The sequence below is a fragment of the Choloepus didactylus genome, chromosome 3, assembly GCF_015220235.1.
Source record: "Choloepus didactylus isolate mChoDid1 chromosome 3, mChoDid1.pri, whole genome shotgun sequence".
In the NCBI taxonomy this organism is placed as follows: domain Eukaryota; kingdom Metazoa; phylum Chordata; class Mammalia; order Pilosa; family Megalonychidae; genus Choloepus; species Choloepus didactylus.
In genome coordinates this window covers 36494211-36638389 of record NC_051309.1, presented here as the reverse complement: position 1 = coordinate 36638389, position 144179 = coordinate 36494211, and the positions used below count along the sequence as shown (strand labels likewise).

General features: G+C 34.7%; 1 pseudogene; it reads right to left on the bottom strand.

Moving 5' to 3' along the window:
- Positions 1 to 23445: 23445 nt before the first annotated feature.
- On the bottom strand, positions 23446 to 141090 carry LOC119530235 (annotated as a pseudogene).
- Positions 141091 to 144179: the final 3089 nt, after the last annotated feature.

Here is a 144179-nt window from a genome sequence, read left to right as displayed (position 1 = left end):
GAAGATGAAGAAAGGACTTGATCATTTCTGTTTACCTCATTTTCCTACATCACCCCAGTAGTGCTTTCCTCAACCAGACATTTCATTATAGCAATAGCAGATAGTTTCATTTTACAGTTTTCTTCGCACATCGAAAATCAGCCTTATCTCACTCCCTTTTCTGAGCTAACATTTGACCACCCTCTCCTGTTCAGGTATCTGGGGCCCAGCTCCTCCAGCCCCTCATTTGAGCACCTAAGATTATAGCACTTGAGTTGGAACACACACTGACCAGCTACAACCCACCACTCTCAGAGATATCTGAATCCTTGCTTTGCAGGACCCCTCTCCAAGCTTTAATAATTCCACCCTATTCCTTTTGTTCCTTCAGCCCTGTTTCCTTCAGTTACTGCCTTTGTAATACCATTGTGTGCTCTTTTTGCCTCTTCACCTTTCTTACAACCACTTAATTTCTTTTTTTTTTAAATTACGGAAGTCGTGGGTTTACAGAATAATCATGCATGAAATACAGGATTCCCGCATGTTTTATTAACACCTTCACTGATGTGGTACATTTGTTACAATTCATGACAGCACATTTTGATAATTGTACTATTAATTATAGTCTGTAGTTTAACTTATGCCTCAAAAAACTTTATCATTAAAGTAAAAGGACAACCTAAATAATAGGGAAAATATTTGGAAACCACATATCCAATAAAGTTTTAATATCCTTCAACTTAACTATTTTTTACTTTAAATTTCTTTCAGTAGAACTAGCATGACTGAACCCTTATTTGATATTATCCCCATGGATTAAGGAATTAAATATGAAAGATCTAACTGGCATTAAGAACATAATACAGGTATGATTGAACCTTATTGGAAGAAGAATTAGCTTTTTCCATACATGATCACAAATTAAAAAACAAACAAACAAACAAAAAACCAGTACGTTGACATGCAGAAGAAAAGAATGTTTCAGAAAAATTGGGATTTATTGAAAGTAGACTATGCTGACAGAAAGCCCATAGCAAGGATGTGGTGTTAGGAATAAAGGCTATGATATAAAGAAAATGGATTTCTAAGGGGAAGGTGCCAAAAGAAGAGCACTTTCTAGTCAGTTTATCCAATTTCTCAACACTTAATCTTAAGAGATTTATTTATTATAAATAACTTAAGTGGTATCTTGAATATGCTTGAAATATTGAGATCTTGAAAAGAATTACAACAAATATGAGCTATTTCTGAATGCTAGGCTCCATGTTCTAGATGTTTTCTTCACATACATAATCATATTTAGAGGAGAAAAGGAAAATCTACAGGTTATGTCAGCTTGTTTTAAAATGTAAATTCCTTCTAATCTCAGAAGATCATATTTCAATAAAAATGTCTATTTAACCTTTACTGCAAGCTGAGATTTAATAGTACTAGTAAAAATTATAAAAAGAAAATAATAGCTACCACATATTGAGTGTATTTTTGCAGAAACTCTATTAAGTGCCTTCATACCTTATCTCATTTAATCCTCATAATAAATATAATAATAAACTGATTATCTCTATATTTGAAAGAAGTTTAGATATGTGAAATAACTTACAGAAGTTCACACACAGACTGAGGCAGGATTGGGAAGTAGGTTTTTTTTTTTTTTTTTCTTTCTTTTTTAACTGCAAAGCCTATGTTTTTCAAAATCATATTTCATTGCACCTTCTATGCTTTTTTATTTGGTTTTCAAAAAAATTGGGATTATTATATGATCTGTTATAGTATTAATAACTACATTCATTCCAATAAAATGGTCAATTTCTCTACCCACAGTGGTCTAGTACTATATCTGTTTATCTTAATCTGGATCTATTTTCAATGTTCCTCTTTTGCTTGAACCCAAAGCCTCCTTCTCATTTTCTGAGGCTGATATTTCTCCCACTACTTTCAATTTTGTCCCTACATTCAAAAAAGTTAACAGCTATGAAGAGAACCCAAACACTCTTGTGTGATTTAGCCAAATCTAAATTTAGCCAGCTTAGTCTGTGGGCTCCAGACTCCAGGCTACTAAGTCTTACTACCATTTATGTGTCTATATGAGAATCCAAAGATTAATGCTTATGCAATTCTCTATATAAATGATGCAAAAAGCTAGGTTATATTTTTGCTTAGTGCAGATTTGCTTCTGTATCAATTAAACATAGCCCAATAGGTGCAGAGTATTATGCTGGGAAATATAAATTATAATACAGAAATAGAAACAGTCATAGTTTCAATGAGTTTGCAGTCAAACAAGGAGAAAAAGTGTGTAAACGCACTAGCAAAGGATGCATGGCCAATTTTGTTAAATTAAATGCCAAAATTTTCCTCAGAGAAATATTCTCTAGAAATTATACTTGAATAAGTTAATTTTCCTCTTACTATCTGTCAATAGGGACCTTTTTTCACTAAAATTATGTTTAGATATATTATACTATTTTTCCTTGACTGAAATATTTCTGATGTTGTGAGTGATCACCCTAAAAGTGATCTGCAATCCACTTTATATGTTAGTACACTCAGAACAATTGACAAGCCTGCCTAACTGGCAAGAAAGAAATGCACTCAAATGTCTACATACATACCAGACACAGTGGGATTTATAGATGAACACTAGTGATTTATGCAAAGAACACTAGCAATTCTCCAATCTTTCCCAATTTAAAATATACATGTTATGGGATAGACCACAAATAATAGATCTGTCCATGTAAACCTTAATGGCATTCCTAACCCAAATATATGTACTGCCCTAATGAGAATAATGCAATAGCCTTTCTCCTCTAATTTGAAAATGTAAGAACAGGGAAACTTCATTAATTGTCCAGTATTTTGAATTCAGATTTTTAAGTGTTCTTTGATTTGATAATTTTTATCTAAAATGATAAAAACAAGCAAAGATTCACAGTAAAATCATTTCAGGATCTATTTTTCCCAAGTATAAGTAGAAGGTTGATGCCATGCATTTCTTATCAAAAAGGATCAATGGTAGCCCTTTTTAGGGTTTTGTTTTAGTTTTTCTCTCTCTCTCTCTCTCTCTCTCTCTCTCTTTCTCTCTAGTTTAGTGTTTTATAAATATCTAACTCAAGACTATTTCTAATGTTGATGCAATATTAAGCAGTAAAATGAGAAACAGCTAACTACTCCAGTATCACATGCTCTTTCCACCCTACCCTCCCTCTACATTGAACAGGTTCTTTCATCTACCTGGAATTCTCCAATTTTCCTTGATTAGTCAGCAATGCCCTAATTGTTATTCAAGATATAACCAAAGCAACTTCTTTGAAAATCTACTCTGACCACCACTATAACTTGCAAATACCTTGATTAGAGAGTGCTTAGTATACCCAACAGCAACAATTTGTTTTCAAGACCAGGCTTCCTCCCCTTGAGGGCAGGACCCATCCACACCTCATCTGTCTTGTTGCCCAGCATCTAGCAAGCTGCCTGGCATGTTGTTAATACTGAAGGTATTTGTCTAAAAATGAATGAATACAAGTGATGTGAAGATACTTAGAGTGAGCATGTATCTATATAGTATGATTTGAAATATCTTTGCAACTCGTAAGAAATATTATTACATTTATAAAACTATCAGAAAATGCTGTAACAAAATAAACTTCATATGATTTCACAATAGTTTTATTTCACTGCTTTTTAATGTTTGATATTTTTTTCCATTTCCTCCCGATAAATTCAACTGACTGATATTTTTGCTTTGATTAACTCACAGTATATGTGTAATCTGGACATGATTTCAGTTAAAAAGATTCATTGTGATAAGTTTTTCTGCTTTTTGGAGATAAATGACAGAGAATATTAGACCACCAAACCATTAAAAAACAGCCAAGGACACATTTTCATCCCATATATAATCTGAAAGAGAAAAGAAAGGACTGTACATGAAATGATTTGAGTCCTAGTTCTGCTTTATTTCATCAGTAATAAGAAAATCCCTACCAATATCATATTATGAACAGTTCTTCTGTTCTGACTTCACATGAAAGACTGTGAGATTGGACCCTGAGGCTGATAGTTTCCTAACTCTACAAGGACACCTAATGTGCTACACATAATTTAACTGGCTAAGTTTTGAGTTTTTCTGTAATACTGTAGTGGATCACTTTTATGATTCCTGTTACTAGTGGAAGCCGGTTGAAAGTCAAAATTGGGATGGAGAAAATGTAGGAAGAATGGCCAAACCAAAACCTTTCTTTCTATATAAGCTAATCAAATAAAGAAGGTAGACTCACTATGTTCAGTTAGTCATTGTCTTCCCCTCATTCCCTCCAGCTTGAATTCTTATTATTTATGACCCTTTTAATCAACCAGACCACAATGTATTCAAATTATTAGCCTTTGTCCTTCAAAATAGAGGTGTAGGAATAAAGATAAAAGATTTAGGAGATACTTAATCTGAGCTTCTTTTCCCCTTGCCTCTTTTTTGACTACCTAAACTGGGTGACATTGTTTTTAATTTATTCTGTTAACCCAAACTAGAAGGTAAGAAATAAGTGGTAAAGAAAAAAATGTTGATGCTAGTAAGTTTTTGTGAAGAGGCTCTGTTCTGGTTTGCCAAAGATGCTGTTATGCAAAATACCAGAAATGGATTGGGTTTTATAAATGGGATTTATTAGGCAACAAATTTATAATTCTAAGCCCATAAAAGTGTCCAATTTAAGGCATCAACAAGAGAATACCTTCACTAAGGAAAGGCTGACATCATCTGGAACACCTCTGTTAACTGGGAAAGCATGTGTCTGGCATCTGGTTTCAAAATGGCTTTCTCTAAAATGTCTCTGGGCTTCTGTCTCTCTCAGCTTCTCTCTGCCATCTCCTGTGCATCCTTGCTTGATTTCCCAGGGCATTTCTCTCTAAGCATCTGGAGGTCCTCTCTTAGCTTCTCTGGGGCAAACTCTGGGCTTCTTCTCCAAGTGTCAGCATCTTTGTCTGCTCTTGAACTCTCTTACGTATTCCAGTGAACTAATCAAGACCCATGGAAAAAGACTTCTTGGAAAAAATCTAATCCAAAGTTCTTACCCAGATTTGGATGAGTCACATCTGCATGGAAACATTCAATCAAGAGTTTCCACCCAACAAGATTGGATTAAAAGGTCATGGTTTTTCTGGGGTCCATAAGTTTCAAACCAGCACAGGCTCTGAAAGTTATCCCAGAAGGTCATAAGTGGGAACACAGAATTACCATACAGATTTTTTTTTTTTTTTTTTTTTTTTTGTATCAGGCAACAGAAGGGGCCATCATCCCTTTTCCAGAATTCTCTTTAATACCTTCAGAATTCCCTGAGCCTTAACACAACAGCAAGAGGAATATTTGGGTAGACAATGTAGGCAGAGGGCTTATCTCTCTTTGAATCGGTGGAAAAACCTTATATTTGACTCTTCTCTGATTGTCCCATCTAGGCAGTCACCAATCCCTAGTGAATCCTTCTCTCTCAAATGTGGCTCAGCCTTAGCTATCTCACTGCTACCATCATGACCCAAGCAATTATAAACACTTGCCTCTTCCATTCCCTAAGCCTGTGAGCAGTCTTCCATATCCAATTTTGTCTCCATCATCATCAATACTACTCATCGTTTTCCATCTCAGTATTTCTGAAATCCTTACCAGGCAACTACATAAAACTTTTATTCTTGTCCTATTGAAATCTAGTTACCCTTCAAGATATAGATCAAATTGTACCTCTTTCACAAAGTTTTATCAAGCACTATCTAGGAAGTGATTTCTCTTTTCTTTGGACTCCTAAATACATTATTGCACCATACATTTAGCCATTATTATTATTGTCATCATCATTATTGCCCTTGTCATCTCATCATCATTTACCCATTATACTCTTAAGATATGCAAACATTTTCTCAACAGAGACTACTACATTCTAACTGCCTTTTAGCAGGTGGTTTACCTCCAAGTGTCTAACCTAGTGCTTTGCAAAAAGAAGATATTTAATATGTGTTTGTTGAATGAATGAAAATCCATTTATTTTTCATCTTCATAATGGTTTTATGCAAGCAGAGCTCAGAAATTGATGGAGATACTTCCCTTTACAAGTGCACATAAATAAATAGGTGTATGTTTGCCTTGCCTTTCTCCTCTTGAAGTGCATCTGTGGTCACCAGAGTTAGTAACAACAAAAACAGAAGCAACAGCAGGTTTCCTGGTTCAACACTGCAGGCAGCAGGTAGGATCTCTGGCAACAAGCAGACTCCAAAAGAGCTTAGAGTGGAGCTACTGTGCTGCTAAAATGGATTACTCATCAAAGTAACGTCCTCTTTTTTTTTCCATTTGGCTTTTGTCAGCTATTGGCAAAGCTCCACACAGCAAGAACATGCTACAAGAAGAGCGAAAGTAATGAGAAATAATTAAAGGTGGCTCATTGCCAATATATGTCTGCAACTGAGGAAAGGAGACACTGTTGGATAATATTAGAAAAGTAACTCCATGCCCAAAATCTAAATGAATATCATTGGGGAGGATCAATAAGGTAATATAGCAAAAATATAAATGTTCCCTAAATATCTATTCACTAATGACTGGAGCATATTTTCCAGAAGCCATAATACAGTGGGTTGGTAGCTGAAAAATTGACATATGGAACTGAGAACCATGAACTCACTTCTTTTCCTCTGACAATTCTCTCATTAATGCACAGCCAGAAAACCTGGAAAATGTGTGCTTTCACTGAGTTGGAGAGAGATGACAGTACTTTCAGCTGCTGGGCTTTTGTTCCTTTGTTCACCCATATTAAAATGATAGAAGGGAAGTGTGGATGAGGCTTCTTTTTTTCCTAAGCCCAACAGTCTAAAGGGTTTATTGGACATCTGCTTACTTATTGTTGGTTTTGAAAGGTTTCTTCTCAGGTTTGAAAGCAGAAATGCATTAGACTATCACATCAGGTATCAAAGATATTAAATGATTAGCCTGTTGCTTCTGTGGGTAAAAGATAACTGGAAATGAGTGAGACATGGAGAAAAGCACATCAAATGCTTCTTTCACAGCAGGAGGTTTTTGTTTAACAAATAAATTTTTGCAACACTCAAGTTACCCCTCCAAGCCACATCAGACAGTCATGTTTTGGGACTTCTGTGGAAAACTCAGTTCTCATTTAGCACTTTTAGGAGTTTCAGTGAGTAAATTGGAGTACAATATTCAATGAGCAAGTCCATAAGCGTGGCTAGAAATGGTAAAGATGACTCACATACTTCTGTTCCACAGCTTACTACCCCTTGATCTGAAAATAAAATTCATTGTAAATGACATAATCGAATGTTTTTGTCTTAACAATGTATTTGTTACCTATGAAAATTTAACTAAGTTGTCATGAAAGTCAAATAGTTGTGTTTGCATATATATATATATATATATATATATATATTTCCATTTTTTCTTTGTATATTCACCAGTATAAATATTGAGAAACGCAAAGGAAAACAGCCAATGCATGGCTCTATTTTTTTCCTTACTTTCAGCTCCTGAGTGAGTAAATTTCAGTAGAGCAGAGATATATTCAAATAGTGATTTCATTTCACAGTGTCACTTTTTGGGTCATAAGCACAATCAAAGACAATTTATAATTAGCATCTCAAATGGTCTGAGAAATGAAGGCATCAGGTAAATGAGAGTGACTCCTAAGGGACTACTCCAACTCCTTGAGTGCACTACCCACCCAATCAATTCCCAAATGTTTAAAGAGATATAGATTAATTCATAACTTAACTATAGTATATCAATTGTGTTGCTTACAGATTAGGAAGCCAGATGTAGCAAACAATTTGAACCTGAAAAGCTTGCATACACTCATGTTTGTACACACAGAGAAAATGCTTTGGGCCTCACATACTAAACATCTTTGGGATCTGGATAGGAAAGGAGAACAATAGAAGAGCTTTGAAATTATTTTTTAACTTATATTTTAATAGTATCAAGCAATGAAGCATGGAATGCTCTCTGATGGGGATATGAAGGAGATAAGAAATTAAAAGACGAAAACAGCAGGTGAGAAAATGGACAAATTGTGCAAGTAAAAGTTTTGGCTTTGGATCTTCTGTTTCTGTTTTTCTCTTAGTTAACCACATGCCCCTACTATGTTTTTTCCTTTGTTTTTCATTCTCATTTGAAAGATGCCATTTCCAAACTTGATATATTAAAGCAAAGACTGCTCTGGAAAACATTGCCTATTTGTTTCTAATTATAAATCCAAATACTAGTGAAAACTTCTTTTCAAGACTTGCGTTATTATAAAAGAACAAAGAAATCAGAGGCTGGTCAAGGTACCTAGAAGCCATAATGAATCATGATGGAAATCTAGATCCCAATCCCATGATAGAACTGGGTATTAAAAGAAATTCCTCAGAAATTTCTTGAGATTTATTGCCTACTCTTACTGAGATTAAACCACTTTATGGGGACACAGAGGTTATTTATTGTACACATTATTTCTCTGAGAAAATCTCTTTTGAATTCCATTTCAAACCAATGAATCATTTATTTTACTTTTTGCCTAAATTCACTTTGTTTTCGGTCATTTTTATGTGTGACAAGTTTGGAATGTTTTCTGTTTTTTTTTTTTTTTTGAATATTCCTTCCACCTCTTTCTCTCTTTTTTTGCCCCTTCTGGGATTTCCATATTCTGTATATTGGTGTGGTTGATAGTGTCCCAGAGGTCTCTCAGGCTATTTTTGCTTTTGATAATTCTTTTTACTTTCTGCTTCTCACTGTGATTCATTTCAAATGTCTTTTCTTCAAGTTCACTGACTCTTTATTCTGCCAACTCCATTCTGCTCTTGAAACCCTCCTGGGAATTTTTCACTTCAGTTATTGTGGTGTTCAACTGCTGTAGTTCTGTTTGGTTCCTTTTAAAAATTTCCATCTCTTTATGAAGATTCTCATATTTCTCATACATTGTTTCCTGATATCTTTTAGTTCTTTCCTGTATTTTGATTCACCATCTTGGGAATTTTTAAGATCATTTTTATAAAATCTTCTACATTTATTATCTCATTTATGGTACCTAATAAACACATGAAATAACTATTACTATAATCACAATTTTAAAGATGAAAACAATTGCGAGGTTACATGTCTTAGCTGATACATTTTCAACCCTGAATTGAACCCAGATCATCAGACTCCAGAGTCCACATTTCTAGCTAGCAAACTGTGCTTTTTATATGATTTCATTTTTTACTTTTCCAGATTATTCCTCACTTAACTGCAAAACTTTTAAGTATGTATTTCCTAATTTTATAACATTTTATATGTTCACTATCTTGATATTTGGTTATCATATTGCTAATTATGTATAATTTTCATTTTAATTATGTAATGTTTTAATGAAACCAACAATGTAAAACTTTGAACGCTCAGGTTATAAAGAATGAGGACCTGTAACCATTTTTCTATACCTTTTCTTATGCTTTCCAGGAATGTTCATTATAGAATAATTGTCATATCTTAATATAATATCTGTATAAGTTTATACACCTTTAAATTTGGGTTTGTATTTTGTTATTTCTCTTTGTGATTACTTACACTGTGAGAACCAAAATTACAAAGAACACTTGCAACTAAAATAAGATTATACTGAAAGTGGATTAAAAAGATAGAACATAGATTGTTCAATTCCTTTGAAGAAACAATGCCTTCAAGCTGAATGTTCATGACTATATGTTACACTCTATCATTCCTGATCATTTCTGTACCATCCATTTAGTAATATATTTACCACAAACTTGTGTTTGTGCTAAACCTGTTTTGTTGGTTCTAGTTGTTATATATTAGTGCAAATATACCATTTAGGTAAACTTTACGTAAATAAGTAAAATACAAGCATGTAAAGAAAAACAAATATTATTGTAATTTATAAGAGAGATAAGTTTTGGAAATATTTAATGAAAGCTAATCCTGCAAAAGAAAAAGAAAATTTAAAATTTGCTGTCAAATTTGGGAAATATGTAAAATGCTATAAATATTTGGAAAAATATTAAAATATTAATTTTTTATTAAACTGCTTTTCATGTATCTTTAAGTTCTCATTCTACTTCATGGGCTCTAACTCCAAATTGCAGATTATGTTTTATGAGTAAGGTTTCTAAATAAAAGATAACATAAACTTGAATCTGTGACCCAACATTAAAGGTAAACACTTGGTCTTTTATCAAAATATTTTCAAACAAATGTTAACTTACATGTTAAAAGAAAATGAGGTGCATATGAATCATATTTTTGGGGTATCAGTCTTACCTGACATTTAACTTAATCAATTTGATATAAAAGTTCAAGAATTGATAGCATTTGTGATCTCCTTGTGCCTCTGTATTTACCTTTGTCTTTCTCTTTCTATATTTAGACATAAAGATAAAGATTACAGTAGGTAGCATCCATGTGGTACGGTTTGCTAATGCTGCTGTTATGCAAAACACCAGAAATGGATTGGCTTTTATAAAGGGGGTTTATTTGGTTACAAAGTTACAGTCTGAAGGCCATAAAGCATCCAATGTAAGGCATCAACAATAGGGTACTTTCACTAGAGGATAGCTAATGGTGTCTGGAAAACCTCTGCGAGCTGGGAAGGCATGTGGCTGGGTCTGCTTGCTCCTAGGTTGAATTTCAAAATGGCATTCTCCAAAATGTTGCTCTTGGGGCATTTCATCCTCTCTTAGCTGCAACTCCACTCCAAAATGTCACTCTTAGCTACTCTGAGGCCCTCTGTCTCTGAACTCCTTTATACAACTCCAGTGATCCAATTAACACCCACCCTGAATGGGCAGGGTAATGCCTCCATGGAAATTATCCAATGATATCTTTCACTCACAGTTCATTGAGTCACATCTCCATGGAAACAATCAAAGGATTCTAATCTAATCAACACTAATACATCTGCCCCCACAAGATTGCATCAAAGAACATGGTGTTTTGGGAGAGATAATACATCCAAACTGGCACATTCCACTCCTTGGGCCCCCAAATGACATGATCTTTCTACATAGAAATACATTCATCCCATCACAATATCAAATAAACTTAACTTATTGCAGTAACAATAGTTAAGTACAAGATCCCATCAATCAGTCACATGTGTGGTCTTGCCTTAATGCAAAATTACCTTTCAGCTGTGGACACGTGAAACTTAGTTATCTGCTTCAAATATACAAAGGAGAGACCATCATAGGATAAACATTCCCATTGCCATAAGGAGAAATTGAAAGTAAAACAGGGTTAACAGGACCAAAACAATTCCTAAAACCCACAGGGAAAATTCCATTAGATTTCATTGTTTGAGAGTCATTTGTAGAATGACATTGTATCCTTGTGGCTTGAGAGAGCAGCAGTCCAACCATTTCCAAAGGCTTATGTGGCAGCCCTTTTTTCTCCAAACCCTGGGGTAAATGGTCCAACATATCCAAACACTGGGGAGACCAACTTCTTCTCAGTCCCAACCTCCTCAAACACCAGGGTGCCACCTCTCCAGGGTAAAGGCTCTCCCCTCTCTAAACAGTGGGGTGGCATCCAGACTCTCTTCAATCCCTGGGGAATGTGATCCACCCTCTCTGGAGCCTGGGGTGGCAACACTCTTCCTGAAAATCGAGGCAGAAGGCCCACCCTTGACTTCCAGGGCAAACTCACCCTTTCCTTGTGCCTGGGCTGCTCTGCTCTTCTTGCCTGAGATTTTTTGACTCCAGATCTCAATTTCCATGATTCTGTCCTTGAAGAAATTTTTCCTTCATTTTTTTTTTTCCTTCTGTGTCCCTTCTACTCCAGACCAGCAGTGGCTCTATATATACAAATCTCACAAATATCTGGTTGGCTTGGCATGAGGCACATAGGGGTCAAAACCATCAGACAACAGGAGTTTCCACAAATCCTTTCTGGATAACACCATCTCCAATCCTGGCTTGTACTGAAAGGGCAGTTGGGTTCCGTGTTTTGTTAAATCCTCATGTAGGGCTGTAGTTTCTGGGGTTCCATCCCCCAGGAGCTCAGAGTTTATCCAGGCCATCAATTTCTGGTTTCTTTGCACCCAAAAACTTAGTTCTTAGCTTGCCTCTTTCCTTTTGCATTTTACTATAAGCTGCAAGTAGAAGTCAGGCTATACACTCCATGCATAGTTTGCAGATCTCCTCAGCTAAGTATCCCAGCTCATCACTTTCAATTTCTGCCTTCCATCCAGCACAAAGATACAATTTTGCTAAATTCTCTGCCACTTTAAAACAAGGATCACCTTTATTCCAATTTGCAAAGACACATTCAGCATTTCTGTTCAAGGCCTCATGGGAAATATCTTTAGAGTCCATATTTCTACAGTCTCTTCAAAGCAATTTAGGCCATTTCTATCAAGCTCCTCACAATTCTTCCAGAATCTTTCCCTTATCCATTTAAAATGCCATTCCAACATGTTTGGTATTTGCAAACTCAGGAGCCCCCCACTTCTCTGGTACCAAAATCTGTTCCAGTTTGCTAATGATACTGTTATGCAAAATACCAGAAATACATTGGCTTTTATAAAGGGGATTTATTTGGTTACAAAGTTACATTCTGATGCCCATAAAGTGTCCAAGCTAAGGTATCAACAATTGGGTACCTTCACTGGAGGATGGCCAATGGCATCTGGAAAACCTCTGTGAGCTGTGAAGGCATATGGCTGGTGTCTGCATTGCAGAAATGATGAATGTGTTGTTGCAAACTGGAAGAAAGGTGATCCTTGTTTTAAAGTGGCACAGAATTTGGCAAAATTGAGTCCTGGTGTCAGATGGAAGGAAGAATCTGGAAGCAACAACCTGGAATACTTAGCTGAGGAGATCTCCAGACTATGTGTGGAGGACGTATCCTGGCTTCTCCTTGCAGCTTATAGTAAAATGCGAGCAGAGAGAGATAAACAGGTTGTGTTTCAAAATGGAATTCTTCAATATGTTGCTCTTGGGGCATTTCATCCTCTATTAGCTGCAGCTCCTCTCCTAAATGTCATTCTTAGCTGCTCTGAGGTCCTTCTGTCTGTGAACTCCTTTATATGACTCCAGTGATACAATTAACAGCCACCTTGAATGGGCAGGTTAACACCTCCATGGAAATTATCCAATCAAAAGTCTCACTCACAACTGACTGAGTCACATTTCCATGGAAACACTCAATCAAAGGATTCTAATCTAATCAACACTAATACACCTGCGCCCTAAGATTGCATCAAAGAACATGACATTTTGGGGGACATAAAACATCCGAACTGGCACACCATGTATATACGTAGATATGCCCACTACATTTCAAAATATATCCAGCCCTTCCATGCAATCAAATGTGTTAGAATATTTTGTTTATGAGAAAAATTGCATATGAATCTTCCTTCTCATTAGAGTTAACATAAAATCTTCAAAGTTTCTATTAATGAAATTTTAAGAGTCAAGTTAGGATGCACAGTACTGTATTCAAAATTATATATTGAAGGGAATTGTGGAAAGACTCCACAGTAGATAGCTCCAGGAATTAGTTTGTCAAAAAGAAAATCTGTTAAACAGATCAGACCTCTCTGAATGGACTATGTCAAAACTGTAGAACCCAGTAGTATACTGTACAGCATCCAGGGAGCTGCAGGAGGAAGAGGTTGGAAATATTAGTAAATGCCAAGAAATTGCTCCATCTGTGAGTAGGTTGCTGTGCCAGTTTGAATGTATTATGTCCCCCAGAAAAAGCCGTATTCTTTGATGCAATCTTGTGAGGCAGACATAATAGTGGGGATTAAGTTGGAATGTTTGGATTCGGAGATACGCCCCACCCAACTGTAGATGATAACTGATGGGATATTTCCACGGAGGTGTGGCCCCGCCCATTCGGGGTGGGCCTTGATCAGTGGAGCCATATAAATGTGCTGACTCAAAGAGACTGAATGGAGTGCAGCTGTGAGTGATGTTTTGAAGAAGAGCAAGCTTGCTAGAGAGGAATGTCCTGGGAGAAAGCCATTTTGAAACCAGAACTTTGGAGCAGACGCCAGCCACGTGCCTTCCCAGCTAACAGAGGTTTTCCGGACACCATCGGCCATCCTCCAGTGAAGGTACCTGATTACTGATGTGTTACTTTGGATACTTTATGGCCTTAAGACTGTAATTGTATAGCCAAATAAACCCTCATTTTATAAAAGCCTATCCATCTCTGGTGTCTTGCATTGTGCAGCATTAGCAAACTAAGACAGTTGCCATTCCCATACCCTGCTCTTGTGGCAGGCAGCCATGGGGTCCAGCCCTGGCACAGCTTACTGGTGCCAGAGATAGACATAAAATCAAGTCCCCCAAAATCTGGTGGGTGGTAGGGTGTGTGTGGTCAGCAGTGATCATTGCTTTTCATCAGCTACTTCAGATCTGATTATCAAGAAATTCTCTGTCAAATCAAAGCTGGAAACAAAGTCAGAAACAGATGTCTCAGGAAATAAATCCCAGAGTTAAAATTTTAAAATATTAAAATGTACTTTGTGCAAAAAAAAAAAAAAAGAAAGAAATACAAGACAAAAATGGAACCGACAACCCATCCAATGGAAGAGGATAAAAATCCAGAAAACAAAACGAAGATGAAATTGTGGATGTAACAGAAAAAAAGTTTTAAAATATTCTTCAGTATGCTCAAAGAGATGTAGAAGTATGTAGAGAATGAACTAAACGATGTCAGAAAAACAATGAATGAACAATATGAGAATCTTGATAAAGAGATAGCAATGTTAAAGAGGAACCCAACAGAGCTACTCTAACTGAAGGCCATAATAAATGAAAGGAAAAATTCTCAGGAGTGTTTCAACAGCAGATTGGAGCTGCAAGACTAAAGAATCAGTGAACTTGAAGAACAGACATTTGAAATGAGTCAGGCTGAGAAGCAGAAGTTAAAAAGAATTATTAAAAGCAAAAACAGCCTAGAACTCTGAGACACTGTCAAGCATATCATGTTACGTCACAAAACACATCTCAATAAATTTACAAAAATGGAAATTATACAAAGCATCTTCTCTTACAATAGATTGGAACTGGAAATCAATAACCAGTGGAGCACTAGAAAATCCACAAACATATGGAAGCTAAGTATACACTCCTAAATAAGCAGTGGGTCAAAGAAGAAATTGAGGGAAATCAGTAAATATCTTGAGATGAATGAAAACAGGAGCACATCATTTCAATACTTAGGGGATGCAGCAAAGGCAGTCCTGATGGCAAAATTTATAGCCCTAAACTCGTATATAAAAAAAGGAGAAAAAGAGGCTAAAATCAATGATTTAACTCCACACTCAAAGAAATTAGAAAAGAACAGAAAACTGATCCCAAAGCAAGCAGGAGGAAATAAATAAAAAATACTAGAGAAGAAATAAATGAAACAGAAAATTTAGAAAAAAACAATACAGAATTAACAAAATCAAAAGATGGTTCTTTGTAAAGATCAACAAGATTAACAAACCAATAGTGGGGCTAACAAAAAAAAAGGGAGAAGACACAAATAAATAAAATCAGAAATGAGAGGGGGGTCATTACTAATGGCCCCACAGAAATAACAAGGTTCATAAAAGGATGATAGAACAAGTGCATGTCAACAAATTAGGCAACCAAGATGAAATGGCCAAATTCCTAGAAAGACACAAAAATCCTACACTAACTCTCGAAGAAATAGAATACCTCAACTGACCAAGTAAAGAGATTAAATCAGTCATCAAAACCTCCCAACAAAGAAAAGGTTAGGACCAGATGACTTCACAGGTGAATTCTACCAATTGTTACAAGAAGAATTAATATTACTCCTGCTCAAAATCTTCCAAAAAAAAAATAATAATAATAATAAGGAACATGCCTAACACATTCTATGAGGCCATCATCACTCTAATGCCAAAGCCAGATAAAGACACTACAAGAAAAGAAAATCATAGATGAATTTATTTTATGAATATAAATGCAAATATCCTCAACAAAATACTTGTTAATTGGATCAAACAGCACATTAAATGAATTATACATCATGATTAAGTAGGTTTTAACCCAGGTTTGCAAGGGTGGTTCAACATAAGAAAATCGATTAATGCAATACACCACATTAACAAAACAAAGGGAAAAAACCACATGGTTATCTCCATCAATGTAGAAAAGACATTTGACAAAATCCAGCATACTTTCTTGGTTAAAAAAAAAATACAGAAAAAGGAATAGAAGGAAACTTCCTCAACATGAAAAGGGCATATATGAAAAACCCATGGCTAACATTGTACTCAGTAGTGAAAGACTGAAAGATTTTCCTCTAAGATCTGGAACAAGAAAAAGATGCCCACAGTCACCACTGTTTTTCAACATTTTACTGGAAAATCTAGCCAGAGCCAGTTAGGCAAGAAAAAGAAATAATTGGCATCCAAAATGGAAAGAAAGACGTAAAACTTTCACTATTTGCAGGTGACATGATCCTATATATAAAACATCTTGAAAAATCTACAGCAAAGCTATTAGAGCTATTAAATGAATTCAGCATAGTGGTGGGGTACAAGAGTGACACAAAAAAATCAGTAGTGTTTTGATTCACTGGTAATGAGCAATCTGAGGAGGGTATCAAAAAAAATCCATTTAAATAGCAATTAAAAGAATCAAATATCTGGGAATGAATTTAACCAAGAATCTAAAGAACTTTTATGCAGAAAACTAGAAAACATTACTAAAGAAAATCAAAGAAGACCTAAATAAATAGGAGGGCATTCCAAGTTCATGTACTGAAAGACTAAATAGCATTAAGATGTCAGTTCTACCCAAATCGATTTACAGATTCAATGCAATCCCAATCAAAATTCCAGTGACCTACTTTGAGCAAATGGAAAATCAATTATCAAATTTATTTGGAAGGGTAAGGGTCCCTGAATAGCCAAAAGCATCTTAAAAGGAAAAACAAATTTGGAAGACTCACACTTCCAGGCTTTAAAACATATTACAAAGCTACAGTGACCAAACAACATGACAGTGGCACTAGAGTAGATATATTGACAATGGAATCAAATCAAGAGTTCAAAATAGATCCCAACATCTATAGCCAATTTATTTTTTGACAAGACTTCAATGATCACTCAATTGGGGAAGATTAGTCTCTTCAGCAAACGGTGCTGGGATAATTGGATATCCATATGTAAAAGAATGAAAGAAGACCCTTATCTCGTACCGTATACTAAAATTAATTCAAAATGGATCAAAGGCTTAAATACAAGGACCAGGATTATGAAACTTCTTCAAGAAAATGTAGGGAATCATCTTCAGGATCTTCTGTTAAGCAATGTTTTCTTAGACTTTACACCCAAATCACAAGCAACAAAAGAAAATATAGAAAAATGGGACCTTATCTTGTCCCGTAAGTGAGTAGAAAATCTAGTCAATTAGAGAACATATTTAGAAACTACATATCCAAGAAGGGCTTAACATTCAGAATGTGTAAAGAAATTCTACAATGCAACAATGAAAAAAAAATGCAATGGAAAAATGACAAAAGACCTGAATAGACATTTCTTCTAAGAGTGTACACAAATCATAAAAAGCACATGAAAATATGCTGAACAGCACTAGCTATCAGGGAAATTCAAATCAAAACCACAATAAGATACCATTTCCCACCCACTAGAATGACGCTATTCAAAAAATGGAAATTACAAGTGTTGGCAAGAATGTGTAAAAATAGGAACACATTCGTTCCTGGTGGGAATGTAAAATGGTTCAAACATCTGGTGCAGTTCCTCAGGAAGTTGAGTATAGAATTACCATATGACCTGGCAATCCCAGTTTTCAGTACATACTCAAAAGTATTGGAAGCAGGGACTTGAACACTTATTAGCACACCAATGTTCATGGCAGCATTACTCACAATTGTCAAAACATAGAAGCAACCCAGTGTCCCTCAACTGATGAATATATAAACAAAAGGCTGTGTGAACACACAATGGAATATTGTTCAGCCAATAGAAGGAATGAATTTCTGATACATTTGACAATATGGGTGAACTTTGAAGACATTATGTTAAGTGAAATATGCCAGACACAAAAGAACAAATATTGTATGATATCACTTATATGAAATAATTAGAATAGGCAAACTCATAGTAAAAATCTGTAATACATTTACCAGGGAAGAGGGTGGGAATAAGGAGCATGGAGTTAAAGCTTAAAATGTACAGAGTTTCTATTGGAGATAATGGAAAATTTTGATAATGGATGGTGGTGATGGTAGCACAACATTGTGAATGTAATTAACAGCACTGAATTATGTGTTTGAATGTGGTTAAAAGGGGAAATTTTGAATCATATATATGTTACTGGAATAAAAGTTTAAAAATAAACACATGGAACTGCACAGCACAAACAGTGAACCCTAAATTAAACCATGGAACAAAGAATTTTACAGGGTCAGCATTCTTCACGTTCTATATCCCCAGCAAGCCCAGATTTGGATCTGTATGAAATCTATTTCTTCACCTGAGTTCAAACTCAACTCCTGCAAATTACTTAATAAATGTGATGCCCCAGCAACTTAATTAACCTCCAGACTTGTCGTTTTCTTATCTATAAATCCAAGATACTATCTATCTCACTCGTGTTATGAGCATAATAGATAATATAAGTAAATTGTCAGCACTTAGAAAATGGAAAAAATTATTCTGTGCCTTGCGTGTTGCCCAGCCTTGCTCTGGCCTCACTCAGGACAAATCACAGGGTTTTGCAAGACTATACATTTTGCTTTGGTGAGTAGGTATTTTAGAAGAATGATTAGCCAAAGGAGGGGCCCTGTCACTGGCCAACTTTAAATTGGTCAGTATATTCTCTTTATAAGAGAGGAAATAGAAAGATCAAGCTTTAAGAAAGATAAAGTTTACAGACCATTTTTTAATACACTTACAATTTTCTATTTGGATAATATTAAATAATAAACATACATTACATTGGTTTCACAGTTTCTGGTGGTTAGGTTCTTTTCCTTGAATTGTGTCAAAATTCTAAGTGAAACTGGAGAAATAAGCCCCATCCCCACCCACACGTTGGTTTGAAGAGTGAGTGACAAAAAAAGAAACTTCCATAGCAGGTTCCATGGACAAAATCTTGTCACTTCATTTTATTTTCTCATTTAGGAACTGAGAGGCTGGCTTCCTCAAACCTCTAACAGACATACAACAAAGTAACAATTATGCAAAAATTCTCAGATAATAAAATTAAAGGATATCTGATGCCCTTGTTGAAATTTAAACAGATTATCTCTTATAGATGAAACAGCTCCAGGACTGTGATCTCCCAGGGGAGTTTATCAATTTCATTTTTTTTCCCCTGAATGAAGGCAGGGTTTCCACATGGCCAATGGCCAAGCATCACTGCAGCAGTCACTGATGCAAGATTTCCAATATCCTTGATGGCTTGAAATTCTTAGAATCTCATGCAGAGCCTTACCAAAACAGAGACTCCTCCTTTGAAGGAATAACTGAGCCTTTTGCTGTCTTTCTCTGAATTTATTCCTTTGCAATAAGCACACTCATTCAAGGTTTTTTTTTAGGACTATGCATATGAGCCGTAGAACTGCATTTCTAACTCTAATCATCCTCTGGAGTTTCACATTCACATTTAAGTTGTCTGCCAACATCTACTTCATCTGAATATCCTTAATACACTTTAAACAAATATGTCCAAAACCTAACTCACACATATAAAGGTAATTAACAATTCAAAGGGGAAAAAGAAACAAGTTTCAGATAGAGGGCACAGAGTAACAACTAACATTTTCAAGAAGATGGATTTCTGCTGACCGCAGTAGTTGGAGTCAACTTCATGTGAAAAACTTTTTTTTTTTGAAGTAAATCTTAAAGATTAGCCTTTGAATAAATTGACAGAAGATGTTGATTCTTACCAAGAAAGGAGCAGAGGGTGTAAAGATTCAGAGGTAGGAATACTCAAGGAATACGGAATAGCCAATTTTCTTTGGAAAAATGTGAGCTCATATTGGAATCAAATAAACAGTAATAGAGCCCCAAATGATCTGCACTTAATTATTTTTCTTCCTTACACAAAGGTTGGGTATTTTTGGTCTTGTTTCCCTACTTTATTTGCCTGCTCAATCCTCAGTAAATTCCATCTTACAATATCTTTCTCACAATATTTTGTTAAAGTTTGTTCTTTTTCCAAATTGAGTTCTATTACTTAAGTTTTAGATATCTTCATTTTCACTATACATTGGTTTTTGTTGTTTTTGTTTTTGTTTTTAATAACGTCTAATTCAAAAAGTTTGGCCTGTTGCAAAGCTGTGTCTTTGGCATGGAATCCCATCATCCTTACCCTCCATCATCCTGGGCCTTCAGTTGGAACTTTGTAATCCATATTTTTAAGGGCTAAGATAGCCATGTCTATTTGACCTAGCAACCCATCCTGAAAATGTATAGAATCAAAGAAAACTAAATGTATTTTTAAAATATACTCTGCTGCTTTTCTCAGAAGGGGACAATCATCTGAGGAGCTCTATTGCTGTCCTTAGAGTATCCTTGGAGAAGCACAGTGTGGCCTAGATAGCCAAATACTCAGCAATCTTACCACTTGGCATGATCTCGTAAATGAAGCTTCAGTAAAATTCTTGAGCACTTCAGGGCTGAAATCATCTGTGTACTCAAAACTTGATGGTTCTTCCCCAGGTATTCCAGTGATAGCATGATCACATTGCTTTTTTATCAAACCAAGAAGTAGTGCATGCAGACTTAAGGTTCATTTAGTTAAGATAAATAAATGTTATCTGCATGCTATAATTTATTATGCAGTTCTCAAACTGAATTTGAACTAAACATAGACAATATTTTTAAAGTTTTCCTAAGATTTCCAAGGGATAAAAAAAAGTGCCATTATCCTGATGCAGTACCCAAATTGACCATATAAAACATATGTATAACCAAAGATTTCTTAATGATGGTGTTAAAAGTTTGATACATTGTGTAGTAAACTTTGAATATGCTTTGGCCCTGTATTAAGGAAATTGTTGACTTCAGGAATCTTTTTGTTTGTTAATTATACCGCATTAAAAAATGAAGAGAAAAATGTAGAAGTTTACATTATGTAACTACATAGAGATAAATTTTTAGAATTTTGTGATTCTCATATCTTTATTGTTCAATTCATGTTTCTAGAATGTTTTTTCTCCTTTTGATATTATGGTTCATATACTGCTATTGGCATAAAGTTTCAAGTACTTATTATAAAGAATGACATTTTAAAATACGTCTTTGAAATATTTGATAAAGGTTTAAAGTTTGTCTTTGAAAACTGCAGCTCTGTTGAACAAGGAAGAGCAGTATGCAAGGACAATGTAAGGACAATGAAGTTTTTCCGGAACTCTCATCTTTCATACTGTCTATAAGCATTTACTCCATTATAATATTTGGAAAAAATTACAGAAAATTGTATTCATGAAGTCTATTCTTTATTTTGTTTAGATAAATACAAAAAAGTTTGGGGATAATGAACCTAAAGGTTCCAGGTGTTGACTAATTTAAAATGCAAATATGCAATCATTTTAAATAATATCAGTAATCATCATAAAATACTGATTACAGGGCATTATAAAACAATCTAAGGCTACTGTTTAAAGGGCGGCATTGCCCTGATGTTAAAACTAAACCCATATGGGAGATTAATATGAAATTTGGAGTTGAATATTAACTTCATGGTCTAATGACTGATCTGTGTCCTATCAAACATTAGACAAATACTTAAATACAATTGAGAAGTAAAGATGGCTAAAAGCTACTAGTTTGTTTTTTAACCTAGTGATTTCACTTGTGTAAATGAAGCTTAATTTATTAACTTCCTTTTTCTACTATTTTTATTATCTTTTTATTTTTTACTATTATCTTTATTTGAGTTTCAATAAATCTCTTTCTATATTCCAAATATTTTTAAAAAACATTATATTCTAATAGATTCCAGATATCTCCTATATTGTCCTGTGCTCAAGATGGAAAATATAAATTATTCCTAAAGAAACAGCACCATATTTAGATGATTCATTGGAATGTTTGTACTATTATATGGAGGTCAAACATACAGGAGCTCTTTGCTCATGGACCTGCTTCCAACCTAAAAGTCATTGTTGCTTCATTTTTTGTTTTTCTTAGCTTTTAAGCACCCACCCAAGATAAATCAATGGTCCATCTCAACTGACTCATTTGGCAAGAATACATTTGCATATCAATTAAAGTACAAAATAAATGAAGTATTGCAGCAATAGAGTTTGAGTAGGTAAACTTTTTTTATGGTATAAGTATCCAAATGTCTGTATCTTGAAAAAAATTCTAGTCAGACCTTATTTCTTCTCTTATATGTCATTTAGCTCTCATGACTTTGATAGTTTTTGTTTCTTTTTCTAAAAGATTCATGTTGTTTTTTCTCTCTGTTTGCCTCATCTGTCTACGACAACCAAAAAAGAAATATACCACATGTATCCTTGCTATTCCTTTTGCAAATGTCCTTTGTTCGTGATATGTGATTCCTAGTTTCACAGACTGTGGAGTGGATGAATGTGGATAATGCTTATTATGGCGCCACACTTCATGTTGCTTACCTACCTTGCAAATGCATTGTAAGGATTAATGCCTATTTAAAGTGCCTTACTCTTGCACTTTCCATTAGAGAGAATGGTTTGCACACATTACAAAAATCACCCAGTGGAAATAAAATTATACATACACTTAACAATCCTCTGAATTTGCAGCAGGGTAAATTTTAATGAGACAAACATTTTCTATAGCTATACTTATAACATTCTTAGTGATCAAAAAGTTGTTGAAATGCCATGAAGAGAAGAATTTAAGAGACTATGTAGGATGTTTTTCACAGTTATGAATATTAGCCATATAACATTTAAAGGATACAAAGCTATCTGCATGTGGATTGTATAGTCAATCTTATAAAAAGAAATATATTAAAAAGCCTATATGACTAACTTCTCTTGATAATGCTATCTTTCCATTATACACAGCTAATTTAATAGATCATAAACCTACACTAATAATCAGATATGTGTTTTTTGGCCCAAGAATTGCCAACTAATGACTATTAAAAATAAATGAATTTCATATGTAAGAAAGTGAAAATCCTGGCAAACTCAGCACCCATTTGTGTGTATTTGCTACTTGCTATTAGGTACCCAATAAAACCCATTTTATCAATCTTTTACTTTTTTCCCAGGATACAAAATTGTTTTATTTATACTGATTTTGATAATCCATCTTTATATTGGGAAATGTTGAAGTTCAATGACCTTACAGTTTTCTGCTTAACTTTTCTGGATATGATCCTTTACTATGCGAAGGTATACTGAATAAAGAAAGTAATTCTACAACTGAAAGCTTCCCTCTCATTGTCTGTGCCATAGGGGCTGAGGTAGAAAAAGTGGGTCCTGCTGTAGTCCAGGTACTATGTTCTCAGCATCCTGAAAACAAGCAGTGCCTTGTGTGGCTGGGCCTGTTTCAGATGGTTATGGTGCTTGTGTTGGGGACGGAGGTGATACATGAGGTTGGTGCTTATGGGCAGCAACTTACTGAGGAAATTCCAGTTGAAGGTGTCTGTATACACTTACTCAGGCCCTGTCTAGGTAGCAGGCTCTAGATATTGCATGAAGGGTAGGAGCACTGAGTCTGAATTTGGGATGTTCCAAATTCAAAATGCAATCACTGTTTCAGGACCACAATGTCTGCATAGAAGTCTGGGGTGTTGCTGGGAGGGATAGGGAGGCAGAAGTTGGTTCTGATTTTATGTAGACAGGACCCCTGGTACCAGATGTGAGTGATATTGGACATGGAGGGCCCCTTTTTTGTGGCAACCACTGCATCTCCTTGATCTGTAAGCTTACTAAAAACCACAAAGTAGCTACGATTCTCTCCCGTAAGTTAAAGCCCCTCACCATTTCCTTGCTGAGTCTGTATACAGATGTGAAGATGATAAATGTTCTGACTTTCCATTGGCCATCACTGATATTGTACAGATGGAGGCTGCATGAGGATGTGGCAACCATGAGGTGCTCCCCAGTCAGCTCACTAGCCATGAATCCTTTTATGCCACCTTTATCCTCCTCGATGAATGGACTGGATAGGTTTATAGCCTCATCCTGGAGAAATAGGATATCTTGCGAGTCAGTTGGCATAGGAACTCTCAAATGAGGGAGTTGACATATTGACAGCCAATGATCAGTTTGTAGATTGATAACTGACCATGAAAGGAAGGTGGTTTCTCTAGGGGAAGGATTGGCTGGGGGGGAGGGGTCCTCTTGGATGTATTCCATAGTCAAGCTGTGACAATTAATTCCTTTTCCTCTGATCTCCGGACTTGGACAAAAGACAAAAAGAATGTTCCATGTTAGTGTTTCTCTGGTGGCTGGAACTAGTAAAATGTTGAACCCACCAACCACTGTAGAGATATTCTCTCTCTTGTGGACTAAACCAGGAGCAGTAAATAAGAATGAAGTCAATATATGGAATGAAGCAAAGATGATGAACAGAAAGAAACAGGCTGCTTCCAGTTGCTCCTGCACCCCAACCTGCCTTTTTCACAGCTAGGACATTTAGCTTTTATTCAAGAATCTATGAACCACTGATTCCATGTTGGTGTGAGGTAATTCTAGTTCTTTTATTTCTTAAAGGCATTTGCCACCATTGTGAATCATTTATGTGCAAGTGGCTTAAGGATAGAGCACATCTCTCATGCACACTGCTGTATCATCAGTGTCGAGTACAAATGTTAACTCACAGTAGGTGTTCAAGAAATATTTGTTGAATGACTTAACAAATACACCCCACTTTTTAATTTTAATTTTCATTGCCCAGCATAGTACTAGCTATCTAGAATAAGCAAAAGAGTCATTGACCTCATTTATTTGATTTAACATTCTTAAAAGTATTTCTGAATGCAATTAATAGTTCAACAGAAGAAGCTATATTGACATAGGAAAAACTATATGATATAGACCATCAGCTGTGTAGTGTATTATACTGCACCAAATAATTCAACATAATCAAAATTGATTATGACAATATTAGAGTGATAGAGGCCTTTCAATTTATGTGGTTTGAATTATTAATTTTATTAATTAATGAGAAAAGAAAGAAACAGAGAAGTTAAGTGACTTCATCAAGGTCTCATTATTATTTAATAGTTACCAGGAGCAGAATTGAGAATGCATTTAAAATCTACTGATGTTATCCATTACACTATGTTAAACCTTTATTTTTAGAATGCATATGCCAAATAAATATGAAATTAAAACTCATGCATAACTTAACACTTTCTTCACACCATTAGTTTGTACATGAACTTTAGACTTAATTACATAGCTATCAATAAAAATTTTGAGTTCTGTGAGAACCACTTTTATGTCATTTCTTTTACAAGTGAATATTATAATATCTAACTTGAGTATTGTACACACACACACACAGATATATATATATATATATATATATACACATATATATATATATTGCACACACATATTATTCATATGTATATGACTGGGTGTATAGGTTCTCTCATGGGGAAGTCTAATGCTGACCCAGAGATGCCTATCACATGTCATATGATGTCAGATGAATATAATTTTAAAATCAAATCATATAATTATCTTCCTGATTACTATGATGATAGAAACTTGAGATTCTGCATAACACAAAGAGAAAACCAAGTCTGAGCCCATATTTTATCCCTATCATGCCTGATCTCTTCTGATACATACAAATTTCCTGCACCAAACAACAGTTCATCTCATAATAGCCACCAGTACAGGGATTTAATATCATCTCATTGCGGTCTGGGTTTATTTTTGCAAAATTTCTTAGCCAAGGTTCTTTAGAAAACACTGCCTGAGAAGAAGCTTATGTGCTTAAACTTTGTTGTGAGGTATGAAACCAGGACAGCAAAAAAGAAGGGGTTTATGAAGTTGGCCTCCATTTCTGCTGAAAGAACAACTGGCTGCTTGGTCTGATTGGATGACTTCCAGACTGACCATGTGGATCACTGTCCCTCGAAAGAATCTTTCAGAATGAGGGATGTAGAGGTTTTTATCTACCAGTAACTTCCAATCTCCTGTCTCTTATTAATTAAGTTTAGCACATGAGGTATTAACTCCTCCACGCTTCTAGGATGTGCACCTCTGAGTAACCACTGGGGAATCCAGATCTCATATCCTACTGTGTGACCTGAGCCCATAAGTTTCTGAAGATGCCGTGGACACACTCAGTGGCCATCTGTCAGCCCTCACCCAACTCCTCTTTTTTTCTCTCTTGCTTGTTTGTGTGCAGGTGTTTGGCATGTTTCTATTTTACAAGAGATGTCAGGCAGCTGGGAGAGATGTTAAATCTTAAGCAGCCCCACTGCTTACCAGGGCACAAAGGTTGCTCATTAGCAGGGCCTCTCCCCCTGGAGTGGATAAATGCCCAGCACTGAGCAGTGCTGGTGTCCTTATCTCACATCCACTGATGCTGATCCTTTAAGTAGATGAACTCCTGGGGTGACAGGCCATGGTAGGATCTTTTCTCTTTTTCTTTTTTACCTTTTGTGCTGTGTAAGGAATAAAGCAGTTATTTGCTGGGAGTCTCTGTTCTGCCTCAGTTTGTGTTCCTATGACAACATATAGCAGCTCTATATAAGTGCTGGAAAAAACTCTGGCCTCCATAGGTTGGGTTGAATTGGACTCAGAAGGTGTGCTGTTGTGCACAAAGGAGATCAAGCATAAGCTGAAACCTCAGCTCCACGTAGGCTAAAGAAGCTAGATATTAGAGGCAGGGCAAATGTGGTTGGGAGGGTGAACGTGGTAGCTGGACTTCCCAATAAGGAAGTGGCCAAGGACAGAAGAACACATCATGTTAAATGAATCTAGTAAAGAGTATAATGTGGATGTGGCACACTGGAAAACTTGAGTCAATATCTATCTTTGTGCCAGTACCAGGCTGTTTTGACTACTGTGGCTTTATAGTAAGCTTCAAAGTCAGGGAGTGTAAGTCCTTCCACTTTGTTTTTCTTTTTTAGAGTGTCTTTAGCAATTTGAAGCATCTTCCCTTTCCAAATAAATTTAATAACTAGCTCTTCCAAGTCTGCAAAGTAGGTTGTTGGGATTTTGATTGGGATTGCATTGAATCTGTAGATGAGTTTGGGTAGAGTTGACATCTTAATGACATTTAGCCTTCCTATCCATGAACATGGAATATTTTTCCATCTCTTAAGTTCCCTTTCTATTTCTTTTAGTAAAGTTTCTTTTAGTAGAGTTATGTAGTTTTCTTTGTATAGGTCTTTTACATCTTTGGTTAAGTTTATTCCTAGGTACTTGATTTTTTTAGTTGCTATTGAAAATGGACAATAGCATTTTTTTCTTGAGTGTCTCTTCACTTCTTTCATTTCTAGCATATAGAAACATTACTGACTTATATGCATTAGTCTTGTATCCAGCTACTTTGCTAAATTTGTTTATTAGCTCCAGTAGCTGTATCATTGATTTCACAGGGGTTTCCAGATATAAGATCATACTGTCTGCAAATAATGACAGTTTTACTTCTTCCTTTCCAATTTGGATGTCTTTTATTTCTTTGTCTTGCCAGATTGCCCTGGCTAGCCCTTCTAGCACAATGTTGAATAAAAGTGGTGACAGCAGGCATCCTTGTCTCATTCCTGATCTTAGAGGGAAGGCTTTCAGTCTCTTGCCATTGAGTACTATGCTGGCTGTGGGTTTTTCATATATGCTCTTTATCATATTGAGGAAGTTTCCTTCAGTTCCTACATTTTGAGGTGTTTTTATCAAGAAGGGATGTTGGATTTTGTTGAATGCTTTTTCAGCTCAAGCCGGTTCTCCCCAACTTTGTCTTTATGGTGTGTGGGGGTCTGTTTCTTGTGGGGTCCAATTGGTGCACCAGTTTTGCATGTGTAGTTGGTGCTGTCTGCCCTGAATGTGAGGCATGTGTCTGAGTGGTTAGGGAGGGAGGGCAGCTTTAATAATCAAACCTCCCATGTGTTCCTGGAGATTTAAGGCTATTGCAAGAGTCTAAACCTTCAGTTCAATCTTGCCACAGATTGTCTCTGCCACTGACCCACAAGTCCTTGATATTGATTTATGGTCCCTGGGATTGCTTAGTGGGTACCTCTTCCAAGTGGTGCCCTCTCAGGGCCTCTGCTGAGGGAAGGCTGTGCTATATCACAAGTGTGCACTGTCCCTCAAGGGAAGTTCTGGGCTGCTGGGCCATGTAGGGGCATTCCTAGCCTGCTGAAAGGATGGCTGTAAGGGGCGTGTTAATTTCCCCCCTTTTTGCACAGCTCCACCTTCCTAGCTCTGAGGAATTAGCTGTGGGTGTGTGAAAGGCTATTGTGTACACCTGATATTGTGGCATGTGTGCATGATGCTGGAAACACTTCCTGTCACACTGGGTTTTTTGGTGTGGCTCTGGGCTATGGCATCAGCACCAGGCAGGAGTGTTCCCAGCCCACTGGGAAGATGGCTATAAGTCGCGTGGTTATTTTCCCCTTTCGGCTAACCTCTGCCTGCCTCACTCTGAGACAATTAGCAGCGGGTGCGTGAAAGGCTTCCATGCCAGATATTGAGGCGTACCCACAGCCCATTCCTGCTGTGCTTCACTGTGTGTTTCTGGCAGCCGTATCTACAGCTGCTTTTGAGTTTCTTAAAAAAAAAGTACTCTGATTCCAAACACCAACCCATGGTTTCCCCACACTGCAGTGTGGCTGCCAGATATTCAGCAGGCTTACTCATTTCAGAACACAGACTCCCAGTTTCACCAAGTGCACGGTCCCTGTGGATTTAGCATACCTTGTCCAGCTGATGCATCACTGGAACTCAAAACATGAGTAAATAATCGGCTATGTTAAGATACGTAATATTTGGGTCCCCAATGTCTGGACTTTTTCCTCTTTGATCTATTTATGTACAAACAACCAAAACTGTATGTAACAGATAATCTTTACGATAAGACATCTAATGAATTGTTAAAGGAAGAATAATGATTCTGTTTGCTTCCCTACTATTGTATTCTAAGGGAAAATATAGTTTTACATGCAGTTGCTGAATTGTAAGTCTATTACTATTCTTAAAAGAAGATGAATATAACCCTTAATCCCACAAAATATAAAAGATGTAGCAACAAATTTACACCTTACTATTAGAAATAAAATCATGGCATATGCTAGTCTAGACTAGATTTTATTTTCCAATATCTCTTTTGAATTTTATATGCTAGTTTCTTATTGATAATCCAGAATCAATGTTCTTCAAGATTTCTCAAAGAATCAATTATATTACTTAATTTTCCATAATTGGAAAATATCCTCATTTTCATTTGATTTTGTACTATTTAAAATGTACTAGTGAACAAAGCTACTGTTGGTATAGTTGCTCCCATTAAAAATAAAAGCAAACAAGCAAAATTCTCCTTTTTATGTTACATCCCTTTCCCAGTACTCTCCTATTTCTCTGTACCTTAATGCAAAATCCTTAAAGAAAATAATTATCTGTATCTCCCTTTTACTATTTCCATTTTTTCTCTCTCTACTTCTCTACTTCTTCCATATATATATATACATATATATATATATACATATGTATATATATATATATATAGAGAGAGAGAGAGAGAGAGAGAAGAGCACAGTTTCATCGTTCAAACATTTAGAAAATGACAAAAAATAGAAAGAAAAAAAAAGCAAATGAAAATTAGTATCAATAAACCAAGCAATCACTTTGTTACTTTTCCTTCCACACACACAATAACCTTGAAATATCTTAGGTATCATAAGTGTTCAATTAGAGTTTTTTGAAATGAATATGGCTATGCAAACATAACAAGTTATAGAAAATTTCCATCAAGCCAACAAATTCCCTCATATCCCTTTTAAATCAAATCCCTAGCCACTTCTAGTGGTAGCCAATTATAATCTTCTATCATCATAGATTAGTTTTGCATCTGGCTTCTTATTTCACTCAACATAATATTTTTGAGTTTCACCGATGTTATTGAATTAAACAGTAGTTCATTCTGTTTTTTTTTTTAATGTTTGACTTTTCATTTATGGTTTATTTTACTCAACATACTCAATATCCATTTACCTAGTTGCATACCTCACAACTTCATTCCTTCCTATAGCACTCAATATTCCATTGTATGTATGCACCACATTTTGCCATCCTGTTCATCAGTCAATGTACACTTAGGCCACCTCCATCCACTGTGAATTGTGAATATTGCCACCATAAACCCCACTGTGCAAATGTCCATTTGTGTCCCTCTTTTCAGTTATTCCAAATATATACCAATGACAGGGTTGCAGGACCATATGGCAACCCCACACTTAGCTTCCTGTGGAACCACCATACTGCTCTCCTGCTGGGCTGCATCATTCTACCTCTCCACCAATGGTGATTAGATACATGCCTTTCTCCATATTTTCTCCAGCACTTGTATCCCTGTTTTTTAGATGGTTTTATTCACACACCATACATTCCCTCCTAAGTAAACAATCAAGGTTCACTGCATAGTCACATTTTATGCATTCACCACCACTATCTATATGAGAATATTTCCATTTCTTCCACAAAGAAAGAGAAAAAGGTAAAAAGAGAGAGAGAGAGAGAGAGAGAGAGAGAGAGAGAGAGAGAGAGAGAGAGAGAGAGAGAGAAAAGAAAAAGAGAAAAAGAAAAAGAAAAACAATGACAACTGAAAAGTGGCAAAAGAAAAAATAAAAATAAAACACAATAAAAATGCCAGACAACACCAACATCAAGAATCCCATACCCCTCCCTTATATCCCCCTTTCACAGACATTTAACTTTGATATATTGCCTTTATTACAATTAATGGAAGTGTATTACAATGTTACTTTAACTATAGACTCAAGTTTGCATTGATTGTATTTTTCCCCAATACCATCCCATTTTCAACAACTTGCAGTGTTGACATTCATTTGTTCACCCTTATGTAAAAACATTCTTATATTTCTTATATATAACCACAATCATTGGCCACTCTAGGTTTCACCAAGTCTTTATCTTCCATCTCTCCCTCTGGTATTCCACATGCCCCTAACATTACTTTCACAACTATTCTCACAGTCATCTTTGTTCAGTGTACTTACAATATCATGCTATCATCACCCAATATTGTGCTATACATTTCTGGATCCATACAATCAATCCTGTTGAACATTCTGTACCCCCTCAGCATCATATGCCCAATCTTTACCTCTTTCTATCTCCTGATATCTTCATTTCTTCACTCTTCTCCAAACCTCTCTCTCCTGTCTTTTCCTATCTGTCTGTAGCACTCCCTTTAGTATTTCTTGTAGAGGAGGTCTCCAGTTCACAAACTCTCTCAGTGTCTGTTTATCTGTAAATATTTTAAACTCTCCCTCATTTTTGAAACAGTTTTGCTGGATATAGGATTCTTAGTTGGCAGTTTTTCTCTTTCAGTATCTTGATATATCATACCACTGCCTTCTAGCCCCCATGTTTTCTACTGAGAAATCCACACTTAGTCTTATTGAGCATCCCTTGTATGTGATGGATTGCTTTTCTCTTGCTGCTTTCAGAATTCTCTCTTTGTCTTGGACATTTGACAACCCGATTAGTAAATGTCTTGGAGTAGGTCTATTTGAATCAATTCTGTTTGGGATACACTGCACTTCTTGGACCTGTAATTTTATGTTTTTCATAAGAGTTGAGAAATTTTCATTGATTATTTCCTCTATTATTCTTTCTGTCCCTTTCCCTTTCTCTTCTCCTTCTGAGACACCTATAACACATATATTCATGTGATTCATATTATTATTCAATTCCCTGAGCCCCTGCTCATGTTTTTCCATTCTTTTATTTATCTGTTCTTTTGTGTGTAGGATTTAAGCTGTTCTATCCTCTAGTTCAGTAATCCTTTATTCTGTCCCTCCAAGTCTGCTGTTGTATGCCCCTATTGTGCTTTTCATCTCTTCTATTGTGACTTTCATTCCCATAAGTTCTGCCATTTGTTTTTACAAGCTTACAAATTATTCCTTATTGTCAACCAGTGTCTTCTTTATATCCTTCATCTCTTTTGTCACATTTGCTTTCAACTATTCATTTGATTTAGATTTGTTTGAACTTCTTTAATTAGTTGTCTCAACTCTTGACTCTCAGTTAAGGTGTTATTTTGTTTCTTTGACAGGGCCATATCTTTATGTTTCCTCTTGTGGCTTGTGATTTTTTTGCTCTCTAAGCATCTGACTTCCTTGATTAGTTTATTTGGGAGGATTTTTTTCACTCTTTTGCTTTGGGTTTTCTTATTTGTTTTCTTCGATCCCTATATTTCTTTGTTTCTCTCTCTGGCCAGTTGTCAGATTGGCTGTGCCCCCCAGTCTTCCCCTCAAATCAGGCACAAACTGTTTTCTACTACAGGGATGGGAGATAGGTACTAGGAACCCCAGCAAGTTCACTCCATGTGGTAATATAGATCTGTTGGCTTCTGATGGTGCTCTGCTTTCCACTGGTCAGAAAGATCTGGATTTGTTTTAGAGCCTGCTTTGACAGTTGGGTTGTCTGTATTTCTCAGCCGAAACCAGGCTGGGTTTCTGTGCAGGGCATGCAGACCAGCTCCTGTGGTCCTGATAAAGGGTCTGGGTCTCTTGCACTTTCTGGACTGTCCAGCAGATGATGCTGTTCAGTAACTGAATTGTCCTTAGAGGCTCCTTTGTCTCCAAGCACTGGCTGGTCTACACAGGTAAGCTGAAAGTGTGGATTCCTATGCCCCACTTTGCTGGCCAAAATCTGGCTTAATGTGAGACTACACCTGTGACAGACTACTCCCTCTGCTGACCCAGTTCTCCAGCCATCCTCAAGGCAGGGAAATTGTCACTGGCTGCTGTTTCCCTCAAGGGTGTGGGAAGGGTTTTCAGACCACATTTTCTCAGCCTTGGGTTGTCCTCCTTGTCCCCTGGGTCTTCAAACAGTGGGGGGTATGTCTCATTACTCTTAGAAATTCTAAAGTCTGTGTTCCTGGTGGGAGGGTTCCTATCTGTTCTGATTCTGTGCCTTTACTTCACTAAGCCTGAGTGAGGGGGAGGGGAGAGAACTGGCTGGTCAGGGATAGAAGATTCCTACCTGATATTTCTTCTCTTTCTTCAATTTGGCATCTGCAGATTCCTTCTCCAGTCTATATTCTCCTCCAGAGTTTTAAACAATTAAGAATTGTCTTTTTTTGGTTCAATCTCTGGAGAGGAGTTTTCAGTAGCTGTTTATATTGCCATGTTGATGACATCACCCCTTCATTCCTTTTTATTGCTGGAGAGTTTTCAAATCAGAAGACTATATTTGCATTTGTTTGTCTTTCTTCTGATGAACCAGTGAATGATTTCTCTAATCCCAAGTGAAATAACCATATAAAAAATTTACTATGCTTTTTTGAAGGCATATTCACATACATAAACAAATATGCCTAAAATGATTTTAAACTAAAGTTTTATATTTCAGGTAATGGAACTTCATTCACAACTTCTTAAAAGAAGAAAAATGTGTTAAGATATTTCCCTTTTAAAAATAAATTACATTTAGTCTTTGAAATTAAAGAATAAACATTGATAATTTATTCTTTCTTAGCCTCAACATATTCTTTTTAAAAAAATATATAGGGACTTTTACTGAAGAACAGCATTACTATAGTTAACAAACTTTTAGAGAAATAAATTGATACATAAGAATAAATTGCTGAAATTATCCCATAATCAACTTTAGTCATGTTCAAATATTTTAGCATCAATTTATTTTAATCCTCAGACCCCAATTCCAACATATTCCCTGCATATACACACCCTTCTCTTTTCCTATGGCCTCATTCTGTCCATATTTTGAGTTTTTCTTCTTTAATAGTCTTTTTTATCCACACCAAAATGATATGTGTTTAATTATTTCTGCATTTGACTATATGAATTGTGATTCTTTATGACAAAATAAGAGTTACTCAATTTAACAACCACAAGTGTGTGTGTATGTGTGTGTATGTGTGGTTGTGTGTGTATGTCTGTGTCTATGTTCCCTTACAGATATAACATGATGTACTGAATTCTTGGGCATCTCAGATTGACTCTCTGGGTTTTCTAGGTGTTTTTTATTTGCCACTGCTCCACAAAAACTCATTGTTGTGAATATTTCTTCAATGCTGGTCAATAGCTAGAAGAGGAAAATACTTTTGTTCACTATTGTTTGAAGCACAGTTGCATCTCAATATTTCCACTGATGAGAGATTTCCATGAATATTTTCTAAAGACTGCTTCTTTAGGTCCTTTGGAATTTCAACCTGCCATTTAAAATTTCTGCTGCTTTTGAGAAATTTATATGTTTTAATCTACCATTGCCTGTAAGTGAAGAGGAAACAGTAAATTTGGACAGTGAGTTTCAAAAAACTTCAGAAGTTGGGAGAGTATGAGATTGGTGCTACCAGGAGCAGTCCCACAAATGAGAGAGATAGTGGGGCTCATACAGGCTGTGAATCAACCAACAACAGCAAATCCCTGTTGATAGGAGAAGCATGTAGAGGTTGGTCTGCTTGACAGTTGGGCAGTACACAGGATGTACTGCTTATTTCCTTGATTACATAAGCTAAGTTTTATGACAGGATTGTTAGTTGTACATAAATAGAGGAAATACCAATATTCATTTGTGTGTATGTATGTGTGTGTTTGTGTGTATGTGTGTATGTCTGAAGTATTGAAATTCAACTCTCCATCCCATTATCTACTAGAAGAGAGGTCATCAATAATTTTCTGTAAAGGGCCAAATAGTAAATATTTTAGGTTTGATGGGCAATATGGTCTCTGTTACAACTACTTCACTATACTATAGTAGGTGAAAGCAGTCATAAACAATATGGAAAAAGATGAGTGTTACTGTTCCAATAACACTTTATTAATGGACATCAAAATTTGAATTTTATATGACTTCATGTGCTATGAAATATTATTCCTGATTTAATGCTTTTCAAACATTTGAGATGCAAAACCTAATCTTAGCTCCTGGGTCAGATTTGTTCTACTGTATGTAGTATGCCAACTCTATATTAGAGAATTCTATTTATTTCATTTCAGTTCAAATTCCCTTTTCTCCATGATGATTCAATGACAATTCCAGAACTCATTCTCCTCTGACAGGGGTTATTTTTAATTTTTTTTTTTTTATAAAATTATATACTGAGTGTTTTGTGTATTCATTTGTTTTCTTCTTGACATTACTGAATACATTTTTGAGAACTCTACCAGTATGTAGATATAGAGGTATTCACTGATTTCCTGTAATTGGAAATCCTTACCGTATTCTGACCTAGATGTCTTAAGAACTGAATTCTTAGCACTACTTAAAATATTGGAAAACAGTAAGAAATTCTGGATTTGGAGCACTTGTCTTAATCATCATGTGTGAACAATTTACTAGAGCTGAGTAGCAGGTATCAACTTGAGAATGGGTATTTGATTCCATATTTGTCACAGCCTCCTCTACTATCTGTTTGTGGTAGGAGAATTCTTAGATCGCTCCCTTGGGTCTGGGTGGGACCAGTGAATATGACGGGATAGTTACTCCTGCAATTACATTATGCTATATAACATTCGGTTGTAACAGATTGAAGAGAGATTCTTTTGCTAGCTTTAAATAAGTAAATTGCTATATTGTGGGAGGACAATGTGGCCAGAGACTGTGGTGGCCTCTAGTTGCTGAAAGTGACCCCAAACAATGGCCAGCAAGAAAACAGGGACTTCAGTCCTACAAACACAAGAAATGGAATTCTGCAACAGCCTGAATGAGCTTGGAAGAGCACACTGGGAGATTCAAATGATTTGAGCCTGATGACACCTGAAGCTGAAGACCCAGCTAACTTGCACCTGGACTTCTGACTCATGAAAACCCTGAAATAATAAATTTGTGTGATATTAAGCTGATAAATTTGTTGTCCTTTGTTACCCAGTAATAGACAACTAATACACTATTGCTTTTCACCAGCACACTTTAATTTATAATACCTGTTTGGCCTGAAAATGCTAAAGAGGCTAGCCTTGACCTATTTCATTGCCACAAAGTTTCAAAAAAACAATGAGAAAAATGTGGCAACTTCTGAATATCATTTTTTTTTCATTTCAAAATTGGTAGGATTTGAAGATAATCCCCTTTTCTGTGCTGAATGGCAGAAATTATAGGTGAATCCGGAAAGCTATTAACAGCCTCCTTCCTTTTGAGTGAAAACACTAAATTGTTTAGACCCAGATTTGCATTATATCCTTGTTTGATTACCCGAAGGAGTGGAAGATATATACAATTGGAAAAGGAAAAAAATACTTTTTTACTGCTTGTATGACAACAACACTAACTTGCTTTCTATATAGCTTCCAGCTGCTCCGTAGACAGATGGATCACCTGATTAACGTCAGCGTTTTCTACTGTCTCCTCTCTGTCCTTCAAAGATTGGACCCTACCCTACCCAATGCACCATGTGTGAATCTGACTCTGGGTGCCCCTCAGAATGCAGCTTTGGAAATTGTACTTTTAGAATGTAGCTCTGCCTTACTTCTTTCATATATAATGACTACTTGATAACCCCTCCCTGGATACATCACTTCTATCACATTTACACTCCTTCCTCTTGGTTTCATACCAATGATTCTCCTCAAGGCTACTAGTATTTTACAGAAACAATGTACTTGATAAAAAAATATTTTCTAGTCTTTCTTCTGTGTAACTGTACTTATAAATGACTATATAAACACTTCTAGTTTTTAGGGTATATCATTTTGTTTGATTTTATTGGTCACCATACTGCTTTATGTACTGTAGAATTTTAAAAACAAAGATAAAGAAATATCCAAGATATACATATGAAGTATATAACCTATGAATGTGACAATAAAATATGAATTATAAATCAATGTTATATCAAAAACTTGCAAGAAAATGTACACCTCCATTCAACCTTAATTAAAAAGAAAAGTTTTGCCTATTCAATGTCTTGTTTATTGTATGCCACTTTTCCAAGAGCTTCATAAATATCAGCTCACTTAATGCTTATGCTTATCACAGCCCTGTGAGTTAGTTCCTATTATCTCCATTGTGTACATGAAGAAATTAGGGCACAATGAGGTTAAGACACTTGTCCAAGGTGCAAAATAGGAACAGGCTAAGCTAAAATCCAAACAAAGGTGATCTAAACATGGATAATGTTATTACATCCAAAAAGGAAAGTAGAAGTAAGGAAAACCATAGTAAAGCTGGTTTAAACAGTAAAAATCTCTCATTATAACCTCACCCGATGGGGGAATGAGATGGTCCTATGCATTTATGTCACATAAAGCACCTAGGTAGTGCCTTGTACTAGTAATGCAGAAAGCATACCCATCCTTTCTTAATGAGACAGAAGAAGAAATTTAGGTCAAATAAAAATCACTCTAAATCTAATGATTTGCCTTATAGAAGAAAATGAGCAAAACAAACTTAGAAGGGATTTTCATAAAGACTTCATTTATTTTAAATATATAAGCCAATCTGAAATATCACCCAAGCATTTTCAAGCAAACTTAAGATTTAAGTCTTAAGTATTCTCTGCTCTTTCCTATCTTTCCCTTTTGCCACCCATAAATAGTAGGTGGTTCCATTTCATATTAATAACATTTATGGAGAAGTCTGATTCAGAGTATAATCTCAGGTAAAAGTGGAATACCTAAAGTACTCTAAGTATTTCCATATAATAATTGCACTGATTATGAAAGGATTAATGGCAATGAATGTATATAAATATATTAATATATTATAAACACATACATATTTAATTATCAATACATACACACATACATGTATATATATATATATATATATATATAAATCTGTATATTTATAAATACCTGAATAAAAGGGATGTAGTATATACCATAGTAGTTAAGATAATAAATTCTGAAGCCAGATTGCCAGCGTTTTAATACTGCCACTCTTCATTTACACAGTTGTGAATTTTGCAAGTAATTTAGTCATTCTGGTATTTAATTTCTTTATCTATAAAATGGAAACAACAACAATAAGATATAACATACCTCATTTTGATATTTTGAAATTTAAATGTAGTAATACACATAAAGTGCTAAAGTACTTAGTGTCTGGCACATGATATGCTCCATATATCCATTACAAATAAATGTATTATGAATTCATGAACACATGCGCACACATATGTATAAAGATGTTTGTGTTTGTGTGTGAATGTGTATCAATTGGTTTGTGTACAATGCAGAGTCATGTGTAACTAAAAACAACTTTATTTCTTCCTCACCTTCAAGTCCAAACTACTTTGGAGACTTGTTCCTTTTTGTCATTGGATAAACTTTAAGTCATACAGATCCCTCAGGTACTGAACAATGTTTCAGTGAGCTCAAGCAAAAGCCAGATTCATTTCAATAAAATATACAGTTCCTTGGAGGTTCAGAACTCTAAACTTCAATTAAATTTAAAGCTTCTCTCCTTCTGTAACTACAAACTACTTCAAAATTGAGGAGATTGCAAGAGAAAGAGGGTGGACAATGTAAGCTTCTGCCCTATTTCCCCATATTGCCTTCTGATATTCTTCATCCCACTCTCTAGACTACCCTTGGACCCACCAAGGATTCAGGTGTGTTAAGCAAAAATCAGAGTAGGCAGGCAGAAACATTATAAAAGTCAGCCATAGCAGGTAGTTGACTCCACCCTGATTGGAGCTCCTATGTGCTGTCTTCTGATAACACCTCTCCACTCACTGAGCATCTCTCACATATAGTTACAGTCATAATGCTTTCTGGCAAGTGGCTTAGGAGTATCTTTGCTCAGCCTCTAAGGATTCTGCTGTATTCCTTTCCCTTTATATTTTAAAGTATTTTCACCTTTCCAGGTAGCTTTTACTGCATGTAGGTTCACCACCTCTAGCCCATGAGAACCATGTAACTAATCTGTGGTTATTGTGGGTGGAGTTGCTTTTGAATCACTGTCATCTATTTCACTGAAGATTGGACTTATATCCTTTGTAATGATAAGTTATGAATCATATTCCATAAATCATGTCAACCACATGCTACAGAACATATGTAAACTCTCTGTCTTGTCCACACCAGGCTTCAGTTAAGGAAGAGCATCCATCCCTAGCCCATAGGTGTTTGTTAACCACAGAACTCACCAACTATTCTCTCTAAAGTACACTTGTTTTAACTTCCAGTTTCTTTCACGGTTATTTAAAAATTTTTGTTAGACTGGGTGGGGTGAGTATAGTCAGCTATAGATCCACAAGTGGATGTCACATAGTACATTTGTAAATCTTGCTTTGATAGCCTATCTCCTCTTGAAAATAGTGTGTAACTTGTCACCTATGGGTTTGCTTTTGTTCTTTGTCCATCACAAAACATGAGCCAGAAAATGTTCCATTTTAATAGGTTATTATATATTCTTATATTTATATATGTACAAATATTTAGGTGTATGTGTATAAAGTAGAAATAATAAAAATTCAAAAATCTTCCAAATAAAGTTTGCATAAGGAGAGAAGAGGGGGTGATAAAATATATAGGAATAGGATTATTTTCCAATGGTTTTATTCATTGTAAAAAACAATGGCACAAAGGTTGGAAGGTGAATTTTGAGTTTTTTGAGTTAGGAATGTGCAACTAAAGTAACCTTATATCAGACTGAAAAGACCAAAAATAAAACAAATAGCTGTCAAATATTGGGTGTTTGAATATAGTTGAAAATACATGTGGTCAGTAAGTTACAGAGATAATTCCATTAAAGTTTCAAAGTCAAAAGTATTTACTATCATTTTTTATACCATTTTTTCTCTCTCTACCTTTCTCTTTCATCTGTGTATCTAACCACCAATCTGTCCATCATCTCTTTTATTAGCATGCCAAAAGCTGAAATCAGTTCCAAATTATAGATAGGACACATCTACAGTGATCAAATACTCAATTTATAGCACTATTTAAAGGCTTCTAGAACTTTATAGATATTGTCTAAAGTGTTTTCACAACATCCCATGAAGTATGTAGGTGAAATTATTTCTCATTTTATGGATGGATAAAGTAAAGTATGGTAAATTTACCAAAGTGACTGGTATAGGAATAAAATACAGGAAGCCAGATGAGATATAATTATATTATTTTATAAAATATAGATTATAGTTTGCCTAACTTTTTCCAAAAGTTAATTTGATGTTACTTTGTTCATGAGATATAGCCTATTCAGAAATTCTGGAAAGGTTGATAAATTTAAATCTGTTCTCTCAATATTCTAGTAACAAATTACTATATGGAGAATCTCTTTATTCTTATTAAATAAAAAATAGACAGTAATAATATAGGCTTAGCATTTATGCTTTGGTAGGGGCTTCATGTATTATCTAGTTTTACATTCATAACAACACTACAGTACTAGTTATTTCATGCAATGTAACAAATTTTCTCAAAATTTAACAGCTTAAAACAACAAATATTTATTAGCTCACACAATATCTAAGATTTGGAAATGTAAGAGGGGCCTAGCTGGGTGGTCATATATCAGGGGGTGTTATGAAGTTGTACTAAAACTGTTGACTTGTGCTACAGTTTCATCTGACTCAACTAGGGGAGAATCTATTTCAAACTAATTCACATTATAGTTACAATTCAGTTTCTGGTAGGCTATTGAACTGAGGGCTACAGTTTTTTGGTGACTGTTGGCCAAATGCCCTTTCAATTCCTTACCATTTGGACCTCTCATTGGGTACCATTAATATGGTAGTTGAATTCTGTACTCTAGAAAAAAAACACTTTCTTATTCTTAACTCCATTCTTGTAGGTGCTAATCCATTGTAAATACGATATTTTGAAGATGGTATTTTTAGTTAAGGTTTGGACAACTAAATCAGAATAGGTCTTAATTCTATTAATGGAGGTCTTATAAAAGAGAAAGCCCAGGGAGGAGCTGGAAGCTGGAAGGCAACAGAATATAGAAGAGAAACAAAAGGACATCACCATGTGATGGGAAAGTCAAGGAACCCAAGGATTGCCAGCCAGCCAGAACATTATCAATCCCAGAAGGAAGCAAGCCCTCTAGCTCCAACATAGTCCTATCACAAAATCAATCCATTGTTTGGTATGGGTCTTAGCAGCCTGAAAAACTGAGGCAAATGCATTTCATTTTTGAGATTTTAAAAAAGAAAATTACAGTTACATCCTCATCTACATTTTCAGCCAACTCTTTTGGCATTGCTCTGAATTTGATCTTTGCTCAGATGACATTTCTTAGTTTTAACATTGGTTTCCATTGGTAGAGACGAAGAATTTTTACAATCATCAAATTCTGATTCCATCATGTTCAACAGCCTTTTGTTTAATTTTTCTCTTTTTTCTTGCAGTTTAAAAATAATCAACCAGAAGAAAGTAAGCAACAGCTTCAATATTCTGGCTGAAAATCTTAGCTAGGTCACTCAGTACATTAGGTAAACTTTCTACTTTCCACACAACTGCAATCAATAGTGTTGATAAACTTTGGCTATTACATAACAAGGATCCTCCTTCCTCTAGTTTCAGATAATATTTACCTCTGTTGTGTACCAACTATTATTCACAACATTATAAAAAACTTTGAGAATTCCGTTAATTCCTTTAATGAACTTTAGACTTTTACTAACACTCTCTCCCCTAATCCCACTGACTGGTTCAAAGCTATCACCATGTGTGGTAGTTTGGAGCTGTTATGTACCCCAGAAAAGGTCATGTTCTTTCAATCCATTCCTGTGGGTGCAGACCTTTTGTGGTTGGGATAATTTGGATAGGTTATTTCAATTGAGATGCGACCCATACCATTCAATGTGGGTCTTATTCCTCGATTGGAGTCCTTTAAATGAGATGAATTTAAGAGAGGCTTTCTGAGAAAAAGCCTCAGAGGAGCTAGAGAGGACCCACAGAAGCTCAGGGGGGAAGCCAGTGGAAACTGAAGCTGAAAGCAGTGAAACCTGGGAGAGAAGGAGAAGCAGATGCTGGCTATGTTCCTTCCTGTGTGACAGGTGTCCCAGATGCCAGCAGCCTTTCTTTAGAGAAGGTATCATCCTGTTGATGCCTTAATTTGGACACTTTCACAACCTTCAAATGTAAATTTGTAAGCTAATTAATTCCTATTGTAAGAGTCAACCCATTTCTTGTATATTGCATTATGGCAGCAAACTGAAACACCATGTTTTAGTCTTCCTTAGAACAGCAACCCACATTCATGTACCAAATTCTGTATTAAAGAGATAAAACCACATGAAGAAGCTGGAATTATATATTTCAAACACCAATTGTCCCAAAATTTATCATTGTAAAATAACAGAAGATTATTATCACACGATCTCTGAGGGTCAGAAATCTGAGATCAGCTTGTCTGAGTTATTGACTCAGGAGCTCTCACAAAGTTGCAGTTGATGAGAGATGAAGTCATTTTAAGGTTTAATGGACGTTGGATGTTCCACCTCCAAGTTCAGTCAGATGGTTGTTAGCAGGTGTCAGTTCAGGGAAAAACCATTGATGATAATCAATATGTTCATAAAAATACCTATAGATATTGATTGAACACTTTGGCAACTGTGCATTGTCTACTTTTACACTGACAACAACCCTACAAAGTAAATATTATTTTGTTCCCATTTTATAGTTAAGTTATCAAATACATTAAGAAAATGTGCAAGGACACATGAGCAATGGTGGAGAAAGTGGACCTTGAAAGCAAACAGATTTAATTTAAAAAAACTTAAAAATTACTTGGGGAACTATATACCCCAGTTTGAACATGTTTTCAATCTTACTATATTCCTATGGGTGTGAACTCATTGTAAATAGGACCTTTCCAAGACATTATTTTTAATTAAGTTGTGGTCAACTGATTCAGTTTGGGATTTAATCCAGATTAATGGAGTCCTTTATAAAGAGAATGGAATTAATGTGCAGAAAGATAAAGCCACATGAAGAAGCTGGAAGCCAACAGATCCCAGTGGAGAAGGAGAAGACATCACCATGTGCATTGCCATGTGACAAAAAACTAATGACCAAGGATGGCTGGTAGCCAGCCCTAGAATGCCACAGTCCTCAAGGAGAAAGCATTGCCTTGCCTATGTCCAGATTTTGGACTTCTCCTAGCCTCAAAACTGTGATCCAGTAAATTCCCATTGTCTAAGTCAAACCACTTTATAGCATTTTTTTTAGCAGCTAGGGAACTAAGACAATTATTTAGATTTCTTCTGTATCCAAAATAGCTGATGGTTCCCACTTTCAATAGAGAATAGGGGGAGGAGACACAAAGACAAAACAAAACAAACAAAAAAAAAATGAATATATTAGAAATCTATGCGATAAATTTCTCTAAAACTAACAATTTTTTGATAGGAATGGATTGATAAAATTGCAAAGAAAAGGATATACAATAGAAGAAATAAAGCTAATAAAAATTTTCCAAAACCTATATTAATCTCTTGATTATATTTTATTTTTAATATGCAGAATCCCTGATATTGTATACTTTTAAAAATGATAGTGCACAGTACTCATAGTTTACTAATAACATTAATTATAGACAGACTATTAATGTGTGTTCTAAATACTCATGTTTGTTTCATTAGGAAATACATAGTTAACCTATTTAAGCATTTTACTATTTGGAATACTAGGAAATATTGGAAAGATAAAGAAAAATTAATCGAAAAATTGAAATGCTCGAAACACCTTGTTTAATTTCCTACCTGCTAAAACAAGTATGCAATGGGTTGAGTTAAACCATGGAAATTTATTGGCTTACAGTTTTGAGGTTAGAAGAAGTCCCAAGTCAAGGCATTCTTGGGCTGGCTGCCAGCCATCTTTTGTGTTTGGCTTTTCTGTCACATGGCAATGCACATGGCAGCATCTTCTCCTTTCACTTCCAGGTTCCATTGACTTCCAGATTCTGGATGCTCTCCATGGCTTCTCTTTTCGTGTCCAAGTTCCTTTGTTTTCCTTTGTCTCAGTCATTTTTTATTAATGTCCACTCATTCAGCTTGGGCACATCTTCACTAATATAATCTCAAAGGTCCTATTTACAAATGGGTTTACACCCACAGGACCAAGGTTTTGGAGCTAAACATGCCTTTGTAGGGGCATGATTAAATACTCAACACATTTAATTATTAATAAGAACATGTTGAGATAGCATGTCTGAGGGTTTGATAAAATAAGAAAAAATGAAGATGCAAAAAATAAGAAATTGAAACTATAAGGGATTTTGGCCAAACTTTAGTCCAACTCCTTTCCTAGAATATGAGGTTGGAGGGTGGGAGAAAGAAAAATCATATATTCTGTTTTTTGACCAGTCCTGAAAAAATTGTTCTACATAATCATAGCATTTTAAGACTGTTACCTAGATTCCTTCTTCAGTTTCTTCTGCATTTGTTATCAATTTCTCACACATTTCAGATGTTTATAGTTTGATTTTTTAAGTAAATATGTTTTAGAACAGTTATAGATTTAGAGAAACATTACAAAGGTAGTATAGAGAGATCCCATATATCCCACACTCACCCACACCTATAATAACATCTTATATTATTGTGGTATATGTACCACAATTAATGATCCAATAATACTGATATATTATTATTAAGTAATATATTATTCAGATTTCCTAAGTTTTTCCAATATATATTCAAGATGCCACATTACATTTAATCATCATGTCTCCTTTGGTTCCTCTTTGCTGTGATAGTGTCTCAGATTTTCTGTGTGTGTGTCTGTGTGTGTCTGTGTCTGTCTATGTGTGTCTGTGTGTGTTTTATGACCATCATGCATGAATAATGCCCCCCACAAAGACATGATGAATCCTAACCCCCAGTTCAGTGGATGCAAACCCATTCTTAAATGGAATTTTTGAAGATGTCGTTAGTTAGAGTTCCTTTAAATATTCTGGATATTAGAACCTTATGTGAGAATAATTTGCAAATGTTTTCTCACATACAGTGGATCATTTTCATTTCTTGATAATGTCTTTTGATGCACAAAAGTTTTTCATTTTGAAGTACATATTATCATATATGAAACAAAATAGAAATTATCAAATATACAAAAATGCTGGCCTTCATGTTTACTTATAATTACCTGACTGAAGTTCTTTATTACTTTATATAGATTCAAGTTAGTGCATAGTGTCCTTTCATTTCAGCCTACTTTTAGCATTTTTTATACAGCAAGTCTAGTAATAATGAACTATCTTAGATTTTGTTTGTGTGGGAAAATTGTAATTTTCCCCTTTGTTTTTGAAGTACAGTTTTGCAGGATATAGAATTCTTTGTTGACAGTTTTGCTTTTTTAGAACTTTATGTATGTCATCCCACTGCCTTAAGGCCTGCATGGTTTTATAACATTGCCTACTAATTTTATTGAGGATATTTTGCAAATGAGGAGGTGCCACTCTCTCAATATTTTGAAGCTTCTCTCTTTGTCTTTGTCTTTCAACTATTATAATTTGTCTCTGTGGATCTCTAAGTATAATTTGCTTGGAATTCATTAATCTTATATGCATATGTTCATGACTTTCATCTAATTTGGAAAGTTTTCTGTATTTTTTTCTTCAAATATTTGTTCTTTACCTATCTCTATTCTCTTTCTATGACTCTAAAAATCTGTGCTGGTACAATTGATGGTCCCACAGTTCCCTTAGGCTCTGCTAATATTTATTCACTATTTTTTTCTCTCTGCTCTTTAGAAAGAGTAGTTTTGGTTTTCCTTTTCGTGACTGATTTTCTTTCTTCTGCCTGCTCAAATATGTTATTGAACCTCTACAACCTTAAATTTTCAGTTCAGTTATTTTACTTTATGATTCCAGAACTTCTATTTGGTCCTTATTATAAATGCTCTCTCCTTATTGATCTCTATTTTTTCATTCACGATCTTAATTTTCTAGGGCTTCTATAACTAGGTATCACAAAAATGGCCACTTGAAACAACACACAACAGAAACGTATTGTCTCACCATGCTGGAGAAAACAATTCTGAAATCAAGGTCTTGACAGGGCAATGCTCCTCTGAATTTTGTAGAGTAGAATCTGTGCCATGCCACGCTACTGGCTTCTGGAGGTGACTTGCCTGGAATCCATGGTATTCTCTGCATCAGTTATCACATGACATTCTCCCCTTTACCTATGTTTGCCTGATTGTCTCCTTCCAATAAAGACAACAATCATATTGGATTAAGGTCAACATTAATCCAGTTTAAGCTCATCTTAACTAATAGCATTTTCCAAGGCCCTGCAATCACATTCACAGGACCATGTTTCAGGACTTGCACATCTTTTTTGAGGACACAATTTAACCCATAACAATCCACCCTCTGTCCCCTTCCCCATAAAATCATGTCCATCTGTATGCAAAATGCATTAATCCATCAAAAAACCCTTACAAATTTTAACCTATTATATCAACTCTATGTCCAAAATTGCATCTCCAAAACCACATCCTCTAAATCACCTTAATTAGATATGGATGAGACTCTTAGTTTGAGCCATCATGAGGCAAAATACTTCTTCACCTATGGATATGTTAAACTATTTAAAAATATCTCTTTTTGAAACATGATAGTGGGGCAGACATTAGATAGAAATTTTCATCCCAGTAGGGAGAAATTTGAAGTAAAAATTGTTCATGGTCTCAAGCAAGTCTGAAAAACAGCAGGGAGAATTCTGTCAGATTTCAAGCACTAATAATAATCTTCTGTGGCTCAATGCTTTGTCCTCTGGGTGGTATCCATGCCTCTATGAAAATCAGAGTGGTGCCTCTGCCCTCTCTAAATATTTTCTCTATGTATTTGCCTATCATATGCATTTCACATAAGTGTAAGTATATACTATTTGTCCTTTGTGTCACTCTTATTTCACTTATCATAATGCTTTCAAGTTCATCCAAGTTTTAGCATGTGTGAGAACTTCAATCCTTCCTATAGATGAACAATATTACATTGTATTTATATACCACATTTGTTTATCCATTTATTTGTTGATGGATGCTTGGGTTGGTTACCATGAATAATGCTGCTATGAACATTGGTTTACAAGTATCAGAGTCCCTGTTTTCAGTTCTCTTGGATATAGACCTAGGAGTAGAATTTCTGTGTCATATGATAATTCTACATTTAACTTTTTGAGGAAACACCAAACCATTTTTCACAGTGGCTGCATCAATTCTTATTTCCACCAGCTATGTACAATGTTTCTATTTCTCTGTATGCTCACCAATACTTATTTTCTGTCATTTTATCTTTATTATTATGGATACCCGAGTATATATTAAGTGGTATCACATTGTGGATTTTATTTTTGCATTTCCTCAATGACTAATAATGTTGAGCATCATTTTTTGTGCTTATTGACAATTTGTACATGTTCTTTGGAGAAATGTTCACTCAAGTCCTTTTCCCAGTTTTTAATTAGGCTGTCTTTTATTTTGTTGAGTTGAAGGAGTTATTTTAATCTTATTTTTTATTGTACAATATAACATATATACATAGAAGTGATAACTTTCCAAGTGCAGTTTGACAAGTGGAGAGAAAACTTCAGCGAATATTATGGGTTACATTTCCACAGTTTCAGTTATTTCCTTATTGTGAAATATAATATATGTACAAAAAGATAATATCTTTCAAAGTATGATTTAATGAGTAGCTATATAGGAAATTTCCAAAGTTATGAGTTACAGTACCATAGTTTCAGTTATTTCCTTATTGTGAAATACAACATATATACAAAAAGGTGATAGCTTTCAAATTATAATTTAACAAGTAGCTATAAAACAAATTTCAAAGGATGCTATGTGTTAGAGTTCCACCATTTCATTTCTTTCCTTCTAGCTATTCTAATACCCTAGCAACTAAGAAAAATAAAATTATATAGTGATTCGGTATTCATAATCATTTGTTAAATTCATTGTGGTTTCCTGTCCAGCAGTAACCACTGTGATGCAATGAGTTACTCGAGACAAAAGTCAAGAGAGGCAAGAGGGGGAACAACTCAAGAAGACAGTGTCCTCCTAAGCAATTCTTATCTCAGTTTTAATTGAGATTTTTGGGGTAGGAAGACATGCTGACACTCAAGGCTGTTTAGGGAGGCAGGAGGGGATGCAGGACATTCTGACCTTTATAACACAAAGATGGACAGGCAAGTAGACAACAGACAAGCCTGGCCTTGGGAGTGGAATGTACTACACACAAGAACATAGCATAACAAAGCGAGACATTCCCATCGTCTTTGATAGGAGTTTAGACAAAGGCAGTCTTCTGCCTATATGCATGCTGAAGCAGAAGCAGAGTTCACAAGTTTTTTATCCACAGAATTCCCACAATTCATCTTGTCTTTTACTGCCCCTTCCTCTATCATTTTCCCAACCTTCAGGGATGTCTGGGCAGTGACCACCCTAAGTTGTCCATGCTGAAAAGGGATGTCAACTTCATGAGAAAAGAGGACACATCTGGTTGATATTCTTGAAGAGGCTATTGCCTCTTGGTTTTGGGACTTAGCTGTCATTGGAGTTCTCTGAAGGATTTAAGTTTCTGAAGCATAAACTTTGTAAGTGAAAGTTTTATAGAGTCACTGATAAGGATCTGGGTATACTTAAAAGTTTTCAGGAACTACTGTTGACTTGGGCTTATACTGTGGTCATTTGGTGTATCTAGGTGAAGCTTACATAGGAGTAACATCCAGGATAGCCTCTTGATTCTATTTGAATTCTCTTAGCCACTGAAACCTAATTTTGTTGCCTTTCTTTTCCCCTTTTTGGTCAAAAAGGCATTCTCAATCCCTCAATGCCAGGGTCAGACTCATTCCTGGAATCCATGCCCCAAGTTGCCAGGAAGACTCATTCATCTGGAGGAACCTGTCCCATGCTGGGAGTGATGAATTTACTTCCAGAGTTAGGCCTAGAGAGAGAAAGTTCACATTTGAGCAATGAAAGATGTTCTCTGGAGGCGACTCTAAGGTACAATTATAGGTGGGCTTAGCCTCCCCTTTACAACCAAGAGTTTCACCTGAGCAAGCCTCAATATTGGTGGCTTGACTTATAAAGTAGGGGGTTCTTAAGTTCACATAGCATATGTTATGTCCATGATAATCCATCCATATCTCACATTATCATCACTTAGTTATACAATCCTCATCATTCTCCATTTTAAACAATTCTCATGACCCAAAACACCTTGTAGCTTTTGTTAGCCCTTAATTATTCGTCCCTAGTATTTGTATGATACCATAAGGTATTCCTATAAATCATAGTCCCTATATTCAATAGGCATAATTTTTCCCATATACTCTTCTGTTTTCAACTCTCTGTGCTAGTGTACTACCTTAGAAGTACACCATGCAAGCACCTATCTATATTTGTGGTGCTGATATGTGGGAAACATGCCTTTAAAAAACACCTTTCAATCCTATTCACCTTCAATACAAATCTTATACTTAGAATCCCATTAACAATCACCTTTGTTGTTGACAACTCAAACTTCTGAGTTGTCTTTTCATTCACCTGACAGTGTCTTTGATACAAAAAAGTTTAAAATTTTAATGAAGCCCAATTTATATATCTTTTCTTTTGTTTGCCAGTGCTTTTGGTATTATATTTAAGAAACTATTGCCAAATCCAAGCCATGGATGTTTTCTTACAAGAGTTTTACAATTCAACTTTTAATTTAGATCTTTGACCCGTTTTGAGTTATTTTTTGTGTGCAGGGTAATGCAAGGGTCCAGTTTCATTCTTTTGCATTTGGATACCAGTTTTCCCAGAAGAATGTGTTGAAAAATTGGTTATTTCTCCATTGAATTGTCTTGCACCCTTCTTGATAATTAATTGGCCAATTTTAATGGACTATATGCCTGTCCTTATGACAATATCACACTACTTTAATTACTGTGCTTTGTATTAAGTTTTGAAATCAGTCCTCCAATTGTATCCTCCCTTTAATTTTTTTTTTTTATTCTGAGTCACTTGAAATTTCATATGAATTTCAGAATATGTCAGTGGGAATTTGATGGGGAATGCTTTAAACCTCTGTCACTTTGGTCTGTTTTGTCATCTTAACAATATTAAGTCTTCCAATACATAAACACAGAATTGATGTCCATTTCAATATGACTTCTTTTAATTTTTAAGCAATTTGTGGTACTGTTCATTGTACAAGGCTTGTGCCTCCCTGGTTAAATTTATGCCTAAGTATTTTATACTTTTTTTAATTATTGTAAATAGAATTGTTTTCTTAATTTATTTTTCAGATTGTTCATGCTAGTGTATAAAAATTCAATTGATTTTGCATGCAGATTTTGTACCCTACAACTTTGCTGAGTTCATTTATTCAGTTTGTGTGGATGTGTGTGTATTTTTAGGGTATTTCTAGATATAAATACATGGCATCTGTGAGTATAAATAATTTTAATTTGTCTTCCTAATTTGGATGCGATCAAAGATTGAATTTTGTCCACAAAAGTAAATGTTGAACTGCTGCTCACCTGTACCTTAAAATGGGACTTTATTTGGAAATGGTGTCTTTATATATGGAATTAGGCAAATTTGAATGAGGACATATTGGAGTAGGTTGAGTCCTAAATTCAATATGACTGGTATCCTTATTAGAAGAGGAAATTTGGACACAGGCCAAGAAACTGAGGGAGTGAATGCCATGGATTTCTGGGAAACAACCAAAAGGTAATCCCATAATGAAGTTCACTGATGATTTCTTCTGCCTTCTCAAATCTGCTGTCGAGTTTCTGTGGTAAATTTGCCATTTCAGATATTGTAGTTTTAAGTTCCAGATTTTCTATATGCTTCTTTATTTTTTTATCAATTCTATCCCTTTATTGACTTTCTCATTTTGTTTACATATGGTTACATATGGTTTCTTACTTTCCTTTAGTTCTTTGTCAATGGTTTCCTTCAGCTCTTTCAGCTGAAGTATTTGTCTATTAAGTACAATATCTGGGATTTCTGAGATAAATTACTAACAACTTTTTTGAATGGGCCATACATTCCTGCTTTTTTGTGTGATACAGTTTTTTTTTTTTTTGGTGAAAACTGGAAATTCAAATTTTATAATTTATTAACTCTGAAAATAAGTTCCTTGTGCTTTCCCAGGGTTCTGTGTTATTGACTCTTAAGTCTTAATATGTGTTCAGTCAGTGTTTCACTGAGATATCCTTGAACACAATAAACTTAAAAAAAAACAACAAAGAAAGAAACAAACTAATCATCTCTCCCATTCTTTATGGATTGACTCTTTGTTTGGGCACTCCAATGACATATTACCAGGGTATTTATAATTCTGATGTAGCATTCATTTCCTGTTTGTACTGAGCATCTAAATCATCCTGTGGTGAAAGTTTAGAGTCTTCTCAGGTGTTTTTTGAGTATGCATCCTGTCATACTCAACAGCATGGCTTGTGTCTCTTTAAATTTCCCAATATGCACGCTTTTTTTAGTTTTTCCTTCCATGTTTTAGGTAGTTTGTTCCTATATATCATCCATAATTGTATGCTGCTGCTTTTTTTCATCATGAGTGAGTTTCCAGTTAGAGAAAATAGAGATGAGCATCTTTTCTTTATAATCCACAGGCATGTTAATACAAAAAGGAATAAACTGTGAATAAGGTATACTCTGCTCCCTCCTGAATCAATGGTCATGTTCTCACACTGGGAACATAAGTTTCTGTCTTCAAGACTGCCACCAAACTAGGGGTAGGAAGCGGACGCAACAAGGGCAAATAAAAGCACCAGAAAACTTTAATACAATTTTTATGTTGCCCTTTTATGGTTTAGGATTCACTTGATTTCCTTATACCTTCACTGTTTTCTAGAGTGCTTACAAAGTTGGTCCTTATGATTTCTGTTTTTATTTTTTAATTTTTCTGTCTAGTACCAAATTTTTCCTGGAAAATCTGCTCAGTGTTCAAAAGACTGGCTTCCCCACCTTAGCAGGTAATCTCACTGCCCTCCCCGCTACATGGGACCTGAGTCCCAGGGGCATAAATCTCCCTGGCAATGCAGGATATGACTCCCAGGATGAATCTGTATCTGGAATTGTGGGACTGAGAACAACTTCTTGACCAAAAGAGGGATGCAAAATGAAACAAAATAAAGCTTCAATGGCTGAGAGATTTCCAATGGAGTCGAGAGATCACTCTGGTGAACATTCTTATGCGCTATATAAATAACACTTTTTAGGTTTTAATATATTGGAAAAGCTAGAAGTAAATACCTAAAGCTACCAAACTTCAACCTAGTAGCCTTAACTCTTGAAGATGATTGTATAACAATGTAGCTTACAAGAGGTGACAATGTGATTGTGAAAACCCTGTGGATTGCACTCCCTTTATCCAGTGTATGGATGGATGAGTAGAAAATGGGGACAAAACCTAAATGAAAAATAGGGTGGGATGGGGTTGGTGATTTGGGTGTTCTTTTTTTATTTTTATTTTTTAATTCTGATTCTGATTCTTTCTGGTGTAAGAAAAAATGTTCAAAAATTGATTGGGGTGATGAATGCACAACTGTAAGATGGTACTGTGAGCAGCTGATTGCACATCATAGATGATTGTATGGTATGTGAATATATCTCAATAAAACTGAATTTAAAAAAAAAAAAGACTAGCTTCTAATTCTAATTTGGATGTTGTAGAGTAAGGGTAGGGAAAATCCTGTATGATATGTTTCTTCCTTGGTGTCTTGTAAAATGAGGCTCATGAGACACTTGACATGGAACTAATTCAATTCAGAGGTCCTGGGGCAGCTGGTTACATTTTAGTGAGAAAAATACAAGCTAAATTCTTTGCAGTGGGAACTAATATTTGACAAATTTGCTTCTTAGAATTTGACTATTGTGATAATGTTCATATTCAAATAAGGACTTCTTATTAACTGTTTGTTAATAACTGTTTGTAATAACATAATTCGTCTCTTTGCAAAACTCCTGAAAAGCTACAGTGGAAAATAGACAACTTAGCTAGTCATCATATGGGGCATGAATTATGACAAGCTAAAAATTTCAGCTTTTAAATCAGAGACTTCAATGTTTATTTCCTTAATGTGCTGTTTTAATCAATTTGAGAGCTACTGGAAGGACACAAAGCAGTTTTTTTTTTTCCTTAGCAGTGTCAACATAATATACTCAAAGGAGCAGTGTTTGCTACAGTAAGAACAACTTCAAGAAGTTAGAAAGTAATCTATACTAAATAGCTTATTGAGTTGCTCCCCTAAGAATACCCAATCACTATTTAATTATAGGGTTAATGGATATTCCAAATGGATTACAGAACAAAAATTATGTAGAATGTTTGAAGGGAATATATTCCATATAACTTAGGTGCCCATGATAAGGGATTTTTTTTCAGTAAATGCTCCTAATTTCTTGTGATACTCCTTAGAAAATCCCATGGAGGTAGAATGTTGGGCCACAACTATTCCTTAAAAATTTCCACTTTAGAAGAGATTATATATATATACATTTCTGTTCAGGAATTGTGGAAAGTTAGTTTTCTTCTTTTATTCTTTATTCTTTCTCTACTAGAGAAAACAGGGGTAACAGTGATGCACTAAGTGTGTCTGATATACAGAATCAAACAACTCTAGTAGGTGGTTTAAAAATCTGCACTGATGAGTAGAAAGTTAACTTTCTCACCCTTAGCTATGATTTTCAAATTAAATTTTATCTGTAACAAAATTAATAACTTGTTTTTGCATCTGATTCCATCTTATTCAGAATTTGGGATGAAAAGTAGGGCTTTATTTTTTGGGTCTTTTCAACTTCTACCAACATTATTCATCACTTTATATTACTTTTTGGAACATATGAAAATTTAATTGAAATCTAAATATATCCCATTGTATCCCTGTAGACATGTATAAAATATTGACATTTAGTTTCCAGTGTTCAAGTACCATATTTTATGAAGTCAAGAATTAAAAAGATCCATTCCCTTAAGTTGTTAAAAACAACTTGCTTACATTTCAGTGTTTTCATGCATTGTCTTTGTGATCTGCAATGCCAACAATTTCCTCAGTCTATTTTTACCCAGATGCCTGGCCAAAATGTGTCCAGCTCAGTACATGTCTGGTGTTAAAAACAAAACAAAACAACAACAAAAAACTAGAATAGAGATAATATTTTTAAACATGTTTTGTGAGGATGATGTCATCAATATGGCAATGCAATCCATTCCCTAGAAAATATCAGGAACAACTAAAAGGACAAATTCCACTTGCTTGGAATTCTGGAGGATGATAGAGAATAGAGAGTCATCCTACAAATGCTAAATCAATGAAAAAGAAAAAAGTCACCAGAAACTGGGAGATATAAGGCCCAAACCTGTCAGCATGGAAGCTCCCCATCATTCACTCCTGTTCAGCTTAAGATTCATATAGAAACAGCATGGTCTAGGGAATTATAGCCATGGATTCAGAACATAGAGCCACTCATAGCAGTCAGTTAGAACCTCACACAGTCAGTTAGAACAAGTCTGAAGAGACTGAGGGTGGAACATAATCAGTTAACAAGTAAGTGCATGCAAAAGAACCCACAGGGACTGCAGAAGAACTGTTGCCAAGACATGCAAAAACTCAACCCAGTCTCTGATTGCAGATCACCTATATATATATAAAATGGACCTTTTTGAACCTAATTTGGAAATTACTGGAGGTAGAAAAGCCTTATTGAAAAAATGGGGTGAGGGGACTTAACTTTATAAGGCAGGATGGGTACTGGAATTAAAAAATGTAATAAAAAAGGAGGAAGAAGGTGAAGTAGATAAGTTAAACAAATCATAGGAAGAGGGGAGAAAATGCTGAACAAAGACAAAGAGAACACACCAAGATTCAGGGAGAAGAAACAAAGGATAGGAAACTTTCTCTTGGAAGTTAAATAATTGGACATAAAGGGGCAATATTAAAAGTTGTACCACATGTCCAGAGTAAGAATCAGGTGCAGAAGACATGAGAAAATCTGAACAGTTAAACATGGGGTACTCCAATGGTCAAATATAAGTTGGGTCAAGCATCAAAGAAGAGCCTTAACATATAGCCAATCTAAAATAAAATCCTATGCAAGAGGGAAAAACTGACCTTCAGAGTTACCACGTCAAAACAATCAGATGCCTGGACATCAGCAAAAAGTTGCAAGGCACACTAAGGAACAGGACAATATGGGAACAAATTAAAGGGAAAAAATTAAAACTTTAGATGTGAAACAGACTTTAGAACAATTAATCAAAGAAGTTCAAACAAATTTACTAAAGAAATTCAAGATGAAGGGAAAATGGATAGAAATAAACTAATGGTTGATATAGAGCTAAAGGATATTAAGATGACAATATGTTATAAAAAATAAGATTAAAAAAAGAGAATAGAAAAAATAAAATGGAATAGTGTCTAAGGGACTGCAGTAACAGCAGGAAGCAAATCAACATAGACATCATAGGAATTACAGAGGGAAATGATTCAGAAAGAATATTTGAGAAAATAATGGCCTAACATTTCCCAACTCTTATGAAAGATATAAATATACATATCCAAGGAGTACAACATATTCCAAATGGATAAACCATAACAGACTTATTCTGAGACAATAGTAATCAGAATGTCAAATGCCAAACATAGAGAATTCTGAGAGCAGTAAGAGAAAAATGATTCATCCTCAAAAAGACTAGATGCTGATTTTTCATCAGAAACCTCAGAGGCAAGAAGGCAGTAGTATGGTGTATTTAAGGTAATGAAAGAGAAAAACTGCCAGGCAAAATATTATTTATTCTGCATAAATGTCCTTCAAAAATGAGGGCAAGTTTATTCACATATAAACAGAAACTAAGATAGTTTATCACCAAAAGACCTACCTACAAAAATTACTAAGGGAGTTTTTCATGTTGAAAGGAAAAGATAAGAAAGAGCATCTTGGAGCAGTGAGAAGAAGGGAAGATACTAAATAAAGGTAACTAAATGGGTAAAAGCAATCCTCAATATATAACTCTACTCTTTATTCATGTAAGAGTTAGAATACAATTAAGTAAGAAATAGTCATATTTAATGATAATGTACATTCAAAATATAAGAAGATAACGTGGGACAAAGACAACATAAAGAGAATAAATGGATGGATATGGGAGAAGCGAACTTATATGCTATTAAAGCTAAGTTGGTATCTTTTAAAATCAGTAGGTTATAAACACAGGCTGTGTAATACAAACCTCAGGTCAAAAACAAAGAAAGTATTTTAAAAATATGCAGAAATAGTAATGAGAAAGGAACCCGTCAGATACATCACAAAAGATCATCTATACAGAAAATGAGGTTGCAATAAAATAAAGGGGAGACAAAAAAATGGATGACATATAAAATCCAAAAGATAAAATGACTGAAATAATTGCCAACTTTACAGTTATAGCACTGAATGTTAATGGATTATATTGCCCAATGAAAAGCAACAGATTGGTGGATTGCATATAAAAGCACAGTCCAAATCTATGTTGTTTAAAAGAGACTACCTTGGACTCAAGGGCAAAAATAGGTTGAAAGTGAAAGGATAGAAAAAGATAATCCATGTAAATAGCTACCAAAAGAGAGCCAGAGTAGCTATACTGATACTGGATGTAATAGACTTTAAGCCAATAGCTGTTACAAGAGACCAAGAAGGACACCATATATTAATAAAAGAGTCAACACCCCAAGAAGAAACCACAATCATATATATATATATATATATATATATATATATATATATATTTATATACATAACCTATATATGGTGTCCTAAAATATATGAGGCAAACCCTGACAAAACTGGAGGAAAAAAAGAAAAACACCTCTATGTTAATAGTTGAAGACTTAAATAAACCACTTTTATCAAAAGATAGAACATCTAGACTGAAGATCAATAAGGAAACAAAATTTGAACAATATGATAAATAAACTAGACCTAATAGATATTCACAGAATGTTATACTCCCAAACAGCAGGCTGTATGTTCTTCTCAAGTGCGTATGGGTCTTTCTCCAGGTTAGGCCACGTTAGGTCACAGAATAAGTTTCAATAAATTTTAAAAGGTTGTATCTTGTCTGACCACAATGGAATGAAGCTGAATATCAATATCAGGAAGAGAACTGGGAAAGCCACATATATATGGAAGTTAATAAACATATTTTAAACAATCAGTGGGCCAAAGAAGAAATCCAAAGAAATCCATAAATATCTTGAGATGAATGAAAACAAGAACACAACTATCAAAACTTTAAGGATGCAGTGAAGGCAATGCTCAGAGGGCAATTTATATCCCTAAATGCTTGAATTTATATCACCTGAATACCAAAGTCATATAAAAATACTACAAAAAAAGAAAATAACAGACCAATCTCTCTAATTAATTTAGATGCAACAATCCTTAACAAAATATTAGCAAATTGAATCCAGTAGCACATTAAAAGAATTAAACAACATGACCAAGATGGATTTATTCCAGGTATGCAAAGTGGTTCAATACAAGAAAATCCATTAATTTAATACAAACATTAACAGAATGAAGGGAAACATCACATAATCATCTCCATTGATGCAGAAACGATATTTGACAACATTCAGCATATTTTCTTGATAAGAAGGAAAATTTCAAATAATTGGAATGGAAGGAAATTTCCTCAACATGAAAAAGGGAATGAATGAGAAACCCATTGATAATATACTCAATGTTGAAAGACTGAAGGCTTTCCCTCTAAGATCTGGAACAAGACAAAGATTTCTACTGACAGTGTTATACAACATTGTACAGATATTCTATGCAGAGCAATTAGGCAAGAAAAAGAAACACAAGGCATCCAAATTGGAAAGGAAGAAATAAAACTTTTATTATTTGCATACAACATGATCTATATATATAGAAAGCCCTGGAAAATCTACAACAAAGCTAATAGGCCAATAAGTTAGTTCAGCAAAGTGGCAGGATACAAGATCAACACACAAAAATCAGTAGAGTTTCTATGCACTAGTAATGAACAATCCTAGGAGGAAATCAAGGGAAAACTCCATTTGCAATAGCAACTCAAAGAATCAAATATTTAGAAATAAATTTAACCAAGGATGTCAAGGACTTATACATGGAAAACCACAAAACTTTGCTAAAAGAAATTACAGAAAATCTAAATATATGGAAGGGCATTCAATGCACATGGATTGGAAGGTTAAATATTATCAAGATGTCAATTCTACCAAAAATCATTTACAAATTAGGAGCAATATTAATCAAAATTCAAAAAGCAGTCTTGGCAGAAATGGAAATTCCAGTCATCATATTTATTTGGAAAGGTAAGTGGTCTCAAATAGGCAAAACCATTTTGAAAAAGAACAAAACTGGAGGACTAATCCTTCCTGACTTTAAAGCTTATTCAACACTACAGTGGTCAAAACAGCATGGCACTGGCAGAAGGATATATATGTATATATATACACATACACATGCATGTGTATATACACATATATATATATACACATACACGTGTGTGTGTGTGTGTGTGTGTGTGTGTGTGTATAAATGGAATTGAATTGAGAATTCAGAAACAGACCTTCACATCTATGGCCAATTGATATTTGACAAGGTTGGGAAGTCCTCATAATTAGGAAAGAATAGTATCTTCAGCAAATGGTCCTGGGAGACCCAGATAATCAATATGCAAAAGAATGAAGGAAGACCCCTAGCTCACACCATTTACAAAAAATTAACTCAAAATGGATAAAAGACTTAAATATAAGAACCAGTACTATAATACTCCTAGAAGAAAATGTAGGGAAGCATCTTCAGGATCTTGTGTTAGGCAATGATTTCTTAGATTTTACATCCAAAGCACAAGCAACAAAAGAAAAAAATAGAGAAATGGGGCCTCATCAAAATGAGAAACTTTTGTGTAGCAAACGTCTTTGTCATGAAAGTGTAAAGACAACCTACCCAATGGGAGAAAATATTTGGACACCACATATCCAATAAAGTTTTGATATCCAGAATTTTTATAAAAATCCTACAACTCAATAATCAAAAGACAAACAACCCATTTAGAAATTGGACAAAAAGCTTGAATAGACATTTTTCCAAAGGAGATATACGAATATCCAAAAAGCAGATGAAAAAATTGCTCAATGTCATTAACTATTAGATATATACAAATCAAAACCACAATGAGGTGCCATTATCCAGCCACTAGAATGGCTACTATTAAAAAATGGAAAGTCACAAGAGTTAGAGAGGCTGTGGAGAAATAGGAACACTCATTCATTGTTGGTAGGAATATATAATTGTACAACCACTGTGGAAGACATGTGGGTGGTTCCCACATATGAACCAGCAATCCACTTCTAGGTTCAAAAGATTTGAAAGTTGAACTTAGATATTTGCAATAATGTTCATGCCAGTATTCTTCAAAATTACCAAAAATTGGAAACCCAAGTGCCCATCAATTTTATGGATGGCTAAATAGTTTGTGGTATATACATACAATGGAATATTATTCAGCTATAAAAATGAATAAAGTTTTGATACAAGCAACAATATGGATGAACCTTGAAGACATCATGTTGCATGAAATAAACCAGACACAAAAAAAAAATATTGTATGATCAATGATATGAAAAAAATAGAATAAGCAAAACCATAGAGTCAGAATCCAATATGGGTTACTAGGCACTGTGATTGGGTATGGAATAGGGAATTAATGCTTAAATTGTACAGCATTCTTATTTGGGTTGATTGTAAAATTTTGGTAATAGATGGTGATGATTGCAGCCCAATATTGTGAATGAATTACATATTTGAGTATGATAGATGGTGATGATTGCAGCCCAATATTGTGAATGAATTACATATTTGAGTATGGTTAAAAGGAGAAATTTCTGGTATATACATTACCAGAATAAAAATTAAAAAGTAACAAAGGACTCTACAGCACAGTGAACCCAATTGTCAGAAATACATGCTAGCAAAGTAAAAAATATGTCACCAAAACTGTTTCACATTTAAGGTTCACTATTGTTATTTCTAAAGAATTTGTTTTACTATTACATATTTGGATTGCAACTACTTCTGCAACACTAGGCACTTCAGAAAGTTTGTTTCCCTTTCTTAAGTTTTTGATCTGCTTTAAAGGGCTCTAATGAATATTTTTTTAAAAGAAAGAGAACTATGACTTTAAATCAATGGAAACTATTAATATTTTCCTTAATTCACTTTTGATTAATGCTAGACACTCATTTATTTTAGGAAATTTAAAGTACTATTCTGAAAAGATAAAGTGTATTATTCTTATACTTAAAACATGTTAAAGTGAAGGCAAGAGTAAAATTTACTATCAATCTTCTCCTTATCTCAGTGTTCTGGTCACCCCAGCCCTTTGTCTGCTCTTTAAATCCAACAATCTCATGAATGACATAGGAATTATGCACTTGCTGCTCTCACTGGCTGAATATTCTTTCCCCAGATGCCATTTTATTATTTGTCTCTTAACAAAGATTTGTATCTTAACTCAGAGAGGCCTTCCATTACCACTTTATCAAAATTGGCCCCTATGGCCATCCAATCTCTTCCCTATCATGGTGTTTCATTTTCTTCACTGCATTTAATGCTATCTTAAATTGTTTCATTTACTTATCACATTTTTTTCCTATTGTCTGCCTCACATCACTAGAATACAAGTTTCATTGTGTAAGAGATCCATTTTGCTTTGTTCTCAGCTGTAGTCTCATTTTCTAGCATAGTGACTGGAAAATATTAGACACCCAATAAATATTTATTGAATAATTCATGAATAATTGAAACAGTGAATGAAATTGATAGAGTATTTTTTACATATGTTATAAAGCAGATGTTGCTTTATTATTATTCTTTTCTCATAAATTAAAAAAAATAATATTTTGAATAAATTACCAAACAGCATACTAGGTTCTGAGACACCCACCAAAATGAACAATGCAAATATGTTTCTAAATTCTTACATTATAATAGAAATAACAAACAAATAATGAGGATCGTGTGGTCCAGGGAGATGTGTTCTTTGTGAGAATTATGCCCAAAGTGCTTTACAAAACCTCAGGAACATTGTTTAAGTCAGGCTCAGATATTCAGAGACTGCATATCATAGCTGAATCAGGAGAAATGATAGCCAAACATGGAAGATGTTAGTGAATGTTGTTCCAGAGAAAGCATCATGAGGAAGGATTAGAAGGAAAGAGATTTTGATAAATTTGGAATAATACAAGTGTCTTAAGATGACCCAGAGTGCAAAAGCCTGAGAAGAGAGAGGAGTTAGGGGGGGGTATGAAGCATAAATGTACTTTGTATGCAGTAGCAAGGAATTTAATCTTTTAAAAAGTTATTTATCTATAGATTTTTAAATTATTTGTTTATAAATTATTATTATTCAAATACTTATTTTTACATCCTTTATTTATATTTTTATTGTTATGGTAATGATTAACACAGTCATTAAATCAATAAATAAAATATTTATGGGAAGCCTTATTGAACCTACAATGTGTATGTGTGGTTTATTGACTTAATATGGATTAAAACATATATTCCTCAAATTATGTTAATATATGTGTGTTGGTATGAATATTTGTAAATATATACATATGTATGGATATATATGTGCATACATGTATAAAAACACATACACACATACACAGCCAAAAGTAGAGGAAAATAAAAATCTAGGAATAAATGAATAAAATTTGATATACCTTTTGTTGTAAAAAAAATTGCAAAATACCAATCCCTAATTAGGTGCAATTGTATATTTTCACTATATTCAAAAAAATGTCACAAAAGATTCATTAGGAAAACAATTAAAATGACACGTATTGTCTATTTTTGTGGCAGAGTAGCAAGCTCTAAGAATAAGTCAAAGAGGCAAAAACTGTCTGAATCAACTAATTTGTAATTCTAGCATCCAGTAGAACAGCATGTAATATCCAGGCAAGAGTCAGAGGAAGAGCCTGGTAAATTTACTGGTAAAGACCAGTAAATTGCTCTCTCCATGTGATGTTTATCAGTGCCCATCCCACATTCTCACAGCAGATCACAGTGCAGTCTGGCCCATGGTGTACCTTGCTGGAGCCAGAAAGGGACATAAAAATCTACTTCCTCAAGAATCTGGGGTGGGTACAGTCTAATTGCTGATTGTGGAATTTGTGTAGTGACTTTGGATCATTGGGGTCCTGTCTCTGAAGAAGGCCATTGTTCCACCCCACCCCAGACAAATGTGGTGGAGGAGGCCTAAAGATAGTATGCTTCCTCAGAGCTTCAGAGGACAGTTGAAGGGCTGCATTTGCTGGGAAGGTCAAGAAACTGCAAGTGTTAGAAGCTGTGGAAGAAGCTTCTGGTGCCATTCCTGGCCCATCCCTTATCCCTCTCCTAGGCAGTTTGGAGCCAGCTGGCACTCCCTTTGTGTGTCCCTGGCCTTCATCTGTGTAGGAAAGATTGAGTTTGGAAACTCCCTTCTGGGATCTGACCATTCCCAAAATGTGCCTTCTAGGCAAAAGCAGCTTGAGACAATGAAAACAGAGTAAGATACAATTGAGGCAGACTTACTGGGGCAAAGGGTTACCTGCATTAAGTACAGCAGTAGAACACACAGGAGGTATGAGGTTTGTCCCCTGGGAAACACAAGTGGGCATTTGAACTCCTAAACAGGGGAATTCCTAAAGTCACTTACAGGCACAAGCCTAGAGCAAGACACAGGCCCAGAAAAGATTGCCAAGCACATGTTTTATATCTGGCAAGATTTTCTTTCAAAAATGAGGGAGAGAGAGAAATGGAAGATGGCAGCATAGAGAGGAGTAGAAGCTAGTTAGTCCCCCTGGAACAACTAATAAATAACAAGGAACAACTAATAAATAATCTGGAATAACTGCTGGGGGACAAACATGACTGTCCACACATCATTCACCAGCATGGATTGGGAGGAATGCCTGAGATCACAGCATAAAATCTCTAAGTAAAAACTGAGGACCTGAGCAGGTAACCCCTCCCGCATGGCAGCCCAAACTGCAAAGCCTCCCTGTGCTAGAGAGCAGTACTCTCTGAACAAGTGAATATACCTCATCCCAGCTCCAACTGAGGTTTGAATTAACAAGTGTTGATTGCTCAATGCAAGCTATGAATCCCCAACAAGCACACAGAGGCTTTTGGTGACAAGTTACCTTGGAGAGTCGGAGGAACTCTCTGGGAGGCAGGGGAAGCCTAAAGGACCAGGTGCTATCTCTGACTGATGGGTGAAACTGAGTGTGGCCATGGACTAGTCCTGAAGGGGAGTTTTCTGTCCCTTTTTTGGCTCAGTGGAGAAAGCCTCAGCCATTTTCAGTTCCCAGCACTCTGACCCAGACAAGGGTAGAGATACCAGAAGCAAAGAGACTATTTAAATGCAAATGATATCTCCACAGGGGATTTATTTATTCTAAGAGGAAAGAGGTGCTGCCAAGCTCTACTACCTGCCTTCTGTTCAGAACCAGACCCCAGAGTCTGGAGGAAAACAGCCATGGGCCACACCTCCTTACACCAGTCTGGAGTGACAGGCTAAGAGGTGCCACCTGTTGGGCAGAAAAGCACAGTGGCTTGAGGCCTCATAGGGTATATCAATCTTCTAAAACCTGATACTATAACCTCCTTCTGGGACTTGAGCCTGTTCTGGTCTGGAAAACCTGATTGTGGTAACCAAGGAAACCAGATGTCCAGACAACAGAAAACTGCAACCTACACTAAGAAAAATGAAGTTATGGCCAAGTCAAAGGAAGAAACTTACACTTCAATTGAGATACGGAAATTGAAACAACAAATGCTAAAACAATTCAAAAAGATTATGGAAGATATGGCAAAAGAGGTAAAGCACATAATGAAAACACTGGGCATACTTAAGATGGAAATTGAAAGTTCAAAAAAACAACTGGCAGAATCTACAGAAATGAAAGGTACAACACAAGAGATGAAAGACACAATGGAGACATACAACAGCAGATATCAAGAGGCAGAAGAAAACACTCAAGAACTGGAGAACAAGACACCTGAAAGCCTACACACAAAAGAGATAGGTAAAAGAATGAAAAAAATATGAGCAGCATCCAGGGAATTGAATGACAACTCAAACCACAGGAATGTACATGTCTTGGGTGTCCCAGAAGGAGAAGAGAAGGAAAATAGTAGAGGAAATAATCAATGAAAATTTCCCATCTCTTATGAAAGACATAAAATTGCAGATCCAAGAAGTGCAGCATACCCAAAAGGGAATATATTTGAATAAGCCTACACCAAGACACTTAATAATCAGATTATCAAACATCAAAGATGACAGAATCCTGAAAGCACCAAGAGAAAAGTAATCCATCAAAAACAAATGAAGCTTGGTAAGTCTATGTGCAGATTTCTCAATAGAAAACAAGGAGGCAAGAAGGAAGTGGTGTGATATATTTAAGATATTGAAAGAGACACACTGACAACTAAGAATCTTATATCTGGCAAAACTGCCCTTCAAATATGAGGGAGAGTTTAAAATATTCTCTGACAAACAGACAATGACGGAGTTTATGAACAAGATAAATGATCTACAGGAAACACTACAGGAAGTGCTGCAGACACAAAGGAGAAGACAGGAGTGAGAGGTTTGGAAAACAATTTTGGGAGATAGTAGCACAGCAATATAAGTACACTGAACAAATACGACTGTGAGTATGGTTGAAAGATGAAGGTTAGGAGCATGTGGGACACCAGAAGGAAAGATGAAAGATAAAGACTGGGACTGTATAACTCAGTGAAACCTAGGGTGCTCAATGATTGTGGTAAAAGGTACAAATATGGTTTTACATGAGGGAGAACAAATGAATGTCAACATTTCAAAGTGTTAAAAATAGGGTGGTATTAGGGGAAAAAATACAATCAATGTAAACTAGAGACTATAATTAACAGAAACACTGTATTATGCTTCCTTTAATGTAACAAAGGCAATATACCAAAGCTAAATGCACGGGGCAGGGTGGGGGGTGGATCTAGGGGAGGTGTATGGGAATCTTGGAATTGGTGACGCTGTCTGACTCTTTATTCTATCTTGTTTTAATGCTATCTTTCCTTTTGTCACATCCTAGCTGTCATATTTTTTCTCTCTTTCTTTTTTCTTTTTCTTTTTTCTCTCTACCTTCTTTGACTCTTACTTCTTCTTTGTGGAAGAAATGTAGATGTCCTTATACAGATAATGGTGATGGTGGTGTATACATAAATGCATGACTATATATGGAAACATTGATTGATTGATTAGAATGGAATGTATGGTGTGTGAACAAAATCATCTTAAAAAGGGGTTGATGAAGAAACCTTGAGGGCACTATATTGAGCGAAATAAGACATACACATAAGGACAAATATTGCATGATATTTCACTGGTATGAACTACTCATAATATGTAAAACCATAGACATGAAATATGTTACCAATATATAGAATGGGGCTAAATAATGGATAGCAGTTTCTTATTAAGAGCAAGAATGTTCAACTAGGGTGAACTCAAGCATTTGGACAGAGGTGACGGTAGCATGTTGTGAAAATGACTAAAAGTGCTCAATGGTCTGTGAATGTGGTGGAAACGGTAAGCTCAAAGTCACATGTGTCACCAGAAGGAAAGTTGGAGGTTAAATGATGGGAATCTATAAAACAGTGACTCGTGTGGTGGACAATGTCCATGATTAACTGTACAAATATTAGAAATCTCTCTCATGAACTAGAGCAAATGTATGATAATATAACTAGAGTTAATAATAGAAGGGCATATAGAAAAGAAAAATATATGCCTATTGCAAACTATATACCACAGTTAGTAGTATTTTAACATTCTTTCATCAACAGTAACAAATGTACTATACCAATACCATGAATCAAAATGGAGGGGGTAGTTAGGGATATGGGAGGATTTGAGTTTCCTTTTTTTTCTTTATTTCTTTTCTGGAGTAATGAAAATGTTCTAAAAATTGAAAAAAGAATTAATTGTGGTGATGGATGCACAGGTATATGATGGTACCATGGGTAATTGATTGCACACTTCGGATCTTGTCTTTGGATAATTGTATGGTTTGTGAACAATCTCAATTAAAAAAAAATACCAAAATATGAGGGAGAGATTAAGACATTCCCAGATCAGCAAAAACTGACAGCATGTGCCTGTTTGGATGTATTATGCCCCCCAAATTCCATGTTCTATGATGCAATCTTGTCAGGGCAGATATATTAGTGTTGATTAGGTTGCAACCTATTGGTTCAGTGTTTCCATGCAGCTATGACACAATCAACTGTGAGTGAGACCTTTAATTGGATTATTTCTATGGAGGTGTTGCCCTACCCATTCAGGGTGGTCTTTATTGGGTCTCTGGAGTTCTTTAAAAAGAGCCACCCAGGCCCCGATGCAGAGCAGCTGTGAGTGACATTTTGGAGAGCAACTGAGAGAGATATTTTGAAGAGGAGCTGCACCCTAGAGAGGAACATCTTGCAAGAAAGTCATTTTGAAACAAGAACTCTGGAGCAGATGCCAGCCACATGCCTTTCCAGCTAACAGAAGTTTTCCAGGCACCATTGGCCATCTTCCAGTGAAGGTACCCGACTTATTAATACCTTACCTGGACACTTAATAGCCTTAAGACTGTAACTTTGTAATCAAATAAACCCCCTTTACAAAAGTCAATCCATTTCTGGTATTTGGCATTCTGGCAGCATTAGGAAACTGGAACACATTGTTTATCACCACTAAACTTCCCTACAAGCAATGCTAAATGGGAGTTCTACCAAGTGATAGAAAAGGACACCAGACAGTGGGTCAAAGTGGCATAAAGAGATAAAGACCTTTGGTAAAGGTAACCATTGGGGTAATTATAAATGCTAGTAATATTGCATTGTGTTTTCTTTTTGGCATGTAACCCCACTTCTTACATTCCACAGGTGTTAAAATGCCAATGCATGAAGTGTAATAATAAATCTATGAGTTTGGACATAAAATGTTAAAAGATATAAATGATAATAAGTACAAAAAAAGTGGGACATGGAGGGGTATAGGAATTGTGTGTTTGTATGCTGTTGAAGTCAACTTGGTATTGAATCAAATATGATTGTTATATTTTTAGGATATTAATTTTTAATTCTATTGTAATGAGAAAGAAAATATATGAAAAATAAATACAGATAGAAATGAAAGGTTGTCCATATGGCACATTAAAAAAATCAAATAAATATGAAAGTAGGCATTAATAGAAGAATTGAGGGGCAAAATTATATTAGACTACAAAGACTAAATATCAAAGTGGCAAAAGATATTCCAGCATTATAAGTAGTAACTTGAAATGTAAATGGGTAAACTCTCCAGTCAAAAGGCAGAGATTGGAAGATTGGATATAAAAGCATGATCCAACCGTATGCTGTCAATAAGAGACTCACTGTAAATTTAAAGATATAAGTAGGTTGAATGTGCAAACCTGAAAAAACATACCATGCAAGTAGTAACCAAAAGATAGCTGGGGTGGCTATGCTAATATCAGATAAAACAGACAAGTCAAAAACAGTTGTGAGGGACAAAGACAGTCAGTATACACCAATTGAACAAGAAGACATAAAAATCATAAAGATATATGCAATTAACAGTAGATCCTCAAGATATCTGAGGCAAATATTGATTGACGTATTTGAAAGGAGATAAAGAGAGCTCTACATTAATAGTAGGAAACTTTAATTTAACAGCATTTTCAATAATGAATAGAATATCTAGACAGAAGACCAATAAGGAAATAGAATACATATTCTTCTCAAGTGCACATAGATCAACCTCCAGGATAGAACATAGTCTCAGTAAATTCAAAAATATTGAAAAATAAAATGTATCTTCTCCAACAACAACTGGATGGAGCTAGAATTCAGGCACAGAGGGAAAAATGGAAAATGTCACAAATAAGTTGAAATTAGACAACATACTCTAAAACAACCAATGTGATAAAGAGTAAATCATAAGGGAAATTGGGAAATATCTTGATGCAAAGGAAAATGGAAATACAACAGTTTAATATAGCATATTAAAAGAATTATATACCATGATCAAGTGAGATTTATCCCAGGTATGCAACAGTGATTCAATGTAATGAAATGAATTAATATACCATATGATATTAACAGAATTAAGGAAAAAAAACAAAAACAAACATGATCCTTTCAATTGATGCAAAAAAGGCATTTGACAAAATTCAGTACCCCTTCTTGATAAAAACACTTATAAAACTAGGAAAAGAAGGAGACTTTCTCAATATGATACAGATATATGAGAAACTTACAGCTAATGTCATTGTCAATGATGGAAGAATAAAAGAATGAAACTTTCCCTTGAAGATCAGGAATTAGACAAGGACCCCCACTGTCCATCATTGTTATGTAACACTGTCATGGTCTGAAGCTGTGTATACCTCAGAAAAACATGTTCTTTAATTCATTTCTATGGGTATAAACTCATTGTAAATAAGACCTTTTTATGAGACTACTTTAGTTAAGGAGATGTTGACCCACCTCATTCAGCATGGATCTCTATCAGATTACTGGAGTGCTTTATAAACAGAATGAGTACAGAGAGAGAGAGAGAGAGATAGGAAGAGTGAGAGTGAAAGGGAGAGAGGGAAGGAGAGGCAAAGGGAGTGGGAGGGAGAGGGAGAGAGAGAGAGAGAGAACAAGAAGATGAAACAGAACCTGGAAGAGAAGGAAGAGACAAGAACATGCAACCATGTACCTTGCCATGTCACACAATAACTAAAGATCATCAGGAGCTAGTCCAGAAAGCCACAGTTCTCAGGAAAAAAGCATCACCTTTATGATGCCTTGATTTACCCCACTTCAAAACTGTAAGCAAATAAATCTCATTGTTTAAGCCAACTCTTTTCATGATATTTGCTTTAAGAAGCCTAGGAAACTAAAAGATGTACTGGAAGTTCTGTCCAGAGAAAGTAGGCAAGAAAAGGAGACAAAATGTGTCCAAATTGAAAAGGAAGAAGAAAACTTTCCTGATCAGCAGATGGCATGATCCCACTTCACACCATATACAAAATCAACTCAAAATGGATCCAGAACCTAAATATGAGAGCCATAGCTACAAAAGTCCTTAAAGAAAACATACAGAAGCAACTTTAAGACCATTTGTTAGGCAATGTTTTCTTAGATTTTACACCCAAAGCACAAGCAACAAAAGGAAAAAAGATAAGTGGGACCTCATCAAAATTAAAAACTTTGGGGTATCAAAGGACTTTATCATGAAAGTAAAATGAAAACCTGAAAAATGGGAGATAATATTTGGAAACAACTTTTCTGATAAGGATTTAATAGCCTGAATATATTAAGAAATCATTCAACTCAACAACAGAAATACAAAGAAAACCCAATTAAATAATGGGCAAAAGACTTGAAAAGACATTTCTCCAAAGAAGAAATACAAATGTCCAAAAGCACATGAAAGGATGCTCAATATCATTAACCATTAGGTAAATGCAAATCAAAACCACAATGAGATACCATTTCCTGACCAATAGAATGGTTACTATTAAAAACATGGAAAATCACAAGTGTTGGAAAGGATGTGAAGAAATAGGAGCACATCCATTGCTGGTGGCCATATAAAATGGCACAGCCATTGTGGAAGACAGTTTGGCAGTTCTTCAGAAAATTAAGTACAGAATTACCGTAGGACCTGGAATCCTACTTCTAGGCATAAACTCAAAAAGCACTGAAATCAGGAATTTGAATAGTTATTCAACACTGATGTTCATAGTGGCATTATTTGCAATTGCCAAAACATGGAAACAACCCAAGTATCCCTTAACAAATGAATCAATTAACAAAATGTGGTATACACACAAACTGGAATATCATTCAGCTGTAAGAAGGAATGAAGCTCTGATACATGCAACAACATGGATAAACTTTGAAGATATCATGTTGAGTTAAATGAGCCAGACAGAAAAGGACAATTATTGTATGATTTAAGTGATATGAAATAATTAGAATAAGCAAACTCACAGAGTCAGAATCTAGGATATAGGTTACTAGAAGACAGGTTCAAAGTAGGGAATAGGGAATTGGGGCTTAAAATGTATGGATTTTCTATTTGGGATGATTGAAATGTTTTGATAATGGATGGTGATGATAGCACAGTGTTGTGAAAGTAATTAACAGCATTGAATCATATATTTGAATGTGGTTGAAAGGGGAAATTTTAGGTTGTGTATATGTTACTAGAATTAAAAAAAAAATTGGAAAAACATATAAGGAACTTCACAACAGTGTGAACCATAAATTAAGTCATGGTCTATAGTGAATAATCCAATTATAAAAATGTGTTGTCATCACTTGTAACAAATATTCCACACCAATGCAAGGTGTTAATATTTGGGTGGTAGATAGAAATCCTGTTTTATGCATGATTGTTCTGTAAACCCATAATTTCCTAATAAAAAACAACTGGAAGTGGTGGAATCATGGAGTTATTAGATATGTTAATATTAAGCAATAAACTTAATTTTCTTGATCATACCTAAAAACAAATAAAGCAAGTAATTTTACTTAGGGAAATGAATAAAAATGTTATAAAATCCAAAATTAAACTCTGTAAAATATTTTCAACAACAATATTTAAGCTTAGAGCCTAATGATTATGCAATTTCACTGTTTTTAGTAGAATGAAGTGAATGATGCAGTCTTCTATATTAATGCTATGCAAATGCCTACTAAAGAATATTGGGATAATCCAATCTCTTTATGAAATAATCAGAATTTCAGTTAATATAGCATCATACAACAGAAAAAAAGACTAAATTGAAAATTTAACTATATACAGTAAAATTTTCAATGTTTAGCTATTACAATTTAATATTCACTATAAACAGGAACAACTCTTTTTATAAGCCATTTTTTAAATTTAAAAGAGAGAGAAAGGGAGAAGAATAGAAGTTCCAGAAGATAGCAGTAAAACTAATTAAAAACTAATTAAATATAATCAAATTCTTAATTTTTAGTGGAAAAAGTAAAGCTTCATAACAATATTTTTAATCATGGCTGTAAAGTCTGAGAAGCTGGTCAATATCAAATTATGAAAGAAAACATTGACTTCAATTATCAATCAATTTTCATAATAATAAAAACATATTTTCAAGGGTCTAAGGCAATGCTTCTTAAGCAAACTTTTAAAGTCTTACCTTGAGTATTTTGAAAAATTCACAGCCTGAGACACACCTTACCTGATGACTCAGATTATCCTGGGTGGTCTCAATGCATTTTTAATGTTCTAAATCTCCACAGCTTTTCTGTTGATTAGAGCTGAGTGGAGAACCATTGTTCTAAGAACTCTTTTTCCTTATTTCCAAGAGAAGGTACACAGATACCTAGTGGAGGAATTGCTTCTATACTGTTTTTAAATATCTGAAGGATTGATTAGTTGTTAGTGATATTGATAACACTGATGGCCAAAGTATTTGGATTATTTTGCTTTTGTATGCTTATATGATTCTTTGAGACATAGCATATTTTCCACTTACACAATCAATTATTATAAGCATTCCAATTTATATATTTTAGAGAGAATATATGAATGTCACTGCCCATCACTGTTGTAATTTCAATTGGACTAATTTAATCAGACTCTCTATTAGGGTCAACATATATAGTTGATGCCATCACACTTTTGCACCAAGTATAGATAATAAGAAATGTTTCTTGATAGTCTTTCTTGCCACACTCCACAACTTTCCTTAACACAAGGCAGTAGGCAATCATTATAGGAATATATTGGCATTAACACCTGAAATGAAAACTATATGCCTTCCTAGGTCTATAATTTTCATCTTCACCAACAGAATGAACTGTGGCAGTTACATGTCAGTCTCTGGACAGAGTAGTCAGAGAAACATACAATAAAATAATAGGCATCATAGCTCTTTTCCAGGCTCTCTTAAAATGTTTTACCTTCATTTTCTCAATTAATCATCACAGCAACATTGTAAGCAATTTATTACCATCATCATTTTAGAGGTAGTAAAACTAAAACTCAAGGTTATTTAATTATTAATTGGCACAGATGTGATTCAAACCAAAATCTTTCCTTAAAGCCAAGGATATCATCCATTCATTCCTAACTTTATGACACAATATAGATTATGAAATAATGGATTAGCATTTTTAAAGATGACTGTTAAAAAACATCCAAGAAACACTGAAGAAATCTCACAAAATGTAATTCTATAAAAATAAACATCTTTCTGGAAAACAGCATTTCAAACACCTGAGATAGATTGGCAGCTTGTCAGATACAATCACAAGATATCTTACTCCTCTCTGTTAAATTTACAAAAATGGCTTTGCATTGGTTGTATGGGGTGGAATCAAAGAGCTCTGGCCTTGTATTTGCCACATGAGTTGCCTATAAACTGATGGATTGATTTTGATTTGACCTTGGCAAATTTTGTTACCCTCTGAGGTATTAGTCTTGCTCTGTTCCAGACCTTTTCCTTGAACTCTGCCTTTGGTCACTACACTTCTTCTAAAGATTTGTCTCTGGGGCCCTAGCAGGCTGTCAGTCATAACTTTGTTGGCCATTCTGATATGGTGTGTCAAATGCTTAAGCAATTTTGCTAGTTCTATTTTTGAAAAAAAGATACCTTAGTTGTCTAAAAGGTTAATCCATATATTTAAGTAGTTAATTTGAAAAAAGGAGCTTACTAAAAAATAATCCTTTTCCTACTTAAAATAACTGTATTATTAATGATATTATTTTCCTATATAAGGTGTTTGCATACATGATTCCACATTCTGTGCCATTCACCTAAACATTGTTACATATACATGCACTCAGAAATGGGCAAGTACTCCAGAAACATTAACCATATAAAACCCAATCAATTGCAAATGCATTAGGTGGTATCGTTTCAATTTCAAAACGTCTAGGTGCCATAATACATTTGTGTAATTGTTCTTGCCATCATTTCTATCAATGGTAGCATTACATATCGATATATCTATATACAAAATTTATTCAGATATAATGAAGTCTGGGTTTTAATTTTTTTTCTATCATTTCTTCTGCTTCTCTCTCATTTTCTCACTTGCCTAAGCATTTCACAAACTCCATCCATATTCATAGTCTGATTAAAAAAGATTGCTCTAAAGCAGGGTTCCAAGAAAGAAAAAAAATGGGGTTTGATATTTTTCAATAGGAAATACATGTACCAATGCATTTTAGCTGATGTTCTGGCAGACTATTACCATGTACATTAGGAATCTTTGATATTAAAGAAAATAAGATGTTTTTCATTTTCTGTGGTAATTTCTTCAAGGTATAATATTTGGTATCATTTAATAATATATTGTTTTGGTTTGTTTAAGCTGCTGGAATGCAACATACCAGAAATTCATTGGTTTGTACAATGAGAATTTATTAACTTATAAATTTACCATTCTTAGGCAGTGAAAACGTCCAACTCAAGACACCAACAGGATGATACCTGGACTCTGAAGACTGGCTGCCAGCATCCAGGGCACCTCTTTCACATAGGAAGAGACATGGCAACATCTGTTGCTGGTCCTTTTCTCCTGAGTTTTGTTGCTTTCACTTTCTGACTTCAGTGGCTTCCTCTCTCAGCTTTTCTGGGTGTGTCCTTGTCTCTCAGCTTCTCTTGGGCTTCTCTGAGCTCTCTGGGTCTTTTCTGTCTTTTATCCTCTTACAAATGACTAGTAAAAGGATTTAGACCTATCTTGAATAGGGTGGGTCGCATCTCAATTGAAATAACCTAATGAAAAAGTCCTACCCACAACAGGACTACCACCACAAGAAGGGATTAAAAAACCATGGCTTTTCCTGGGATGCATAACAGTTCTAAACTAGCACATCTATTACTTGAATACAGAAGCAAAGTATTTGCCTTTAAACAATCACCAAACCCACAATTATAAAATGAATGTTGAAGTGCTCTTAGATGGTAATAGGTACAATTAACATGGGAACTATATCACTATAGAAATTATTTCACTCTTTATACGTCATAAAAATGCTAAAAAAGTTACCTCCTGTTTAGTTTTCCTAATAATTTCTAACTGTCCAGAAAATTAACTTTCCTTTTTAATTTAATATAAAACAACCCTAGTCAAATTCTAGAAAAGGCAATGCTACTGTTAACTATATGTCTTCAATAAACTAATAATAAGACTATGCAAATACAGTGATTTTTCCAAAATCAAAAATTAATATAGTAACTTCATAAAATAAGAGAGATCTATACTCACTCATTTGGCAGACTTACTTTTATTCATACTATATTTAAGTGTTACCATTCTATTTAAAGTTAGCATTGAAACAGAAATGCTTTAAGATATTTTATATCAAAGAAAGAGATAATATTACCTTTGGGTATGCAAAAATGAAGTTTCATGTATCTACTCTTAGTGAAACAGACTTGAATTTCTAGCAAGCTTTGGCACATTTGACAATGAAACAGAAAGTTCATCCTCAGAAAATAATGTAAAATTAAAAATGGGAGAGAGATTATTGGAAACAGTTAAGTGTAGAAAATAGAATTCTGTCATAAAGATCCTTACAATAAACATTGAATCAGGAGAAATCATTTAAAAAAAACAAGTCACACATTCTGAGAACTTTTATAGAGCTCAACTAGATTATAATAAGGTAACATAGCTCTTCCTAACAAACTGTATATGAAATAGTTTTTTTTATGAATAGAAAAACTTTTTCTCATTCTCTCTCTCCACTTATGTATAATGGTCTCTTCCTATATGTATAATGTGTATATATGTATATACATGTATATATTCAAGGCAAGCACATTTTTGCTATACATGCATATATTTTGTCTATTGTCTTTTCTTCCAATTCAGTTTTATTGAGATATATTGACATACCATACATCCATAGTGTTCAATCAGTTGCTCATAGTACCACTATATAGTTGTGCATTCATCACCAAAATCAGTTTTTGAACATTTTCATTACTCTAAAAAATTAAAATAGGAATAAAAATACAAGTAAAGAAGAATACCTAAAACATCCCAGCCCCCCCCCACTTTATTCATTTAATTTTTGTTACCATTTTTCTACCAATTTGTCCGTATACTGGATAAGGGGAGTATGAGCCACAAGATTTTCACAATCACACAGTCACACCATGTAAGCTACATATCTGTACAATTGTCTTCAAGGCTACTGGGTTGCAGTTCAACATTTGCAGGTATTTCCTTCTAGCTATTCCAATACACTAAAACTATAAAGGGACATCTATATAATGCATATGAATAACTTCCAGAATGACCTCTTGAATCCATTTGAAGTCTCTCAGCCACTTAAACTTTATTCTGTTTCATTTCTCTTCCCCCTTTTGGTCAAGAAGAATTTCTCGATACCATAATGCTATGTCCAGGCTCATCCCTGGGAGTCAAGTCCCATGTTGCCAGGGAGATTTACACCCCTGGGAGTCATGTCCCATGTAGGGGGAGTGGCAGTGAGTTTACCTACTGAGTGGACTTAGAAAGAGAGAGAGGGGCTACATCTGAGCAGCAAAAGAGATTCTCTGGGGGAGACACTTAGATGCAATTATAAGTAGGCTTAGCCTCTCCTTTGCAGTAACAAGATTCACAAAGGCAAGCCCCAAGATCGAGGGCTCAGCTTTCTAAATTGGTAGTTCCCAATGCTTATGAGAATATCAGTAATTCCCCAGGTGGGGAAGTTTAATATTGCCATATTTTCCCCCAGTCCCTCAGGAGGGCTTTGAAAATACATTTTTATTTTCCACCCAAATTACTTTGGGATGTATTGGGGTTTCATTCTAACCTGTACAAACCAACAAGATCTCACTCCCTATTCAAAGTTAATGTAATTATGGTATTTGAATAAACTGACCGTACAAGTTAAATTATTTAGTGTGCTACAGAAAATACAGATATTGTACAAAATAAACATCACTTCCTTTGGTCTTACACAGAAGTTGAACTTTTTAAAAACAGTCAATATCATCCTTTACCTTTTAATCTGATTTTCCTTAGTCCTAACCAGATCAGCTTCATTCATTTTACTAATTGAAGTCTGAACTCTTTTTTTTTTTTTATTGTTTTGAACTCTTTTTTAACTTTTTTAACTGTTGCAGTATGGGATAATACATTCATGGCTGCCAAACTCTAGCCCTGAGTCTCAGGTGTCACAGACATACTCAAAGGTCCGTGGTCCGAACACATTATATACAAAACACTCAGCATCCCAGAATTTAGATATAACCATTACAACCCAGGAATAAAAGTGAATGCTGTAAGAGCTTACAATCTATGGACCTTTACAATAAGCATTCCCCTAATAACCTGTGCTCTAAGATTCAATTCTCAGTTTTCACATTATAGTTGGTCCATGTTAGTGAGGCATTATGTTTGCCTTTTTGTTTCTGGCTTATTTCACTCAAAATGCTATCCTCAAGACCCATTTAACTAGCTGCATGCCTTAAAACTTCTTTCTTCTTGCAGCTGCTCAGTATTCTGTTGCATGCATACACACAGTTCACCATTCTGTTCGTTAGTAGATGTACTCTTAGGCCCCCTCCATCTATTGCAAATCGTGAATACTGCTGCCATAAACACCAGTGTGCAAATGTCAATTCATGTCCTTGCTCTCAGTTCTTCCAAGTGAATACCCAATAATGAGATTGCAGGATCTTATGGCAACCCAGTACTTAGCTTCTTGTGGAACCACCACATTGCCCTCCAGATGAGCTGCACCATTCTACTCCACCAACAGTAAATGGGTTCATCCTTCTCTCCTCATTTTCTCCAGCACTTGTATCCCTCTGTTTGTTTTTTCCCTGCAGTTTTATAGAAATATAGTCACATACTATATAATCATGCATGGTGTACAATCAATGGTTCACAGTATCATCATATAATTGTGCATTCACCTCCATAATCAGCCCTTGAACACATTCATTACTTTAAAAAAAAATTAAAATAAGAATAATAAAAATGGTAAAAGAAGAAATAAAAATAGAGTAAAATAAAATAAAATAAAATTAAATTAAAATGTCAGACAGCAACATTACCACCAGGAATCCCATACCCATCCCTTATATTACTCTCTTATAAATATTTAGCTTTGGTATATTGCCTTTGTTACAATTAATGGAAGCATATTGTAACATATGCTAGCTATATATTAACTATAGACTCTTGTTTCCACTGATTATATTTTCCACCATACCATCCTATTTTCAACACTGTGCAAAGTTTCCATTCACTTGTTCTCCCACATGTACATTTTTATATTTATATATTTAATCACCATGTCATCAACCACTCCAGATTTCACTAGTTACACAGTCCAACTCTTTAACTTCTATCTTTCATTCTGGTGTCCTCTTTCAACTTCACTCACAGTCATCTTTGTTCAGTGTACTTACAATATTGTGATACAAGCACACAGTATTGTGCTATCTATTTCTGAATCTATACAGTCAATCCTGTGGAACATTCTATATTTCTTCAGCATCAAATGCCTGATATATACCCTCTTTCTACCTGTGCTCTCTGCTTTAACTCTGAAAATTTGCTTGTTAATGTTATTTCATATTAGTGAGACCATACAGTATTTTTTTTCCTTTTGTTTCTGGCTGATTTCACTGAAAACAATGTCCTCGAGTTTCATCCATGTTATCATATGCTCCATGATTTTATTCTATCTTACATCTGTTTAATATGTATAAACCAAATTTGTTTATCTGTTCATCCATTGATGGACACTTGGGCTGTTTCCATCTCTTGGCAATTATGAATAATGCTGCTATACACATCAGTTTACAAATGTCCTTTAATGTCTTAGCTTTCAGTTCCACTGAGTATCTAACTAACAATGGGATTGCTGGATCATATGACAATTCTATACTTAGCTTCCTGAGGAGCCACCACACTGCCTTTCAGAGTGGCCGCACCATTCTACATTCCCACCAACAGTGAATAAGTGTGCCTCATTCTCCATATCCTCTCCAGCACTTGTAATTTTCTGTTTTATTGACAATGGGCATTCTAGTGAGTGGGAGAGATATCTCATTGTGGTTGGATTTGCATTTTTCTAATAGCTAATGATGTTGGGCATCTTTTCAAATGTTTTTGAGCCATTTATATTTTGTCTTCAGAAAAGTGTCTGTCTATGTCTTTCGCCCATTTTTAAATTCAGTTGTTTGTGTTTTTGTTGAGTTGTAGTATCACTTTATGTATTCTGGACATTGAACACTTATCTGATATGCGGTTTGCAAATATTGTCTCCTATTGAGTTGGCTGCCTTTTTACCCTTCTGACAAAGTCCTTTGATGTACAAAAGTGTTTAATTTTGAGGAGATCCAACTGATCTATTTTTTCTTTCATTGCTTGTGCTTTGGGAGTAAGGTCTAGGAAATCAACTCCTATCACAAGATCTTTAAGATACTTCCCTTCATTTTCTTTTAAAAGTTTTATGTTCTTAGCTCTGATGTTTAGGACTTTGATCCATTTTGAGTTAGTTTTTGTATAAGGTGTGGTATATGAGGCCTCTTTCATTCTTTTGGAAATGGATATCCATTTCTTGAAACACCATTTATTGAAGAGGCTGCTCTGTCCCAGTTATGTTGGCTTTATTGCCTTATCAAAGATCAATTGTCCATAGATAAGAGGGTCTATTTCTGCCCATGCAATTCAATTACCTTGGCTAATATATCTATCTTTATGTCAGTGCCATGCTGTTTTGACCACTGTAGCTTTGCATTATGCTTTAAAGTCTGGTAATGTGAGATCTCCCACTTCATTCCTCTTTCTCAAGTTATTTTTGGCTATTTGGAGCACTTTGCCTTTCCAATAAATTTGTTTATTGATTTTTTTATTTCTGTAATGGAAGTTGTTGGGATTTTAATTCGTAACTTATTGAATCTGTAAATAAGCTTAGCTAGAATTGACATCTTAACTGTATTTATTCTTCCAATCCATGAGTATGGTATTTCTTTTTTTTTTTTAACATTCTTTTTTATTTATTTTAGTGATTTCTTGTAGTTTTATGTGTATAGGTCTTTTGTATTGTGGGTTAAGTTTATTCCTAAATACTTGCTTCTTTTGGTTGCTATATTAAATGTATTTTACTCTTGATTTCCTCCTCATGTTGCTCATTACTGGTGTATGGGAACACTACTGATTTTTTTTTTAATTTTAATTTTAATTGAGATTGTTCACATACCATACAATTATCCAAAGATCCAAAGTGTACAATCAATTACCACCGGTACCCTAATAGCTGTGCATCCATCACCACAATTAATTTTTTTCAATTTTTAGAGCATTCTCATTACTTCAGACAAGAAATAAAGACAAAGAAGTGAAAAAAAAAACAAAAAAAGAAAAGGCAACTCAAATCCTCCCATACCGCAAACCACCTCCCCTCCATTGTTGACCCATAGTATTGGTATAGTACATTTGTTACTGTTTATGGAAGAATGATGAAATATTACTGACAGTAATATATAGTTTGCAATAGGTATACATTTTTTCCCTGTATGTCCCTTTATTATTAACTTCTACTTGTATTGTCATACATTTGTTCTGATTCATGGAAGAGATTTCTAATATTTGTATGGTTTATCAACCCATTTCTTTTTAAAGATGGTTTTGTTCACATGCCTTACCTTCCATACTAAGTAAGCAACTGCTGGTTCCCTGTATAGTCACATATTTATGTGTTCACCACCCTCACCACTATCTACATAAGAGCATCTACATTTCTTCCACAAAGCAGGAGGAAGAGTCAAAGAAGGTAGAGAAGTAAAAGAAAAGAAAAAAAGAATGAGGAAAAAAGAAAAGAAAAGAAAAGAAAAGAAAAAAAACCATGACAGCTAGGAAGCAGCAAAAGGAAAGACAACCTTAAATCAAAGTGGAAGAGAGTCAGACAACACCACCAATGTCGTGTCTCACAACCCTCCCCTATGCCCCGTCTCATTTGCATTTACCTTGGTATATCACATTTGTTACATTAAAGGTAGCATAATTCAATGATTCTGTTAAATATAGTATCTAGTTTACATTGATTGCATCCCTCCCCCAATGCCTCTCCATTTTTAATACCTTGCAAAATTGACATTCTCTTGTTCTCCCTCATGAAGGAACATATTTGTACATTTTATCACAATTGTTGAACACTCTAGTTTTCATCAAGTTACACAGTCCCAGTCTTTATCTTTCCTCCCTTCTTCTGGTGTCCCACATGATCCCAACCTTCCTCTCTCAACCATATTCATATTTATCTTTGTTCAGTGTACTCACATTGCTGTGCTACCATCTCCCAAAATTGTGTTCCAAACCTCTCACTCCTGCCTTCTTCTATCACTCTGTAGTGCTCCCTTTAGTATTTCCTGTAGGGCAGATGTCTTGTTCACAAAGTCTCTCACTGTCTGTCAGAAAATATTTTAAGCTCTCCTTCATATTTGAAGGATAGTTTTGCCAGATATAGGATTCTTGGTTGGCAGTTTTTTCTCTTTCAGTATCTTAAATACATCACATTACTTCCTTCATGCCTCCATGGCTTCTACAGAGAAATCTGCACATAGTCTTATCAAGCGTCCTTTGTATGTGATGGATCATTTTTCTCTTGCTGCTTTCAGAATTCTCTCTTTGTCTTTGATGTTTGTTAATCTGATCATTAAATGTCTTGGCATAGGGCTATTCAGATCTATTCTGTTTGGAGTATGCTGCACTTCTTGGAGCTGTAATTTTATCTTTTAAAAGAGGGGAAATTTTCATTGATTATTTTCTCTATTATTGCTTCTGTCCCTTTTTGCTTCTCTTCTTCTGGGACACCAATGATATGTACATTGTTATATTTCCTTTCATCCTTAAGTTCCCAGAGATGTTGCTCATATTTTCCATTCTTTTCTCCATCTGCTCCTTTGCATGTAGGCTTTCAGGTGTTTTGTTCTCCAGTCCCTGAGTTTTTTCTTCTGGCTCTTGAGATCTGCTGTTTTATCTTTCCATTGTGTCTTTCATCTCTCGTGTTGTGCCTTTCATTTTTTTTGGACTTTTCTGCCTTATGTATGCCCAGTGTTTTCTTCATAGCCTTTATCTCTTTTGCCATATCTTCTCTAAACTTTTTGAATTGACTTAGCATTAGTTGTTTACATTCCTGTATCTCAGTTGAAGTGTAGGTTTGTTCCTTTGACTGGGCCATAACTTCATTTTTCTTAGTGTAGGTTGTAGTTTTCTATTGTCTAAGCATCTGACCTCCTAGGCCACCCCAATCAGGTTTTCCTAGGTAAAGACAAGCTCAAGTCACACAAGGAGAAAATATTCAGTATCCGGTTTCCCTGGTCATGTGTCTTAGAGGATTGACTCACCCTGTGCTTTTCTGCCCAGCAGGTGGCAACTGTCAGCCTGTCATGGGCTGGTGTAAGGGGGTGTGGCCCATGGCTCTCCTGCCCCAGGCTCTGGGGTCTGGCCCTGAACAGAAAGTGGGTAATAGAGCTGGGCCCCTCCTCTTTCCTCTTGGGAATCTAGGCACCCTAGAGAGAGGCCATTTGCATATAAATAGATTCTTCATTTCTCTGGCTCTGCCATCTCCACCCTTGTCTGGGTCAGAGTGCTGTGATTTTAAAATGGCTGAGGCTTTCTTTACTGCAAAGCACTGTGAGCTGAAAATGGCTGAGGCTTTCTCCACTGAGCCACCCAGGTTGACAGAGAGAAAGGGACAGAAAGCTCCCAGATTCACCTGTTGGCCAGAGATAGCACCTAATCCTCTGGGCTCCCCATCCTGAGACAGATATGTCCCCTGACTTTCCCAAAGTCAGTTGTCACCAAAAGCCTCTGTCTGCTTGTTGGAGATTCACAGTCTGCATTGAGTGGTTAATATTAAAACCCCAGTTGGAGCTGGGCTGAGGAACACTTGCTTGTTTGGAGAGTTCTGCTCTCTAGCACCGCAAGCTTCTGTGAGAGAGGGTCTCTCCGCTTTCGGTGCAGGTCTGCAGTTTTTACTTACAGATTTTATGCTATGCTTTCAGGCATTCCTCCCAATTCAGGTTGGTGTATGATGAGTGGACAGTCACATTTGTCACCGCACAGTTATTCCAGGTTATTTACTAATTTTTCTATCATTTATGAATTGTTCTGGGAGGAGTAATTAGCTTCCACTCCTCTCTATGCTGCCACCTTCTATGTATCTCCACTACTGATTTTTGCATGTTGATCTACCCTGCCACTTTGCTGTATTCATTTATTAGCTCTAATAGCTTTGCTGTAGATTTTTCTGGATTTTCTACATATAGGATCACGTCACCTGCAAACAGCGAAAGTTTTATTTCTTCCTCTCCAAATGGATGCCTTCTATTTCTTTTTCTTGCCCAATTGCTCTAGCTAGAACTTCCAGCACAATGTTGACTAGCAATAGTGACAGTGAGCATTCTTGTTCTGTTCCTGATCTTGGAGGGAAAGCTTTCAGTCTTTCCTCATTGAGCATGGTGTTAGCTGTGCATTTTTCATATATTGCTTTTATAATATTGAGAAAGGTCTCTTCTATTCCTATCTTTTTGAGTGTTTTCATTGATGAAAGATGTTGAGTTTTGTAAGATGCCTTTTCTTCATTGATTGAGATGATCATGTGGTTTTTATACTTTAATTTATTGATGTGGTGTATTACATTTACTGATTTTCTGTGTTAATCCAAACTTGCATACCTTGAATAAATCCCACTTGGTCATGGTGTATAATTCTTTTACTGTGTTCCTAGATTTGATTTGTGAGCACTTTGTTGAGGATTTTTGCATCTATAGTCATTAAAGAGATTGGTCTATAATTTTCATTTTGTAGTATTTTTGTATGACTTTTGTATTAGGGTGATGTTGGCTTCATGGAATGAGTTAGGTAGCTTTCCCTCTTCTTCAATTTTTTTGAAGGGTCTGAGCAGGATTGGTGCTAATTTTTTCTTGAATGCTTGGTAGAATTCACATGTGAAGCGATCTTGTCCTGGACTTTTCTTTCTTGGAAGCTTTTTGATGACTGACTCAACCTCTTTACTTGTTATTGATTTGTTGAGGTAGTCTGTTTCTTCTCAAGTCAATGCTGACTGTTCAGGCTTTTCTAGTTGTCCATTTCATCTAAGTTGTCAAGTTTATTAGCATATAGTTGCTGGTAGTATCCTTTGATTATCTCCTTTATTTCTGCAGGGGTCAGTATTTATTTCCCCATTCCCACTTCTGATTTTAGTTACTTGCATCTGCTATCTTTTTTTGTGTGTCTATTGTCTCTTTAAATTATGTCTACCTTTAAAATAGAGAAGATCATGATGAGAATACTAGGCAACTTCATTGATCTCTACTATAGACACTGCAAGCATTGCAAAGCATTTCAAATTATATGACTTTATAAAATTTCTGTGTCATGACTTAAATCAAGAAATCTATAGATATTTATTCTGTTGGCTAAGGAGTTCTAGTACATAGTTCATTTTTGTTCATTTATAAAAATTCAGGAACATATTGCTTCACAGTTGATTTTTTAGGAATATAAAAATCTTTATTTCATTTAAGTGGTGTCATGTAAGCAGGCCAATCTTACTTGAAATTACATAGAACACTTTTGAAATAGAATACTTAAATAAAAAATAAAAATCTCCACACTTTTCAATGGCAGAGATTTTTAAACATCCAAGAAATATTCATCAATGTCTTACTTTTTACAATTAATCCTTCTAGACATTTATTATATAAAAATGAAAATAAAACAAAACATTCCTTTCTTGGTAGAAGGAACAAAAGGTAGCAATGATTGAATTAATGATCAAATAAACAAACACATAAACATTAAAAGTGTTGTATGAATGAAGGTGAATAAACATGAAATAGAGCATAGATAGTGCAGAGAGAATGCTATTTACTCAGTGTGGTGGTAAGGCTTTTCTAATCATGTGGCATTTAAATAGAGGTAGAAGTAAGCAAAGGAGCCAACCACACTGCTTTCTAGGCAAAGAGTGTTTTAGGCCAAAAAAAGAAAGTCTATAAAGGCTTTTCAGCTGCACTATAGTGAGGAGACCAGTATGGTTAAAACAAGGGGAGGATCTACGTGGGACCTGACTCCCAGGGGTGTAAATTTCCCTGACAACACAAGATATGACTCCCAGAGATGAATCTGGACCCGGCATCATGGGGTTGAGAACATCTTCTTGACCAAAAGCAAGATGTGAAATGAACGAAATAAAGCTTCAGTGGCTGACAGACTTCAAATGTAGTCAAGAGGCCACTCTGGTGGATGTTCTTACAAACTACATAGATAACCCCTTTTAGGTTTAATTGTATTGGAATAGCTAGAAGTAAATACCTGAAACTACCATACTCCAACCCAGTAGCCTTGACTCTTGAAGGTGATTGTGTAACAATGCAGATTACAAAGGGTGACAGTGTGATTGTGAAAACCTTGTGGATTGCCCTCCCTTTATCCAGTGTATGGATGGAAGAGTAGATAAATGGGGACAAAAACTAAATGAAAAATAGGGTGGGATGGGGGGATGATTTGGGTGTACTTTTTATTTTTATTTTTTATTCTTAGTCTGATTCTTTCTGGTATAAGAAAAATGTTCAAAAATATATTGGGGTGATGAATGCACAACTATATGATGGTACTGTGAATGGTTGATTGTACACTATGGATGATTGTATGGTATGTGAATATATCTCAATAAAACTGAATTTAAAATAAAAATAAAAACATGAACAAAACAAAAATCAGAGAGAGAAAAGAAAGAAAAAGAAAAAAAAAGGTGGGTGAAGAGTGATTATAGATAACATGAGAGTGGTAGAGGATGGGAAGCCTCATAGGTTTTGGTAAAGGCTGGATTTTACGTTGAATGAAATGTGAAGCCACATGTAGTTTGGAAGAGCAGGGTTATATTTTATCATCTGACCTGTGTTTTTAAAGGATCATTTTGATTTCTACAAGGAAGAAAACCTGCAAGTCTGTAAGCAGGAGATGTGTTATAAGGTTGTGTTAGAAGTCTGTTTTTGGAGTCTAGGTTAGAGATTATAGTGGCTCTAACTGGATTTGGAGCAGTAGAGATGGTGAGAATATTTGGATTCTGTATCTATTTTAAAGGCAATGCTGAAAGGATTTCCTAATTGATTGGATAAGCAGTGTGAGAGAAAAGCAGCCACAAATGACTTCAAGGTCAAAATAACATAAGCATTCTCATTCCTTACCCAAACAATTTTATAATTCATATTGAGGATTAATTATCCTGACAAGTTGAATATTACTGACACATGAACTGAGTGCATTCTGTTGTATTTTTCAAAAGTAATTAATATCAAAGAGACAATTTAGTACTCATAATTGATAAACCATAGAAAACATGGCAATTTTACCATTTCATCATTTGTGTTAACAATTTTAATACTAGTTAATCTAATTTTAGAAAACACCAAGAGTCCCTGGAAATATCACTTTACTATTTAAATGGTAACACATTCTAAAGAGTTTTCTTTAGCTTAGGGAGTATTTAATCAAGATGAATTCTGGGAACTTAAAAATCTTGAGCAAGAAATTTTCCCTTTAAATAAATCTGATAGGAGGGAGAGAGAGAGATAATTCTAACTTCAAGTAAAATAATTTTCTCATATTGAGGACAGCTGTGATCGCAACACCAGACTAATTACAAATAGTCGTATAGTTTGTGGTATTTGTATTCATGCATTTCATTCAGGCTGTTCAAAAATACTATATTGACTGAGCATGTGCTATGTAAATAGTACTGTGATTAATGGTGGCTTTCCAATGGGGAGTAAAAAGAGAGATAACATCTGCCCTGAGGAGGTCAAAACTATTCAGACATGAAGAGTAAAGACATGTTTTAATGGACAAATATTATTGTAAAATTAGCTAAATGCTTAGAAAGGCACATGATCCATTGAAAACAGGGACTTTTTTCCTCCACTACCATTTCTTCAGCAATCTAAATCCATCAATAATTATTTGTATAACTAATTAAGGGTAGTATAAGAGCATTAAAAAGAAGCATTCTAAAAATAGTCTTGGAAGGGTTTCTTGAGGCAATAAATAGGGTCAAATTAAAATAATTCTGCACAAGGCTTTGCCTTTTTAGAACACACCTCTGAACTTAGACAATTAAGTAGTAATACTATATATTACATTTTATTTGGAAGATTTATAAGGAATAATAAAATGAAGAGGAGGAGGAGGAACATGATATGATCTGTGACCTTAACAAATTATAATTTAGTTGAGGAGGACCCAAATGGCTAGGATCATTTATTGCATGACATTTTCTTTTCTTATATATTAGCAAATCTCCCAATATAGTATTTATTTAACTGTAACTTTGTTTATTGTTTACATGACTTCCTCCTTCACATCACTTACTATTCCCTGGAGTGATTAAACAAAACTTCTCATTGAAAAATTGATAATAAAAATTCTTAAAAAAAGAGTAAAAGTTCTTAATAGAGAAAACATAAAAATGAATTTCAAGGGGAAAAATAAACAGATACACAGAATTAAAAATGTGAAGATAGCACTCAGAAAACAGTGATCTATCCATTTTGAGGGAAGTCACATATCTCTTGGAACATAGTCAGAAATAAGAATAGAAAGTGTCATTGAGACCAGACTTGCAGAGAATTTTCAACATCTAGCAAAAATGTTGGACCTTGGGTCATGAGCATGATCACAGACTGAAGATTTTAAAGTATGTGAAATGTGATCAAGTAGTGTTTTTGGAAGCTGAGTCTTACATGGAGAGTTTTGATTGATTATAAAAGGTAGAACCTAAAATGCTTGAAACAATAGGAGCTTATTCTACAAATACAATAGCTAGTTCAAAAAGACATAATTGGGCACAGGAGAAGAATAAACGGGAAATTATGAAGACTGAAATTAAGGAGAAAAAAAAGGAAGGAAGGTAGTTTCAGAGATGACATCAAGGTTTAATGGCATCTCATGGAATTACAATGAATAAAAATAAGAGCCTGAGGAATTCTGCATGTGTTTTTGTGCCATCTCTCCATAAATAAAGTAAGGCTGAAAATATAAGTTGCTTCAAGGACATTTAAGAGGAAATGTTTTCAAGTGCTTGGATAGATTAATTAAACAACAGTAAAATGGGGTCATAATCAAGCTGTCTTAAATGGGAATTGACTTAATCTTAATGTAGGTTACATTGGCTAAGAACCAAAAGGTTGAAAGTCAGAAATATGGAATAGGCAAATAAATCCAGGTAGGGAGGAACATGTCAATGACTGACCCCAATTAGCTACTTGGCAACCATGAATGTAATAGAGTCAAACATGGAAGAAATTGAGGAGCATGTGGAAGGAGTTTGAAGGTGTGCAACTTTCATGCTGAAAATAAAAGATAGGCGATAGGATGATTAAGAAGTTGAAATTTGATTCTTAGGTTTTTCATGAAGTAGTCTTGATTGTTTAATAGTTAAACCAAACGTACAAAACAAGAAAATAGATACTGTTCAATATCAAATGCAAGTCAAATAATTCAAATAAAATGTTGTATATCTTCAAACAAGGTGTTGCTGCACATGTTTCAATCTTCACTCTTGGAATACATAACCATCAGTTTTCACTTTCTTGTGGAGTTAGATTATTTGTTCACCCAGTTCAGAAAACCAGATAGGACCTTCTACTATCAAAAAAGATTGTGGACATCAACAAATTTTCATCTGATTTCTAAAATGGGTTGATTATATCTAGATGAGCTTGCTCAATCCTCTGTTAGTGATTGCAGTGTGCAATATATTTACCACCGAAAGTCTAATACTGAAATTACTAAATGTAATGAAAAGATTCTGAGGGGCATGTGATGGATGGAGAAGTGTGTGGTAAGCTTGGTGAAGCAGGCTGGGCCAAATCATGGGAGGCCATGGAGGACAAAGTATTTGGAAGGTTATTCTAAGGGCAATCATAAACAATTATAGGTATGTGTGTGTGTGTGTGTGTGTGTGTGTGTGTGTGTGTGTGTGAATGTTTAACTTTGTTGGGGAATAAAATGATTTGTATTTTAATCTCTTCCAGTCACTAAAAATTGTCCTGGCCTAACAAAAAGTTATTGTCTTCAAAACCCAGTAATCCTTTTTGCATACATTTTAAAAGCAATTAACCATATTTCAACATGTGTATTTATATGAGTCTTACTCTTGTCCTAGATGCCCAGTACCTTAATTGTAAGGCTGTTAATTTGTACATTGCAGTTATTCAATATGGTTAAAAGACTGGAAGGGTGATTAAATGAATGAATATTATTTTATTATAAAATGTAAAGAGGGCAATATTAATTTTGATTTTTGTTAGATCAAAGTTTAAGCTTATAATTACTGTTTTTAATTTAATATTCCCCCAAATTCTGTGAAAATTAAAATAATGTTATCATAAAGAACTTGATAGCAATCTCTTTACTGATATAGTAAAATTATTATTTCAAATGTGCTTTCATTAATAGAATCCAGTCTCATTCCTAAGACAGCCTTGTTAGAAAGGAAGCATAGGCATTACTGTCCCCACTTTATAGGGAGGTAAGTAGAGCTCCTCGGAAAAGTTCCTTGACAGTTTCAGAGGCAAAAAACCTGGACAGGCCTAATCAGGTAGAGCTTTTCTTCACTTTCCAATTTACAATTTTCCACCAAACCATGATTTTTCCATGGAATGAAAATATTGAGCAGGACAATACTGTTAAATTTAACTTATTCTGAAAGGCATTTACTTAGCTGGCTAATCCTTGAATACAAAGTGGAACTTGAATAACATTGTGGAAAAGTCAGAAGTATCTGACAGTTCCCAGGACTACAGTGATTTGTTTTGTTTGGTTTGGTTTTTCAGCAGACATTTTTCTTTACATGTCACCTCACTGAACAAGACAGTATATTATAATGCTGTTTCACTGAGCTTAACCTGCTTCCTGCTTATGTTAGCCAAGATTGTTGTACAAATAATGCAAAACTCTGTGATATAAGAGCTGAAAAGGAATACCCCTAAAAATAATGAAGAAAGAGATCAATTTTTAGCATTTAAATTTTAATAAGTAAATGGTTTATATCAGTCTAAATCCCATGTGGCCTGTCATTTTGTGACACAGTCTAGCTAAAGTACATGTTTAGATATCTCAATACTAGCAATCTAAAATTTATCTTGCAATCACTGACTTTTGCCAGATTTTAAGAGATAGCCTCTACTTATTCATTAACAATCATGAGAAAAGGCAATCATAGACAAAAGGTAGTCTATGTTGGTGAAGAGGCATAAAAATCTGTTTTACACTGTGAGAATCATTGCTATGGTTATATCTCTTTATCCTTTCTCTGTGTCTTAATTTCATTATCTCTGCTAATTGTGAGGTATTTACAGATACATATTCCCTACAGCATCAATCTGTAAATATAATTTTGTTATATAAAGGCACACATTTTCAGAGAAACATATAATACTATTGTAATTCATCATTTTAGACTTACATATATACAACATGTGTTTTAATTTAAAATTGGAGTCATTTTCAAAATAGGCATCCAACATACAGATTGTCCAAATTCAAAGTAACATCATCCATTCATTTAAAATAAACTCATTTTTATAGTTGAGATTTTGCTATTAGAGTTGGTTCATGTATTGAAATTTCATGCATTTTTAGCTGGATAATCTAATTGTCCTCATAATGAGAAGTGAAAAAATTAAAACCCGATGCATATGTGCACATTTTTAAGCAACTACTTCAATTTTTGAATTGCCTTATGTACATTCCTTTGTGATGGGTGGGAACTACATGGTGCATACTGTTTTTGTTGCCACAAGATGCTTTCTCTAGCTTCTTGCTACAGCAAATTGACTAATGTCATACAATCTCTGTACCAATAATCAGGACCTGATATTAGTCATCCCATCTACTTCTGAATCTTAAACACTGTTGTTATTTTTTGGTACCTATAATGGTTCAGTAGTAGAATATATGGGTCCTATTTATGCTATGGAGTTTTCAGAGTGTAGTTTTAACCCAAAGGTAGATAAAATTTTTAAAAAGAATTTCATGCTTGTTATTATTGTTTAAAAAGGCTACAAAATAAAAAAATGATTTAAGATTTCAAATATGTTGAAAATAGGAGATGATATGAATAGCCATGGTTTAAAGGGTATTTTGTGGGAAAAACCAGAATTAAGCTAATTTGTGACTATTAAAAAACATTTTAACTCTCAGTCATTCACACACACATACATACACAATCATTGTTTCATTGTTGATATTGCTTGTTCCTTTAAGTGATTAGATTCCTGTCTTTCATTCAGATGAATTTTAAACAAGGTCAAATTTCAAACTGAAATGCCTTTAGAAAAATCCTGCTTAATTCTAATCTTAAACCATGTAATCAGTATTTATCAGATCCACAGAATCCATTATTATTACCTGCGTATTCTCTGTAATTGTGGGAACTGGAGAGGGAGAAACTTTCATGTAATACATAGATTTCTTCTTTTTCTATAACTTTTTCTCTGGTAGACTGAGTTTTATTAACCCATTATACCTTTATTAAGTCAAAAACATGCATTTACTTTGAAGGAACATAGGTAGACATAGGTTGGTAAATAGGTAGATAAGTAGATAGGTAAATAGAGAGATAGACATAGATATAAACATAAACATTTATATATCACATAAATACTACAATTTATATTTTACTTTTCTGTATTTTCTTATTAAAATAATTTATATGATTTTTATTTAAATATGTAACTACAAAAAGTCTGCTTAAAGTAGTTGCTTTTAAAGTCAGTCAAAAGTCTTTAGTGTGATTTTATCAAAAACATCAATTGAATAACTAAAGTATTATGCTTTTTCAAAAACAATTGTCATCCACACAAACTCACGTATGAATGTTTATAGCAGCTTATTCATAATTGTCCCAAATTGCAAAGCAGCCAAGGTGTCCTTCCATAGGTGAATGGATAAAAAGACTTTGGTATATCCATACAATGGAATATTATTCAGCAATAAAAAGAAATGAACTGTCAAGCCATGAAATTACATGAGGGACCTTAAATGTATATTGTAAGTGAAAGAAGCCAGTCTGAGCAGGCTCCAAACAATATGATTCCAGCTACATGGCATTCTGGAAATGGCAAAATTATAGATACAGTGAAAAGATCAGTGGGTACTAGGGAAAGAGAAGGGATGAGGGATGCATAGATGGAGGACTGGGGATTTTTAATGAAGTGAAACTATTCTGTATGATATAATTGTGGATATAACATTCATTTGTCGAAACCCATCGAACTATGCAAAACAAAGAATGAAACCTAATATGAACTGTGTACTCTGGTTAAAAATAATGCATCCAATTTAGTTCATTAATTGTATCAAATACACCACAATAATACAAGATGTTAATAATAAGGGAAACTGTGTGTGTGTGTGTGTGTGTGTGTGTGTGTTTGTGTTGGGGGAGAAGGAATATATGGTATCTTCCTGTACTTTCTTCTAAATTTTCCTGTAAACCTAAACTGTTCTAAAGTATCAGGTTATTAATGGAAAAAAATGTCATATAGAGCTTCTCTGTGTGATATATAATGTTGCCTTATGTTTATATTTTATTTACACAATACAAGTAACTATTTAACCAATTTTCTTTGTCATATTCAAATAATAGTTTCTTCCCAGTTAAAACACTGTACCAGAACTAGTAGATGATTACTAAATAAAAATAGTTTGAATATTGCTGAGATGTAGCAAAAGTCCCCCATTTTCCCTTTGACACCATCAGAAACACAATTTTTGAAACTTTTGGACCACCAGAAAATACAATTTTCTGAAACTCACCCATTAAATTTTATCACTATAATGATATCCATTCATGCATTTCCTTCTTAAAAATAATTAATTTATCCATTTATAATTGTGGAAAATGTGATGGTTTGACAGTATGTAACCTAGAAAAAAACATGTTCTTAAAGCTAATGGAATGAATGCAGTCAGAGGGAAAACATCTCAGGTGCAAGAAGGTGAAATCAACAAAACCTGGAAGAGAAGGGAAAGATGAAAGACACCACCATATGCCTGGCCATGTGACAGAGGAGCCAAGGATCATCGGAAGCCAGTCTTCAGGAAGTAAGCACCACCTTGATGATGCCTTGATTTGGACATTTTCCCAGCCTTAAACCCATGAGCGAATAAATTCCCATTGTTTAAGTCAAATAATTTCATGGTATTTGCTTTAAGCAGCCTAGGAAACTAAAACTGTAAAATATACATGATATAAAAATAATGTTAATCTTTTAAGTGGACAATTATTTGTCCATAAGTAAATTGACAATACTGTATAACTTTCATCAGTATCTATTTTCAAACTATTTCCATCACCCTAAACCAAAACTCGTACTCCTTTAGCAATGACTCCCATTACCCCTGCCCACAAGCACTAGTAACCATTATTATACTTTCTGTCTCCATAAATTTGTCATTTAAAAGTGTTTAATACAAGAGAAATCATGCAATATTTATCTTTTTATGTCAATACACATAATATTTTCTTTTGCATATACTTACCTGAATGTTTTCATCTAATGGAAAAAATAATGAAGATGTTGTTTATTTGGTGTAAAAAGTAAATGGTGGAGAAGTGTGATGAAATTGTTCATAAGAGAAGCCAGAACTCAACAGGATGGGAGAGGAATGAGGATCATTCCTCTTGGAGAACACTGTCATCTTCAAAAAAAAAAAATTCAAACACCTTAGTTTGACTTCAAACACCCTTGACATAATCTTCCATCTACCTTCAGTCATTTGTCCTGTCAAGCTTACCCCTGAACCCAACATATACTCAATTCCAACTGAACATCATTATTTAGACCCCCATGCCTTTTAATTCATCCATGATGTTTCCAAAGACCCTCCCCTCAGTTTGTTATACTCTTTTCCTAGACAGCTCATGATACCGTACTATACTCCCCCAGGCAATACTAATTACCCCTGAGTCCCTCTGATGTCTCCCAGTACATTATAGAATATATTAAAGTACACAATTCCTCTGTATTGGAACAACTCTCCTGCCATTTCACCAACCAAAGCAAGGACAATTTAGGGCATGTAGGAAGTAAGTTGAGTAAAAACACCAAGACAAGAACTTGGCATTCTACAATCTGAATACTAACTAGTCAGATCCAAAATATATTTGTGAAAACAATTATAGAGTATTTGATGTTTTCTCCTAATGTTAATTTCAATGTTATGATTGTTTCACAAGATTTTGATGGAAAGATTATATATAAATTGTATTCCTTGTGACACCCTCTTTGATTCTGTATTCATGAGGACAGAAAATTTTTCCCTAAGGATGTCTGAAATCTAGCTTCTCAAACAACTATCTGAATTGGGGATGCTACATTAAATGTATTACAATTTTGTATTGAGTTGTGGAGAGGGGGGAATGAAAAGGATTGGAGGCCATATGTTGATATTCTTTTGGTATGTTAAAGCATATGTTGATTTTGTTTCTTACTCCTTTTTAAATGTTTTTAGAGATTGCACTGTACATTGGATGACAAAAGCCTGCAATGTTGATGTTTAAGGGCTGTTGATTGCTGGCAGCAATGAATTCCAACTGTGCTGGCACCCGAGATAGCATCTCTGTATTTTCTTCCAGGATCATCACCTTTGTTCTAAATAGCTCCTTCATAGTGTGAACAGAATTCATATGTTTCAGATTTTCTGCCTTTGCACCCAGGAAATCAGTATGATTGAGTAAACATATTAAGCTTCCCTGCATTCCCAGCCTGAACAGATGTTAAGTACAAGCTGATCCACCTACATTCAACCCAAGACAGTCCACATCCACAGACTGTTTCATTTTCCTTTTTCAATTTATACAGAAGCATAGATTCTTGCTGGCACGTATAAATGTGCCATTTAAAGCAGTCAAAAATGGCTCCACATTCACTTGATTTCCACAATTGTTGCTGTAACGATGGGCTGCTGAAGAGAGAAACTTAATTTCCTTGGCAGATCTTCCTACGTCGAAGCAACATGTTTGTAGAGAGCCAAATTCAGTAATTAGACCACAATTCCTTACAATCTCACAATTCACTAACAGTATGCAGTTTCACAATGTAAAGCTGATTTTCCTTTAACCATATAAAACAAGAAAAGGGAACTGTAGGCAATGGGCAATCTAGATCATTAGATGATTGATGTAAAATTAGAGGATATTTATACCAGAAGAAATTGCAAAGATCAGGGAGCTCAGAAAACTTGAAAGCTCTGTATTTTGAGGAAATATGTTGTTGAGGCTCTACACAGCTCTTGATAGCAACCTACTAATTAAAAAAAAAAAAGACTCAAATAATTCATCTACTTAGTTATTTCGTGTTATTAGTTGTGATTATTCCATATCACAGAAATTTTTCCGAAACTTCTCAATTTATTCACCAAAACCGAATGTTCAATTCTAATTCTTTGCCTCTGTACACTCTATTTCTCTCCCCTACCAAATGAAGAATTGAAGCCAAGTAACTACAAACATAGAATGTTATATTTGTTTAGTCTGTACTTTATAAGAAATGTTTACTCAAATGAGTTATAGCATTTGAAAGATAATTCCTGTGATAAGATAATATATACAGATGTGAAATTCCAAGTCTATGCCATTGTAAATTAGAATTTCTTCTATTTTCAAATATTATTTTGTTTTAATGATAATGAAGTTACACTTATTGAGCACTTTAATATGCATAAGCACTACGCTAAACTCTTTTTTTTAGCTATCCCACCAATCTGTAGTGTGGTTAGTGTTCACCTATATCCTTTCTGAAGCACAGATAATTATGAAATGAGAACTTGACATTCTATGTATGTTCTTGACAATTTTGATGAAAACAGTATAGCACCTCTATAGCAGTGGAGTGTTAAAGAAAGAGTGAGAATGAGAGTGAGGACAAGGGCGAGAGTTCAGACTGAAAGTGAGAATAAAATTTGATAAATTATGTAATAAATCTTGGCATAGCACATGGAATTATGGCAGCATAGAAGAGGAACTGGTGGACAAGAGCTCTTCTATCTAAGCAGCACTGAAGCACTGACTGAATTTTAAAAAACAATGTACGAGTTTGTTAACTAAAGAAAAGGGAAGCCTAAACCGAGGCAAGGAAATAGCATGTAAAAGTACACAAAGTTACGAAACAAAATGATACATTCTATTTCAAGGAATATGGAAAAAGAAGACCAGACATAAAATGTTGGTAATTAAATTATTCCAATTTGAGGGTGGCTGATGAATGAACCAACAAAAATAGAGGGTCACTGAAAATTAGATACATTCATGTATGTATGTGTGTGTATATGTATATATATAAAATATACAATATGTATATATAATATACAAATATGTATATATACATATATAAAACAAGATATTGAAAAGTCAAAGACCCTGAGTATTTAATTATCTTTGGGCACTGTCTGTTACCACATCATGTGAAGAAATAATTGGATAATGACAATGAGAACTGAGAAGATACTGGTAACGATAATGATATTAAGAGCACAGAGCCCTGTATTAGGTGCCAAGATACTTGGGAGCTAGTACTGGCTCTTTCACCAAATAGCTAGTGCAAGGTATCATTTCATTATTCATTCATATATAACATTCTAAAAATCCATCTTATTTTTGTCATTTCAAAAGATTCAGTCAGGTGTTAGACTAACATAGTGAAATACTGGCTGTATTCTACAATTGGTGAGGTGAACATTACAGATACAAAAGTATAGCAAACCAAAGGGAGACCTGTGATAAAACAAATAAACAAACAAAAATGGAATGTTCCTATGATGTGAGAGCACATGGGATAAATAAGTAATTTTACTAGGATGATAGATGTGGGAGAATAACTAAAACTTGGCAAATGTAACATGTACTCCTTTATTGTCCCAGATTCTTTGCAATTAGGCAAGACCATGCAACAAGTTGTGGCCAAAGGGCTCTGAACAGAATTGGTGTGTGTTCCTCTAGGCCAGTGCAATATCTCCCAGCATTCATTTACTTTGCCAGGGCAACTAGGAGGCTTTGTGTTGGAATGGTAGAACCATAGAATAAAAGCAACTTCCATCACTGATATACTGCAGGGCAGCTAGACTCCCCAGAGTGTTACCTGGACCCTAGCAAACTTTGTGAAAACCGGGAAGACATATTTGATGTTTTAAGGAACAGGAGTGTTACAGTTGGTTTTTATCACTGAAAAACCTATCCTATCCTGAATAATACAGCTTATCAGAAAGTAAGAGAAATAGGAAAATTAGATATCCCTGGTACCATAGTGAATGACTTTGAAGCAGAGCATCATCACATTCCATCCCGTATATTAGTGAAGCTTTGTTATGTTTGCCAATGTTTAGAGCAGAGTAGTATATTTACATGAATTCAATTGGTTTAACCAGTACATACTCATATTCTTTAGAGGCATTTAATTTAAGTAACAAGCCTACCAATGTCATTTAATAAATGGACAAAATGGGCAATGGAACATTTTATGCTTCTTATAAAAAATGAACAAATATTCCACTAATGAAAGCTACCAGTGTAATAAAACATTAAGACTAAGTGGCCTTTCCTATCATTTAAAGAACAGATTCTGGAACAGACAAGTATTAAAAACAAAGCACTATTGCCATGGCAACACATCTTTCAGCTTTTAACCTTTTACCACAAGGAAAGAATTTTTAAATTTTTTTTAATAATTTCAGAATTTGTAATAATAGTGCTGACCTCTGAATCTGGCATTTTCTGGAAGATAGTAGTTGGCAAAGACTCAGGCCCTCAATTTTTTGTTCAATCTATTAGAAGAGGCTTATCTAGGTTTTTCATTACTTATAAAAAATTCAATATATTTTCTGATTTAAGAGACATAAAGGCAAGGTTCATTATCTGAATAATGTAATATTTTCTAAGAAAAATTTTTGCATAAGTATCAGCTCTTCCTCTCTTTGAGTCACATATTTTTTTGTGTGTGTCAATGTTGTGTGTTTCATGGGTATGTGCAAACAGGTATATGATTGTGTGTGTACACGTATATGTAAGTTAATCGTTTATTATTAAAAATTCTGGTAAGTCAGAAAGCCAGTGATAGGTTATAAATATTGTTTATGAGATTATATTAGTTATCTATTGGTTCATAACAATAATGTCACAAACTTTGCAGCTTAAACAATTCACATTTATTAAAACACAGTTTCTGTGGGTCATGGTCTGGATATGATTTAGCTGAGTCTCCTGCTTAAGGGTCTCATAAGGCTGTCATCAAATATGGGCCAGGGCTGTGGTCTCATCTGTGTTCAACTGATGAAGGATCTGTTTCCAAGCTCATGTGGGTCTTGATAGCATTTGGTAAGTACCTGGAAGGCTGCTGAACTGAGGGCCTTGGTTTCTCTCTGGCTGTTGGCTCTTTGCTGCATGGCCCTGTCCATATGGCAGCTAACAGGCAACTTGCTTTTTCAAAGCCAGCAGTAGAGAGAGTCTTCTAGTGAGATGGGTAACAATCTCATGTAATGTAATCATCTATACCATGATAAATAGTTACATATTTGCCATACATTATTGGTTAGAAGCAAGGCATGGGTCCCCTCCTGTATTAGGGTTCTCCAGAGAAACAGAATTGACAGAATATACATGCCTACGTACATTCATACAAACACATGTAACTGTTGAGATATTTATTTATTTTAGAAATTGGCTCATGTGACCACAGGGATTGATGAGTCTGAATTCCCTAGGGCATTCCCTAAGTTGGAAACTCCAATGAAGGTGATGTTGAATTCCCCAGGAGAAGCTGTCTGTGTGAAGCAGAGACAGAAATTCTTTTTCCTGACTGCTGAAATCCTCAGTTCTCTTTTAAGGTTTCCAACTGATTAGACGAGAAGATTCCTCTCACTGCCGAGGGCAGTTTCCTTTTTTGATTATTGATACAATCAGCCAAAGGTGCAAGCAAGAGACTAATGATTTTAATCCATCTACAGTCTACTCTCATGGTAACAATCAGGCCACTGCTTGCCTGACCAAACAGCTGGACCATAACATAGGCAAGTTGACACAGGAAATTAACTATTGCACATTCATACTCAAGGAGGAGCTCAATGTTAATATTACCAGGAGGCAGGAATTATGAGATTGGACATTTTGCTTTTCTGGAGTACAGGTTATTATAGCAATTCCATAAACTATATGGTAGCTCCCAAAGTAGGGAAATTTTCATTATTTTCATACTCATTATCTCCTTATGGGGGATGCTCTGTGGTTGCCACCTATAAAACTGCTACTTTAGTTTGTCCATGATTCACTACACTAGAGATTGCACATCAGATACTTCACAGGCCTATCTTTGCTACATTGGGAGTGGTTGTTTAAGAGGTCTATTCAGCCACACTGGAGTTCAGTAGGAAAACATGCCCTTATGAACTCACTATGTTTGTCATAGCACCATTGCAGTCTTTATCATGTAGATGTAACAAATGGGATCCAAGTGTATAGAAGTCATTTGACTGAATGCTGATATGGCAAATAATAAATTCCTCTCACCTTACTTTCATCTGGCATTTAGTATGTCACTATGTTGCAATAAAACTTCAACTTCATATGCTCTTTATTTGAAATTGAAAATTCAAATTCTTTCTTTGGTGATTGACAATATTCTTCTTAAGAATTTATTTCTAGTGTTATACTCTTATTCATATTTGTGTTTCTTCATACTCAGCTTATCACTCAGGGTGTCATTATTTCTAATAAGAAGTTCAGATAAAGCCATTAATGCATGTTCTATGTGGAATTTTGTCTCCACATGGCAAAGTAAAATTGTGAATATGCAGACTATTTTATAATATAAAAATGAATTCTCACTAGAAATATTATTAAAACACTACATCATTTTGCAGTCACTCCACTGAAGTGTTACTTAAACTTTTTCTGTGAAAAAGCAAGATTTAGAATTCTTAGGTATTTAGTGTGTATTATTCAACTTTTTCAGAGGAAATATGAATAACTGCAATGCCAGAAATTCTACACACACACACACACACACACACACACACACACACAGACATCCATAATATCCAAGAAAAAGCTGAGTGTTCAGAGCTTTGTCACACATTTTGATTTTAAGTATAATAAAAGGACTGAGTTCCAGAAAATAAGAATGCTTCTTTCTCAGGAGATGAATGAAATGTGATTAGTTAAAGAACATTACATTTGTCAACTTGCAAATAACTGAAAATGAGAAACTGAAGTTTTAAGTTTCTACTAATGTTAAAAAATAAAAGAAATCTACAAAAAAATGCCCTAAGAATATCTGAGAAATCAGAGCTGTCTTTGAGGGAAAAAATGTTTTTTTGAAGTTTATTCTTTGGGAAAAATTGCTATTGGCATTTTTATACTATAAAGAAAAGTTGTCATATCAAAGGTGCAAAATGGCAAAGTAGGAAGTTTTACAGATTACTTCTTCCACTAGAAAAACGAATGAGCTGGAAAAAGAGATTAAAATTAACTAGGTGGTAAACCTGGAATCAGAACTGACACCTAGAACAAATACAGAAATTCCAGAGGAAGCAAGAAGCTGCTGAGACTTCAGTTTTTGTACTGAAAGTGTGAACCAGCCTCCATTTGTCAGCCCCACAGCAGAGGCTATGAGAAATAGCAGTGGAAACAAGGTTTGGGTTTTAGGAGCAGCTGGCTGGGTCCAATGCAAGCAGAAGAAACCTTGATTTCCAAAAGCTGGGGTTGAGGCTTGGAGTCGGTCTGGGGGAACCCTGAGAATCCAGCATGAATATTGGCCTTGTTTTTAGCCCTCTAAGTATCAGTGGCTTCTGGCCTCCCATGGCCTCCCACCAGCATCCACTCAGAATTAAAGACAAGCTCATCTTTTTTTCTTGGTTTTCTTCTTTTGTGTTTGGGAATTTCTTAGTGTAGTGGAATCCTGAGGTCCCAGCATGAGTATGAGCCTTGGTTTTGGCCTTCTGAGCAGCAGCCACTTCTGGACCTGTACCCATGTCCACTGGAAGTAAAGAGCCAGTGAACTTTTTTCATTGGTTTTCTTTCTTTTGTGTGTGGGTGTTTCTCAGTCTGAAGGATTCCTGAGTGTCCAGAGAAGACACTAACCTGGGTTTCAGCCCTCTCAACAGAGGTGGCTTCTGGCCTCATACCAGCAACTATCAGAAATTAAAGAGTTAGTCGTATTTTGGGGGGGTTGGGTTTCTTCTGTATCTTTCTCTGTTTGTTGCTTTGTCTGTTGGATCTCTGAGGGTTTTGACCTTCATGGGAGCATCATCTTCTGGCCTTACATTAGCATCTACCAAGACATGAAGAGCCAGTACTCTTCTTCCCTTCCCTTCCCTTTCTTTCTTTCTAGATTGTTCTTTCTCATTTTGTGTTTTTTTTTTTTTTTTTTTTTTTTTTTTTTTTTTTTTCTGGCAGATCCCTAAGGTACTATCCTGGATGCTGGCCTAGGTTTCAGCCTTGACAGCAAAAATTTCCAGCTTCTCAACTGCAAATAGCAAAAGATTTGGAGAGGCCATGCACCTTCCCCTCCGTTGGGTTTTTTCTGTGTGTGTGTTGGGGGGCATAGTGCTTTTTTGTTAATTGTTTCTTTTCCTCTCTTTTTCTTTCTATCCCTATTTCCTTTATTCATTCTGTTTTTCTGTTCTTGTTGTTCTTAATCTGGCAGACTGAGGAGTGGGGGAATGAGATTCTATAAAATGCAGAATGTCCAGTTCACGACAAAAAATTTCAAAATACACAAGGAGAAGGGAAATATGGCCTAGTCACAAGAAAATAAATAATTTGAATGGAAACTATTCCAAAAGAAGCACAGTCTCTGAAATAACTAATTAAAGATCTTAGAACAACTCTCTTAACTATGATCAATGAACTAAAGGAAAACATGGACAAAGATATAAATGAAGTCAGAAAGACTATCTATGATCAAAAGGAAAATTTCAATAATTAGAAATTATAAGGCAGAACCAATGGAAATTCTAAAGTTGAAAAGCACATTCAACTGAAATTAAAAATTCAGTAGAAGTTCAGCAGTCAATTGGAGGAGGCAGAAACAAGGATCAGTGAACTTGAAGAAAAGGCAATGGAAATTGCTCTGAGGAGCAGATAAAAATGAACAGAGCCTGAGGAGCCTGTGGGTCACTGTCAAGCATTCAGACACATGCATCATAGGAGTCACAACAGGAGGTAAGAGGAAAAAAGGACCAAAGTATTTAAAGAAATAATGAATGAAAACTTCCCAAATCTTGGACTCTGAAGTGTTACATGGAGCTGCCTGAAGAAGTAAATACCTCCACTGTAAGTGCAATATTGCATTTTTCAGATGTAATGCTGTCTTTTACTTTTCATGTGATTTAAAATTCAAATGCATAAAAATGAATAAACTTTATTACTGGAAATACATGCACAAAGATGTAGTTTATGACAAGATCAACATAGAAGGAAAGGATGGAGTGTTATAGAAAGAGAGTATGTGTAGGCTATTGAAGTTAAGTTGGTACCAACACAAACTACATTTTGATATATTTAGTATGCTAAATGTAATACCCATGGAAACCATGAATAAAACATCTTAAAAATATACACAGAAGAAAAGAAGTGAACCAAAATGGCTCATTATGAAAAATCATCTAAATAAAAAGGTAGGCAGTATAAAAAAAAAAAAAATAGAAGAATGGCAAAGTAAGTCTTGCCTTATCATTAATTACCTTAAATATAAGTGGATTAAATCTTCCAATCCAAAGGCAGAAATTGGGTGAATGGATAAAGAAACATGACCCAACTACATGCTGTTTACAAGAGATCCATAGATATAAATAGGTTGAAAGTGAAAGGATAGTAAAAACATTTCATTCAAATAGTAACCAAAAGGGAGCTGGAATGGCTCTATCAATATCAGACAGAATAAACTTTAAAACAAAAAGTATTAAAGAGCCAAAGAAGGGTATTATATATCACTAAAAGGATCAATTCAATGAGATGATTTACCAGTTATTAACAAATACACCTAAAAATTTTCATAAAAATACACACATTCCTAAATTGACTCAAGAAGGAACAGAAAACCTCAACGAACCTACAAGTACAAAATTTTCATCAGTGACCAAAACCTCCTACCAAAGAAAAGATCAGGACCAGATGGCTTCACTGCTGAATTTTACCAAATATTTAAAGAAGAATTAAGAGCAATCCTGATCACATTCTTTCAAAAAATTCAAGGTATGGGAATACTTCTTAATTCATTCTGTGAGGACAACATTACCCTGATACCAAAACTTGGTAAACACATCACAAGAAAAATGTTATATACTAATTTCCCTTGTAAGTATAGATGCAAAAATCCTTAACAAATATTCTAATACAAATATACTTTTCTTTTAGTTTTGAACTCTTTCCTTATCACTGACACACTGACTACAATGTATCTGGCATGGCTTATTCAAGCTTATCTTTCAACCAGGCTATTTAAGTCGAGACATGAAGAATGAGAAGAGTTACAGAGATCTCTTCCGAGTATCTTGTCTTTTCTATTACTTTACTAAAACTATGTCAAATTCCTGGATTTTCTGCTAACTTCCAAATAAAGTTTTCTACTCTCTTAGCTATCCTCAAAATATTTCAGTTAACTGTTTAAAATATATAGTCCTTTTATTGTTCAATCTTCTCAAATTCACCAAAGTTAATACTTTTCCTTGTCTCAGACTGTAAGGAAAGAGGGGTATCTTGGTTTCGTAAGGCTGTCAAAACAAAGTAGCACAGTCAGGAGACTTAAACAACAGAAACTCCTTCTCACAATGCTGCAAGTTTGAAACCAACATCAAGGTTTCAGAAACAGCATACTTCCTCCTAAATCTGTAGTGAAGAATCTGATCCATGCCTGTCTCCTGGTTTCTGGTAGTGTTGGCAAACCTTGGTGCTCCTTGGCTTGTGGCAACATTACTCAGTATCTGCCACCATCATGATTGTCTTCCCTCTGTGCTCTTTCTGAGTCCAAATTTCCTTTCATTAGAAGTACACCAGTCATATCAGATTAAGGGCCCACCGTACTCCAACGTAACCTCATATAATTTAAGTAATTCCATTTGAAATGACCCTATTTCCAAACACAGTCACATTCACAAGTTTTGGTGGTGAACAATTCAATATATTTTTGGGGCAACACAATTCAACCCCAAACAGGGGAGCATAGTAAATGTCTTCTCATCATAAAATAATGCTCATTCCTCACCTTTTACTTCATTATACATATTTGATCATGTCAGTATATGGAGCTTTCCTCCTCTCAATTTACCTCATATTTATTGTTTATATTCTTCAGATATTTGCTAGTTAGTGAGAATACAAAACTAGATTCAGATTCCAACAACCAGCCAATCAAATGTTCAGTTGTCATTTCTCTGAGTGAACTTTTCCCAAACATTAGAAATTCTTAATTGTCTACCAATCCTTCACTTTGGGCCATAACAGTTATGAGAAACATCACATTTACTAGCGTATCTCTGTTCCAGTTTGCTAATGCTGCTGGAAGGCAAAACACCTGAAATGGATTGACTGTTATAAAAGGGGGTTTATTTGGTTAAACAGTTACAGTCTTAATGCCATAAAGTATCCAAGGTAATACATCAACAATCAGGTACCTTTACTGGAGGATGACCAATGGCATCCGGAAAACATCTGTTAGCTGGGAAGACATGTGGCTGGCATATTCTCTGGAGTTCTGGTTTCAAAATGCTTTCTCCCAGGATTCTCCTCCCTAGGCTTCAGCTCCTCAAAAATGTCACTTTTATTGCTCTTGGGGTGTTTGTCCTCTCTTAGCTTCTCTGGAGCAAAAGTCTGCTTTCAAAGTCCATCTTCAAAATGTCTCTGTAAACTGAAGCTCCTCTCTCATCAACTGTGCATTCTTCAAAGTGTCCCTCTTGGCTGTGTCAAACTTGCTCCTTCTGTCTGAGCTTATACAGTGATTTAGTAAACCAATCAAGGCCCATGCTGAATGGGTGGGGCCACACCTCCATGGAAATCATCCAAACAAAGTTATCACCTAGAGTTGGGCGGGTCATATCTCCATGGAAGCACTCAGAGAATTACATTCTAATCAAGGCTAACACATCTGCCCACACAAGATTTCATCAAAGATAATGGTGTCTTGGGGGACACAATGCATTCAAACTGGCACAATCTCTAATAAAAGTTAGGTTTTAAAATTATAGCTCTCCATCACTTCTGATGTTATTTACATCATTTTTCTTATTTCAACATCAACCAATTAAAACTTTAACAAGTTAAGGATGTTTAGGTAAAATAATATATAATTATTCTAAGAAAATAACTTTCTATAGAATTATGATCTATCACATATTTAGTCTATGAGAGTACTATTACCTTGCTTTTGTAGTAATCATTATAATGATATACTCATACAATATATAGATACACTTATACATAATATAAAGGTATACTCATACATGAAATAGATATAGAGTAAGCATGGCAATGGGTGATATAGATGGGGAAAGAAAGGAATGGAAGAAGGAAAGAAGGAAGGAAGGAAAAAGCAGAGAGGAAAAAAATAAAATAAATAAAAGAAAAAGAAAAGACAAAGCCTTATTTATATTGACAGCCTTTGTTCTGTTAAGAATTTCTTTCAAAAAATATTTCAGATAATATATCCTGGTACTCACTCATCCTTGGTCTAGGAAGTGGAGATTATTCCCTCTTCTCCCATCATTCTGGGCTGGATTTGGTTATGACTCCAAAGAATAGAGTATGGAAAGGGAAAGTAGTAACTTCATAGTAGAGAAATTTGGCAAAAGTACCGTGGTCACATGATCCAGGTTAACATCACCAGTGATGACATGGATATTATGCATCTCACATGATGTGAAGAGGAAGGGCACTTTACTTATCCTTGTGTTATTTTCCCAGATACTTAATAAACCTAAAACCTTCAGACAAATTGAACTTGAGAGAAATTCCACAAAATATCTCATTAGCACTTCTCACAACTGTCAAGATTATTAAAAATAAGGAGACACTGCGAAACTTTTAAAGACTGGAGGAGATTAAGGAGATACAATGAATAAGTGCAATGTGATACCCTCTATGGGATACCGGGTGATAAAGGACTCTGGAAAAACTGGTGAAAGCTGAATAATGCCTGGAGTTTGGTCACAATTCACTTTTGAATTGCTTTCTTATTTATGTATTTTAGATGCTCATTGGCTATGTTTCAATGCTCATTGGGTATGTTTGTGGGACTGGTTGGCACTGGATTTCAATATGTCTTCTTATTTTTTCCAAGTCAGTGACTAAGTTGATAGTCACATTTCAGTACAATAATTATTATAGAGTCAGTCAAGTTCAAATACACAATGCATTGGGTTTCCTGCTTGTGAGAAAATAGACAGGCCTTTGCATCTCCACCTAACAAGGGAAAGTCCATCATAATTTTATTTAATTGAAACACTATGTTCTAAATGTTCTATTTATTGGTATTTTCCCTTCAAAAACATCTTTATTATTATTATTATTTTTTAAGTTACAGAAGTGTTATGTGCTTATTTTAGTAAGGAAATAGTAATAGATTATTATTTAGCCATTCACATTTCCTTCATTTGATTAGAATAAAACCCTGCATATAAATAATCTTTTGCTTATTTTTAATAATGTGACTTTAACTGAATTTTATGTATTTAATATGATTTTTTCCCTATCTCTGTCCTTTTAATCATGGGGTGGTCTAATTTGTGAAACTATGAATGGCTTTTAAGAGCAGTCTCTTATGATTTCTATTTCTGGAGATTTAATGCCTTTCACATTGTGAAAATCTCCCTGTACAGCCATATAAAGTTCCCGAGTAGTGAAGAAAATCCAGCTGTATCATTCTAAACAATAATTATTTGCTCAAAATTTCAAACATTCAAATTTCTGTTTTAGAACAAATTTTACTTTTGTCAAAGCTAAGGTATGTTGTAAATTATTTTTCTTTGTATCTCTTTTAAAAAAACATTATTTCAGCATTAAATTTCATTTGAATGGCAGAAATTTTAAAAGTAAAATTTCCAAGATATATTGAGCAATCTGTGTCCCTTTATGCTTCTCTGTATGAATTTAAAGTTGTTACTTAAAATTAATCTAAAAAAACACTAAATCAAAACTTGTCAACTATCTACTTAAATTAGAAGTATCATATCTATATATTGGAGACCAATCAAGGCTATATTTCTAAGAATACTGAAGTGTATTTTAAAAGAACAGAACATTAAAAGAACATTAAATGTTCTAACTGAAGGAAACTTTTAAAATTAGTTATGAAGAAAACCAAAAAGATAAGCAGATATGGTTAAACAAGAAAACAATTTTTTAGCCTATTATTCCATGCTTATTTTTTAGAAACAATAGCAGAATCCGAAAATGTCCAAAAAGAATAGGAATTTTACTCAATCTGTGAAGAAAATGGTATGTTTTATATAAAAGAAAACTAAAAGGCAGCCTTTACTTAAAGAGGAAAATGATTCAGCAGTTGTTTATCTTAAGAAATTTTTACAACCCACATAGAGATATTTTCTAATGAAAACTGAAAAGGGTAATTAAGTCCAACAGCCTCTCAAGTAATACACAGGCCATGTTTTTTAAAACTAAGAATTTGGTTCAAAATGTTCTAACTATATAAACACATTTATCACTAGAAAGTGATTTTATGGCTACCAAAGGTAAATTTTTATTATTTTTTAATGGTAAGCTACAAACAATCAGTTTCTAAATCATTGTATCCTGTCAACTTCCAGGCTAATGCTGGTTCGTGTGTGGGTGTGTGTACCTGTTTATTCAGGGCTTATTGAGGCTCATGTTTCACAATTTCCAACTTAATATCCTGACTTATTCTGTAATATCCTTATTGATGACAACAGATGTCTATATGGAACTTCTGTAATATCAACTGTCTTCGTTTGCGAAGCTTGCTATGACAAATACCACACAAAGCCTCGACTTAAAGGAATTTATTGGCCTGTGGTTCGGAAGGTGAGAAGTTCAAAATCAAGGCTTCATCATGGCCATGGTTTTCTCCAATCTGTAGCATTCTGATACTGGCTTGCCACAATCTTTGGGGTTCCTTGGCTTGCTTCTCTTCTTCCCATCAGATTGCCATCTCTCCCCTGGTGCTTGCTCTTCCAGTTTTTCCTGACTTCTACCCTCACTTCTCTAGCTGCTCTGAATTTTCTCTTGGTAAGTCCTCCAGTCATGTGAATTGAGTCTCACACTCCTTCAGTTTGGGCACATGTAAAAAAGGATCTTAGAAGATACTATTCACAAATGAATCTACACCTGAACTAACAATACATCTTCAAAGCATCCTGTTTAAAAATTAGTTCATACTACCAGGAACATGGATTAAGACTAAGAACATGTCTTTGTTGTTGTAATAATTCAGCCTACCACAGTCCACCCACTGGACCATAAAAAGACATATTCTTCCCAAATGTAAATTACATTCACCCTGTTGCAGTATCCCAAATGACTTAAATCATTTAGCTAACAACTCTAAGTCTCAAGTATCTTCAAAATTAATGATCAGTGTAATCTGTCTTGGGAAATATTTCTCTCCATCTGTGGACCTATGCAAACAAGAAAACAATTTATCTGCTTCCAAAATACAATGGTGGGACAAGCATAGGATAGACATTCCCATTACAGAAGGAAGATATTGAAAGGAAAACAGAAGTTTTAGGTCAAAAGCCAGCCTGAAACCCAGCAAGGCAAACTCCATTAGATTTCAAGGTCTGACAACCATTCGTGATCAACACTTTGTCCTTTGGCCCTGCTAAATGGCAACACCACCCTTTATAAGTGCTTGGTAAGTGGCCAAATTCTCCACAAACATCAGGGCCCGGGCTGCAGCACTCTGAGCACTGGAGTGGTATCCATTGTCTGCCTGAAAACTGGGTGTAAGTCCCACCTTCCCAAAGCATTGGGATAGTGGCCACATTATCTGCAAACATTGGGACACAAGGCCTGCTCCCTCCAAACTCTAGGCCAGAAACCTTGCTTTATCTAAAGGCATGGGCAGAAGTCTCTCTCTCTTGGTGTAAGGAGAAATCTTTAGTCTAGATATGCTTCATGATTCTGTCCTTGAAGTTATTTTCCTTCATTTCATCCCAGCTCTCTCTCTTTCAGTCCAGGTTGGCAGTGCTTCTACTCATACAAAATTCTCATAAACTTTGTCAGTTTTGCACAATATTCAAAGGGGTTCATGCAATCACAAAAATGATTTTCTACACATTTTTTTCCTGGATAAATGCATTTACCATGCTGATTTCCCCTGATCGGATCCAGGAATCATATGCCTAATCTCCTTAGCAAAGGGTAGATCAATAAATCCCTCATATGGTACACCATTCTCTGAGTTCTCACCTCCTGGATGCTCAGGGAGGGCCTGGATAGAGGTTTTCTGTCCCTAGTCTCAGGGCACACTATCTGTATAAGCTGAAAAATTTCCAAAGCATCAATTACTTGTTATATTTTGCCCAACAGTTCAGTCTTCAATTTATCTCCTTCATCTCTCATTTTACTATACACGGCAAGGAGACCCAGACCGTGACTTCCACACTTTGCTGAGAAATCAACCCAGCTAAATAACCACATTTATTATTTACAAATTCTGTCTTCCAGCCATCATTATAACACAATTCATCAAGTTCTCTGTTAACTTTATAACAAAGATCACCTTTTCTCCAGTTTCCAATAACATGTTTATCACTATCTTCCAAGGCCTCACTGGAAACATCTTAAAATCCATATTTCTACCAACATTCTATCCATGACAATGCATGTATTATCTAAGATGATACCAATTTTATTTATAGCTCTCCTTACTTCTTTCTAAGCCCTTATAAGAATCAACTTTCATGTCCATATTTCTGCTGATAATATCTTCAAGGAAATCTAGACATTTTCTGTCAAGCACCTCAAAATTCTTCCAGCAAATTTTCCAGTTCCTATTTACAAAGTAGTTCATAACCGTAGAAATGTACATTAAGAACATGTCTTTGTTGAGGTACATAATTTTTATCTACCACATCAACTGAACTTCAAGTTAAAGGAGAATTGAAGTAAAGAAAATTGGTCATAATTAATGTATTAGTAATTTTAAAAATCTGTCTCAATCTATTTGTATTAAAGAATGTTCTAAATCAGTTATTCATATAAATATGCTGATGATTAATAAAGTTAATTCCTTTGAATACCTAAAAAGCTTAAATAAAAGAAATAAAAGAACTTTATTTCAAACAGCACCTCTATAAGCTTCCTGAATTAGCTTCTTTTCTGAGACTATCCTATTGTTTAAACACTGCACATGTATATATGGCCATATATCTGCATTTATTTGTGTTTATATCTTTCCGTAACTAGATTGTGATTCTCTAAACCCAGAATCTGTATTACATACTCATTTATTTTGCAAATTTCTTACAATATTTCTGACACATAACAGGCACTAAAAGTTTTACTTGAAAAAATTAAATTGTACTGAAAAGGAATTGCAAGAAGTCAGACAAATTCAGTTATGTGCACTATGGAGCTACCTTAAGTTTGGTGGGTGAATTATGGGCTTTTACAATCTTTTATGAATTACATTTCTGTGAAATTGACATAAGTTTAATAGGTTCAAGATTAGAAACCTGAAGTACTTCAGACTCAGAAATGTATTAAAAGAAGAAACAGAATATTATTCATTTTCCTGCCTTTACACCATGCAGTAACATTGGGTAGAATTATAGCCTCATCAGTGGAAACTGACAACAGAAGGAATTAGGAAAGCTTAGTATGTTCTACCAAGAATTGCTGTTGCTTGTATTTGTGCATTCCAGTGGCTAAAATTGATATTCCTTAAAATCTTCTAATTAATTAGCTTGCTATTCCTTCTTAGATTTAGAAACAAGAATGGATTAAACATAAATATCAGAAAAAGAGGTGTATCATACTTAAAATTTCTCATGGCTGTATTATTTTCTCTATAAAATCTGAAGATGCAGATCAAACTCAATGAGTATCATCAAGTCACCAAAAGCTGTTAGAGTGTCCATCTAAATATGGGAAAGCATGGAATTATTTTCAGGGTGTTTTAAACAGAAGAGGTCAGTGCCTGCAGATGATTTTTATTTTGCATAGAGCAGCCTCTGCTTCATTTTTTCCATTTTACAATTCCTCTTCCTGTCATCTACACTGCTGTCTTGACTGGATAATAAAAAGTGTTTTTTTTTCTAGGTTAATGCCATTTTGTCCAAGTTTCAAAATTGTTTATAAATTTTTACATATGGTTACCATTGTAAAGTTCTTATAAATGCATGGCAAATTTAAAACAAAAAGGAGAAATGCATACACACAAAAAAATGCATATATTCCTAAAAAGGCAAATTAAACCTTTCTTTTTCACAAATTAAACCTGCATTTAATCTGTTGGAAAATCTTGGTTAAGTAATCTTTGGATAGATAATATCTGTTCTGCATTACTATTGAATTAGATAATCTTGCACTGTATTTTAGTATGAGTTGCTTCAATTGCTTTTGCAAATAAGTGAAGAACAAATTTTAAGTAAGAAATAAATCAAGTTATATCATTGTCTTAAAATTGTTAACAATCACCTTTTACATGTGATGAATACATGTTTTTTAATTGTAATAAATATTGTAAAAACAGAAATAGTCTAACAGAGATAAAACTAATTGCAGTATAAGCAATATTTGTTTGAAATAATTAGAAAACAATGAGTTTGGCATAGTGAAACACTAAAAATTTAAAGAATGTTGGAGTTTTTTGCCAAAGTCATTCAAAATGAGTATCTGTTGGTTAAATCAATTGTTTATTATGGAAAAGTAGATAATTTATTGTCTCATCTCTTCACAAGAAACATTATCTATCTTTATCTGTATATAGAGAGAATATGGTATTACAAATTGTGTTCTTTCATATTTTTTGTATCGTCTGTACCCAAGATATCACTGAGCATATGGGGGTGCTCAATGACTTTTTAAAAATTGTTTTAGCAAATGAATGAAACTGGGGAGAATGAATGGATGAAATATTTATAGATAAAGACCTCTCTTCCTTTGAAGTAGAAACATTATAAGTAGCAATTTTTAAAATCTAGGTTAATCCATTATCCTCTCAGGATTCAAATCAAATCACTAGATGGCTTCCCATATAAGACATGCAAGCACATTTAAATAACAATATTGCTTACTTGGCAAATATAATTACATTTTACTCTAATGGCTTGTTTTCTCAACCAGTTGATATTGGCTACATGAAATGATATCTTTATATAAAAAGTTTAGTATTTGAAAATGTGATTTCAATCCTACAAGCCTTTAAGGAAATTTTCATAGCAACATTGCTTTTATTTTAACTGCTAAAAATAGTTAGATTATTCTTGTGAAAAAAAGAACTCATCAATAGATGTATAATTGTCAGTGAATGAGTTTCTAAGGAACCCAAATACACTTCTATGCCATTAAAGTAAAATTGAAATATTAAGGAAAGAGTGTACAATTTGCCTGTAGTCATTTCTATTGTAATCATTGGCAAATGGCTTAAGATGCTTTATTGAGGTCATTTGCTTACACATCTTCAAGGTCCATTGACAAAAATGTGCTCTTCAAGCTTCCTTCTGTAGTGGCCTCATCTCAAGGTCTCTCAGGATATGTTTCCCAAATTATACTGGCTCGCTATTATTATTATTATTATTATTATTATTATTATTATTATTATTATTATTTTTAACTCAGCAAACACTCCAGAAAAAAAAAAATTTCACCGCACGGTATCAATTTTTCAAACCAGCTAGCATGGCATGGTAAAGAATTGTTAACATTGAAAGATGGACATGCTGATTACAAAAATCTACTCTCAAGGCAAAATTTTCTTTAAAATAATAAAATAAAATAGAAAGTATTCATGTTGTATACAGCTGTAGATCAAAGCAGCTGGCCAGTGTAATTCATTGCTGATGGTCCTTGTCACAGACTAACTGGGAGCAAAGGAGAAAGACAGACAAGGTTATGCCAGTGTTGCAATGAGAAGCTGTTTACCAAGTGAGCTTGATTGAAAGAGTAGCAAATGCATAGCACATTAGTTGCAGCTTCCATCTGTCTACGATTAACACTTCTTCAGAAAACCTGACCAAGCATTTACATTTTGTCCACCTTGTCACCATTCAATGTTCTCAAAGAGCAGAAACACAATGAAGGCTTGTAGAGAAAACGAAATTTCAAACTGCAAAACACAAGATGGAGCTATAGAATGCAGAATTGTGCTGCAATGCAGCAGGAAAGGAAAGCTTATGAAATCAGTGGGAAAATGAAGATTCTGAACAAGTAGAACAGATTTGTGTGTATTCCCAAAAGCATTTGTTATTTGTTTGGCTCTCGTTTTTTTGAGAGATGCCCCATTGATCCAAATTGATTTTGCTGGTAAAATGTGAGTTAGAAAAAAAAACAGCAACACAAAAAACACACAAAAAACATAGTTGTACAGAGATGACATGTTGTAAATTAAGTTGACATGCAGATAAAATATTAATTTTGTATTTGATAAACAACTTGTATTCTCAAACTGACATTTCAATCCATTGTCTATGTCTTTTTGATATTAGTTTTGAAGAACTCTGTGTTTAATTTTTGACTCTTTTGCTTTGAAATCAGTTCTTCCAATTATTTGAAATGGGAAACAACAGAGTATATATATTTTTTCTTCTCCTGTTAAACACCAAATGATCCAATTAAATTACTAATATCCTTAAATTTCTATTAAATTTATGTTACATTTTGATGTAAATTCTACTTAAAATATGAATGGTTTAATTAGTCAAATATATATTTTATGAATATTAGACAATCAGGAAGCCCTTTCCAGAAATTTCAGCCCATCAGAGTTTATTATAATTCATGATATTAATAATTAAAAAATGAAAAAAATCAAAATTTCTTCCTCAAAGAGTTTGTTGAGGAGAAATTAAATTAAAATAAAATCATATTTTGCACTCTTATTTACTTATTCTTCAGTAAGTTGCTACAATTTTTGTTAGAAGTAAAATATTCATCAGCGGAATGATTGTTAAACTTGGAACACCACACTCTGCTGTCAGCAGAATAATCATCCAGGTTAAAGTACATTGTCATTGCAAAGTTAGAAAAGTATTATCAAAGAGACTGGCAGTACATTTTGTAGGTGGAAAATTAATCAGCACTTTTTTTTTAATTTTTTAAAGGATATTACTAAAAGTGAAGATATGACAGAAGCTATGTAGTAAGTTAACTTTTCACACAACACTTAGAAAGTGATGTTCTCTTTGTGTGTGTGTGAAGTTCAAGTCTGTGAAGTAAATATGCTTGTGAAATCTCATAACTAGTGGGTCAAATGTTGTTTTCTATTTTGTGGGTAACTGTGCCTGCAACACTGATTGATTTAAATACCTCCTAAAAAGATGATAAATTGTAAGGCAACTGTGAATAGAAATTGACAAATACATATGACCAATGTAGTAAAAGCTAGTTTTCAAACATAATAATCAGACTATTCTTTAAAAATTTACCAGAAGAAATAAAATAAATTATAACCTTTTCCCATTGCTTCCATTATTTTTACAGCTTTTTAAAGGTAGAATTAATAAAGTTGTAAAAACAATTAATAGACAAATAATGTAAAATAAACTACATTTAAAGTGTATAATTTGGCAAATATTAACATATGTATAGCCCCTGAAAACATAAAACGATCAAAATTATGAACATTCCATCAGTCCCTAAAGTTTCTTCATGACCTATAGTAATTCATCCTTCATTCAAAACCCATCCATAGGCAAACAGTATCTGCTTTCTGTACTGTAGATTAGTTTTCATTCTGGAATTTCATACATATGGAATCACACAGCATGTACCCTTTTTCTGTCTGACTTCCTTTACTGAGGATAATGGCTTTGATTTCCGTCCATGTGTAGCATATATTGATACTGGTTTTACCTCCCAGTGCTGCAGCCCGGAAACTCTCTCTCCAGGTCATAAACTAGTGCAAATGTTTGTTTCCTTTATCTCAGGGATCACTGACCTACACTGAAATGTCTGAAAACATTTTTTTAAGTATATTCATTTTTTTTCCAGATTTTTTAATTGTTTAAGGAGAAAGTAGATCCAGTCCCTGTTATTCTATCATGGCCGGAAGCACGTGCCACCCGTAAACTCTCAGCTTTAAAAGCAACACAGGAAACAGACATTCTCTCCACTTTATAATCTACCGACTTTGGAGTTGGGAGAGGTGGAGTTGGAGTAGTTTTCACTACTCATTAAGTTGTCAGTCCAAAATATTTTCCTCAACTTCTCCTTCTAATAGAGGCACTTTCGTTACTCTGAATGTCACTGGAATCCATTGTTTTTGTTCCTGCTGACTTCTCTGTCAAAGGCAGGCCATCAAAGCCACATGATGATTAGGAAAGCTTAAACAGAGTTTAATCTTTTCTCTAAGTTGTAACAGCTTGCCATGTTCTAACTCAGGTTATAGACATAAGAGTTCATGTCTGTTCTTAGCTTCCCTAAAGATTTCTTGGAGTTTGCTAATTTTTCTGGCTCAGTGTAGATTTAGGATAAAAGAACAGTAGGAAAGTTATTTTGCCATCTTGACAGAAAGCATAAAACAGCCCCTGTTTTATTTAATACATGCAATTATTTTTTTAAGGAAGTCTTTTACCTATGGACTTTCCCAAGAAGCTTAATACAAAGTAACAAACATTTAATTAAATTGATTGAGTGCAATCCACATGCACCCATTGTGAAAGAGAACTCTTATAAAGATGAGAATGGTATGTTTACCAGTCTCATGGAACTCATACTCTCATCTGGGAGACTGACAATTATGATAAAGAGCCATGTTATAAAATGAAAAATGCTAGGAAGTCATCAGAGAGATGGAATCTTTGAAAGCACATGTCTGTCTTTATCTGAAGCAAATGGCTTCAGCTCAAACTTATCTGCTGTATGGTAATTAAATTTTAAAATAATAAGCACCCTTTCCTCATTTGCAAGTTATTTTTGTTCTGTTTCTTTCTTACAAATACACATTCAACCTCACCTAGTTTTTACCTGTAAGTGGAACATTTCATAAATAGCAATCATTTTTAAGAGAATAGAAACTGTATTAAATCTAACACTGTGGTGAATTTTGCTTCTGAATGTTTTGAAATCCTGTTTAATTCCATTTTAAAAAAATAAATTTCTTGGGAAATTCGAAGATTTAGGCTGTCATGGATGGTCATAAATCAAATGTCAGAAATTTTGATAAGCCTTAGCTCCACTCAATTTTAAAGTAAAAATTCATAGAAAATATTGATAAATTTGGTGTACAAATAATAGATGAGATTTGTTAATTCACTCTTTAGTTAAGTTTTGTAACTAATAGATTTTATAAAATGTCTTTATTGATATTAAAGGATTATAAATTACTTAGAAAACTATTCAAAAACATGCTTTACTTTAAAATCCATTTAATGTGGGTATGTGGTTTCAAATTCAAATGGTTTTACATGGGAGTATATACTTCGAGATGTGAAAAAATTGGTACCATTTGATTAAACACTCTAGTCTTAATTATTTACATTTTCCTTAATTTATTCAAATTCAAATGTTTTATTACTAAAAGAAATGAGGTAACCAAGGAGATGAAGTGGAAATGGCACAAAAAGTCATAGAAAAAATAACTCAGGTAACATATCAACAAAACAATTTCAATATTAACAGTTTTCTAACAAAAAAAAAAAAATTACTGGCAGGAGATTTTAGTAATCTAATAAGAAAAGATTATATATATAAATTGTAAAATTAAATTAATAATATTTCAGTTATATACAATATTATTTTAATGTAATGTAATTTTTGAAAGTATAGAAAGATAGAAGATAATTTTTATAATGTATTTGTTATTAATAGTGAAATATGTCATGCTCTTTCAAAGAATCAAAAAGCCAATTGACAAATGTGGAATGATCTCATACATAAGAAATAACTACCATAAGCAAACTCATAAAGTTAGAATCTAGAATATTGTATACCAAGAGATGGAGATGGTAGGGAATAGAGAGATAAGGCTTAAAATTTACAGACTTTCTATTTGGGATGATGGAAAATTTTTGGTAATGAATGGTGGTGATGGTGGCACAACATTGTGAGTGTAATTAAGAGCACTGAATTATATACTTGGATGTGGTTAAAAGGGGGGAATTTTATTGCCTTATGATACAAGAATTAAAATTTAAAAAAAAAAAATCCACAGGACTGCACAACACAAACAGTGAAATCAAACCCTAAATTAAACCGTAGGCTATGGCAACAGCCTCTTCAAGAACATCAACCAGATGCAGCCCCCTTTCCCATAATGTCTACACCCCTTTTCATATGAACAAGTCAGGGTGATCACTGCCTAGACATCCCTGAAGTTCAAAAAAGTGATTAAACAAGTGGAAGGGGTAGCAACAGACAAGATAGGATTTAACAAAGGATTACGAATACTTAATCTTTATATAAATATATATTTTTTAGATGCTAGGGTATTAGAATAGCTAGAAGGGTATAACTGAAATGGTAGAACTGTAACCCATAAAATTCTTTGAAATTTGCTCTATAGCTACTAATTAAATTGTACTTTGAAAGTTATCAACTTTCTGTGCATATGCTATATTTCACAATAGGGAAATAGCTGAAAGTGAGGAACTGTAACCCATAATATTCTTTGAAGTTACCTATATAACTACTTGTTAAATTGTATTTTGAAAGTTTTCACCTTTCTGTGTATATATTTCACAATAAGGAAATAACTGAAATTGTGGAACTGTAACCCATTAACCATAACATTATTTGAAATTTTCTATCTACTTGTTAAATTGTACATTGAAAGTTATCACTGTTCTGCTTATATATGTTATATTACACAATAAAAAGCATAAAAAAATTCATTATCATCAATTGTAACAAAGGTTCCACACCAATGCAAGGTGTTAATAATAAGGTAGTATATGGGAATCCTGTATTTTATGTTGTACTGTAAACCCACAACTTCTCAAATAATGAAAAAAAAGAAAAGAAAAAGAAAGTGCATAAATGTGATGTTAGAAAAAAATAAAAAAAAAATTTTAGCTTAGTAAAATATATTGTAGCATGTAAATTACGCCCCAAATTTTTATTTTAAGTATTTGCCATTTTTTACTTTTCTTACAAAATAAATTAATTTTAGGAGATTTAGTCTTTGTTCTGTGTATTTACCTAGAATAATTATCAATTCTGTTAAAAATATTAAATGAATCAATAGTTCATATTAGTGACACAGAAAGAATAGTTATATGTTACACAATATTTGAGTTTTTAAAGGATTTTTTGTATAGTTTTATATTCAATTTATTAATTTTCTCTAATTTCTCTGATTTGTGATAGCAAATAAATTCATCATTTGATTCTATCAAAGTGGTTTTAATTTGTTCCTAGAAGGAAAACAGAAGCCTCACACAAGAATGTAGGGCACCCAAACACGAAATAAAATCTGATTGTAAAACAATTTAAGGACCTATTTTGAGATATTCCCAACATAATTCACCACGCAGTAGATGGCAGAATAGAAGTATAACTTGTACTATTTAAATGTACTGTCTTTTTTAGATTCCTCTAGTCTTAGCAGCTCAGCAGCAGTCTCTCAAACCTGAAATGATTTCTTTCATTTTTGATCCAGTCCACATGAATACTGTGTTCAGGGACTTCAAGCTGGTCTTCACCTTCCCCGAATTTCTTCTTTCAAAGCAGATCATGGTGCAGTTAAATGGACAGGGCCAGCAGTATTCGATTGGAGGAGGCAAACTTTAATAGCTACAAAAGCAATGCCCACACTCCTGCATTTCTCCAGGGACTGGCTGGGATGGTTCTTTTCTGGAACTTGACAGATCTGTTTTTTTTTTCTCTCTGCCACTCTTGGAAAATTGAGTCCAAAGTACCCATGGGATATTTGCTGTATTTGTAGTCATTGCACTTTATCTCTCTGGACTCCTCCACAAGCAAGTAAATTTTTTTTTTCATTTAGAGTACAGAATAACAGTTCATTGTGTTAGAAGAGTGTGCGTGTGTTTTGTAATGAAAAGGAGAGTGAAAGTCAAGTATAAATATGAGAAGAAACTTTCTCTGACATTGCATAACATTTGCGCTTAGATTTCCACAATGCAATCAACAAATACTTATTGAATTCCTAGTCTGGTCATAAGCTGTTCTATGCTTGGTATGTGTGTGGGGGGGAGGGGCAGTAAAGTAGGAAATTAAAATCTCTCCTGTTCTCAAGGAGCCCATCTCATTATCATCTTCAGCACTACTGCTATTGTTCATATTACACCAAAAGTTTTGGGGGGTGTGTGTGTGTTTTAAGTAAGTCTAATTGCAGAATTCAACTGCAAAAACAATAAGAAGCATAGTAAAAATCAGGTTAGCAAGTATATAAATTTACAAAATAAAGGAAATTAGGCTACAATGTGTATCCTTGTAGGTAAATTTTGGAGACTATTGTATTTTAGATCAAAGTCCCAGAGGCTAAGTTGCAGTCTCAAAGAAAATGTCCTTATATATAATTTTCATCTATATTGTGATTCATTCATTCAATCATTCAATAAAATAATCATTCAATATTTACCATGTATCAGACACTGCTGTAGCTACAGGGGATACAGCAACAAATGAGAGACAAAGTTCATATTTTCATGGAGCTTTCAAGTTGGGTTAGACAGAAAATAAATAAGTAAACAAGTAGATACATATATTTTGTAAAACAGATCTAAGTGTTATGGAGAAAAATGAATGATAAAGACTTACTGTTTCATATATGATGGTCAGGAAAGGCCTCAGAGAGGTAACCTTCAAGCTGCCACTTGGAGGAAGGGAGAGAGGTAGCCATAAGGATGGATATCTGGGAGAACACTGCTCCAGAGGTAAGGGAACATGAAGAGCAAAGGCTCTGAACCCAAGAGTGTGTTATACTTGGAGAAGATGAAGAAATTCAATACAATGGGGATGACTGGGAATAGGGTAAAGTAGTAAGAGATGAGGTGAGAGAAGTAGCAGGAAACAGACCATGTAGGGCCTTGTAGGTCACTGTAAGGATATGTACTCTGAGTGGGAAAGAATAATATGATCTTCCTGATATTTTAAAACATTCATCATTTAAATTCCATATATATCTATATCATCTATATCTATATCTATAGCTATAGCTATATCTACATCTATCTATCTATATATATATAATTTGTTTCAGGGAATTGGCTTATACAAATGTGGCATCAAGTTAAAACAATCAAGGAAGAAAACAGCATGTGCATGCTGCAACTCCACAATGACAAGGTGGGATCCCAAGAGGATGGACTGAAACTATGTCCATTATGGTGTCTCTGACCTTGCCAATGGGCATCCTGCAGAAACAGAGTCCCCTGTGTCAAATTGCTAAACACACATATCTGTCCCAAGAGTCAGGAAACCCGAGGGAGAATCCAGGAAAGGTAGAGCAATTTCAGGCCCAGATGCTGCTTCATGCCAACAAGGTTTGCACTGTTACTTCTATTTTCCACAACAATTTCCCTTGTTACCTACTCTAACTTGAAACATAAAAGAAAGAGAATGTGGTTCAACCAAACTATGTTGACACATCACAAAACCATCACACTACAAAACCATCACACTGGTGTTATTCTTTGTTAATGTACCCAGTTGCTTATTTAACAAATATTTATTAAAGGTCTTTTATTTTTGGCCATCCACATAATATATCACTGTCACAGTTTGGAGTTTTGTGATGCAGATGCTGAGATAGAATTTTCAGTGTAAGACGAATATTAGTGATTGACTCCTATAAGTTTCCAATGGAAGCTAAGTACAAACTCCATACAGCATCTTTCCCCACACCTTACAGATCCAAGGGGCAGGGCTGCTTGCTCTATAACTTGTATATGTGGCAGAGCCCTGTCCTGCTGCAGGCTCTACTTGAAGCTCATTGCCTTTCACATCATCTAGTTTGTGAATCAGAACACCATTGCTCATTGTGGGGTATGCTGTTTTCAGAGCCCAGAGTGGCCCGCCAGGTTTTGTGCTTCCTTCTGTTGTTAGGAGTTGCGAGAGGGAAACATTTATCTTTAAACTCTAAACAGAATGAACCTGCATGCCCCTGACCACTAGATCCTTAATAATTCTATAGATGTGGCCAGCTCCTGAAGGGTCCTAGAGTTAATTTCCCACCCTCTGGAATGCATGTGTCTTACAAGGGCCTCCAATATCTTAACTGCCAATTGTTCATCCAATCTAATCAATATAATATCATTAATATAAAGGTCAATGTTATATCTTGTTATTCTAGATCTCTTCCGACTATATTTTGACAGAGGGCAAGGGAGTTAACCTAACCCTGGAACAAAACAGTAAGTGCATATTTTATCCATGGTATGTGAATACAAATGGGTTGGTTTCTCTTCCTCATTTTAGTTGAGAAAGAAAGAAAGAAATCACCTAATTAATGGCAACATATTTGAGGTCAGAAGGATCTGCTCTTGCAAGGGCAAGATCAGGCACAGTGAATGTAATTGCAGATACTTGTTTGAGCTTGCAATAATCTAGAGTAATCCTCCAGCATGCATATCATTTCAAGAGGGTAAAGATTGTTAAATTAAGTGAAAATATGTCTTGTAAGGTTGGTTCTCTATCATTACTTTCCTTTAGAATTTTCTTGGAAATTCTTATCCTTTAAACCTTTCATAGTAATTTTGGAATCTGCCTATATACCACCAAAATTCTTATTGTTATTTTAATGGGTTATGTGCAATTTATAGAATAACTTAGATGTCATATTGTAAGGTCATAGTATGTATTTTTTTTTTTTTTTGCAAGTCTGTATTTTTCTCCCTCACTAGTATTTAAAGTCTCTGTAGAACTTACACTTTTTGTTTGTTTCATTACTAGGTATTTATCTTGCTTTGTAATTGTAATTAGGATCTTTGACCTTGTTGCATCTACTTTTGGTGATGATCTGTATGTAGATACGATGACAATGTCAAACTGAGAAACTGTAACATACTAAGGAGGCAGAATTTAAGAATTGTCCCAGTTAATAAGCCATTAAGGCAGGAATGGAACTTGAGAACCCATGCTCCTAATGCACTAATGGAAACACTTCTACTTTTTACCTGCTTGAGTTTGAAACCATCCAAGTTTTTTTCTCTTCTCTTTGCTAACCTATTCTTTGCTTAACTCCTGTAAATTCAACTCGGACCAGAAGTTGGAACGCTTTCCCAAGGTATGTCAGGGCTAACAGGCTGGCGATTTACCTTTTTTACCCTCTTAATTACAAATCATTCAGAAAAATTACTACCATTTTCCTCTTTTGCTTTGTCTTGGATTTTAGGTTTGTATTAGAGTCCTTCATGAAGCAACTGAAGGAAATATCATTCATATTTCTCCATTCACTTCTAAGAAAGTCTATTTCTTAACGACTATTGCCATTATTCAAATAATTACCCATTCTTTGAGACTTCCTTTCTGAAACTGACAAGCTGCTGCATTCAGCTGTGAGATGGTCTATTAAATGAATCCAAAACTCCAGGTAAATTGTGACTAAAGATAAAACCAGTAATTTTATTACACTTTCTTACATTCACCTTCTTAAAAAATAATTAGAAGAAAAAAATCTTGACCAAAACATGTTGACTCAATTACATTGATAACCCAAAACCTTGGAAAGGAGTTGTGAAATTCTCAGCAAGGATATAGCAAACTAAATATTTATCTCTTATTTAAAGACTTTTGTCTTATAATCGAGCAAGACTTGAAATTATGATCCCACCTAAATTGAACTTCTACTTCATTTAAAGTTTTTGTTAACAGTAAGTTGTGAAAAGTGTGTAACTATTATTAAAGTAAATACATGAATGGAGGGGACAAAACTTAATAAAAAAGTAAATTTCATTTCTGCCAATGTTTGACAGAAAAAACTTAGAAAGTTAACAGCCCTATGTTATTGGAACAGAACACTCACATCTCTCTGTTGGGAATGTTTATGTTTGATCTGAAGTATTGTCCTGATAGTTAAAAACGAAGGTATAGCTGAATATTTTGCATCTTCAGGGAGGCAAAGAGTCTACTTTCATAAAAATGTATTTGACTGTTCTATAGGAACAGAGATATTTAGATAATTTACTTGTGGTAAAATGTTTTAGTCATATAGATATATAATATATTGATATAGAATATCTCTAGAATATATATAATATTTATAGATAAATAAATATTAGCATATAACTATATATTCTGACCATACATTTCACTTAATAAATGTTACTATGTATTTCAATCAAAATGCTATTGTACCTCATTGTTTGTTTTGATTGTTGGTTGGATCCTAATATTTGACAGGTTGGCATCAACTGCAAGAATTTATTGATAGTTTTAATTCTTTGTATAAATATGACCAGCTATCCATGTATTGTAGGAAGACATAAAGAAAGTAAAATAGCTCTGATAAGAAAAAATAAATATTTGTAATTTATGTTTTTATGTGAAGATTTAGCATGAAAATATTTCTACCATTAGTAATAAGATGTCATTCCATCTACCGAGAGGTGAAGGACTGGATTAGATGTTTGAATGGGGTGACTATGAGGAATTCCATTTTGATCATTGTTATGGTTACATTCATAGATCAACTTGGCCAGGTTATGATGTCCAGTTGTCTGGTCAAACAAGCGCTGGCCTGATTTTTACTGTGAGGATATTTCGTGGAATTTAATCATTAGTAAGTTGATTATATATATGGCTGATTACATCTACAACCAACTGAGGAGTTTGCCTTTGACAATGAGAGAGGTCTCATCCAATCAGTTGAAGGCCTTAAAAGGAGAAGTGAATATTTCAGCAGTCAGAAGGGAGAATTTCCATCTCTACTTCAGCCAGCCAGCTTCTCCTGGAGAATTCATCAAAACTTTTTTCAGAGTTCCCAGCTGACAGGCTGCTTATGGAATTAGGACTCTCCCATCCCCACAGTCATGTAAGACAATTCTTATAAAAATGTTCTAAAATAAAAATTCTTATAAAAATCATATAAGATATAGATATTGATAGTTATAGATTAGATATAGATATATAGATAAATAGAAATAAATATAGATATAGGTATATAGGTATAGATATCTGTCAGTTCTGTTTCCCTGGAGGACTCTTTCTAATACAATCATGCTATATTTAAAATGACTCTAAGAAATCCATGAAAAGATGGAAAGAAGGTAGTTGTATATATAAACCTCAATTTGAGAAGAATATTTTATTCTGGAGGTAAAAATTTGTGAATCATCAGCAGAATTATGAAATATAAAATCTCAAGAAACGAGATTAATTTTGGAGAGCTCAAAAGTGGAAGAAAAAATTCCTGGGATTATGTTGGGAAATTACATCACAGAGATAGAGGTTGAAGCACCTAAAAAAGAGGTCGAAAAGAAACTGATAGAGAGGTAAATGTAACACCTAGAGTTAGATGTCTGGAGGAGGAGCCTCTGATTTCAAATGTCTTCTCCGATGGACATTTCTGACATCCCACCTCCAAATATTCTGCATATCTTTTGCACCGCCTCCTGGATGCCACAGGGACTCACCTGGCCCTAATACAAACAGACACAGCCCTGAAATTCAAGCAAGTTAATACACCCAGAACAGCCATCATCCAATGAATGGAAGCATCAGCCTCCAGTCTCTCAGCTGGGCAATTCTGGAGGCATCTATAAACTTCTCAAAGATCCCAACAAAACCAGGCCACCCTTGTTGGCTACAGTAATCTCCTTAACAACCCTCACACTGTCTTCCCTTATGCTCTGCTTCATGCATTCTGTTCCCTCACTCACTGCTTTTTTTGAGAATCACCTCATACCTAAGCTCCCTTAATCCAATCCGTTGTCTCAGTTTCTAATATCAGCAAAATGCTCACTAAAGCAGCATCACCAAGGCTAAGGAAGGTGAGTGTTTTGAGAATGAAAGAAAGATCAATTTGCTTAAGGCAAATGATAGATCTAATACCGTGAGATGGGAAATTGACCATTAATTTTATGAGAATAATGGCTTTGATTACTTTTAATAATATAATATGGCAGGAATCCAGATTTTACCACATTGTGGTTTAATACTAAGGTGAGGGACTGAATGAAAACTGTGTAGACAGTCCTTTCAAATATATAATTGTAAAGGATAACAGACATAGGAGGGAGAAACTGAGTAAAATATAGGGTCAAAAGAGACTAATAATTTTTTTTTTAAATGAAGATACTAGAACATACTTGTATTGCTTTTCTGTTCTTACCATAAGAATTGCCATATATTTAGTGGTATAAAACAATGTAAGTTTATTATTTTACAGTTCTGGAGGATGTACAGTCCTTTCTGGAGGATGTAGGAGAGAATACATATCCTTTCCTTTTCCAGCTTCTAGAGGCTACTCACACTCCTTAACTCATGGCCTCCTTCCTGCATCTCCAAAGCCAGCATTGTTGTATTTCTTTGTGCTCAGTCAGGAAAAGTTCTCCTCTTTTAATAAATCAGGTGATTAGATTGGTCCCACCTATACAACCCAGGCTAATTTCCCCATCTTAAGGTCAGCTAATTAACAAACTTAATTCCATCTTCAAATTTAATTCCCTTTGCCATCAAAACTAACATGTTCACAGGTTCCAGGGATTCAGACATGTATATCCTGCTGTGCCAGTTTGAATATATTATGTCCCCCAAAACTCCATTATCTTTGATGTAATCTTCTGTGGGCAGATGTATCAGTGTTGATTAGATTGTAATTCTTTGAGTGTTTCCATGGAGATGTGCCCCACCCAACTGTGGGTGATGATTCTGATTGGATAATTTCCATGGAGGTGTTACCCCACCCATTCAGGGTGAGTCTGAATTAAATCACTGGAGCCATATAAATGAGCTGACAAACAGAAGGAACTCAGTGCAGCTGAGAGTGACATTTTGGAAGAGGAGCTACAGCCAAAAGGGACGCTTCAGAGAATGCACTGGAACTGAGAGAGGAGCTTCAGCTTACAGAGACATTTTGGAGATGGCCTTTCAAAGCAGACTTTCACTCTGGAGAAGCTAAGAGAGGTCAAATGCCCCAAGAGCAACTGAGAGTGACGTTTTTGAGGAGCTGAAGCCTAGAGAGGAACATCCTGGGAGAAAGACATTTTGAAATCAGAACTTGGAGCAGACGCCAGCCACATGCCTTCCACCTAACAGAGGTTTTCCGGACACCATTGGCCATCTTCCAGTGAAGGTACCCAATTGCTGATGTGTTACCTTGGATGCTTTATGGCCTTAAGACTGTAACCATGTAACCAAATAAACCCCCTTTATAAAAGCCAATCCATTTCTGATGTTTTGCATTCTGGCAGCATTAGCAAACTAGAACACCTGCCTACCACAATGATTAACTACCACTGCATATTTTTAAAAGAAAAATGAGTCTCCCAGAGAAATTTAAAAATGTACAATATAGTCATATATTTTATTTACCTTCTTTTTTTAATATTTCCAGTTTTACTCTGATTTTTCATTATTTTTTTCAGTTATAATTTTTCCCCAAATTAACACAATGCAATAAAATAATGAGTAAAATAATATCAAAACATGTCAGGACTTGTGGTAAATTATTAGCAGGTGCCTGGAAGATAGAACTGAGGAGTTTATAGATAAGTCTCTGTCTGAACAAAATCTCTTGAATAAATATTGACTTAATATAAATAAAACTCTTTAGCAATTTAGGTGTGGATTCATCATCTAGAACAGAAATTTTTTACTATGACACTAAGGCACAATATGGAGCTATGCAGAAATATGTGGATGCATTTTGGTTGGCATAATCATTAAAGGGTGCTACTGGACAATTTGTAGGTAGCGGCCGGGGCACATGATATTAGGGAGTAACCGTCACAATGAAGAATTTTCCAGAAAGTATCAGAGTTTCAAGTATCTCACTCAAAATCAGAAGTAGTGTATCACACAAAAGAATGAAAAATTCTTTTTATAACACTGCATTAAAAGACCAGCAATTTAGGAGAATATCATTGAAAAGGAATTTAAACAGATTAAATATGTATTATCTTGAATTTATTGAATAATTTATTTCCTACATTTTGTCTACTTAATATATGACAAACATTCAAAGTATCTATTTGTTTGGAATTCATTTTAATGTACTACACAGTTACAGGTAAAGCCATGAAAATAATTGCAAAGAAGAAAAAGATGAAAGCATCTGTATTTAACCATTACCGAGTGGAGACTCAAGAAATTCAGGGGTTTCCTTAAATGTTCCCTACCACAGGCATCACTTTTATAATAAGGAATGCTCACAAGAAGAGTGTATTTTCTAAGCTTCCTTTCTGCAATTTGTCTTAGTATGAGTTCCTTATTTCTCTTTTTTCTTTACTACCCAAAAATAAATCCCATTGAAATTATTTTATTCTACTTAAATTTTATTCTAATTTCTACTCTTGTACCTCTGCTCTTTTATTTTCTAATGCCTATTCAATGTTTACGACTTCATTTCTCTTAATTGCAAAAATATTCATTGTAAATAAGTGAAAGTATCTAAATACCTAATTTTGTCCTCTATTTAGTCACACACATGAAACAATATGAGTAATTTATTATGAGTTGATTTTATTACTCATATGTATATAATTATGTTATTATGTTGATTATTTTTAAAATTATGTGTATTGTTAGTTAATATTATCTATATATTTCATTTTAATTTAGTAAGGAGGCTATGAAAAAAAATATTTGCTGTTCAAGGTTTCTTATGAGACTAAAAATTATGAACCTAGAATATATTGACGAGCTCAGTATACTTGTAAAATTAATTTATAATGCAATGTGATTTTATTGACTTTAAAAAAAGAATGCTTTCTACACATTTGGGAAATTCAACTATAAATGAAAAACTGACTTCATGGAAATATGCTGAGGGAAGACATTAAGGTAAGACATTTTTGAGTGCTTTTTACCATGTATGTTTAATATGTATAAGTTAATAAATGTTATGTGTTTGTTATAATGTATAATAATAAATAAACATGCAAGTACCATCAACATCTTAGAATCTTACCCAATAGCATTATATCTTTCTCTGTGCTCCTTTCTAATCCATCTCTTACCCTGAATCTCAGAAATAATCACTAATACTAACCACTTTATCTGCCTTTCAAAAAATAATTTTATCTAGGTGTGTTTTTATAATGTAAATCTCTATTTGTTTTTGTTTCTTCATTTATAGGAGTCTGCCAGTTTGAAACTCTTATGGATGCCAGAGGAGCCATGATCTTTTTTTTCTCTTTTTAAGTTTTCAATTTTTATTGAGATTGTTCACATACCATACAATTATCCAAAGATCCAAAGTGTACAATCAATTGCCCCCGGTCCTCTCATACAGCTGTGACTCCATCACCACACTTAATTTTTGTTCAATTTTTAGAACTTTTTCATTACTCTAGACAAGAAATAGAGTGAAAGAAAAAAAGAAAAAAAAAAAAAAAAAAAAAAAGGAAACCCGAATCCTCCCATATCCCTAACCAACCCCCCTCCATTTTTGACTCGTAGTATTGGTATATTACATTTGTTACTGTTTATGAAAGAACATTGAAATACTACTACCTGCAGTGTATAGTTTGCAATAGGTATATATTTTTTCCCTATATGCCCCTCTGTTATTAACTTCCTGCTGTATTGTCATACATTTGTTCTGGTTCATGGAAGAGATTTCTAATATTTGTACAGTTAATCATGGACATTGCCTACCACAGGATTCAGTTTTATACATTCGCATCTTTTGACCTCCAACTTTCCTTCTGGTTACATACATGACTCTGATCTACCCTTTTCCACCTCATTCATGCACCATTCAGCGCTGTTAGTTATTCTCACATCTTGCTACCGACACCTGTGTTCATTTCCAAACATTTAAGTTCATCCTAGTTGAACATTCTGCTCATGCTAAGCAATTGCTCTATTCTTTAGCCTTGTTCTATATCTTGATATCTTATATTTCATGTCTATGAGTTTACATATTATAATTAGTTTCTATCAGTAAGACTTTGCAATATTTGTCCTTATGTATTTGAGTTATTTCATTCAGTATATTGCCCTCAAGTTTTCGTCATCAACCCATTTTTTTTTAAGATGGTTTTGTTCACATGCCATATATTCCAACCAAAGTAAACAATCTATGGTTCCCTGTATAGTCACATATTTATGTGCTCACCACCCTCATCACTGTCTATATAAGGGCATCTGTTTTTCTTCCACAAGGCAGGAGGGAGAGTCAAAGAAGGTAGAGATGCCAAAGAAAAAGAAAAAAGAAAGGAAGAAAAAACATGACAGCTAGGAAGCAGCAAAAGGAAAGATAACCTTAAATCAAAGTAGAGTAAAGAGTCAGACAACACCACCAATATCAAGTGTCTCACATCCCTCCCCTATCCCCCCTCTTATCTGCATTTACCTTGGTATATCGCCTTTGCTACATTAAAGGAAGCATAATACAATGATTCTGTTAATTACAGTCTCTAGTTTATGTTGATTGTATCCCTCCCCCAATGCCTCCCCATTTTTAACACCTTGCAAGATTGATATTTGCTTGTTCTCCCTTGTGAAAGAACATATTTGTACATTTTATCACAATTGTTGAACACTCTAGATTTCACCAAGTTACACAGTTCCAGTCTTGATCTTTCCTCCTTTCTTCTGGTGTCTCACATGCTCCCAACCTTCCTCTCTCAACCGTATTCATAGTTATCTTTGTTCAGTGTACTTACATTGCTGTGCTACCATCTCCCAAAATTGTGTTCCAAACCACACACTCCTGTCTTCTCCTATCACTCTGTAGTGCTCCCTTTAGTATTTCCTGTAGGGGGTGTCTTGTTCACAAAGTCTCCCATTGTCTGTTTGTCAGAAAATATTTTGAGCTCTCCTTCATATTTGAAGGACATTTTTGCTGGATATAGGATTCTTGGTTGGTGGTTTTTCTCTTTCAGTACCTTAAATATATCACACCATTTCCTTCTTGCTTCCATGGTTTCTGTTGAGAAATCTACACATAGTCTTATGAAGCTTCCTTTGTATGTGATGGATCGCTTTTCTCTTGCTACTTTCAGGATTCTCTCTTTCTTTTTGATGTTTGATAATCTGATTATTATGTGTCTTGGCATAGGCCTATTAAGATCTGTTCTGTTTGGAGTGTGCTGCACTTCTTGGATCTGTAATTTTATGTCTTCCATAAGAAAGGGGGAATTTTCATTGATTATTTCCTCTATTATTGCTTCTGCCCCTGTTCCCTGCTCTTCTCCTTCTGGGACACCAATGATATGTACATTCTTGTATTTTCTTTCCCCTTAAGTTCCCAGAGATGTTGCTCATATTTTTCCATTCTTTTCTCCAACTGCTCCTTTGCATGTAGGCTTTCAGGTGTTTTGTTCTCCAGTTCCTGAGTGTTTCCTTCTGCCTCTTGAGATCTGCTGTTGTATGTTTCCACTGTGTCTTTTGTCTCTTGTGTTGTGCCTTTCATTTCCATAGATTCTGCCAGTAGTTTTTTTGAGCTTTAGATTTCTGCCTTATTTATGCCCAGTGTTTTCTTTATAGCATTTATCTTTTTCCATATCTTCTCTAAACATTTAGAATTGATTTAGCATTAGTTGTTATCTCAGTTGAAGTGTAAGTTTGTTCCTTTGACTGGGTCACAACTTAATTTTTCCTAGTGTAGGTTGTAGTTTTCTGTTTTCTAGGCATTTGACCTCCTAGGCCACCCCAAGTAGGTTTTCCCAGTGGAGAACCTCAGTTCACAGAAGGAGGAAATATTCAGTGTCTGGCTTCCCTGATGGTTTTTCTTACAGGATTGACACACTTTGTGCTTTTCTGCCCAGCAGGTGTGCATGTCAGCCTGTAAGGGGCTGGTGTAAGGGGATGTGGCCCATGGCTCTCCTCCCCCAGGCTCTGGGGTTTTGTTTGGTATGTAAGGCAGGTAGTACAGCTGGGACCCTCCCTTTCCTCTTGGGAAGCTATGTCGCCTCCAGGGAGGTCATTTGCATATGAATAGACTCTTTGTTTCTCTGACTCTGCTGGTCAGAGTGCTGTGATTTTAAAACGTCTGAGGCTTTCTCTACTGCGAAATGCTGTGAGCTGAAAATGGCTGAGGCTTTCTCCACTGTGCCGCCCACATTGACAGAGAGAGAAATGGACAGAAAGCTGCCAGATTCACCCATCGGCCAGAGATTGCACCTGATCCTCTGGGCTCCCCATCCTGAGAAAGATATGTCCTCTGACTCTCCCAAGGTTAGTTGTCACCAAAAGCCTCTGTCTGCTTGTTGGGAATTTGCTGTTTGTGTTGAGCTGTTAACATTAAAACCCCAGTTAGAGCTGGGCTGAGGTACACTAGCTTGTTCAGAGAATGCTTCTCTCTAGCTCCTTGAGGCTTCCATGAAGGAGGGGCTCTCAGCTCTCAACACAGGTCCGCAGTTTTTACTTACAGATTTTATGCTGCAATCTAAGGCATTACTCCCACTTCAGGTTGGTGTATGATGAGTGGATAGTCATGTTTGTCTCCCTGCAGTTATTTCAGGTTATTTACTAGTTTTTCAGTCATTTATGAATTGTTCCAGGGGGACTAAAAGTTTTCCACTCCTCTCTATGCTGCCATCTTAGCTCCTCTTGAGCCATGATCTTTTAACCCAATCTTGTTGGGTAGAACTTTTGATTGAATATTTCCATGGAGATATGACTTACCTAACTGTGGTTGAGACTTTTCATTGGATTATTTCCATAGAGGTTTGAACCCACCCCTTCAGGGTGGGTCTTGATTGGTTCCCTGGAGTTCTCAAGAGAGTTCTAGCACAGATGCTGACACTTGGAGACACTTAGAGATGCTTGAAGATAGAGACAGGAAGACATTTGGAAATGCTAAGCTAAGAGATTAATCCCAGAGTTTTCCCTGGAGAAGGTAAGAGAGGACCATTGGATGCTTGAAGAGAAATGCCCAGGAAAACCACACAGAGAGCTGAGAGAGCTAAGAGAGACAGAAGCACAGAGATATTTTGGAGAAATCCATTTTGAAATACAACTCAGGAGTAAAGGACCAGCAGATGCCAGCCATGTGCCTTCCCAGCTGCCAGAGGTGTTCTGGACACCATTGGCCTTCCTTCAGCAAAGGTATCTTCTTGTTGATGCCTTAGTTTGGACACATTTATGGCCTTAGGACTACAAATTTGTAACCAAATCAATCCCCTTTATAAAAGCCAATCCATTTCTCATATTTTGCATAATGGTAGCATTAGCAAACCAGAACACTGTTGATCTTGAGGCCATACTTCATGGAATTTTAGATTTTGATTTCAGTTAAATCAAGAATTTATGCACTTACACACTTTAATCTTCATTAAACATCATTAATGTCAATATTTGCAACCTTTCCACCCACACCACATGTCATAACATGCAGACTGCAAGCAATTTTACTTAAGTATAAAGAAAATAGGAGGTAAGAAAAGAAACAGTAATCTTTTACTAAAGATGATCATTTTGACAGTTAAAATGTCAAAATTAAATTCAGGTAGCTTATGTAATCCCCTGACAAGATAGTCATGATGTTAAGTTAGGAACAAAAATGTATCTATTGAGTTGTAGCAAGAAGACAACTTAGGCAAACCTTACCCAAAAAAGGAAGTTATGGTTTATTTTCATTTCCTAGGCTACTTAAAGCAGATATTGTGAAATGGGTTGGCTTAAACAATGGGAATTTATTAAGTTACAGTGTGAGGCTGAGACAATGTCCAAACCAAGGCATCATCAAGGTGATGTTTTCTTCTTGAAGACTGGCTGCTGGTAATCCTTGGATCCTCTGACACATGATGAGGTACATGGTGGAGCCTGAAGGTATCTACCTCCTCTTCTAGATTTCATTGATTTTAGCTTCTTGCTTCCATGGCTCTCTCTCTCTCTCTCTCTCTCCCTCTCTCTCCCTCTTTATCTCTCTCTTCCCCCTCTCCCTCTCCCTCTCCGTCTCTCTCTCCCTCTCTCCCTTCATCCCTCCTTCCTTACCTCTCTGCTCTCTCTATCCCTCCACCCCCCATATTCATTCAGTTTCTAAAGGACTCTGGTAATAGAATTAAGTCCCATCCTCATGGAGGTGGGTCATAACTTAACTGAAGTAGCCTCATCAAAAGACCCTACTTACAATGGTTTTACAGCCATAGGAATAGATTAACTTTAAGAGAACATTTTTCTGGGGTACATAGAGCTTCAAACCAGAACACAGTTCATTGAATATAAACTTATCTTATGTGTGAGTGAACAGACAACAAAGCATAGTGCCTAATTATGCAAGCAAAAGCAAATCAGAAAATATTGATGTATATGTTTGTACTCATTTGCTAGAGTTGCCATTATGCAAAATACCAAAAATGGACTGGCTTTTTAACAGGGGATTTACTAGGTTACAAATTTATAATTCTAAGCCATAAAAGTGTCCAAACCAAGGTTTCAACAAGAGGATACCTTCTCTGAAGAATGGCCGATGGTGTCCAGATCAGCTCTTTCAGCTGGGAAGGCACATGGCTGGCATCTGCTGGTCCTTTGCTCCTGGGTTGTGTTTCAAAATGGCTTTTTCCAAAATGTCTCTGGGCTTTTCTCATAGCTCCTCTCTCGTAATTTATATAGGGAATGCTTGATAAATTTTTACACTTCACTTAAAATTTTTAAAATATAAAATATATGTCCATATATACAAAATTAATGAATACTGAAAATGTGTCTTCATATAATTGGCAAAAATGCCATTCACATTTATACAAATTTATTATTTTTCTAACTTTACAAATAAGCATTCTTCAGCTTTTTGTCAGTGTATGTTTATCAATAATAATAAAAACTGGTAAATATTTCATTAAGAAGTATTCATAACATTTTAATGGTAGTGTGTATTTAATTTGTATTTCATAGTATGGATTCTTTATAATTTGCTTCAATAACATTGCAAGATTGATTACCATTTGGCAGTATTATTATGATTTTAATTTTCCTTTTTTTTTTCTTATCTGCATGTTTAGTATTTTAATTTGAGTGGTCTTTTATTATCCATTCAGTAAAAAGAAAAAGCAATGTGATATTTATATTTTAAATATAAGGTATAAGTTAATATACTTACAGGGACACTGAATTTCAGGATCCAGGAAAATCCATACACCATCTCTTCAAACTATCTAATTATATGGGTAAGGAAAGTTAAACAAAAGGATTAATGAATTTTTTAGATATAAATTTAAAACATAAAACTAAATAAAAATAACCTATGAAAATTCAAGGTCCTGTCGAGTCTGTGAAACAAAGAACAGCATTTTGGACAGGGAGGCAAGAATTATCATCACGAAATCTATAGATATAAGAACTTATATGTTCTTATAAAATATAAACATATGTAATCACATTTTTAAAATATTAATAATCACCGTTTGTTCCTTTCTTATCATGCCATTTTAAACTTGTTCAAATGCATTGATACAATCTATGGTGTTTAGCATTGACTGAAATATATTTTGCAATACTTGTTTCTGAATGTAGCAATATATTTTATGAATAATTCTACTCAATCTACTTTTTCAATTATCTGTTGATCTAATGAGTAAACACCAAGTGGAATAATCAGGAAGTTGTTTTTAATTATTTAAAAATTTATAAAAGATATTATATTAAATTTAAACCATTTAAATTGTTGTATACATTGAAAATGATAATATCACTCATGATCTATTACAAAGAGAAGAATCTTCTACTATTGTCAGAGGGTAGGGATAATAGGATCCATTGGTTTATTTAAACTGTCTGTTAACTGTCTTTATCCAAAGGCAAGAATCTCATGTATGTGAATCCTTGGTCAGGGAGGAACAATAACATTCAGAAAATTCAGGAGTACAATTCATAAACCACTGAAATTCATTTTTATGACTGTTTCCATATATAGTTACATATTTATCTTTGTTTTCACACCCAAAGATGTACACAATTTGGGGAGATAGTTTTCTTTCCTTGGTTCAACTGAGATTTAAAACACAGTAATTTGCTACTGTATATATGTGTGTGTTTCTTTGTGCATACAAATGCACAGAGAAATGATTGGTGTTTCCAGATAAATCTGTTTATTGGACATGCTATGCAAGGTATTTTAGGAGGAGTTCCAATGATTGGACCATTACTACCAATTCAAGTGTATTTAACCTTATTTTTTTTTACAGTTACCCATCTCATCATGAATATTAAATATCACCATAACAGTTTGTCAATCAGACTCTCAGGTACAAAAATTTTCTAAAATGCTTAAGGAAATATTTTATCTTTCTAAGTAGGCAACAGCATTAATGCTATATTTAGAAGTCCACTAAAGCAAGTATGCTATGCCAAACCACTTCCAGAAATGCATAGAAAGAAAAGAAATCCTTTCAAGGATTTAGCACTTAAAATTTCAATAATACTTTCAAATTTAGGGATTATGATAAAAATACAAATAGAGATTTAGTTGTCATGAACAAGACTCACTTGTCAAATATTGATTAGCATATATCCAGAATGAATTGGAAATTCATGTGCAAAAGTTTTGTGTGAGAATAGGGATTGCAAACATAGTTTTTGCAGTGCTTTGTGTATATTTATACAATTTTGGCCCTATGTGATCTATGAGACATAAATTTTATTCATCATTCAAAATGTGAGTGCCTTGAACTCATTATTCTTTAACATGTCTTCATTAGTCTTGACAGCTGTAGACCTTAGGGAAATGCCAAAGATACATTGATGCTATGAAAACAAATTTGTCTTTTACCTTCATTCATATTTTCCATGCAGAGGTGACTTTGGCAGCAACATCTAATAACTCAGCATTTGGAATTTGTGAGGACCAAGAAAAAATCTTTGCACTTAAACATTTCTGATTTTTTAACTCTTCATTTATCTGTGAATTATGTAGGCTGAAAATAAAAATATAATTAAAATTATGATTACTGTACTTGATTGAGAAGGGACAAAGAATGTGATTCTGGTTTCATCTTTTTATATCATTAAGTTGCAGTCTGCTACCTCTAACTCCAAGGGAAAAGAGAAACAATAAAATTGTTTTTATATCATTAAGTTGCAGTCTGCTACCTCTAACTCCAAGGGAAAAGAGAAACAATAAAATTGTTTAATGTCATTGCAATCATTGAAATGTATCATGAATATATTTCAATGACCTTTATTGAAAAAAAAGTGTTTCAGAGAGCAGAAATGTGAATGAAAAGTATTAATCTTTTTTTTTAAATATGTTCTACACAAGAGTTTATTTAACGGATTGCATTTTGATCAGGTTAAATGCACTGGATTGATGTTTTGCATACACTAGATTTAAATAAGCACATATCACAAAAGGAAACTATCTCATTTTCCTCTGCTCTGGTGAGAAATAATTGTGCAGAAAAATTGTTCCTCATTGACCATGATCTTTTGATGACATCTATTAGATGTTGATTTGAATTAGTTAAGTTGGATTTTAAATTTCTGTCCTGGTAGAGGTCAGGTGCAACACAATGGAAAACCAAGGCCATAATGCATGAGAAAAGATAGTTTGTTACTCACAGGTCCCAGAGGGACAGCAGTGCCAAGAGGGGTCAATGGGAAGCCAATCAGCTTGGGTGGCTCAACTGATAGGTGGGGAGCACAAAAGCAGAGAAAGAGGGGCTGGTGAGTTGTCCAAGGGTGGAGGTTGGTAGATTTCCCACGGTAGTCAAGGACTGATAGTTTAAAGCAAAATGGGACTTGGGGTACAAAGATGGTGGCCATGGTTAGCTCATAATTTGGGACCAGCTGTGGGTTTTGGGTGAGGTGTAAGTGTGGTGTGGGTAGTGGCCTTGTGTGTGAGTTTGGGCTCTGGGTGAGTTTATGCACCAAGGCTGGAAAGTTGTTTATTAATCTAGGCCAAAGGTTTATGTGTTGATGCAAGTGGCTTAGCTGAAGGAAGAGAAATCTGAGCAGCAAGCAAAAAATTTCAATAGTTATAACTATGTACTGGATAACTTGAGTATATTCTGGGTAGCTCTCTAGAGAAATTGTGAAAGGTGGTTTACTTATATATTTTTAGTTCTCTTCCAGGATATATTATGAGTTTTGCCTAAATTCTAGATGTTAGGGACCCTAGGTATTCAACACTCAGAAACATAAAGGAAAAGGGCCAGATTTACTAAAACTGCATTTAAAAGATCCACTATTCTATTTGTAAGAAAGATCTAACCAACTTCTCTGATTTATAAGAAATGGTCTACAAGGGAATCCTCTAATATTTATACTCCTGACAGTTTTATATTAAATAACATATTCTTTTTCATCAAGAATGCATGGATGACCTAATTGATTTGTTTTACTGATATGGTCAGGCTGTTCCAACTCTAAATTCACCATCGTGCTTATTCTCAACATAGCAGCAAGAATGATCCCTTTAAAAATGTAAACTACATGTCACTCCTCTGCCCAAAGCCCTCTAATTGTCCCATGTTGCTCAAAATAAAGCATGAAGTACCTTCTCTTGCCTCTGAAGTCCACATGATTTTCATCCCTTCCTCACCACTTGGATCTAGTCTCAGAGTACCTATCTCTCCCTTTCTCTACTGCTTTTCATGGAATCCTCCTTTGCCCTAAGGATCTGTACTCTTTGCTTGGAATTTCTCTCTCCCTAGCTGTCTTCATGGATAACTCCTTTACTTCTGAGATATTGCTAAAATATTCCCATTTTAATGGGTCCTGCCATGACCACCACATTTAAAACTACTACCTCCCCAACACCTTCACTCCTATTCCTGGCTAATGACTCTTGATTTTCTTTGCCCTTGTCAGGCTTTATTTTCCTTTTCCTCTGCACATAACATCTTGCTAGAGTCTATAACTTATGTGACTATTGTTTATTATCTGTCTTTCTCCATCCTTAGACTATAAGCTCTATAAGGACCTTTGTCTATTTCTTCTCTTATACATCTCAGGAGCCCAGAGTAGTATCTAGTACATAGTATGTACTCCATCAGTCCATTTATTCAACAAATATTACTGAGCCACTTTCAAGTGCTGGACATGTATCAGATAACAGGACAGAGTTCTCTTCCCTCATCAACTTTGTAGGCTTTCTAGGGGAAGATTACAATAAACAATACAGGTATTGGGACAGAGTCTGCAGCTAGCTGCTCATAGGAAGGTAGATGTAGTGAAAAGAATTTGAGGACTTAATAGTTATTGAACAATGAATACGGCATATATTTTTTTTGGTTATTTGATCATGTATGCACCCCAGAAAAGTATGTTCTTAAAGTTAATCCACTCCTGTGGGTGTGGACCCACTGTAAGTAGGATATTTTGGTGAGTAGTTAAGATGTGACCCACCTCATTAAGGATGGGTCTTAATCTTCTTACAGGAGTCCTTTATAAGATAATGAAATTCATACAAAGAGAGAAAAAGCCAAGGAAGCAAGAAGCTGAAAGCAACAAAACCCAGAAGAGAAGAAAGAGACAAGCAGATGCCACTATGTGCCTTGCCATGTGACAGAAGAGTCCAGGATCGCCAACAGCCAGTTTTCAGGAAGAAGGGATCATCCTGATGATGCCTTGATTTGGACATTGTCATGGCCCTAGAACTGTAGTCTTATAAGATAATAAATTCCCATTACTAAAACCCAACCCATTTCATGATATCGGCTTTCAGCAGCCTAGCAAACTAAAACATATTTCAATGGCCCAATTCACTGACATGAAACCTTGGGAATGTATTCACATATATATTTTCCTTAGTAAGTTTAATAGAAACAAGAAAATAAATTTCTAACACAAGAGTAAGGGAAAAATACAAAATGATTCCTTCTTTGAAATAATTTAACTATGACTCCTGTTTTCTGATCATAATCTGATAAAAACAGAAATGCACTTTCTATGGGAAACACCTAAAATTTTAAATTAAGATACATAACTTTAACTATATGTATAATTTAAACAAGGAATATACACCTTTTAAGGAAACAAAGATATACCAAAATTACTCAATCAAACATAGAAGGGCAGATTCAATAGTAAAATTGAAATTCATAAAATAGCTTTATCAGGAACCCTAGGTACAAATGCATCTAGGAAATATATTTCTCAGCTTTCTGCCTTCGAAGAAAAAGAATGGAAACTGGAAGGAGATTGGGACAGATGTTCAGCTACTTGCTCTAACACATCTATCACAATGCGCTTTGTTTTAGTAATGTTGCTTTTGGACAACATAGTATCAATGCCTATTGGCATGTGTATAGAAATATTTTTTGCAATGAATTATATTGATATTTGTGATAATATCTGGGAAAACTGCATTTCCATCAGACAGAGGTATCCCATTCTGTATCTACAAATATATCTACAAATATATTCCTGGTAAATATTTCATCATACATAGACAAATGAGAAAAAAGTACACTACAGAATGTAGACAGAAATGTAAAGTACTGTCAAGCAGGATGAAATCTCTAATTTTTAAAGAGCTATAATAACAACAACTATATACATGTTTCATGGAATCCTCTTTTGAACTAAGGTGGATTTATATTTCTTTTCTATGCTTGCATAAGCACAGAAAAACATGTGGAAATTTATTTTCTCTACTTGTTCCTGGTTACTTGAGACACAGAATTAGAAATGGAAAGGGGAACTACTATTTCTCTATAAACCACCATACATTTTTTTTAATTTTAACAATCATGAAATTCCTTATAATTAAGCATGCTTACACATAATCAATGTTTTGAATACCTTCCTCCCTTCCCTTCTATCAGGTAAGTCCTCCTGGCATTGAGACCCTTTGAAACGCCAAGTATCTAATCATTCAATTCTTCATACTAAAAAGACCAAACAGGGAGAGAATATTCCCTTTAGGCTACATTCTCCTGGACTTAATGTCTATAATTAGAACAAAATTACCATTCTTAAGCTCTCATGAAATATTTTTTTTTTAGTAAAAATAGAATTTAGAAAACAACTTGTGGCTGGAAGAATAACAGCACCCTAGAAACAGCCATTTCTTAATTCTCAGAACCTGTGAAAATGCTACTTTACAGGCAAAAGGGACTTTGCAGATATGATTAATGTAAAGGAGATTAAGCTGGAGAAACTATCCTGCATTAATTAGGTAGGCCAAACCTAATCATGTGATTCCTTCAAAGAGAAGAACCTTTCCCAGATTGAGGTCACAGAAAGCTTCAACGTTCCTAGCTTTGAAGATGGAGCAACAGTCAAGGAACATGGACAGCCTTCAGAAACTGGAAAAGACAAAGAAATGGGTTCTCCCTTGGAGCTTCCAGAAAGGAATGAATTCCCAGCAGCACCTTGATTTCAACTCAGTGAGATCTGTCCAGAATTTTAACATGCATAACTGTAAGATAATAAATTTTTGTTGTTTTTAAGCCACATGCCACTAAGTGTGTTGTCACATGTTATATCAGTAATAGAAAGTTAATACACTATTGCAACAAAGTTCTGTTTGTTTGTCCTATGTGCTTGCCTATTTCTTAAGGGACTAAATTTTCCTGATCAGGGAAGATTACAATTTTAAGTTATAATCATTTAAAATTATAATATCTTACAGAACTTGCTAACACTAATTATAAATTTTCTGCCTTGACACCAGAATGCACTGAATAAAATGTCATGCTATCATAAATATACTTGCCTTTGATAAATGCTCAAAGTTGCTCTGTCTAATGAAGTGCACTAAACATTCTCCTTACTTTGTGTGTTCTAGTTGTTGGATACTCATTGTCCTTATTTTAGTAACTCTATTTTACAAAATGTATTTTACAGGGCTGGATAGAGAAACCAAAAATACAGCAAGCCATAGCAGGGAACTTAATTTTTAAATGTATAATATTTCAATGTCATTTGGTCCAATGGCAGGCCCATTTATCCCCTATTATATATAGAACATAACTCTTGATTCAGATGCAGAAAAATAATTTCTTATTTTTTTTCAAGTTGTACTTTGAATAGATAGTTGAAATTTCTGAAAGTCTGATATTTGAAAAATGGATATGCTACTATTCACCAAAATATACTGCACCTATGTAGAAAAATGAATTTTAATCAATCAAAGAAAACCACTTATGCTGACTTGAATTTCCTAAGATACTACTCTACATGAGTGAGTTGCATATGTTTTTTACCTGAGTATTTTAAGAATTGCTTTGGAGAGGCAGAACTTATAAAAATACCTAAAACAAATCTTAAACTATATGATAAATGCAAATAACTAAATGTATATATATTTTGATAGATAAATTTAATTGTACCGAGAAAAATTGAGAGATTTTTAAGAGAAGTCTTTCTGAAAAGTTTTGAGGTAAGAATAGTTACTTAGAAGTAAGGAAATAAGATATGGTACTCCTATCTTTAAGATCCTTCAATGTCTTCCTTTTCCTTGTAAGACAAAGACCAATAGTTTCATCTTTCCATTGATTTCCATTTTGACATCCTCTTTTTGCCTCATAGCCGTACTTGATTTCTTGTTCTCCAATGTAGCAGTCTTTGAACATGCTGTTCCTCTGGAAAGTTATCTCTTTCTGCACTTCCTTCTTCTTAGTTAACTCACATTGTCTTTAGATTCCCATTTAGATGCCACTTCCACATGGAAGCCTTTTCTGACATTCTGTAACACTAACTGAGATATCATCATCATCATCATCATCATCAACCTTAATCAACATTAAGGCTGTTCTCAAACATTCCAGTTCTCCTTTCTCTCTTTCTGCATTCATAGTTGAACTGAATATACTTGTCCTTTGCAGTTAGGTGTGACAATATTTTCTGTGGTTTTGGTCAATGAAATGGGATCATGAGTGGCATTTGTCACTTGTGGTTAAAATCTTTAAGGGCCCATTTACAATAATCAGTGCTCTTTTACGCTTGTGATGATAATTATGGAAGATTTGTTGACACATGGTATCTACATCAGCCTTGGCTCTTTAGGATGAGCAGAGCCTTTTGCTGATATTTGTTGAACATAGAGTGAGGAAAACGTACAACTGTTTTATTGTTTTAACAGCTTTCATTTGTGGTTGGATGTCAATGCAGCATAACCTGGTTTATCCTGACTGATACAGAATTTTGTAGCAAGAATTGGTATGCTGCTATAACCTAATTATATGGCCTAAAATATTTGACATTAGAAAAGCGATCAGGAGGTGATGACAAAAGAAAGTCTCATCATAGACTGGAAAAATGGTTCTGTTAAATAATTGTAAAATATTTGGTGAAATTTGAGTTTGCAGTGATTTGAACAAATGAACTTCCAACTCTAGAAGTTGAGATCGGAAAACAGAATGATGATTCTGTGTGTTGAGTAGCAGTGGGGTGTCTTTGAAATAATATAAAAAAAAATATGAGCTCAGAAAGTAAGTGATGAGTTTGCAAGTAGGAAATAAAAGGAATAGAAAATAACAACTATATGATGGTAATGTGAACAATTGATTGCACACTTTGTATGATATGTGAATATATCTCAATAAAATTGAATATAAAAAAAAGAAAGCAGAGGAAAGCATTCTATAACTGTAAAGTGCCATACTAGCAGAAGGGATTATATAGTCCTTATTTCAATGTCCCTGAATGTTTTTCTGGCCTCTATGGATTTTTTTCTTTACCTTAAAGGCACATTAGGTAATGGCTCTGCCTTTCCTTTTGGGTTGCAGATCTGCAGAAGCCCCAATCAGAGATTTTAATAAACATATAAGAAGTATACTCCCAGAAAAAAAGACCACTGACCAAATGCCTCATTATTCTTTGTAGAACATACTGCAGAAAATGCTCAGGAGTTCTCAGAATATAGAAAATAAATCACATTGTATCATCAAAACCTGGCGAGGCTGGCACTGGCATCAAGGGTTTGAAAATGTCTTTTTGACCAAAAGGGGGAAAAGAAAGGTAACAAAATAAGGTTTCAGTATCCAAGTGATTTCAAATAGAGTCAAGAGACTATCCTGGAGGTTACTCTTATGCAAGTTCCAGGTAGATATTCCAAATGGCCCCAGTATGCCAAGCTCTAATCAACAGTAGTCATGAAAATACTAAAGAGTACCTAAATCCCTGAGACTCTACAAAAGTTTACTTTTCAGAATGTTAAATCCTCCAAAGTGTTCCTATGCCAGATAAGTCACAAAACCCAGAGACAACAGCCTCACCAAGAACATCAACCAGATGCATCCCCCATCCCCAAAATGTTGACACCCCTTTTCAATATAAACAAATTAGAGTGGTCACTGCCCAGATACCTGTGAAGATTGAAAAAGTGATCAAATGAGAGAGAGGTTTAGCAACAGACAAGATAGGATTTAAAGAAGGATTACAAATACTGAATCTTTATATATATATATATTAGTTTCTAGGGCACTAGAATAGCTAGAAGGAAATAACTGACATGGTGAAACTGTAACCCATAACATGCTTTGAAATTTTCTCTACAGCTAATTGGTAAATTGTACTTTGAAAGTTATCACATTTCTGTATATGTGTTATATTTCACAATAAGCAAATAACTGAAATTGTGGAAGTGTAACCCATAACATTCTTTGAAATTTTCTAACTACTTGTTAAATCATACTTTGAAAGTTATCACTTTTCTGTATAACATTTTCTGTATAACATTTATCCAGATGTTATGGGATATATTTCACAATAAAAATGTAACAAAAAGAAAGAATAGAACATGCTCACAAATGTAAGTGTGCATAGAATTGAAAGGGGAAGTGTTGCAATCTTTGTGATGTATATTACAATATTAACATACAACTTGGAAAAATTAGAAGATAAATTAGTGGAAAGAACAACTTCATACCCAAACAATATAGCTTGTATTTAATAAGCCATTAAGGTTTTAGTGTTACCTTGCATGAAGAATTCTGCAGTATCCTATATCAACAGTGAAAGAAAGGATACAAAAGTATTCCTTTGTTTCAGAAGTTTTAAACATTAGGGATAAAGGGAAAGTTAATATGTAATTTCTTCATGTAGCTATGCTTTTAATAGAGGGATTCAATCAGCAGCTAAAGCAAGTTACTAGATTCATAGATCTTTCATTTAACAGGTTTGAAGTATTCTTAGAAAATATATCATTTCCCCATTGAATTGCTTGTTACATTCTAAAGTTATTGCTATATTTCATCAATATTTTATTGACCTTAGTCACTTCTTTAATTTCTACCTATTATTTTTTCTGCAATTTTATAATGCCAAATATCAGCACTGTAGATGTATCATGAAATGCAAATTTAAAGTTAATTTGATCTTGTAGACAGCAGTAGAAAACCAAAAGTCTCTTAAGTAGATTGAAAACTGAAGCTGTGATTTTGTGTTTCCTTTAAATATTATACCTTTATGAAGTAGGTTTTTGTTGCATGCAAGAGCTATAAATACAATCAATAGCAAAAAGCAAAAATAGTTAGAATATAACATTGCAAATTAAAATCTCCATAAAATTATAAATGCTTCCTGAAGGTGAAATCTAAAGAACAACAAAGACCCTGGAAAGTCCTAAATATCATCAGATAGTTTCCATGCTGGATTTTTTTTTTAAAGAAACCCCTTGTTTCTCTTTGTTCTTTTACTAGTTCTTGAATGATTTTCCATAACCTTAAGAGATTTCATTCAGACGTAGGATAGCTTCTACTAAAAATGTGGATGGAATTATTTAGTAACATATATTTGAATCAACATGGGCATCCCAGGGAGCCTGACTAATGTTGTGTGGTTGATAAAAATTGTTTTCCTAACTGCAATTGATTTTTGTAGTTTTGTAGAATTTAATAATCTTCCAAGATGTCACAAGGTCAGAAGTAGGGGATAATTTCTC